Source organism: Melanotaenia boesemani, chromosome 7, assembly GCF_017639745.1.
Source record: "Melanotaenia boesemani isolate fMelBoe1 chromosome 7, fMelBoe1.pri, whole genome shotgun sequence".
NCBI lineage: Eukaryota > Metazoa > Chordata > Actinopteri > Atheriniformes > Melanotaeniidae > Melanotaenia > Melanotaenia boesemani.
In genome coordinates, this window is record NC_055688.1 from 20,428,695 (window position 1) to 20,543,421 (window position 114,727).

The following is a 114,727-nucleotide window of genomic DNA, read 5'->3' on the forward strand; positions in this document are numbered from 1 at the left end:
AGACATAATAATGAAAAACAAAACAATTCATTCATCGTGGCTCATTGTAAGCCACAATGATAGACAGACATTCAAACCCTGAGATACGCTGAATGACAAAGAGAGATATCACGCTTTTTAAATAAGTGGCTGCAGTGTAGACTAAAATGTAAAACACACCTGTTTTGTTAAACAGGTTGTTAGGCAACTTTACTGCATTAAGTTATACTCAAGATAACTTCCAGTGAAAAATGTCCTACTGTTGTTTTTAGCTCAGAAATTTTCCTTGTTGAAGTAGAATCTGGTCTTACGAGGATCCACATCTGAAAACTTTGCACACTTCTTCTCCAAAACTTTTGCCAGAGCTGCTGGGCCGCATAAGAAAGTTCCCACCACAGACCTGGAACAGGGAAAAAACAAAAAATGACTCCCTAATGCAACAATTATAATAATATTTATGAGACTCGGTGGGGAATTAAAGATTTTTTTTTATTTTTCTAAAAAAAAAAAAAAGAACTATCTTACGTGGGGTTCTCTCTGCGGACTTGCTCAAACTCCTTGTCCCAGTTGGGTCGGCCATACTGAGTTTTCTGTTTGAGTCCTGTGACCACATCTGTGTCTTCATCAAAGCGAACCATCACGTGATCAACCTGTGACCATACGTGCAGAAAAAATGGAGATAACACAGGTGAGTTGATCAGAAATGACCTCATTATTTTCCCAACCTTTGGAATCTGACTGACTCTCTTACATGGCTTTGATCCCATCCGGTCAGAAAGAGTTTGTAGGTGAGGAAATCCCCTATCCCTCTCTCCTCCATCTCTTTCTCTAGCACTTGTAGGAGGTCAGCAAACCACTCAAAGGCATGCGTTTCTCGGCAGAGCCAATAAAAATAGATCTGAAACCAGGAAGCAGATGCAATAGTGTTAAACAATAATCTTCTCACCAAAGAGCTGGCCAAGTTACTCAATGATTCACTCTCCTACATGAGCCTATTGTTGAAACGCACAATAGCCTTTATTGAAACTTCAGGTTCTCTTACATAAATCAGCTACAGCAGTGTGCCAAAAGATTATGAAATTGGTATTCAGGTTTAAATGTCACAAACTATGTATGTGAGAGGTTTCACCTTTCTGGTGCGCAGTTTGGGGTTTGAGTCTTTGAACTTATACCAGATGGACTTGAGGATGGAGGCGAAGGGAGTGACACCAATGCCAGCACCAACCAGCATGCTGATCTCGTAGTCAAACACGTCCTCGCTGGCTGTGCCAAAAGGTCCATCAACACCCATTCTGATAACAGACATGAAATTAATTCAGTCATCAAGATAAATAGACTAAGTGGGGAGAAAAAAAATCTAAACGTCCCAAGACCCTGAGCCTGACAAGTTCTTGTTAATATACAACTTTTCTTTTATTTATAAAGAGTAGCATTGCTAAAACAGAGGGTTGTTTACTTTGAAAGAGGGCTGTAAATAAATGGCAAGAAAAACACCTCGAACCAGATGGATTGAAGAGATGGTTAGGATGTAGGAAACCAGCAAAATGAGAGAAAGGAGGAGAAAGTAAAACATTTTCTATCTAAAATTTCTATGGGTGCATGATATTGGATTTTTAAACTGATATGCTGATATTTTACAACTCATTCAGCTAATAACCAATACCAATTAGGCAAATGCAGACAAAAAAAAAAAAAAAAAAAAAGCTGAATGATAATGTAATTTCACTCCTTATGCAAAATAAGAAAACATATTTCAACTTGCATTAGGTACAACATGTCAAATTGAATCACGACAACAGTTCTGAAACAAAACAAGTAAGATATGTGCATCCTATCCTACTTAAAATGACCTTGGATTACATTCCCTCAGCACCGGTTATTTTATCGGCTAATTATATCGGTGAAATGGCCAATATCCGATATTTAATTCAAAGCTAATTTCGGCCAAATCTTATATTGTGCCAATAATATCGTTCATCTCTAAAAGTTTCTATATGGATATTGTCAACTCTCTTGGATTGCATTCATTTATGACTGGATGTTAAAACACGTTAAAATTTGGCGTTTAACATCTGTCTTCAGATTTGCCACAGACTTATCCCACATGAAGACAAGAGCTAAAACAAACTTTACCTGCTCTTCTAAGGGCTTTTAATACCGCATGGTTTAACAAACTTGACTCATTATGGTGGATTCAGATGTAACATTATATTTATGACAGCAGATAAACATGGAGTAAAACTTCAAGTTTGTTCCCATTCAACAAACACAAAGTAAGGTTGCATTATATGCACAACAGCGGTCTGTTACTGTACATAAATAATCTGCGTTCCTTTTTACAAAAAAAATAAATAAAAATTACTGTTTTTATGCATTTTCTGATACTTGTGATTGATTTTCTTTAGTTCTTCAGTCTAAGGTGCTGTGCTGACTAGAAGGGATGTGCCGTGCACTGAGTAGAGCACTTTTCACTACCTTCTGCTGCTATGAAAAGAGCTGTACAAATTAAGTCTGTTGACTAATTTTAACAGTGTTGATGGCATTGAAAGTCACCTGAGTGCTTGCCTAAAAGTTTAAACTCTGTTCTAAAAAAAACAAGCAGCTAGAGAAAAATATTCAAAGTTTGCTTTAGTACAGAAAATGTTATGTATTATAGCCAGAGCTGGGGCTATTTATGAAAGCATACAATGAGACTAAGTGATCAACACACAAATCACAAATGGATGTGATGAAGCTTTCAAACACATTATACTGCCTGATCCTCAGCTTTTAGTTTTAGATGAAGATTAACTTATAAAAACAAAATGATTAAAAAGATAGCTTTGTTTGTTTTTCCTGATCTACCTGTTTCAGTTTCATAGAAGAAAACTGCTGCTGTAAAAGACATTAATCCCAAAATGGTCAACAGCTGTAAGACTGGTTTCTATTGTAGTTGGTGACATTTTGCAGAAAGATTTACACCCTTTTTCTATTCATTCCTGCTCAGACTGAATCAAATAAACATGTCGTACGGCGTATCTTAATTAGAATGGGTCATCTAGGAAACATTTCAAACTCTTAATGATGAAATGATTAACTCCCTGCTGAACATTATTTTATTTAGGCAGATGCCCCCCTACACATTTATATCAATGTGATCCCTACTAAACACTATTTTTTAATCAAAAGGTCCAAGCTGCTTCCAACACATTCTTTGCTTGCAAAATTAACCTTTACACAAACAGTGTTGCCTGGAAAAGTGTGATGTTTATTTAATTTTAACTCACTTGGGTCCTTGTGCTCCCTCTGGTAGCTTCTGCATGATATCAATGAGTTTGTCTGTCCAATCCCCTGCGGAGCGGATGTGGACGCTGAAGAAGTCCTCTTCGGGGGCAGAGGTCATGGTGAACGGATGCCATTCCAGCTGTGAGATGGTCGGGCAGTTGAGGAAAACATACTGACCCACTTCCATTTTGAAGCCCTTCTTCACCAGTTGCAGCTCAAGCACTTTGGATGGTCGCATCACAATCTGAAAACAGAGCGATCACAGCGAGATTAACTACAAAACATATAGCGGGCAGCAGATGCCTCACAAATGAAACATACCTTCCTGTACTGGACTCGCTGCATGTATCGAATGAAACGTAGCAGACGCTCACAGAGGTAAATAATCATTGGGCCGAGGACCCAATACCAGGTCTGAAAAAAGCAATGAGAAACAGGTTCATATATGAATTATTTTACTGGTGACGACCTTATGTGAGGAGGTGCAACCATAAATAAAAATGAACTAGAAACAAGACAAACCGCTGGGAATCCTCCAGCAAATTTGGGGATGGGACATTCAGGAATCTCTCCCCAGTCGTCCACGTCATCTTTACAAAAGGTGGTGTTGTGTGGGGGATCTGTTGTCTTTTGACTCCTCACAATGCGCCTGCAGAGGAGACACGAGTAAAACCGGCTTGCAAAAATAACAACAATGTTCTGGTAGAAAAAGAGAAAACAGAGACTGTCCTACCCAGCTCCGTGGAAGACAAGGCCGGCAAAGAAGATGATGAAGAGGTGATGTGTGTACCAGAACACTTCAAAGTTGTTGCGTCTGATGACCTCCATGGAGGAGGTGATGATGAGGATGAGAGCCAGAGTGATGACAACACCTGTGAGGCCAGCAATGGTGGTGAAGACAAAGTAGATGGGAATCTGCTGGGGATCCTGAGGCAGAGCAGAAGAGAAGCAGATGATGTTGTGTTGAGTTTGCTAAGCTGCATATCTTTTCTCTTTTGACCTGGACATATTCTGATATTCAAGAAAGAACAAAAATAGCACCATCCTGGACTGTCTATTACTTTGACTGCAATATATTTTTTAAACTACTGTATTGGGACGAACTTTTGAACAAATACTCAGTCTTTTAAAGAAAATTGGTAGCAAAATTTATAACGCTCTCCTGACATTTTATCCACCCGTAAGCAGTTCAAACGTTTCTACTTTGTCTAAAATGCTGAAACTCTAAGTTAAAATGACGAATATCATGCAGACATTGTAAATACAGTACAGCCTGGTATTTTACGGAATAGTCTGTAGAATTTAATGACATCTAATGGTAAAGTGGCAGACTGCAACTAAAGCAGTGGTTATCAAACTTTTTCTGCAGGGCCCCCTTTTTATCTACGACAATAATGTCAAGCCCCCCAGTGTGGGAACTACTGAACTAAGGGAATATCCTTGCCTCAGTCCCCCCCCCCCCCCCCCCCCTATTCTGGGCTACTGTTGCAATCATGTGAATACTATGGAAGCGTGGAGCTGTCACCCAAATAAAAAAAAATTGGACCTTATCACGTTATAACGTGATAAGTTTATTATAAGAACATAGCCTGTACTGTATACAGATGTTGTTACGACCTATATTGGAGCAAAATACATTTTATGGAAAATATACTCATCAAGCAGACACTTTTCAGTTCTTTTTGACAATGATTATTGTTCTACTCTGGTTTATTGTTGTACAGAAATGTGGGACAGTTATGAGAAACACGTAGGTCACCTGCCTGCGCACAGTGAGACGGCGCGTGCCTGTGTGTCTGAATTGCCACAGAGCAGGCATCCCCAACTTGGGACCTCTTGAGCCAGTGTCCTGCAGGTTTTCAGTATGTCCATACTGCAGCACACCCGACTCAAATAATGGGTCGTTAAGAGGCTGGTGCAGACCTGGTTTATTATTGTACACAAGACCGTTATAAGCAACACGGTGCGTCACCTGCCTGCACGCAGTGAGACGGTGCGTGCATGTGTCTGAGAGGCAATACAGTGTGTGCGCTGCTTTTAGTTAATAACATGTTGTCTCCTGACAATAAAAATGAAAATTATAAAGGCTTTATGCACCGCTGGGACTGGGAGAAATAAGTTGCCGACACAAAGACATGGTCCTGTCTACTTAAAGGGTGCAACGTCAACAAGTGTCCTCCAAGCTTCATCAAATCTCTCCAATGAAGTAAAACTTAATCCCATGTAGTAAATTAGGAATTTCTCTGGAAATAATAGGCGATAGGTAGATAGGTTTCACGTTTTTACAATAAACATATCACGTTATAACGTGATAAGGTCCGATTTTTTTCCGATTTTTTTTTTATTTGGGTGACAGCTCCACGCTTCCATAGAATACAACACATAGAAGATGACTTACATTTGAGATCGTTAGCAAACAGACCACTGAAGAATCTGAGAGCACAGACTGTGATTCTGAATGATTTTACACAATCCAAATCTTCTTATACCAACACAATGTTTTTCAAACTTTCAGGAGAAAGTTCAAACTTCTTGAGATATCGGCACACCCCTGCGACAACACAAATAGCTCTTACCATTGTAAAGGCTCAACATGCAACCCTTAATGCAATGTAGATGCATGTGAATGTTTTATATGTATTTGTCAGCCTACATAATGCTCACAACACTTTAACTGCTCCCACTTTGGAGGCTGAAAGATTTGCTCATACATATTGCCTTTTAAAAGTAGAATAAAGATGGACATCAACCCAACTTTAAACTTGATCTAAAAAGATTTAAAAACATGCTCTTTACATCTTGACTGGTGCAGTTGATGACTTACAATATCTTTCTTACGGACGGGATTCAAGTAGGTGGTGTCCCCCGTGTCACCCAGGTTGGATAGAGCTGTGCTGAGTTCATCGTAAACACCTTGTCTGCTGTTGTTGAACCACTCCACGTTCAGCAAATGGGCAATCGTGTGAACAGCTGTCAGGACACACAGAAAGTAGATGTTGCTGTTTCTGCTGGTATTTTTTTTTTTTTATCTCTGTCCTAAATTGTATATTAGGAAACAAATTAAGCATAATCTGGACCCAAAAAATGCTTTTTTGATGATTTTTTTCATTACATTTTCTTTCATTTTTGTAGACTGTATGTAATTGGATGAATTTCAGTTTCACAATACAATCAGGACTGAAACAAGTGTGTGTCACCCTTGTGAAAATTTCCTAGTAACTTGCAGCTTATCGTGATGCTGATAAGATTTAAGTCAGATATGTTTGCACAGTGTAGACTGTGCTTGCAGAAAGAAAACATTCTGTTAATAAGATTCTTTTGTGAATAAAGAATAGTGAATAAAGAATTGCTGCCCTATGGGTTTCCTATACTGACCAGTGAAGTTTCAGCTAATATCAATAACTGTTCAGACTTTGCTCTATTTGATGAAAGAGATTAAATGTACATTTGACCAATAAAAGCTCTAAGGGTAATAACAGATGAGGCTCCAGAGTGGGTGTCACTGCAAAAAAGCTGCAAAACCTGAAATGTAAATGTATCACTTGTCTTCAAATCTGCTCAACCAAAATATAAATAAGCAATGCAGATTTTGTGGCAAATATATATATATATATATAATCCATCCAGATCTTTTAAATTTTGAGCTCATAAAATCAAAGGAACAGACAACATGATGTCTCCAACTTCAGCTCAATAAAAAGCCATAATAATGTTTATAACATAAAAATAATGCTGTCTTTACCTTACTAATCACTATGTTTTTCCCTTTAAACAATGAATGTCCAGCAAATGTAAAGCTTAATGCTTTGGTGTAAACCACTGGAATGAGATGTAAAGCTGAGAAGTGAGAAATGCACGCAGATTCACCTGTCATCAGAGCGATCATGTATGCCACCAGCTTATGGAAACTCAGATTTTTGTCCAGCTGTTTCCTCATTGTTCTGCTGCAACACTGGGAAGATAAAGAAAGGAAGAATGTGGGGAGTAAATCAGACAGCAGAAACATATTTCTAAAACAGAAAAGTGGGCGTGGTGGGATGAAAAATGAAATTTTGGTAAGTATAAAAACAGTAAATTCATTGTGTGGAATCAGAAAACTGTAGCAGATACAAACAACCTTCAAATAAATATTTGTTGCATTAAAAATAACCTTGTAATGTTAAATATAAACATAATAAATTTCATGAACGTAACTTAAAAGAAATGGAGCCTTGGTGTGAGGACATCTATAAAGAAGTCCAATGAGTTGAATAGTTTGCCTCGCCTTGCTGTGACATTTAAACATCATCTTACCACAAAGGAGCCTCGAATCAGAGACAGCAGGTTCCTGCATACCGGGAGGAGGATCAGCAGGCAGTTAAAGTTCAGGACGGCTGCAGGAGCTCTGGCCCAGGCCAAGGCCGACTGACGGAAACAATACACACAAATTCACAAGAGGAAATCAAATCTACTACCTTACTTGAAAAGCCTGAACAAAATTAAGGTACTTGTGTTATGTCTGCCAATGCTTCCTTGTGCCTTTACTCCATTCATGATGTTTATCTGACCATAAAAGTTATTATACAATGCAGGATTAATTTGAAAAATTATAACTAAACTTCAGGGTTTGTTTTTTTTTCTTAACAATTTATTTTACTAGATAACTGCATTTTAAAACTTAATTGTTCTTTTATGGTTATTATTAGCCATTATTGTGATGGAAATGGAAAATTAGCAGTAGCTACACTGCTGTGATGGATTGCAGTGGATAATTGTTTATTCATTCATGTTAAGGCAAATCAAATAAGCAATAAATGCAATACATTAAGGGATTCTGGCTTTTGTCTATCAGAAAAAAAATAAGAGAAAAAATTATGTAAATAAATATGACATCACTCAGCTGTATTGAGTCATACATACTTTTTCTTTCTTTATTGCATGGGCTTATCAATTTATTTATTTGATACTGACAAGATGTTAATCAATCAAATCCAGCTCCAACACAATTATTACACTTACAGCTTCCCAAATCAATGTTTACTGTTTAACAAAGACATTTAATCAAAGTTACGTTTCTCTTTTTAACACGAATCTGTGATTTTTAGCTGTACTGGTGCCTTAACTAAAGCCTCAATTTGAATTTTCCCTTCACCACTCAACAAAAGTAATAAATGAAGCATGACAGCTGACATCTCCTCTGTCCAGGTGTTTCCTTCTTACTCACCCCTAACAGATGACGTGTGTAGAAAAACTGAGGTCCATGGTCGTAGAAGAGGTAAAACCAGACAAAAAGAAAAATGTTGATACCCATCCAGACCACCTGGAAAACAAAGAGTCATATTTTCATGCAAGATGAGCACTATTTATATGTCAGTTATGTGCAAAAGCGTTGTATAATTTTCCAATCTTTCGTGCAAAAACAAATGAAAAAACTCTTATCCATTATAGTATTAAGGACTAACCAGCATGACAGCTGTAAATCCATTGTTGACTATCCAGTTCCCCATAATGAACACTTTGTGCCGCGGCCTCCCTGCAATCTCACAATTGCTTACGCTTTTGGTTTTATACACACCTTTCTAGACTCCTCCCTCCCTCCTCCTCCTGATCCACAGGTGCATGTGTGACGAAACACAAGGAAACAAAAAACCTGCAGCTTGAAATTGTGCAGTTCAGAAAGTTCAGAGGAAAACTGCATGACCGCATTCCTACCTGCTGGAAAATAAAAGTGATGGACAAACTTTACAGGCGTCTGGAATGAAGAAGTATACATTTCAACATCCAGGATTTTTTTTTTTTTTTTTTTTTTACCCTCCTGCTCAGTGACGCAAAGAATGGCATATAGGAAAAAATAAAGTTTTATTGTTCAGGAGGCAAGAATGTTTAAATAAGAGGCAGAGTTGTGTAATTTTATTTAAGGTTCAAGTAGTACAATAATAGTCAAGGCACTATATAACAAACTGGACAAAACATAAAAAAAAATAAACAAAGCACTTTAATAAAGTACAAGCTCAGTGTCAGTCTTGTTAATGCAAAAATATTAAGATTAATTCTGTATATCCTATTTGCAACAGAAAAAACACTGATATTAAGAACTCTTTTTTTTTTTTTAATAAAACAGTAAATTCTCAGCAACATTGATCATGTTTTCATGTTTCCTTTAGTTTTTTTCCACATCACTAAAACCTGCTTTTCTCAATTCAAGGCAACTGGACAGTGAACAAGAAATCCTTATTGTTAGTAGTTTCGTACGAGGAAGATAAATAAATCTTTTGACCTTTTCCTTTCTTCCTGCTGCGTGTTTGCTTTCTGATTAGTGCAGATGCAAACGTGTGAATGGGCTTTCATGGAGAACATGGAAACCCTGAGAGGAAGTAAACTGAGTATCTCATGGTTAGTGTTTCAGGATATGTTCAGACACACTTGGCACATTTCCCTTACACCTGGCTCAGTGCTGCTCTCTCAACAGTGGCCTTTGTGCAACGCTGCATATCTCTACATGCTACATTCTTTGGTAGGCTGTGGCTTTGTGGTGCTCCTTGTATGTAATAACCCTCCATATTAGCAGGAGTCTACTTCCATCCCTCTCTAAATCCTAAAAGAGCAGTTTTGTGCACTTGAGAGAAAAAAGGCAAAAGTCTAAAACATGCTCTCTCTTGAAAAAAAACACAAAATAGTTGTAGCTTGTGTTTGACTGTTCAAGGCCTCGTTCTCAAGCTGCCTCCATCATGTCATCGAGAATAGCAGTCTCCTGCTCTCCCAGCTGACTGGTGAGGTCAGGAGGATGTGAGTTTTGAGGGTCCCGCAGCTCAAGTGGCTCTTCTGGCATCAGCACCATGGTGGCAGCTGTGGAGTATGAAGGTGGCATGTTTGCCTGCCTCCCCCGCTGTCCAGTCCTGCCTTTACGGCAACAGACGCAGTGTAGGCAGTCATGGACGTTGTATTTGAAGAGGCGCCTGCAAGGGTGGCAGAACTGGTGGAAGAGCAGCATGAAGAGCACAGCCAGGCTGTAGCAGATCAGCAGCTGGACAACCAGCAGGGGCGCACACACATACTCATAGAAGTCTGACTTGAAAAAGTACCAGAGCGTGATGAGGAGGAAGTTTTCAACAAAGCGTCCAGAGTAGTACATGGCCAGGCGGCCCCAGCCCTGCCTCCTCTCGATCAGCTCTTTATGGGTGAGGTCAAGTTGCACCGCCGACCAGCAGAAGACGTTGATGCAGGCGTAGAGCAGTGTGAACATGCACAGGACGATCGTGGTGCCGAGTTTAGAGAAGTTGTTTTCCACACCTTCAATAAGTGAGCCTTTTTTGGCCCAGAATTCAGCCCAGGGGAGGAAGAAGAAGAACAGCAGGTTGGCCATGCCGACCAGGATCACCCAGTGAGTGAGAGCCGTGCTGAACAGGACCAGAGCGGTGACCCGGGTGGCAATCTCCAAACCTCTCCAAATAATCATGCACAGGTAAGCCGCAGGACGGAGTCGAACTTTGTAGTCATCGTATCTGATCTGGATAGCCAGAACGTTGCAGACAAGAGCGCCATATGTGATGGAGATCAGGGTAATGATCATCAGGGCCACTGTGAAGACAGACAGAGACTATTAGACTTTACATAAACAGCCAAACTATTAAAAAGGCTTACCACGACATAGATAGCTTAGTCTTTTTGTTAAATAATGACAGTGTAATCTGTTGTTCATCTCAGGACATGGAAAGGACAAGATAATTTTCCTATGTGTAAAACCTTAGATTTTCCTTCCTTTTCTACTTTACTTTAACAATTCCCTTGTAGAATAGTTCAGATTTCCTAGAGTTTTATCCTTCCACTAAAGCAGCGTTTAGATGATTTTCAGGTAGATTTGAGCTTTTATCAGTGGTAGGCGTAACTAAATAACAGCGACTTGTTATAAAAATGGGTGTGCCTCAAATTTCCCAGCAGAACATTACTCACTGAAAAGCTTTGAAATACATAAAACTCTGAACCCAATCACCATGTCAGAAGTTCAGCCCTTTCAGAGAATCAACAGAGTATACAACACAAGTGGCTAACCTTTGAACTGTCTTACCCTACTGTTTTTCTCTGAAACACTGCAGATATCTTCTTATATTCTGCTTACCTGGTAGGGTTTTATATTTGACTTTTTACTTTGTCATAAATTATAATATAATATGAAATAATAACATGGTTTGGATCATATCAAGATTTGGGAGACCAGGAGTGATCCAGCATTATTTGTCAATCCAATTCAAAACACATACTGTATCTTGGTTTTTTAATCTGAATACCCAAATGTATCACGGTCTCTGCTTTCTACATTCATCTGGCTTTTTTTTCATGTTTTTTTTAATAAGTTTTCATCTGCAGTTTTGTACCAGAGAGAAAGAACAAGGACTTTTCATGATCACCCGCTACGAAAGGCTGAAATTATGCGGTGTTCTCTACACAGTTTGTGCTGTCACAAATTTGGTTTTAAGTGATAAACCGTGTGTCTAAAGCTCTGACATGTCTGTTCAGAGGGAGTTTGTGCAAGTAACTCGTTGTGACAGAGTAGAGCTACGTTGGCTCATGCTCTCCTGATCAATATTAAACTATGTTTTTTCATTTACTCATCAATCTTTCTGTGTCCTTTTACATTTTTTGAAGACTTCAGTTTCTGTATTTTCTCTCTTTTTATTTATTTTTGTTTTATTTTTTTAATGGGTTAAAATGAGTTAAAATTGTGGTGTTACAGGTAACTTTTTTAAACACAATCACATGTAGGCTAACTGGAAATCACAGGTGTAGTTAAACTCTTCTTGACGACATGCTTTCTGACTCATTGGTCAGCAGTAAGAGGTGAATTCCCATGTGTTGTTATAGTTATAAGTCTATCTATTGTGTTGTGTATCTATTTTGAAACCTGCACTGTCAAATGGAAAAATGTCTTTGGTTGTTTGCATGAAGCAACACCTTCAGTGTTAAAATAATAAGAAAGATACATTTACTCTGGGGCGATGACAGGGAGTTGTTAAACATTTAATTGACATTAAACACACTTAAGACAAGGTTTTCTAGAAATAGCTTTGCTTGCTCTTAAAACATGTCAATCAGGCTACATTTTTCTTGGCAAGCTTTGTTAAAATAAGCTAAACATATTAAAAGAGATAAAAATAAACTTATTGAATGAGGAAACTGCGCATGCAGTAGATCAGAGAAATGTCTAATTTACCAAAAGGGATTAAGTTGTACTTTATACTAGGCTGAGACAAGGAGAGATTGGACAACGATGAATCTTGGAGGACGCTGTGGCACCTTCTGCTCGCCATAGATGGTGCACCCTTAAACCAAACAGGACTGGGTCTTTGTGTCGGCAACTTAATTCTCCCAGTCCCAGCAGTGCATATAGCTGTTATAATTTCAGTTTCAGTTTTCAGAAAACAGCTTGGCCAAAGACGTAACAACTGATACATGTTAACCAAAAGCAACACACACAGACAAAGACCATCTCACTTCGTGCAGGCAAGCAAAGTACCATTTTACTCATAACTGTCCCACATTCTTGGGTATACGACGATAAATTATGGGGGTATTTTCCTATCTTTAATCAAGAGCATAAGTGTTTGCTGTGAGAGCAAAATTTCTGGTTTTCATGCTCAAATATAATCTTGCTCTCTCAAAACTCTGATCTCACACTCAGAAAGTTCCCTCTTGCTTTCAAATATATTGTTCTTCCTTTCAAAACTCTGCGCTCAGACCAATAATTACGCTCTTGATTAAAGATAGGAAAATACCCCATATAAATCTGAGTAAAACAATAAAATAATTGAAAAAAAAGAGCTGAAATTCCACTTGATGAGAATAATCTCCATAAAATGTACTTTGCTCCAATATTTCTAGGTCGCAACAACATTTTCATACAGTAGGCTACTTTGTCTTTTATGTGTTTTTTTTTTTACAATAAAACTATCATGCTATAACGTGACATGGTCCTTTTTTTTATTTGGGTAACAACTCTATGGTACCGTAGGTTGGCGATTTAAAAAAAAAAGTTTTGAATTAAATAATTCAACTGCAAAGAAATTATGTTACAGTTTGCACATATTTTAATTTGTATTAAATATGTCCACAGTTTCGCAAAAAGGTTTAAGTTTCAAAAACAACCATAAATTTCAAGTGAGGACTTGCAACTAACTTTTTACACAGAGGAATATTGTGTCTATTTGTACTGTAGTGAAAGAAACTGTAAAAATGCAAATTTGTGGTTGCGTTTGTTTTCATCTGTGAGCGTTGGTCCATAGAGGATCCGATATCTGCTTATCTAAATGCGTCCAATAAAAGTAAAAAATGTCCAAGAAATCTGCAGTGTATGATTTCAATTTTCCACACTTAGTTTGTAACATTAACACTGCCAATCTCAAAGAAAATCATCATTTGCAGAGACATTTCAACCTCATGAAGAATAGCAACTTGGATGTAATATTGTATTGATTTCTTAAAAATATAGGGAGTATTTTTGGAGCAAAATCCTGAACCTAACACAGAGTGTTCCTTACATCTTGCAGGCATGATGTATTTCTCCTGAATGGTGGCATACAGCTGGAGGGTGAGTTGAGGTGTAGAGCCCAGGAAAGCTTGGATGACGGCTGTGCGCTTGAAGGCGTTCCTGTGTGTGGCCAGCGTGCGCGCTGACTGGCCGACCTCCAGCTCCATGGGCGTCTGCTTCCCCTTCTTTAAACTGATCTTTCTGGAGATGGTTACATAAGGCTCTTCCTTTTTACCTGCCTTAAAGTACACCACCAGAGCTTCAAAACACCTGAGGGGAAAAATGTGAAGAGGCAGTTAGACAGACTTTAGATTTTATCACCAACAGGGGGCAGTGCCATGTTATGTTAAAGATACAGATCACAGACCAGGGGAGAAACATTCTGTGAACATATAAGGGCAACAGAACAAAAAACAGCAGAAATACAGGTATTAGGGGTTATTTGTCAGAAAATGGTTAGTTTAGTAACGTTAACTGTGGCATTTTTGCATATCACTGACTAAATATTCTTATTTGAAATGCAAGTTAAGGATCCCATTAAAGAGTTCCTTGCACATCACAACCAAACTCACACAAGCTCATCAGATTCCAGCAGAGGGCAATCAGCAATAAGGAAACATGGCCTGAACAAATTCACTGAAAATCTCTGGGTGTGGCTCCCTTAACTTTGCAAGGTAAATGCTCTCTGTTTGGTCTCAGGAGACAGCAACAGCAGTCAGACCGGTTTTACTATGACAAGGGTCCTGTGCTAGTAATACTGCTCACTTAAAGGAAGTAAACCAAATATTGAAAGGGGGGGGGGAAACCCTACAAACATTATCCACGCCATTTCAAAGCCAAGCACACAATCTGTAACAGTAAACCTACTTTAACTGAAAGAGCAAGTTTCCACTTTCTATCAACAAGGTAACACCTCATTTAATGTAGTTATATTCAGTTAAAATTACCTGAAACTCAACGCAATGTGCATACATGCATTCAGAACACAAACACAGCCCTCTGGAGATTCCCACTGCAGCACTAAATCTCACATTACTGTGCAGGAATGCGATGCTACTGTTGCTATGGCTGCTTGTCGCAAGAAGGCTTCCATACTTGTTCCTGAACTTGGTTTGACCCAGTCTTCACAAGCTGGCAGGACAGATCTTGTTGTTATTTGCTAGCAATGCTTTATCTAACACATACTTGTTTCCTTTACACTAATAGCCACAGGAAGATGAGGATTTTTGGCGCTACTGTATAAGGTTCACAGCAGAATCACAAAGAAGGCACAAAAACCTGATTTAGGGCCCATTCACACCAGCCCTTTTTGATTTGAACCTGTCTCTTTGCTCAGAAAGTCCGCTTCATTTAAGGTTTTGTGAATGTCCAAACGAATTCTGATTTGAATCAAAGAAGCGGACTGGGTCCGTTTACAAACGCAAGCCTCTTTCTGTTTCAAGAGGACCAAATATAGGAAGCGGACTACAAAACACAGTGCATTGTGGTTTCAGCACACAGCATCGTGGGTAAACACAACCCAAACAAAGGTGCATGAGGCAGCTCTGGACAGGAGAAATAGGTCATGGTCAGATGTGGAAGAATTAGGTAAAAGTTCTGACATAATTATGATCAACCAAAAACCACTAGGGTCGGATGCAGCTACATATTTAACTGTTATGTACCAGAAACAGAAGTTGTTCTGCATTAACCAATAGATTAATAAGTTTTCTTCTTCATCTGTTGTCTTGTTTTCTTCAGTAATTCTTGGTGCTGCACCACCTCTGGTGGAAAGCAGAACAAATTATTTAAAAAGTTTAAAGACTATCCTGGAGTGAATGCACCCTTATTTTCACCCTTTGCCTGGAAGCCTGGCAGCACAATAGCCTGAGTACACAAAATGATAGTACTGAACTCTAGCCAGCATGCACTTAAAAGTTTGTAGAATAACTGAGAGGCAGACTGGATTTCACTTGGGGAATCAAAATCACAACACAACAGATGAATGCATTAGCCAAGAGAATCAATGTCTTTCAAAGGTAGAATTGTACAGAAAGACAGGTGGAAACACGTTTTCTCCCTCTGTGAATGGGTACAGCAGCACTGTGTAACAGATCCACATACTTCTACATACTACCACATAATACTGATTTTTCTCTGTTTCAAGTGAAACATTCAGGAAATTCTTTCAGCAGGTCTTTAGCAAGATCATCCTGTTTTGGTCTCTCAAGATTACCCCATCAGGCTCACTGTCATGGACTCGTCACACTGCGAGGTTTGCACCAGACAACAAGAAGCAGCTCTGCATGCTGAGACTGGTCCAAACTGGCAGGCTAATTAAATGACGTTTGTCAATGCTTTGAAAAACAGTCCAATACCCACAGAGACAAGTCAGGGCACAGTCCACCCTCTAACCTGTCCTTAAAGTTTTTATGAGTGAGAATACAGCCACATTAAGATAATTTCAAGCAGGACGCTAGATATGAACACTGTATATTGTTATCTGTCAACATCATGAGCTGAAATTCCTCATTTGACAGCAGATATGGTGTGTTTGTGCAACCACAAGATCAGCAGTTACAACATCCCTCAGTCACACAGGAAGCATCCAATCTGAGCAAAGAGGCAGCAGAAGTAATTTTAGAGCAGCACAGCAGAGAATGAGAACATTACAGACTGAACAGAGTGATCTGTAGTGAAATAACAACCCACTCAGTGTTATGTTACAAGGCTGAAACAGACCTTAAAGATGTGGTGTAACTGATGTATTAAAAAAGGGTTCATATCTCTAATGTAGCCACTCATTGTTGCACAGACCAAAATATATTTCATGATTAATGTTTTTTTGTTTGTTTTTTTTTGTAAAGTGGCATAAAAACGAAAGATGCGTGGAGTGAAAACAGGCGTGCAGTTGACGGATGCACCTGCTTTCGGTTTAAGGTGCTTCCTTTCTTTGGCAGGATCAAGCTACATATATCTGCTTCTGTTTAATGGGTGAAAGCTGCTTCAGAAAAATGATTACAGCTGTGACAAAATCTTTCTCCAGCACTGGTTTAAACCCACTGACTTTGCCCTGAAACTGACAAGATCCATTTACATTTAATTTTGTTGAGTTGATAAAACAAATTTATTTAATGTGCAGTTACTTTCATTTCTATTCTGATGTTTGGTGAGATGTAACAGGAAGAACCAACATTAAGTGCACTGGTCAGGTTTTGGACCCTTGTGTGCCTTCAGAACAGCTTCAATGATCCTCAGCACAGATTACACAAGCCTGTAGAAATCTGTCAAACACCATTCTGTCAAAACAACTAGTATTTGGAGTATTTGATGATGGTGATGGAGAATACTGTCTAACATTCAAGTCCAAAATATGCTCAGCTGGTCTGGGATCTGTTGACCATAAAAGGTCAAAGTCCACAATTCACAGCAATTTTAAACACACTCATGAACATGGACTCCGTCATCCTGGAGGAGACATCCTATCAAAAAAGAAACAGATTGATCAGAACAGCTTTGTGTTTTTTTATGTGGTGTTTTTTGTTTATTTTTTTGCTTATTCATTATTACTATTTGCTATGTTTAAGATGTCTGAATAAAGTGTTTTTCATCATCATCATCAATTGAAACGGCTATCTGCACCAAAGACATTTGGGAACATTTCTAAAGACCTACACTACCGTTCAAAAGGTTGGGGTCACTTCCCTATTGAATCCCATGGCAAAGTGACCCCAAACTTTTGAACGGTAGTGTAATCTGAAATCGCTGCAGTTTCCTCTTCCTTATAACACAACAGACTGTCATGAATAAGTTTGCCCCTCTGCAAGTTTCATAATGTTGAACCATCAGTACTTTTTAATTCCTAGAAACTATAAGCAGGCTGTAACTTGGTTCTATCAATGTGAGTAGAGCTGCAGATGTTCTGTCTCCTCCAATGCTGCTTTACCTCTAATGTGTTAATGAATAATTATGAACTCAATGTTGAATCCCAGATGCCACAAGCTTGCTCCAGTTACAGTGGGAACTCCAATGCAAGTAAATACTTACTGCATGCATTACTTTTTGACTTGATTTGTGAAGTTCAAAAAACATTCATCACAATTAGTAAAGTAGTGCTACTACTACTTGGTAAAGCAGTGAGTTTTATGCATCACAGAACTAACAGATTTATATCATACTTGCTCATGCAGCATTCATGGTCATTCATTCAAAGCTCTGACTTTGATTCATCTGTAGCTTTTCATATATAATTTTATCAGAATCTTTATAACATATCACATTTTTGGTACACACTGAAAGCTGAACCCAAACTCAAACCAGTCATATCCCTTTTGGGCAGATTTTCTCTTGCTTAACATTCTTTATGACAGCAAACCTGCAACTGAAGACAAGGTTAAAGTCTTTGTCTTGTAAAAAAAACAAAAAACAAAACACACCCTTCAAATACCTCTTACAGCGCTATAAATTCACTGTTTATGAATCAAAGTTCAGGAGGCAAAAAGGAGCAGTTCTGAATAAAGCACAAATCTCCGCCTTCATCTTTCTACATGAGTCACCATCCGAGGTATCTCAGCTAAGATCAACTGATTGCGCTGCAAACTGACAAAACTTGATCTGACATAACCGTTTCCAGGCTTGTAAAGTGTTGTTGTTTATCTTTCTTGATTCTTATAGGTTAATCGCTGTATCATTTCCAAGAAACCTTTCTGGGAAGATTGACAGCCTTCCCTGGTCCTCCCACCCATCCAGTCAGCTGTCTGGTAGCTCTGCAGCACAGAGGCCTCTGGGTGCTGTTGTCCCAAAATAAGGTCATACAAGTCATAAGCATGAGGGATGTTATTGGGTCAGTTACCAGCACTGCAGAGCAGCTTCAGAATCTAGACAGTAGTGCTTTACATCCACAATGTCAGGGACACTTTACATTCAACGAAGACGGGAGAAGCTTTTTGGTTTGCGTTCTACCACTGTTCAGCATGCTTGACGATGTGGGAGGTTTTATTTTTAGTTATACAGCCTGTTCATCATTCTGGATAAGCAGTCCATCTGGACTGTGATCCAGTGCAGATAAACTGGTTAAAACAAAGTTATGATAATGGTGAATCAATCAACATTAAACTAGAACATCCTCCTGCCAGCTCTAAAAGATCACTGCAGGGCTTTAATGCACTCTGCAGACATTTGTCTCCCATTCACCGACAAACTGTTAATGGAAACTGAAGCTGAATGTCCACATGGACTTAATTGTGTCTTCAACGTCCAAAAACAGACTATGGAAGCATTTGGCTCCTCAAGTTTAATCCATTATCATTTTTATTAGAAAGGATGATAAATTTATTTCTAAAACTCTTCTGCTGATAAGCTAATCGATTCTTGTTGGCAGCTTTACTCAATTAACGAAAAGCTGCAGTGTCATGGCACTTTTATGAAAACAAATGATGTCAGCTCGTGTCCAAAGATCTGTGCTGCTGAATGGAAAGAGGAAACTTCAAAACCAAATAAGATGGACAGAGGTAAAAATGGACCAATAACAAAAACACTGAACATTTGCTGAGCCTGATTTTAAAACTCCATTTGATTAATTCTCTGAAATGTCTTTAATGTTTCGTAATAAACACATGTAAGCATAACAAACAGACGGTTCAGATGTGTATAAGGCCTAAAACTTGTTCAACTGATTATGCAGCCATCTGAGCTGAAAGATGTGCAAACCAAGCAACCACAATCCATACAGATGCAATTTGTGGTGGTTGTCTCCATCTTTGTATCATGCAGGTCTTTTGAACCACCTTGGAGTCTCTTTATATTATTTAATGTTTGTTCAATTTCCCCATTATGGTCACTTTTATATTAATTTTCATCATTTCACAGTTGATGGTATTCATCATTTTCCTCACCAAGGTAATATTGCATGTCCTTGTAGTCCTTTTGTACTTCTTGCTGCCTGTTTTGTGTCGTGTTTGTCTCTTTGCACCTGTTTTTGTCTTATTACAGACACCTTTTCAAATTATTTATGGTTCCATGTCTTTGTCTTTGAGGAATCATTTAAGTTTTTAGCATCTCTACTTGTTGTGGATCATATTTTATGACAAATTCTCACCATTTTCATCTCCTTCTGGACATGCTGATTAATATTTGGTTGTTTTGTCACATAGCCTATGATTTTTAATAATCTTTTATGATTATTATTATTATTATTATTATGATTATTATTATTATGCAGATTGCTGATTTCGTACCACTTTCTTTTCCTGTGTCAGTCAAAAGTTTGACCACACATTTAAAATAATTTTCAGTTAGGTGTGTCCAAACATTCAGTGGCTTAGCCTATGACTCTTTGGCTCCCATGTGTCTGGTAACCTGCTATTTCCACAAGTACATTAATCTATATATATATACACACATTTTTTAAGGTCTCTTAAGATTGTGCCTTTCAGTTTTACCATTGGACCTTCACCTACCGGATGACGGGACCGAGTAGCAGCAGATGCAGAAGGAGAACCATTGGTCGGTCCCGGCCCAGATCCCTATGGATGAACGTCAGAGTCAACTGGATGAGCACAGCAGGCAGCAGCATGAAGGCGATGGTGAAGCCCATCCAAATGACATCGTCGGTCTTGCGGTACAAGCTGCTGAGCACGGCGGCGGTAACAAACTCGGCTAAGTACAGCAAGGTGGCCACCACAACGCTGAGCGGAGGATGGACCCGGCCGTGGTTGATCACCAGCATGACCTCGCTCTCCACCACAGACGATGGCTGTTCCACGTCTGTGATCTCCCTGTCCTGTTCCTCCTCCACAGCCATTTCGCACATATTGGTATTGTTAATTTTTATGTTAGAGCCACGCAACTAGAAAGCGCAGTGCTGTTGAAGCGAACTGTCATCTAAAACACAACTTTCTGTTACATTTTTTTTTTACTTAATGCGCCGTCTTTCCCAACTTTCCACCAAGTCGACCATTGTTAGTTTCTCATTGTAGTCAACCTCGCTTCCCCGGTGAGCCACCACGCCTCTGTAGGTATACAATAACCATTTAGAGGGGTTTTATTTACGGTCGTTGTACGTGGCGTTACCGTCCTGCTTGACCACTTCAGTGCAGAAGGAATCACCTCAATGTCAGCTCTGAGCCCTGCGCTGTCAGCTGCAGGTCAGGATCGGGAAAGTTCAGCCTTGTAACACAATCAATTCCACAGATAGCCCACGCAGGCGGCCATCGTCCACGCTCGGAGGTGATCTGCAGCATCAATAAGCTCGTTGTTCTAGACTATAAACACGCAGAGAAGCGTAACAGCGGGCCGCCAGTGTCTGGGACTTTCAGAGTCAGCTACTTGCTAGTGCTGTCAACTGGGTCGTGTTTTCACCGTTGATTCAACAGCTGCGTCAAGGCGGACAGAGAAGCAGAGCCAGACCGGAAATGACGACTTATTTTCAAAATGACACACAAATAAATATGAAAGGCTAAACTATAAAAAGTAACCGAAAGCCACCTTTATGCTACGTGCATATACACGCACTTAATAGCACGAAAAATGTTTTCTTCTATCTACTCAGAAATGGAAAACATATCTTACATACAATAACCCAGAGACAAACATATATGGTGGCTTCAATTTGACTCGGAAGTCGGATCTGGGAACATGAAAAAATAAACTTGCGGCGCTGTCACCATGGAAACTTGATCAGCTCCAGTTGACAGGAAGTTTTTTTTTTCTTCCGGTGGTGTCCCCAGTGGTAGAGAAGAGGTGTGTCCCCATGTGTGTCCCACTTCAGGGTCTGCACATTCCTCAGTAGTACACTCACAGATACTGCAATATTAAAAATCCTCAACAACTCAGTATATGTAAGGTGAAGACATTTTCATTCACTAGTTGGAATACAAAGTTAGTGTAATTGTGGGTCCATTCCTCATAAAATATTGATTTATTTTTGTATTTAATATTTGTTATTAGAATTCACAGATTTATGTGGGGAAAAAAATATGTTTGTAGAAAAATGATAATGCCTGTGTGTGAAAATGACTCAATAGGAATTCTGCTGACCTCAAAATCACATTTAGGAAGGAATTCTATTTCTCCAATGTGATTAAAAAATAAGGTTTTGGAATTATGTACCATAATTTATGTTTTGTCTCTGATTAAATGTTTGATCCAGTTCAGCTTGAATATCACGTTTGATATATTAAAATCTAACATATTTAAATAGCTTTATTAAACAGGTTTCTTTTTAGATAACGAGATCATTTATTTTTCTAGACAAAGTTATAAAATGCAGAATTTACTTTTATATGACTAATTTAGGGAACATCTATTACTTTAGCAGAATATACCAAGCCAGACAATCCCTCTGTTTTAGATAAAAGGGTTCTAACTTTCAGTGCTAGATCTTTCATGAGCCACAGTACAAATCGATTTTTAATTTTTGAAATTAAATGCTGAAATTGTATATTACCCTCTCAGACTGATACTGACAAATACTGACTTCTGTATAATTTACATTCTCTCTGACAGGGATACCTTCCATTTCTTTATGGACACCACCCTCGTTGAGAGGGAACATGGCACATTTTTTTGTTTAGAGTAGGACTTGATACTTCAGAGAAAGCATTAATACAGCTGATAGCTTCTTTATTTTCTTAACGGGAACTTATCTTTCATGAAGATGGCTGTATCATTTTCTAGTTTACAGCGTTTAATTTCCTGACCTGATATGGTGATCCCTTCAAATGTGTCATTTTGTATAAGCATTTCTAGAATTTGCATCACTAATAAAAACAAGCATGCTGAAGCAGGATCTCCTTGTTTAATAACCTGAGAAATAGGAAATCTCAGAGTAGTTCCCCACAAAACTTTAACCAAACCATTACAGTAATTTTATAATATTTAAATAAATTGCAGTCATGCAATCAAAAATTTTTGGAAGAACTGACCAAAATTTAGATAGCACAAAACATCAAATAAGAATTGGTGGTTAACAGTATCAAAAGCTCAATAGATGTCAATAACAAAATACAGCTGTTTTCAGTTATTTAATCCCTATAATCAATCAAGTCCAAAATTAACTTAATATTGCTACTTATATGTCTTCCTTCCATAAAGCCTTATTGACAGTCATCTATAATAGCATTCAAGCAAAATTGAAGTCTTTTTGCACAAATATGAGATAGTATCTTCACATCATTGTTAATTAGTGTGATTGGGCCCCAATTTGCAATGGATTCTTATATATATATATATATATATATATATATATATATATGGTTGCATCTGTTGGTCTGAATGTTTTATTTATATCTGTTCCTTGTATAATTGTTTGAGTTGAGGACCCCCTCGAAAATGAGATGATGCACATCAAGGGGTTATCCTTCAGATAAAACATTTTAAATTTGAATAACAAACCCTGGCTCACCATTGACCTAATAAAGCTGCTAAAGAAAAAAAAAGAAAGCCTTCACGAATGAAGACAGGGAGTTATTGAAGACAACACAAAAACAAATCAAAACAAAATAAATAAGTGCAAGAGAACTACAGGAAAAAGTTAGAAAGCAGCTCCAGCAGAACAATGTGAGGGAAGCGTGGTCAGGAATGAAAAAGATCACTGGCTTCAAGTTAAAGGGGGATCATATTGATGGAGGTGTGGAAAAAGCCAATGAGCTGAACATGTTCTTTAAAAGGTTCAGCTCAGCACCTTTTCCACACCAGCCTGAGTCAGAAACGAGTTCCTGTGCTGTGGAAAACATCCGGCCTTGTTCCAGTACCTAAAAAATCCCAACCAAATTACCACAGACCAAACCAAACAAATTCGTAGTGTCTTGTCCTTAGATAGTTTTCGGTTTCTTTTTTTTTAATCAGTCACATTATCTGTCACTCATATTTGACATGTCTTCCGTGTTTGTCTAAAGAAGATGAAACGACTACTGTCGAAACATGTCAGGTATGTGTGGGATAAAAATGACTACAGACCAGTTTTCCTAACATCTTACATCATAAAAGTCCTTGAGAGACTGTTATTGGCTCACCTCAAAAACCAAGTGGGCATTTTTCAGGACCCATTACACATTATTTTGCACATCTTAATGGGCTTGGGGTTGAAGGGGGGTCATCATCTACCTGCTTCAGACAGCCTACTCTCACCTAGACCAATCAGGCAGCACTTTGAAGATCATGTTCTTTGATTTCTCAAGTGCTTCTAATACAATTCAACCTGCTCTGTTAGTTGAGAAGCTCCATAAATTACGGGAGCATCCACCTGGATTTATGAATACCTGGAAACAGACCACAGTTTGTGTGTCTGAGATGGTTGTCAGGAGCACAGGAGCACCACATGTTAAACTTTCATTTTTACTTTCACTTGCCAGCACTGAGGTGCTGATGCATGCTTTTGTTTCTAGTAAACTAGATTATTGGAATGTCCTGCTCTCTTGTCTTCCCTGTAAGAGTATTTTTAACCTACAATTACTCTAGAACTCAGAGGCACATGTTCTGACGAGGACCAGAGGGCGGGAACACATTAAACCAGTTTTAAAAATGCTGCATCAGCTCCCTGTGCGTTTCTGGATAGATTTTTTTAGGTTCTTTTGCTAGTTTATAAATGTGTTCATAGTCTAGGGCCTATTTATCTGACCTCCATTTAAATTATTAGCTCCTGGAAACCCTGAGGTCCTCTGGTAGCGGTCTTTAAATTATTCCCAAAGTCAGAACCAGAACTGATGGTGAGGCCTTATGATCAGGTGTGTGTTTTTAAAAACTGTTAGTTGCTCTATGTTTTAATGTAGAGCACTATGTGCTACTTTTTGTATGAAAAGTGCTTTATAAACAACATTTGGTTTGATTTGATCTGATCTCACTCACTGTTCACCTCACACTTCCAATCGTGTCAGACACGTGACCTAACTTGACGACACGCCCCCCTGCGCCGTGTTGGTTGCATCTTGTATATCAGCAAGCAAGACAACGAGCAGTACTTTCATTAAACCATTTTAAAACCCGTTTACTCAGTCGCCAGTATAGATAAAAAGAAGAATGATGAGAGGATACTGTACAGGGACAAGCTTATCAAGGAGACCTGGGATCGGTATTTGGCCAAATTGTCAACAATCAATAACGTAGATCCTTATGACCTCAAAGCTAAGGAATGGAGCTCCAATGCTACATTACTACCTCCAACCTCATCGCTGGACATAACAAGCTACCTCGTTTATGGTACCAGTGTTTACACGTATGAACATTTCAGAAACTACAAATCTCTGGAAGCTCATGGACATTTCAGGAATGGCTGGGTGCAGGATCTGTTCACACTTCCACCGCAGGGCTGCACAACACAGTCTCACTGCAAAGGTAAGCTCACCTGCTGTTAGTGAAGTTATGACTGGTGGTTAGGGTTACTTTACTTGTTTTGTCTGATTTCTTTACTTATTTAAACTCTGAGCATAAATGATTCATGTGCATTATAATGTTGCAAAAGAAACTTCATATTTATATTACATAACTCAGAAAAATATTTAAATGATCTAATAATCCTACCACATGTTCATACAACATAATTACTCAGCTAATATGTCAGTCTGGCATCAGCCTGTAAACCAGAAACTGTAATAAAATAGACGTCCTTATAAATGAAGCTAAATAAAGCAAACGGTTGAACATTGTTGTAAACGGTTGTTGTCTACAGGTCCTGCACTCCCAGCACCTGACTGACTCTCCACTGAAGCTCTGGGTCATCATGGAGGTCTACAGCATGCAGCAGCTAAAGAAGACTTCTGGATCTGCTCTCATTGTTCCTCTTGTTGACAAATTTGCACATAATTTGCACTGCTTTTAGCACGATTGCACTTTGTATTGTTTCAGCGTTGAAATTTCCATGCAAAGATGTGAAATTCTCTCACTACATTATTTGAAGATATTACGTGATACGTTATTATATCACATGTGCATATTCTCTGTTTTCTTTTATTGAATTTTTATCTGTTTAACGTTGTGCTGCTACTGTTTATTCTGACTGAGAATTAAAAAAAACTTATATGAAAAAGTAAAACTGTCAAGCTTCTCATCTGGTTAACAATCATGTTTTCTATTCAGTGTTTATCTCTACAAGATTTTTAATGTAATTAAAATTTAATGTAATTTTCATTATCAAAACTGACACTGATTATTAATGTGCTTAAGAGGCAACGAAAAGTCAAAATACTTCAAAAATATATTTTTACACACTTTATTATTCATGTTTAAGCCATGTACAAAACCAAAAAAAAGCACACTTTTGCTGCACAAATAATATAAAAAAAAACTTCCAACTGTCTGACTGTACACATACATCATCATCATCATGTGTTATTCTCTGATGAGCTGATCACCATCTTCTCCAGCATCAGGTGTCCTCTTCATGGTCTGTAGCTCTCCAGTGTCTGCATCCTGGTGGACTCATCTCTGCTGCTTGCAGCGTCTCTTTCCTCAGATGATCCGTCTTCTTCGTCTTGCAGAGCGTGCAGCGTTTGTGGGTGTAACTGATGTGTGTCCTAGAAGCAGGGATGGTGCACAATCTGAGCCAGCCTCCATCATTTCTTAAGCTGGTTGACCTGCAATCACATATTTGGTGTTATTAAAAAACTAGTTAACATTGAATGCTTCCATTACATTTCACAATCTGAACCACTTAATCCAACCAGTTAACCTCCCATCAGGTCCCACAGAGCACTCGTGGTATTTACCTGTATCTTTAAAATCATTCACTCTGTGACGTTTTTATATAAAGATGATTAAACAAAATAAACACTGATCAAACACAAACAGATGAACCCATTTCCCTCCCTCTTTGCCTGTAGTTTACAAAAGAAGTTAGCCAATGTGAATATAGCGACTTTAAAAAGCCAAATAAAGTATATTCATTAACATTACTTAAGCAATAAAAAAAAAAAAAAAAAAAAAAAAAAAAAAAAAAAAAAAAACAGCAACAACAAAAACTCTCCTGCTTGCCTTTTATGAAAAAGCCGACAGCAAACACTCAAGGATGGTGGTGAAAGTGATTTACTTAACTTGTCTCTTAACTAGAGTTTGTGGGTTAAGTTGACTTCTGCATCTCATAGAGAGCAGCATTTCTCACTGCAGTTATACACACAGCTAAATCCCAGGCTTGACTGAAGGGTCACTTCACTGAAAATCTGTCAGAAAACACCGTTCTGGTGTGGAGAGAAGGCTAAGTCTGCTGCTAACTAACTATGGAAAAAAATCCAGATTTTCATAAAAATAAATCTCCAGAAATGGAAAATTCAGTTTATCAATTTTATCGATTCTTTTTATCGTGTGACTTAGTATGGCAAAGATTATAACGTAGGCAAAGACGATGAACAGTCATTTACAACGAGGATGCAACCATCATGGCGATCGACTGCAGCTATCCCGAATGTGACGTCAGCTGACACAGACATATACAACTCTGAGTCCTGTCATCTACAGAAATACTCTGATGACTCTGCACTTGTGGGGAGTATCAGTGATGGACAAGAAGCTGAGTACAGAGAACTGGTCAGTCAGTTTGTGAGATGGTGCGGAAACAATCACCTCATCTTGAACACAAAGAAAACAAAGAGATGATTGTTGACTTCAGGACAAACAGGAGTAAACAAAGCACTGTTTACATCCTGGGAGAAGAGATGGAAGTAGCACCAAGCAACACCTGTCCATCTCCTCTCCTCCTCCTCCTATTCCGTGACTGATTCTCAGAAACAAGGTTTGTGGTGTTGCAATAATTACTCACTGTCTTCCCACACACATCACACACCTAGCTGTTTGTGGAACTGAAATGACTCACTTTACATGACTGCATTCGCTTTCATTATTGTCAGTCAGCTGCAGCAACGTTTTTGCCATACTTTGGATATGACAATGAGTGTCATTTAGATGAGATCCTGATACTTTTTACTATGTTCCTGTGAAATGATAAACTACATTTTTACCCTAAATTATAAAAGTATCAATATTTTAAAATGAAAATTGATTCTAAAACATAATTATCTAGAACAGAACTTTATTCTCATTGCAACAAGTGCAACGAAATGACAAATATCTGGTTGCGAAGGCATTAGTATTTCAGTATCAATTGACACACAATGTCTCAGGTGAACTAGTAGAGTGCACCAAGAAAGTGCTGCTTATGGAAGTAAAATCCTATTTATCCTGGGGCCGAATATTGAGTACAGAACACTTTTATATAAAAAATATGCACTGCTTGTCAAAATAAATAAATAATCAAATAAAGTATATCTTATGTTATGTTATCTTATCTTATCTTAAATGCTAATATTTTGTTGGATCACTTTAATGGCAAGCATTTGCAATGACATTGTTTTGATAAACTTATGTAATTCAATTCAATTCAAACTTTATTTGTATAGCCCTTTTCATACATTATCATGCAATACAAAGTGCTTTACAATGTAAAAACATATATTAAAAATGTAAGAGTAGAATAACACAAATGCTATCTACTTTACATTTTGAATCACACACATTCACACACGCACACACACACACACACACACACACACACACCCAAGCGCGCAAACACACAACACAAACAGATGATGCCACTCTTCTTTCATAGAATTAAAACTATTCCTTCTAGTTCCTGTCTCTTTAACTGAAACGGTTTAAGAACAAAGTTTGAGAGAGAGATCTAAAAGACAAGATAAAAGACGATTGGCTTGACACCACTGTGAGGAAGCAATACCTTGGGGACCCATCCACACCATGAGCGCCCCACCAGCAACCACAGAGGCCATCGCCACAGGAGCCGACAAGATCGGGGCAGGCGGGGGCCCCCACCACAGCCACAGGACTGCAATGCAGGGCCCGTCAGCCATCCCGTCCAGGTCGACCCCCGCAGCTACAACCCTGCAGGCCGGAGAGACAGCCCACGATGTGGAGGATCCCCATGAGGGAACACCGGAGCTAGAGGATAAAAGATAAAAAAGATAAAAGCTGAAAATAAAACACAGTATAAGATACTTAAAAGAGCATAAATAAATCAACGTAATAAGAACAATAAAAGAAAATTAATATATATTAAAAAGTCAATTTAAGACCAAGATACAAATGATAAGTGATAAAAATAGACAAAATGGATAAATAGATTAATTAAAATAACTGAATAAATAAACTAATGATATTGTTAGTCAAATAACAAAATGATTAAGAAGTTCAAGTAAAAGCTAAACTAAAAAGATGTGTCTTGAGCCTCTTTTTAAAAGCATCTACAGTCTCTGCAGACCTGAGGCCCTCTGGCAGGCCGTTCCACAGGCGAGGGCCACGATATTGGAACGTGGCCTCGCCATGTGTTTTGGTCCTCGCCTTAGGAATGACCAAAAGGCCGGTACCAGAGGACCTCAGGGTCCGCGAGGGTTTATAGTCTAAAAGCAGGTCAGATAAATAAGAAGGCCCAAGACCATTAAGACATTTATAAACAAGTAAGAGAACCTTAAAATCAATCCTGAAACGCACGGGGAGCCAATGCAGCGATTTTAAAACTGGTGTAATGTGTCACAACATAAATTTCCACTCAAATTCGCATTAAATTAAAGGGCATGAGATGAGACAAGAGTTGAGAGCTGGACTGAATATTACTGGTTGGAGGGAGCTTAGGATGGAGAGAGGTAGGATGCAAGATGGATGCTGAATTAGCCGCACTTCACTGAGGAAATCTGTGCAAGTTCAGTAGTGCGGCTTTAAAGTAAAAAGTATCTTTCCTATTTATGTGATATTCAGTATAAAAATGTGAACTATGATTATAAATGTTATTTATTTGTAGATTAATGGTTTGAAAGTCATGTAGGTAAACACATCTTAAACTTCAACCTACTGATAGACTTTTCAAGACAAAGGAGATTTGGTCAAAGAAAAGGTTGGCTGACTGAATTTTCTCCCATTTCTTCTGTTGTGTCTATGAAAGCTGCTAAAGATAACACAGTAACAGATATAAAATAATACTTTTGCACCAGTAAGGTGATTTCCAAGGAACTATTAGCTCATCTTGACATGGTTTCCTGGAAAAACTGCAGCAGACAAACTTCTGAAAATCAAGTCCTTAAAAAAATAGGAAAATATCTAAGAAAGACCTAAGCCCTGCATCTAATCCATCAGCTGTTTATCTACGCATCACTGAACCTAATCAGAAATAGTCTCTATGGGAGGGTGGCTGTCAAGGAACCATTTATAAGAAAGAGGAACAGGGTAAAAGAGGCTGAGGTATTACAAATAACACATGAACTAGACTGAAAATCAGATCTTATGCAGGGATGAATCCTCTGTGGCTCAAGATTAGTGCACAATACTGTGTACAGTACAACTCTAGAGAAAAAATAATTGTAGAGGTGGGAATAAAAAGTGAGCTGAGGTATATTAATGCAGCCTATTAATAATGTGAGGCTTTTCGGCACCTCTACGTCCGTCATGTTGCATAAGTCACTGTGACTAATGCTACTACAAATAATACTACAGCTGCTACGAGAGGAGGTCGGGATCACAGCTGTAAAATGTAACGATCTTCTGTGCTCATCGAAAATAGAAAATAGTGCAAAAAACAAACAAAAAACTATTGTGTGCTGAGAAAACAACCTACAAAACCTGTTTTCATGTTTCATACTCTCTCGACTCAAACTAAGTGATTCTAGTTTTATAAAATACTATCAAAACTGCACCACAGTTTTATTACACACCGTATCTGTCCTGTCTAAAGAAAGCTCCGTGGAGAGCAAGCACAGAGAGAGATCAGTTTCTTTGCACATCCATTTTTAGTTTCAACCAGCAGCAGAGTGGGCCTGGCCTTGTTATAGTGAGCCTGAGGCTGAGTGCAGTGGGAACAGGTGCAAACAACAACTAGAGGAGAGTTTATTAAAACTCCTCTCTGTCCTATTCACTTCCACACAACGGTTTACACATTATTTATTGGTATCTGTTAACAGCATATGCTCACTGGACATTTAGTGAAAATAAACAGATCACATCAGCTCAACTTCTAATGCAAGTATGGGTGAGCTGTTTTCAAGGTGGATGGTATATTGATAAACTGTGGTGACACTCTTAAAGTTTCCCCCTGCAAACATTTTCCCACCTGAATTAAAACTAACTTGGTAGTTTTGAATTTGGTCTAACTTCCTCTTGAACTAGAAGACGGCAAAGGGAATTGTTCTGTGTAAATTTTACTAGCAAGAGTTTCAGTCAAGCTTACCCTAAACAAGGAGACCTATTCCTGCCTTATCAGAGCTCTTCTAAAGTCAGTTCTGGGCTTTGTGCAATGTTTCAGTAGAATGAAGATTTGTTGTTACTAATGCATGTGCTGGGTGAAAGACTGGTGTGGGTCAGTGATTGTATGTTTGTGGAACCAGGGGTTGCAACACAGAAACCTCATTAAACAGCACCAGACATGACCTGTGCTACTCACTGTGTTACCAGCCAGTCAGGTCAGGGAAAGAGTACACTGCTGGTCTGTTTCAAACTCTTTACAGGGAACTGAAATAAACCATACATCCTCCTTTTGTTTATGTGATTTCATGCCAAGAGATGGTGTAATAAATATGGTGCTGCAGCATTCAGTTGGTTTGTTTAGCTGGTCATAAAGTGTGAAATCAGATTTTGAGTCAGGCTAAGCTAACTGTCTGGACGATAAGGTTCTTAATTACATCTTTGTGGTGGCTGCATCTACAGCCACACAAGCCAACAATAAACAACATTTTACACAAACAACATTTTTTCTGAACATATGATTTAATTTACAGAGCAATGTGCAATTGTTGAGCATTAGTTTATGTAGTCAGTGACACAACATATGTTCTAAAATCAGTGCACACATTTTAGTTTATATTGTGTCATGACTTATTAGTTGGCTCATTGTTGTTTAGTTACTTTTGTTATCAGTTATTTGAGTAGAGTTTTGTTACCTTGACCTTGTTTACAGGCCCAACTTCTTATTTATTCTGCATCAATTTCAATTTGATAGTTTTTTAGTTAAATAAAAACTAAACAAAAAAAAACAAGAACAAAAAAACAAACAAAAAAAAAAAACACCTTTTTGGACTGTGCTTGATTATTATTCATTGCTCAGTTCATAACAATCTTGTCATGCAGACATGAACTGTTTTCATTATCTCATCTCTCCAGAAAAGAGAATGCATATTTTTTTTTTAAATATATTGTTTATGATAATAACTCAGCTGTTGTCAAGTAGTACGTCCTTAACAATAACAGAGACTGCAGCAGTTGGGGGGGTGTCTGAAATGTAGGGGTGTGCTAATCAACTGCTGCTCTTTTTGCCTTTGTGTGTGTGTCACTGTCAGCTGACACGGGGTTGTGGTCAGTGTCTGGGATGAGTTTACTCAGAAGAGGAGGGCAGTGCCTGATTGGATGCTGGTTTAATGACATAATGAGATAAAGCCTGCACAGAGACCACTGTTTCAAATCCCTGAAAGATGTTGCTAATTATTGATTTGTCAACTGCATTAAGGCTGCAGAGGCTCAGCTTTTTAATTTAACTGCTTATTAAGCAACATTTCCTGCTTCAAAAATTAATTATGTGTAATTTTGGTCCATTATTGTAGATTTTGCACATAGAGTCTGCAGAAAAATCTGACATTTAAACAGTAAGAGAGAAAACATAAACAGATTTTTTTGACAGAGACTACAAGATGCAAAACAGACACTCACAGCTAAAGTACACTTTGTGAATGTGAGGCCATCTAGTGGCTGATATTAAATAAAATGCGCTGGACAGTCTTAATTATTGTATTAATACCGTTATGTAACATGGTATTCATCCTTTGTTATTGCTGAGATGAGCAGCTCAGAAAGGGAAGTACAGCACTGTTTTTCTTTTTTTTTTTTTGTTTAACACAGTGACAAAATTATGCAAACAGGTTAAAAAACAATAAATATCTAATATTTAGTTGAATGTCTCATAGAAATTTCCATAAGTTTTTGGCTGATTTTTGGTTTGATATTTCTTTTCTTATGTTTAATTTGGTGGTTTCCTGGTATGGACCCTGCTAACTGCAGCATATTTTGGATCAGGCTAAGGTAAAATTTTGGGAAGTCCATTTTAAAGCTTCATCCAATCCAGCTTTGATGTGTGTTTAGGGTTCCTGTCCAGTTGGAACACAAAGGTAAATCCTTCATTATTCCACCCACTTTGCAAAATTTACCAGTTGTGCTGACAGTAACACCTCCTCAGAGTACGATGCTACCACACCCATCTTTAACAAATGGAAAAGTGCTTTTAGGGCTGAATGCCTCATGTTTATCTGGTTTTCATGGGCAATTTTTATCTAATCTGACCATAAAACACTGCTTCAGAAGCCTTTTTCTCTGTCCATGTGGTCAGTTGCAACCTATTCTTGATTCATGAGGGAAAATTCACTTGATAGTAGACATGACATTCATGCTACAATAATTTCCACTTCTTGGTGGATGTTTTTGCCTTGATGGTTCCATGTTTGCACCTGTTCATCTGAACCAATTTCCTCTAAACTCAGAGTGACAGTTTAGGTCGTCATTTAAACTTTTTCAAAGTAATTAGATCTGGCCAAATTTGATCTTTAAAAATGAATCCCAACTTGTGCAAATCCACATTTTCATATCTGCACTGAGCTTTTATTTTTACTTCTTCCATGTCACTGAGCTTTGGTGAGTCGGATGAGTCCTATTAAACTTTGCTTGTAGAGAGAAGTTTCAGCTGCACTGAGTCATGATCCCTAACAGGACGATAACAGGCCTTTGCAAGTTAAAAGGACATTTTGGAACATTCAGCAACACTAAGTTAATAATTTAAGTTGATGACGTAGATGTCTTTCAGACTGCGTGCTTACATTATAGAAAACCAAAGATAAAATCAAACTTGTGCATCAAATTCTGCCACTTGCTTGTTTTTAAAATGAACCGTGTATGATGTAAAATCATTCTGCTTCAACAGAACACCAGTTCAGAAAAAATAATGTTGAATATTTAGAAACTCTTTGCCAGAACTGATCTCTTTCAAAGAAAGAATTAACATCTTTAAGCATAAAAACAGGCTTATTCTAAGATTGATAATCAAGATCAAGGCCAAGAGGATAAAAACTAATTTAGCCACAGAGATGTAACAAAAAGGCAGTTGTGATCTGTTGTGCTGGGCTAGAAGAAGGCTCCATAAAGTTAAAATAAAATGACACATCTTTAAAAAAATGCCTATCATGCATAGCAGTAAATACACACACACCTCTGTTTTTGTTATTCTGACTAATCTCATGACCCGGTGTTAACCACAAGAAAATACAGATATATGACAAATGTATACTGTTTGTACACTCACAAAGTACATTACAGCTTGCCAACATTGCCAGTATGATCTCAGAAACCAGGAAAGACTAAAGCCTCACAGCCTAAATCTGCACTTACGCGCAAACGTTCTGACTGCACAGAGAAAAAGAGATCACCTCATGTCACACATCACACCACATGACACATTTAGTTCTCCAAGACGGATTTATGCACCTGTACTCGGTCCTATTAAAAGAAGGGTTTGTACTGTCCAATGAGATTAGCAGCTGGCTCTGAGAGCTCTAGGATTGGTCGACGTGGCAATACAACATTTCCCAGGTTGCATTTCCCACATGGGGTGACCAAAGATTTAGTCTGAGCCTGATTAGGTTTGCAGCAGGTGGGTGCAAGATGTTAGTAGGGACAAACACCCAAACAAATGCATGGATATAGACTTGCTTCTGTGAGTATTTTTCTGATTATCTTGATGAATATTTGCATTTTGCACCTTTTGCATTTAGTTTTTTTTATTTACAATAGTTATAACTGGTCATAGTTGTTTGGTGAATGAAAACAATAATGAAAACACTTTGTTTTGATCCACAGATTCACTCTGTTTGACATATTTGTCAGTTATTACATGAGGATGATTTTAAAGCTTTCATTGATGGTTTCATAAATTATTAGTAGGATGATAAAAAAAAATGCAAAAATAGTTTTACAGTTTTACCTGTTTACCTTGTGCTTAATTACGAAGTTTCTCTTTATATTTATGCTTTTTAATATCACCTAAATCAGCATATACATGTCCATGTATACTCTTGATCTGTCAAAGCATTTTGAAGCATAGTATTGTTAGAAAAAAAATGAAATACATAAAAAAAAAATTTAAATAACATTTTGTGCTGCACAGCATTGGAATAGAATTTTTCCACACCGAGGAATCCAATATTTACATATGATCTCCATTAAGTCAAAGAGCTTTTACATTAGGTACTGTGGACATCATGTAATTAGCTTGTATTGTAATAATTCATTAAAATTACTACAAGCAAAACAAATATGGGTCAGCTTGTTAACAACTTTGTAGAAGTGGGCCGTTCTAAACTGGCTTTAGCAGATTATGCCGCCTGAACAGATGCACTGCTCAAATGACTGTTAGATTTGCCAGAGTTTTTTTAGCACACTGTAGACACGACTTACTCAGACACACCTTCTGTTTGTTGTGTATTCAAAGGCTCAGGTACAGTACGCATAGTTCCCATGACACAGAGGAAAGCTGGCCATCTGTAAACAACTCCACAAAGCTTACAGGAGACAGACACAAAGCATCTTTGCAATAAACCTGGCTATGACCTCCGCAGTTACTCAACCAACCAGCTGTATCAGTGCATTTGAGTCACACTAAGGTTTACCATCTGTCTGCAGGTATCAGTTCCAAAGAAGATGGTGGCCACTGTGCACACCTTATTCACCACAAGTCAACATGTTCAATCTGATGAGCAACTGCTGCACCTGGGTCTCCAAAATACAGGAGCCAGTAAGGTACTGATGATGTTAATTGTTTTTTTTTTGTTTGTTTTAATCAGAGTGAACTTCGTAATCAGGCTCTGTATCTCTGTATCAGACTCTGTACTACACCAACCACAACAAAAACTGTAAATGGGGTTAATATTCATTCTCTGTTTAAATTTCCAAATTTCCAGATTGCTCGATTTGTTTTTACAGACAATGTCTGAAATCTGAGGGCAAAAATTTACTGCAGATGTTTATAAAAAGATTTAAAAAGATAAGGGCTACATGTATGTTATCTTCTGACTGCTGTAATGTGACTGAAAACTTGACATTCTAGCTACTGTAGCTCATAAATGTTACATCACCACAAAATAAATGCAGTATCCTATACAAACTGCAATCTGAAAATAACAGACTACACCAGAAAACACCAACATCTCTGCACAAGAAATAAACTGACCAGTGCTATAGTGTATTATGTTATCCTACCTTTTTAAAAAATATATAAATAAAAATTAGAAATCCTTTTATAAAATTAAGGATTTAAATCTTTAAATAGTTTTTTTTTTTTTTTTAACAGTTCCTGCGTTATCTACAAAGAACCCAAATGTAAAACGTTCAGTAATGTAAATCCCCATCAAAACTGTGTTGGGACCTTCTGCTCCAACCACTATTAAAAACCATAAACTGCACAGAAAAGATAGATGTTGCTTCGATATTATTCAACAGCCCTCTGGTGACAGCTCTGGTTGCACAAAAAGGCAAATGATAGTGTTTGTGAAAAAGGCTTCAGACCTGTTTTCCTAATAAGATTACTAGATTCAAATGTTCTTGTGTTACATGAAGCTCTTTATGTTCATCTATGACCAGATTTAGAGTAAAATAAACAATAAAGCAGGGAATGCTGAAGACTAGCCCAACTTGTAACTGACATGTTCCTAGTATTCTTATGATATTCCTCACTTTCAGAGCATCTTTTTAAATTAGCTAGATTGACAAAGTGCTTCTCATTTACCCATTCACACACACAGCTGCCATGTAACACACTGAACCACAAAACTTCAATTAAGTGGGCAAATAATTCATTTATCTGATCCATAAACACCACTTGTACTCATGCAGCTGTACATTTGTGATATCTCAGGTAAAAAACTCAACAATGGCTAAAACATTAAACTTGATTTGACCTAATGTTGTCTGTTGATCTTTAATACGTAATCTATGTAAAGCTTCTTCTTGTTTAAAGTTTTTGTCTTTTGGATAATGGAGTGGAGTCTTGAAACATGAATGTTTGTTCATGTATTCTTTTCGTTTCATCTAAATTTATCTGGATATGGAATAAAACCAGAAAAAAAATATCAATATTTACCCATACTTTTCATGACTGCAAAACAACTATGTCTTAAATGCAAAAATATTTGCATAAATGCTGTTGAATCCTGCTAACTTACTCCCTGAAATCAAATACTCCACTATGTTCAAGATAACAGATCAAATTTTTGCATGCCATAAATTCTTTACAGATTACTGTTAAAAACTAAAGCAGAGTTCAAACGGTGCATCATGTCTCCTGTTCAAAAAACATGACATATGTGTTTGTCTGCAGGAAAGTGACCATTCTTGTGGTTGGTCTTGACAAAGCAGGAAAAACCTCCTCCATCAGAGGGATGTTAAGAGGTAATACATTAGTGACTTCAATGAGTTGACTATTCAGAGCAGAAATCCAACAAGTAATCCACCTTTCTTTTCGTGCTCCAGCCCCTCATGTTGTCGATGCAGGTCCCACCTACGGCTGCATTAGACACGAGCTGAGAGTTGAGAACTATCTGGTCACGCTGATGGATGTTGGAGGATCTGCAGAGTCTCGGGTATCCTGGAGGGAGCTCTGTGGGGAGGCTCATGGCATCATCTTTGTGGTGGACTCCAGTGACCGGCAGAGGATGAAGGAAGTCAGAGAGGTTCTTGCAGACCTGCTGAAACAACCGAGGGTGGCAGGAAAACCCATATTAGTGTAAAGACATCCATCTTTCTTTCTTTCTTTCTTTACCTGAATTTCACATGCTGTTCAATGGCATGTGAAGTGCAAATACTGCCCTCTGGTGGTTGATGAGCAAAGATCCTGAATAATTGCTAATAATAAAATTTGGATATTTTTTCAGATTGGCCAACAAACAGGATAAAATGAACTCTTTGGTGGGAAGTGAGCTGATAGAGATTCTGTCTCTGGAGAAGTTGGTCAACCAGAGCCGCTCTCTGTGCCATATTGTAAGTATTTGTCAAAATTCTTCACTGACACATGATCTGATGTTAATGCTTAAATAGATGGTATTAAGAAAAAAAAAATGTAAAAGCACTGTGTTTATTCATCAGGAGCCTTGTTCAGCCTTAATGGATCTGCGACGCTGGTCAGACAAAAAGAGTCTGCGAGGCCTTCGCTGGTTGCTGCGTGCTGTTTGCATGGATTATCCAGATCTATGTACTCGTGTTGCCCAGGACAGCAGGAGGCCCCTGGAGCCGAGAGAAAGAGAGAGGAATGGCAAAACTGAGAAGGGACGCAGAAAAACCAAAGTGGAACGGTGAGGCTTTCACATTCGTAGGATGAGTGAGACAGCATCAACTTAAAAAGACAGATTAGCTTCACACTGAATTATTGTGTCAAACATTATCTCACCTCAGAATAAGATCCAGCAAGTCCGATCTTCGCCAGGTTCATCGGCCCAGAGAAAAGGAGAAAAAGACTAAGAGTGAAGGAAAGCTGCAACCCATTCGGAACATGCTCCAAAAGGTGAGGGGAAAACAACCTTTTTTTTAATTGGGAAAAATGTAATTCAATTCACAGCTTTGCAAAATCTTTACCACTACAAATAAAGTAAGATTTACTTTAGATTTTACACTTTTACAGAATCTTTCTTGAATACATATGACAGTTGATTACCGTCTTATTGTTGAGGTTATAGATTGTAATAGAGATTAACTGAAAACCATTCACCAGAAACAACAAAACAACACACATGTTAAGCATCAGATGCACCATCTGGCAGAGTAACCACAAAACTAAGAAAATTATCTTATTAAATGTAAAATTTGTGGAAGATCTCTTGTATAAATTGTCTATCAAAATGGGAAACATAACCAGCCAAAAAGTGCCTACTTTGGTTGTGCACAATTTATAAATTCAAATGTTTTGTTTTACCTGAAATGTTGTATAAAGCTCAAAGAAATTCAGTTTCCAATCATAGACGAATCATAAAACTAGTAACATTTCACATCTGAGAACCTGGAAGCACATGACTGAGCCCTTAAAAAACTTAAATAACAATCAATCGGCTATCAGAGTTAATAATGATTAACTTTTAAATCCCCTGACTACCTGATTAATAACTGCAGCTATGCAACTTATTTTACTCCAGCCTAGGTGTGTATCTTCATCTCTTTATAACAACAATACCACAGTAGCAAAGCACTACTATATTAATGATGGCACACAAATCTGTCCATAGGAAGCCACACTGAAAAAGAAGCTGAGGACAAAGCAGAAGAAAAAGCTGGTTAAGGACAAGGGAGATGAAAAAGAAGGAGAAGAAGCCCCTGAACAGGAAGAGGAAGGTGATGGTAATGAAGGAGAGCAAGAAAACTCTGGTCACAGAGACAAAGCCAACAGTGCCCTGATTCCTCCAAAGAAAGGCAAACTCAAACCCAAGAGAAAGGTGACAGAAGAGACGCTGGATGTGCCAGAATCCCTCGACAATGAAGAGACACCACTGAAAGGTTGTCATCACTTATTAACAGGCTGCAGTTTTTCCTGTTTAAAGATAAATGTCTAACCCATGTTTGATCTTGTGTCTAGCTAAAGGAGAAAAGAGGAAGAAGAAGAAAATTGTGAAAGTAAAAAGAAAAAACAAGATCAACACAGAGGGAACGCCAGAAGCTTATTCACAACCTGCGGACCTTTCAGCAACCTTTGGTGAGCCTCATCAACTTCTTCTATCCACCAGTCCAACACACTAACACTTTGGACTCTGAAATGATGAAATCTCGGTTTTCATTTAAAAAGATGACCCTGTCTCCTGATAGATCTTTACCGAAAAGCAATACTGGCTCTGAAGGAACGTCAGGATCAGAGACAGGGAGAGTGAATCCTGCTTGTGTCCTGCCACCTGAGTGTGACCATGTCATCCACAGCAGTAGAATACAAGGCACTGCATCACTTAAAGAAAAACTATGCTATTTCTGTACCATTAATTAGACTGTAGACTGACATCCTGATCCCTGAGCCTTTGGAGAGAAACTGCAGATTCCAATGTGCAGTGAAGGGACAGTTTTAATAATCCTGTAGTAACAAAAAATAACAGAAATAATAACATGTGTACTTGGCCAAAAATGTTAAAGACGGTTTTGTTTGTGGATAAAACTATGCCATGGTAAATGTAAGGGAAACATTATTTTTAAACTTGATCCTTTTTTAAAGATTGTTGGAACATTTTCCTGCTGTGAGTAGAGATCTTAAAAAGCATGGCATGTTGGTGAAATGATTGTCAGGTTTGTGTATAAATAATAAACATTTTGTCTCTATATTTGTCTTATGTTTTTACATTATAGGAGCAGCAAGTACATCAGGAAACACAAAGTATCGGTGCTACTAGTTAGTTGCTTCTTTTAGGTGCTAAAAGAGCCACTGTATGATTTATATATTTAGCTTGAAAGCACTGGACTGTTCCCTCCCATGGAGGCAGAAACTGAAAAGGACTAAAAGGAAAAGATCTGTGAAGTATTCTAAACTGGGGTGTAAAATGACAAGGATGGCAGTTATTGCTTTGCAAAGAATATGAGGATGTAAAAACGTCTAACAGGTGGAATTACAGCAATACCAACTTTTACCAACTTTATTCAACATAAATTCAACACAAGGGTAGGGTGTTACAACCCCTGCTCTGCTAGGGGAAAAGGGACAGGAAATTATACTGTGACTGTAATGAGGTTTATTGCACAACAACAACAAAAAAACAAAGAGACCCAAAAGTAAAAGAACAGAATCTGCAAACAAAAGACAAAGAAACTAAAATTCAAACAATCCCCACAAAAGCGCTATACTAGCGCTTGGTCTTAACAATCCAACCTATAGCCTAAAGCTGTTCATAAAACCAAATTATAACCAAGAATAAATACCAGAATTAGTCCACCCAAGGCTTTTTTTTTACAGCCTTTACAAAACAAGTTAACCTAAGTCACAGGTTAGCAAAACACCCAACCACAAGACCAAAGACCAAAGACAAATGGCAAGCTGCTCCGAAAACCACAGCTTACATAAACGATTGTCTGCAGCCTGCTTAAATAATACCTTTCTAGGTGGATGTCACATGATTGGGCCAAACACGGGTGGGTAAAAACAGAGCAAGCCAATCCCAGACAGGTGACAGCACAATAAGATATTTACTGTTGGGTTCCAGACAGCCGACCAATCACCTGGTTGCAACCAGACATAATAATTTACATCCATTCACAAAAGCCAAGGCCTGGAGCCATAACGGTGCAAAAACAACAGCCATCTGTGTTATGTCCATAACTGTCCAAAATTTAAATTGCAGAACAGAAAATAGAAAAAGAACAGTAAGAAAAACAGAACAGTAGAAAACACCACATAGATTGAAATTGCAGAGGATCATTCAACCATTTAACCCTGAAAGCAGCAACTATAGATGGCAGATCTATGGCTTTTACATCATCCTTTTCCTTAGCCAGCTGAGACTTACGCCAGTAATGGGTTCTGTTTTTTTAAATAAACTTTACATAATGGAGTTTAACTTTTTCAAAATGATAGAAAAATGCTATTAAATTAGCCTTGATAAGCCTTCAGTCTTAGTTTAAATAAATGTGTCCCAGTTAAAACAAATCTCTGCTAAGCTTGTAGGGAAGGAATTCTGTATAGTATTTAGTCTGGGAGTGATATTCAGCTTTTCCTTGTCAGCCACAGTTTTGGTTATCATTAAGGCAAAGTACTTCATCTCAGAATTGGATGCATGCAACTGAGCATTAACTAGAATTGTGTATTGGCAGAATCTCATGTTTATGAAGCTTTAAAGGTACAGTGTGTGAGAATTAATGCCATCTAGTGGTAAAGATGGGAATAAAATTACTTCAAATGCCAATGTGAATGGATTGTTGCCTTGTGTCGCCAAAAGTTCCAACAAAAGTGATATATCTTTGATTTTATGCTTGAAATCTCACCCAATCCTTACTAAACTAGAAACTTTTTGCTTTGTTTATGTTCAGTAATTTGCTAATACTCCAGTTTTAACACCTGAACTGTCCCTTTAAGATGTTGCTGTTTGTTGGTTTGTCAGTGCTGCACCTGAGGAAGTGAACTGTGAATTCTCACCTAAAGTCCTCAAACATGAATCAAATCTGGATTTTAGGAAATAATGAACTGATTACAACTATAGTGTAAGCTTACCTTGCTTTGTTAGGTGTTGCAACCTCTTTTTGATCATACGATGAAATGCCAACAAGAGTATGTGTATTTGCGGTGGCATTTGTGACCCCTAAATGTTTCTTAATCCAGAATAATTTAGCAGATCTGTGATTTTCCTTAGTTTGTTGCATTAGCAGAAGTATAGGAAATGAGTGGGGTTACTCTTCTTGAACTCCAAATGGAGACTTTTGATGCAGGTCTGATCCCACCAGCCCCTACAGGACTGCCTCACTAACTCTTCACCTAAGTTTTCTGCAGATGCTTTCCCTCTATTGCTCTTGGGAGAAGGCCATGAAGTCTGTTCAAGAATGCAGAAGATTTTTCTCCGCTGTTCTGGTTGGAGCTTAAAAATGCAGCAAATATGTCCTCTCAATCTTTAACTACTTCAAAAGAAGAGTCGAGCTGAGTGATGTAAGCATTTGATGGTGAACTGTCCCCAAGTAACTTGACAATGTCAGCAGCTGGACTAAGCAAGTTCACAAGGGTTTTTCTGCCTCACTCAAAGAAAAGTCACCAAAGCTTTCATGGCCCCTAAATGTTTCTTAATCCAGACTACAATGGTCTTGGCACAAAACCCGAACTTCTAGAAAAACTGAACACCACAGACCCAGACTCAGAGATGAACATGCTGAGGATTGTTCACACAACGCCAGTTTATATCCCAGCTCCATCTCCCACAGAAACATGTTCAGCTGTCTATAACTTCATCTACTGACCTCCATCTGGGTAAACATCAAGACCTGAGCAGTGAAACAGAAAGTCCTGTACCCATTAACCACGTAACTTACCTCAGACTGTTCAAAGCATTTAAATTTCCAATTTAAATGCTTGCATTAATTTAGGTTGTCATGCTGAGATGTTTGTTAAATATGCAGATACATAAAGTTAAAATAGTCTGAAAAAGAAGATAATGTGACATTAACCTCGGTGACTACATAAGAAGGACCGATAGGGAAATTAAATTAATATTTGTTGACAAAATGACTTATCTCTCTGCAGTATACTAAGCAATTACAAAGTCTTCATTTTTTAACTTACCAGGTAAATCAGCAGGCACGTGGGGATGAGGGAGTGAAGACTGCAGAAGAAGAAAAAAAACAACAAAAACAAAAATAGGCAAACAAACAACAACAAAAGACAAACAAATACATAAAAACAACAAAAGCCATTCAAGTTAGATGTCATATTACACTTGAAAATAACAAAAGCTGTTGCTTAGCTCACTACATCAGCTGAAGTTTCAGCAGACAGGGGGAATGGGGTGAGACATGATGCTCCACATGAGATGACAAAAAGCAACAACAGTTAGCCATGTTTGATGTTTTATTACACTTAAAAAACATGACAACTCTTATTCCAGTGTTTTTGCTTGTAATGAGAGAGAAAAAAATTGAAAATTGCTTGAAAAGTGTTGAATGTGTCTAAAAACAACAAATCCCTTGTATTATCATTATATCTTATAGTCAATCTTAATCAGAACATTTAACAAGATATTGAACTGATACAGGGGCAGCAGTCGTAGACTACAACCCCCGGCTCTGCCTCCTGCTCCAGGAGACACAAACGTCGCGGACACAAACTGAGACCGCGACGCCATTTTTGTGGTTCATCCAGAAGCCCATCCCCCTGGTGCATCCTCACCGTCCGATTTTCATTCACTTCAGCGCCTGGCTCCGTGCACGGTGGTGAAAGATGGCCTCACCAAGGACAATAACCATTGTGGCCCTCTCTTTTGCTCTGGGTTTATTTTTTGTATTTATGGGCACCATTAAGCTCACCCCGAGACTAAGCAAAGATGCCTACAGTGAAATGGTGAGTAGCTGGATGTTCCCTGTAACGGGGTCGCAGCTGGCGGGGTAAAGGCCATTGTTCTGCGCTGGCTGCAGGCACTGCAGCTCGAACAATGTGTGGAGAGACGTTGACCTAAATAGTAAAAGAGACTATCTTTCTATAGTCACTTGCTCTGTAAATCCGCCCGAGTGAAGCATCGTTTTCCCGTTGGAAAAACCTGTAGGACTATATTTTTGCTATTTAGAACTGCTGCAATCACCATGTTAACACATAACCTACATATTGTGAATTTAAGCTAATAGTGGATCCGTAATAACAGGGGATGCATACATTTATTATTACGAATATACGAACCAATGCGAAATTGTTTTGTTAGCCAGTTAACGTTGAAATAGGGAGGATGGATGCACCTTAAAACATTCTCCAGTTTAGTTGCAAGATGCGCGCATACGCGCAGGATATTCTGCCGGAGTGGACGTGAATGCTGTTCATTCATTGCTGTTAAATGTGTTGGAGCTGATAAGCTTTTTGTTTCATACCAATAACTTAGCAGCTGAAGAAAGAGCAATGGCGGCGCGTTCGAGCAATTTCTGTGAGATGCACCTGCGGGTGCTGATGTTGAAACATGCTGCGTGGAGCATGATGGATGGATGGGTGCTTATATCTCTTAAACTTAAGCTAATAAGCTCATATTTTTTCTGTTTATTCTTTAAATTGTGCAATAAAGAGTAATACAACAAATGACGTGTGAACTGTGATTATTAGCTACAGATGGTGGTACAAGCTGACCATCCTAACAAAGTCTTGTGGATATAATTTAGAGTTGAGCACTTAGACCTCAGTAATAGATCTGTATTTTTCTTTTTTTCTGTTTCAGAAAAGGGCATATAAGAGTTATGCCAAGGCATTGCCAGGCCTGAAGAAGATTGGGATCAGCTCAGTGCTGCTTCGTAAGATCATCGGCTCCCTGGAAGTGGGCTGTGGAGTCGTGCTAACCCTAGTTCCAGGCCGGCCGAAGGACGTGGCCAACTTCTTGCTGCTGCTGGTCATGCTGGCTGTCCTGTTCTTCCATCAGCTAGTAGGAGATCCCTTGAAACGGTACGCCCACGCTCTAGTTTTTGGTATTCTGCTTACCTGCCGACTGCTTATTGCCCGCCAGAGTGATGACCGGCCGGAGCGTGAGGACAGCAGAGAGGAACAGCACATCAATGATCAGGAAAAAAACAAAGTCAAGCAATCTTAAGATCTTCTTTCATCTTGATCCATGCAACATTGAAGGGAACCTAGCGAGCTCCTTTGGATTGTAGTAATTCAATTTTTAAAAGGAAACACACTCCTAGTAATAATTTCCCTCACACACATCGTCTGTCTGGCTGGATGACTGATAACTCTCACCTGGTCCTCTGCACTCTTTAACTGTGAAACTAAGAACTCCTGACCCATTGACCCTCTACATAACTGTGGACAATCATATCTGTGGAAACTGACAAACCCAGCTCATTGTCACACTAGTTAATCCAATTTCTGGTTTATTTCAGTTTCACACCGTTAAATGTTTTTTACTTGTATGAATTTTATTGGTTCTGAGTTGATTTGAGAATGCTGTTTTCATGAGTCTTTGTAATTTGTTTTTATACCATAGGAGAGATGTTAATGAATTTCAAGCATGTTTAATTTGTTTGATTACAATACATAAACCAAAAAAATGCACTGTAGAAATAACTTTGTACCAATTACACATCAGCTAGTATTACATATCCACTTGTTATTTTTGGCGCAGTGCTTAAAAAATGGCTACTTTAGAGGAAAAAAAATACATATCGATCCTCATTCATTTGTCATTTCAGTGGAAATTTGTGGACATTCACATTACATTATTCCAAAATAGGCAGAATATCATCTTACTCCGTTCAGCTCAGTCATGGCAGTGGAGTTGTTTTGGTGAGGAGGACAGTGGTTGCTGTTAAGGTGTCTGCTGTTAGTTCGAACAGCAGAATGTCACCAGACCAAATTTTTGCCTGATAGAAAGGAAATTTTACAGTTTTTTCACAGCTGAAGTCTTATGGTCTCATGGTTTTGTTCTTATTTTTTCCTCTAATGATTTGAAAAGAATTCCTACTACAGTTGAAAATGCTGTCAATATTTCTGTAAACGATGTACTTAAAATAAAGAGTTTAAAGTGAGACTGAGTAATAGTGTTTTATTATCAAAAATTTTAAGCTAACCAACATTTTGTTTATGCAAGTGATCCTGTTGAGGTAACTCCACATGAGAGATTTGTAGCCCTCCCACACTTTTTAATTTTTTTCTGAAAATAACTGGTACCCTGGTAGAAGCTGAATGTGTAAATATAACTTAGGCACAGGAGTCTCTTAGCTAAGCATTATGCCCTTGATACAAGCTGAGGTATTTTGTCCATTTAGCTAAATCTTGGCTACCTATGGCGGCAGCTAAGGTGCTGATTATTGTTGCCCAGTGGACCAGATGTGACTGCATCAGCCATGTGATGCAGATGTAGTTAAAATGTCATAAGCCCCCTTTAAAATGAGTTAAAGTATTGTGAGGGGCCATTGTGGCCCACTGGGAGAAAAACAAAAAACTGTTTTGTGCTATGTGCTAAAGGGGATTTGTGGATGAGTTTTAGTAGAAACATCCTCAGTCACCAATGTCATTCACAGCCTAACATGAGGCTGTAAGAAAGAAAGAAAGAAAGACAGAAAGAAAGAAAGAAAGAAAGAAAGAAAGAAAGAAAGAAAGAAAGAAAGAAAAGAAAAGAAAAGAAAAGAAAAGAAAAGAAAAGAACTGTTTAATCACCTGCATTGTTCCCATGGTGTCACCATATCAGATTAACAACAGCCGGACTGCAACTCCCATGAAACAACTGAGCGGAAAAACGACACTGCGCAAGCGCAGAACAAACGGTCGCGCGGATGATTTGAGTTTTGTTCGAATGGACGGAGTAGAGTGGGGAACGTTGTAAACTTTAGCAATGTAGAAATGGCTGCAGTGGTAACAGAATCAGAATCAGAACAGTCGCCTCTAAGCGACTCATCGTTGTCCGGGCGGAGCATTAACAGAAGTCTGAGACTCGCTGAAAAGGAGAAGAGGAAAAACGAGGCGGAGGACCCGATTGTTTTGGCCCTGAAGTATTTCGCTGAGGGTAAGACGATCTCATTCGGGTAGAAACACAATCTCACTCGAGTAGAAAAACAGTCTCAATCGGGAAGATAGCAGTTAGCAGTCCTTAATAGTATCAACTAGGTCTGGGTGATAGATTGATTTCATTCATTCGAATTGGTCGTTTATGACTACTCAGGAACGCTCTCCTTGGGCTTCCGTAGTTAATGTATCTATATATTAACTGCTCACCAGCGTCTCAGACGCATAACCTTTCAGTCTTACAAACTGTGATGTGTTTGTTAGGTAGTCAGTAATCCAGATGATTGGGGAAAACTCCAGCTGAATATCCTGTAGCCTCTCACACAGCAAACGGGCTGATAATGTGCAGACAGTTTGGTCTGGAAAGTGACATTACGATAAATTCATTTTGGATTTTAGTGTAAAGTTTTGTCTCTGCATCACTTTACAACTTGGATTAAAATATTTTGGCAAGCCATAAGTTTTTTTGTTCTTGACTAAAAGTAATACACTGTAATATTTTTTTCACCTCAGACTTAAAACACACACACGCACATATGCACAAGACTATCATATATATATATATAATAATGCCAACATCTCCCACACATATAGTAAATATAATAAAATTGTTTACTGTCGCAGCTTATCCAGACATGTTTGTACTGGCCATCCTTTAAAATCTCTTGAAAAATGCTAAATTGAAAAGGTCATTCTATCCAGCAGTTTGTACTGCACCCATGTTATGTTATGCCATGGTACCCAGTCTCAGAGTTGTGTATGTATCAAACTGATACGGTGTCACTTCTCACTTGTGTAGTTGAAGCTGATACTCCTGTAATAGGGAATGACGAGCTGGACAGGAACCTGGTGTTGGTGGAGACTGTGGCCTACAGAAATGGGCTTTCCCCAGAAGCCATTTCTGTCATGCTGGAATTTGCTATGAGCCTCAAAAGGGGTAAGACTGTGTGTGTGTAAACAGGTGTGAACTGACTATGACTTTGTTTGATTATTTGTTTGTCTTTTTGCTGAAAAAACAGGGTTTTAAATGTTGGGAAAACTATTATGTTCTAAAGTAGTAGGCTTGTTTGGGGTAGATATATTACACTAAGCTGAGACTACCCATTTATCACAGGAATAATAGTCACCAGACTGCTTTTGATGATATGATGTAATGTCTCATCAATAATTTTAATCTTTCACAATAAAAAGAATCTTGATGCTTTTAGGAATGTATGAACACCTGTACAAAGAGTGTGTTAAAGACACATTTTGTAACTTTGCGACCTCAAACCCATATTTCAGGCTTGTTGATAGCACAGTCACATTTATTCTGTACTATCCTGGCTGAGAAACGGCACTATACAATTTTTTTCATGCGGGACGCTGCTCAACGTTGCTGCACATGCTAGCAAACAGATATAAACACACTGGCTGTTTGGCACACACATCGTGGCTGATTCAGCAGAGAAAAGCAAGAAGACGTTATCGGTAGAAGAGAGAAAGAAAAAGAACGAGATAAGACAAGAGTAAAGATATAACTGTTTTTTACTGGCTTGAGGGAAGTCCCAGTACAGGTAGGATGCAAGATGGACACTCAATTATCTGTTAAGACTCAGTGATTAGGGGGCACATCTCTGAGAAAATTGCAAAAGTTCTTTAGTGCATCCTTAATGTTGTGGACAGCTGGAAGATTGCTGGACCCTGTTTTATTATTTTTCCAGATTTTATTTAGTTTTTCTTTTCTTAAAATTCTGTGTTTTCCATTTTACCCCTTGAAACTTTTCATCAGGCAGTTGCTTGACAAGAAAAGGGGCTGTAGAAAGAAGGGTTGACATGCAGCAAAGGGCTAGGATTCAAGCAAAGGTTGGCTGCATTAACCAGCTGTAAACATCCAGCCACAGCCTTCTAGGTGCAGCTCAGACACAAGGGATGAATTTGATGGGGGCTGCTCTCATTTTCTTTCAGCCAGTATAATCTCAGCTTAAAGCTTTACCAGAAATGGACGCAGCTTTTTCATGTTTTCTGGAACCTCATAGCGTTGGAATTTCCTAATAATAAGAACTTGGGTGCTTCTGCCAGCCTCTCAGCCACTGGGAGAGACTTCAGTCCCGTCAGTGCAGGTGATGACAAAATGCATTCAACTATCATCTAACTTTTTATTTTCTTCCAATGGCCCTGACATCATGAAATGCCTCTAAACGGCTGCAGGAAACAGGTTACACCCACATAGGAGCAAATCCCACATTTTTCAATTGATTCCGCTTTTGTTGTCAAATTTTGTGATTCTGTCTGTGTTTACCTTGTGTTGCCGCAATCAAATGTCGCTTGCTTACGTCCAGTATTTACATCTGTGCAGCGATGAATATATGTGTGCGGGTGCTGAAATGTCTGATTCCTGCCACCGTGGTGCCGCAGGAGGCTGTTGTTCGAGCAGTAGTCTGGCTAAATGTTGGAAATTTACCCATCAGCACTCAGGTGGGTGGAAATGTACCCTTGTGAATGTCAAAGCTTTAGGGTTAAAATTAGACATTGGGGACTATTTTAGTACTTAATTTATGAATAAATATATTGGTCAGAAGATTTATATTACTGCCATCAACATTTTTTTTTACATTGTTCTGAGTACAAGTTTCCATTGGTGAATTTAATTTGTTTACTTAATGCATAATTTTCAGGTTCTTTTCATAAAGTGGGTGTTGACTATATTTGACATGATTGATGGAAAGGATCAACTTCGAGCTATTTATGGCTTCGTCTTCAGCTTCATCACAGAGGAAAGTCTGGTACGTGTCTGGTAATCTCTGTATTGCTGTAATCCCTGCAGCAACTTGTATACCATTCTTTCCAACATGTTTGGGTTATGGGGTACACTCAGATTCAGACATATGACATCATTTAAAGAAGCTTTGCAGAACCTCTGGGTTTTCTGGAAAGCTACAAACTGTCCACAAATAGCTCTTTTTTCTCAGCCTCTGGAAAGGAAAATAAAAAGCTCAGAAGTTAATACCTAATAAGTTAATACTCTGGTTAAAAAAAAAAAAGCATTTCACTGAAAATGTGTGGAGGAAATAATTCCCCATGACAAAAAAAAAAGAAGTGATGACCTAGCCTCATGCCAAACAAGTTGTCTTTCTGCATCTAGTTTTTTAAACTTATCAATCAGGCTGCTTTTATGTAAAAACTCAACCTCTCTCATCATTTATTGCTCCCAGGACGATTATCTCTTCTGTAGTTCTCAGCATATGCAAATAGTTATCAGTACTTATATCAGCTGTCAATGTGTTGTTCTCTTACGTGCTGCCATGGTTCTTTTCTACCCGGTTGTAAGCGATTTTATGTCTATAATTATATCTATGTGCACTAAGGTTGGCTGATTTCCACCCATGCTTCATTTGGATGGCTACTAACCTGACTTTAGTGTTCTAAGATTAAGCAAAACACATGAACACATTTTCTCATGAAGAGAAAATAAAATCCTCAAATGCTGACGTTCACATTACATCAGATTTGAAAGGTAAAAACATCCATATTTTGGATCAGGTTAAGAGCAAAAAATCTAATAGCCAGGGGCTTTGTCAAGAAACAAGTTAACTGTGTTTTCACTAATATCTGTCCTATACGAAATTAGGAGTTATGTATTTAATGTTGACTTTATTATTAAAGCTTAGCACATATTTAATGAACACTTAATGTTGATAAAAGTTTTATGTCTTGTTTGTATGTAATATACCACTGTAATAAACTGTACGGGAGTTAATCAAATCAATTTTTGCCATATTTTCAGTGTCCTTTTATTTGCCATCTCTTGTACCTTTTGACCAGAAAGGAAAGTGGTAAGTCAAATATCCTTATGCCTTAAATATAAGTTGCATAAGTTTCTTGTAATGTCTTTTTCTTTTAAGCAATCCCTTTATTTACTTGTAATTATTTCCACTTAATTTTTTCTCTTTTTTAGTGTTGTCATCGCTTCTGAGCATTATTAACTGCAGCTTTTGTGTTTTTTTGCAGTCCGTGTCTTCAGAGTCAGGAAGCTACTGGAGGTGCAGTCTAAACTGGTAAACACTGATTTGATTTAATCTAAAAGCACCCTTAAAAAAAAATCCCTCCGCTAACTTGATGAGAGGGATTTTTTTTGTCATGTTATTTTGTACCTTATTGATGTCTGATGAGCTTGTCAATCTGTTACACTCTCATTCAAATTATTCAACATCCACTTCATGGGAAATCCCATGGTTTACCATCGCATGGGGAATCCCACACAGTGCAGGTTAAACAGTTTTGCTGTTAATCCTGTAAGAAAACATATTAAACTTTATTTATAAATAGCACTTTCCTTCACAATTTTACAAAGAGCCTAACAAAAGAGTAAAACCAGGTGAGGAGGGTAAAAAAACGATGGGGCCAAACATTGTGTGCAAAGAGTACTAAAATCGTTAAAGAATTGAACTATAAAAAATGTATAAAACCATTTGGTTTAACGTTTCCAGAGGGTCGAGAGTTTCTTAACTGCAAAAGCCTGATCCACCTTTCTCATTAACTGCAACCTAACAGTAATCACCGGAGCTCCATCCACAGTTCTCAGTGGTCATGAGGGCACATACCAGGTCAATAAGTTTAAGATTTATTTGAGAGCAAAGCCATTTATGGCTTTGAAAACGAGCTTTTAGATTTAAAATCAATATGAAATCTAACGGGGAGCCAGCACAGAGTGGAGCGCGCAGAGGCGATGTGATCATACCTCTTTGTCCTGGTAATAAATCAAACAGCAGCAGCAGACAAAAGAGCCCCAATACCTGAACAAAGGGCATCAGAGTAATTCACAAAAGAATAAATAAAATCACATCATTCTTCTTTTTTTTGTTTTGTATATCAAACTGAAAAGCATGTCTACTTTGTTAATCTGACCAGAAATTGTCATAAAAAATGAGATGGTTTACAGAATGCCGAAATTGGCATCGACGCAGATAAAATGATCTCAGACTTATTATACTTATAAGCTGAGATCAGGAATGCAAATATCTGCCTTATTTGATGTGATGTAACTGTTTCTGTCCTCAGGGAAGGCAGCCATTCCTCCTGCACCTACTTTCACTTTACAAAGTGTTTTGCCCTGAACTGGTGACACTCTCCATTCCATCACGGATGAGGGTTTGTACATGCAAGCTAATGCTGGTGTAACATTATATGATCATAATCTATCAAATAAAACTGAAATGAAATATTTCTAATTCTCTTACAGTCTGGGTTTAAGAACCACATTTCTCCATGGAAATCCGCCCTGACTGCTGTCCAGAAGAGGAAGGGTTTGCAGGTTGAATCTAGTATCAGTCTGGCCTTCACAGTCAAAGATAAAACCAGCTCAAGGAAAAGGGTGTGTTGTCAGATGATGTTCTTACTGTGCTTTCAGCTAAATCCTACAACACTTGAGTTAATAGCTGCTGTTTTCCAGTGTCACTGCAGCATTTGGTCAGCCCCTCAGTTTCCATGTCAGAATTTACCTGCAGGCTCTGTAGGTTTTCAGCTAAAAGTCAGGTTTGCTCTGCAGTTGTATGAAACGCCTACGGAGTGATGTGGTTGGACAGTTAATCCAAGTACACGACTAAAACGCTTCAGTTTTTACATCAATGTTTAATCATTATGTTACTATTACATTCTTTTTCTTTTCCTTTAAAATTTGATTTGATTTAAGTTTTGGTGCCAAAAAAAAGGGGGACAGAGATGGAGTAATATATAAAAAAATATATTTAAATTCATATTATATTACATATATTTATTTGTTTCCATAGAAACGGCGCTACCTGGATTTGCCAACACTGAGTCCTGCCACCAACAAAGACGCTCAGACTGAGCAGACCTCCGGCAGAAAGGTGGTTCCTCTGGCGCACATCCACACCTTTGCTGAGCTGTTGGAAAATATACATCACATTGAGGTAATTTCTCCCCGAGTTCAGCATCTGTCAGGGGCACCGACAACAGGAAGGCTGTTCATGCACTTTCACTTGCTGACAGTCAAGAAAATTCACTTTAGATGTTGTTGTTGCAGAGCAGCCATTTCCCAATTGGGAATAATAAAGTATACATTATTATTATTATAATTATTATTTAATTATTACTTTTTTGTTCTTTTTTTTAAATTGAATGATAATTAAGTGTTCAGTGCGACACATGCTAGGAAAAGAAAGCTATGATTAGAAAAGGGGGCTGGAATAAATAACCTGCTCTTTGTCAGACTTGATAATAGCTGGTATTTAAATAATTACCAAAACTCTAACAGGAGAGAGATGAGGTGCTTTTAGAAGACACTTTAAATTAAAAGTTTAATAAGGCTGCTTAGATTAGTCCCTTTGTTGACAGGAACAGATGTATATCACAAAGAAAAATTAGTAGAAGAACTTGTACGGAAAAGTTATTAAATATTTTTGTCTTTATGTAACAACATGGTATCAATTAAGTTCATTAAAGAAAGTGACTATTATAATTTTGGACTTTAGACCCTCTCCTCTTCCTCCTTCCTTTTCTTCTTTTTTTCTCTCCTTCTTCTCATCAAAGTTATCCTTATTCTCACAATCGTCAGTCTGACATTTCCAGCCGTCTGGAAAGGCCATTTATCAGATTTATCTACCCAGGACCCTGAAATGCCATTATTGGCTGCATTAAAATAAATTAAAAACCTCACTTGTCTTTTTCTAGAGAGTTAAGAATCACTCTGGAGTCTCAGATTAACCAGAACAACTTAAAAATGATGAATCACACAATAATTACAGTTTTTCTCCAGGGTTAAATAAATAATTTCCTTTGATAAAAAGCTAATTTTCAAAATGCATAAATTGGGAGTAAAACAAATAGCCTAGAAGAGCATACTACTGTGCTCATCAAAGACAAATATAAACTGTTAAAAACATAAAACAAAGACAAAAATGTAGCCTTGTGTGTTATTTCACCTACAACACACACACACACAGAGTCACATGAGCATAGTAAGGAGAGAGAGGGGTTTATTTCTATAATATACAAATATGGTCAACAAACACAATCCCACTGTACAACTTCTGGATCCAGTTTACTTGAGTTGTGATGTAATTTTACAACCACTGGGTGGCGCTGTGTTACTGTTCTAATTCTGTCTGAATGCCTTCAAAGCCATTTACTACTTAGTCCCAGAGAAACCACAGCAGAGGTGGTCTATAGTTGTAATTGTTTTATTAGATTAGAGCATAAACCTAATTCATGCACAGAGTGCTTATCATTTGCTTTATTATAACTCGTTTACAGATTTCAGCAGCCTTTTATGTGTCCTGTATGAGTAATGAAAGCAAAAGACCAAAGATGTGATATATCTCAGTAAAGCGATGAACAAAGTTATAAAGCAAATGGACATTTAAAGAGGATTCTCCATAAATGCCTATTTGCCCTGCAGATTCAGTGACCTGATAAACTAATATAAGTCATTTTAAATAGCTTTCAGAGCTTTATGTGTCATGCAACATAAATTCACCTCTTTCACTGCCTACAAAGCCAACGGGAACAATGAGGCTTTTAGAGGCCGATGGCATCAAATCTGTTTAAAGGCAAGAAAGCTCTACACTCCCACGTGTTGAGGAAAAAAAATGGATGGCTGCAATCTATCATCGTGATAAAAGTATTCGTTTGAGTCATCGACAAAAGATTATTGATATTTTCCTGACTGCCTGCACTCATGCTGTCAACAGCAGAATGGTCCTTTCTCAGTTTAATGAGACAGTTGCTCTATAATTATTAAAGAGCTGAGTTGTGTCTATTCAGCCTGTCTTCTTTTCATTCTAATTTATTTATATTACTGACAAAGTCTCCATATTGAGAGACAGCTGCTTGTGAACAGTAAGACACAATAGAAATTATCCATGTGGTGGAAGAAATGTCCCAGTGCTGCTATTATGAGGATTGCTGTGTCTTTTTCTTATTATTTTAATTGTAATGTTGACATTGTGAGTAGTTACTCAGCATGTTTTTGCCTTTTTTTTGCATCTCTGCTTATGTTTTTCTAACGGATATGTGATTATTCAAGCCTTAAGGTTAACTTTTTCAACACTTTACCTCCACTAGCTGCCTGCTCAGATGGGCTCTCTGTTGGGTTCCAGTCTGGCTCTTCAGTACCTGGATTGTGTGCAGGATGAGTCTGCCATCCTACGCCTCAATTTCTGGCTAGGCTGCACTCTCCATGAAGGTAAGGAGAAGGGAGAGGAGGTGGAACAGAACTGCTGTATTATCCGCTGTCTGTACAACAGGCTTTCCAAGCAAAGCTGACCTTGAGATGAACCATATATTACGTTAGCTGGCATTTTAAAAAGATGCCTCGCAGAAAGAGTTGAAAAGAGACGGAAGGGATCTCACTGTGTGCATCTAAAATCGACTGATTTCTGATTTCTGTTGTTTTCGTTCAGAATTTTTGTTCTGCAGCGACGGAGGAGGCGCCCAGAATTCAGAGGAAGCTCTCCAGTTTTTGAACAAGCTGCTGTCTGCGCAGCAGTTCCTCCAGGTGAGCTTTTCATCTCAACCACCAGTGGTGTCCTCTGCACCACACATTTGTTTTTCATTACCTCCGCCATGATTAGCTGACACCTGCTTTTGCACTAATTAATAAAACCACAGTCAGTGATTGATTTCATGTTGTAATTTGTGAAATTTCCCCCGGGCCAGGAGGGGTTTTCCAGTTCCGATGCGTTTCTCTACAAATTCCTCAACGTCTGGGACGGATCTCTTCTCCGTCCGGAGATCTTCGGCCTTCTGAGCAACATCCCTGTCATCCCAAGTTTACGTGAGTTTTGTCTCTGCAGATCGCTGTGTTTCTTGACCTTCTCCTCACAAATCGTTTTTCTTTCTTTGTGTGTCAAACATAAATGGGTAAACACGCTGGTGAGGTTTTTCATAACAAGCTGTATGTCAGGAATTGTGTTTGGAGAAAATCATACAACCGTGACCTTTTGTCTTTTCTTCAGAAATCAAAAGTCTTCTGTTTGAGCCCCTCACACAGCTCTTCTTCACATCCTCATTATTTTTCAAGGTAGGATTTCCTTTCAGATGTACAAGCAGAGCTGCTTTTGCTCTAAGTTTAATAGGAAATATGCAGAAATGTTTGTCTTGTATTATAAAGCACTCTCAAACGGTAGATCCTGTACAGGTGCTTTGTCTGAACGACTGTGTGCTCAGTGCTTTTCCACCATGTGTCTGCAGTGTGGACTGATAGAGTGTTTAAACAGTATGCTGTTGAAGTGGCTGACCTGGCACTCTGTGTACGCGCTGGAGGATGACCTGGACATCAGTCTCAACAGCCACACATCTATGTGAGTCTCTTGTTTATGTCTATGATGAAACAGATCTGGAACACATTGTGAATTTACTTAATCCCGACAAAGGTGACTCGCACATCAGTTGCTGTAAACAGAAAGAAGGAACGGAGTGGCACCTCAGTATTGCGTGTCCTTTTATGTGTTAATGAATATTTACTGTGGCTGAAATGGGTGTCTTCCTTAGACTTACCTGAAACTAAAATACTGCTTCAAATGAAACGAGTCAGCTGGTGTTAAAAGGATACTAAGCGTGCTCTGACCGCTGTAAGACATGAACAGGAATATCCTTTTAACTTGGCATCAGTTTCTATGTGTGAGTGTGTGTGACTCTGCTTTCTTTTTCCCAGAAACATAACTCTGTCAGGGTTCAAGGATTCAGTGATGGATCTGATTCACTTTGCGGGTCATTTGGCCTCTGTGGGGCTTCAGCTTGAAAGCTGCCACTCTCTCCTCCTCAGCTTCATCCTGGACTTCTATGAGACTGTAAGTGAGCTGCAGCTGCTGACTTAGTCTGCTTTGTGTCTTTGTAAGACAAGATAGAAACTGTTATTTAAAGTTTCTCTTATACAAATGCATTTTGCTTAATTTTGATTGATCTGGATGTTCCAACCTCACTGTGCAGCATGATGTGTGTGATTCACAGACAATTTAACCATATCAAATAGACTTTAAAAACTTTTTTAAGGTTTAAAAAAATAGATAAAAAAACAAACTATAATTAAACAAGTGACTTTTTTAGTTTAGGTTGGTTGTTTGGCAACATGTCATTACATTTTGAGAAGACTGAAGCCTGAAATGAGCGGGTAGACTCTTATTCCCTTGGCTACTACTCACAGTAAGAACAGAAAGAATGATTTTTGTAGCATAAACAGTATTTCTCAGCCTTATTTGACTAAGCATAATAATAGAAGAAGTTGGAGTGCAGAGAAAAAGCCTCAGCAATCCCATGTTTGGAGTATCAGGTTTTTCACTGTTCACTACCTGCGGGTGACTTCATAATCCTCCCACACTCAGGTGTGCGACACATTCGTGAAGTTTGGCCTTCCCCTCATGGTGATGCCCCCACCAGGAGTGTTTTACCCAGCCCTGTTTGCCACAGACCCTGTCAGTGTGGACAGATTGGCCTACATCATGCACAGGTGGGGACTCCTATTTCCTTTGCTAACAGCCTGCCATCAGCTTGTCTAGATGCACACATTTGAATTGCAACACTAAAGTGGTATGTCACACGCTTGTTCTAACTTTAATGAAGGGAAAGGAACTACAAACAAATTTGTTATTGCCCTTTCATGTTAATGTATGATTTATGATAATATAAGGCTACGAAGCAGGATACTTAAACTCTCCACTACGTTTTTAGCTGTTTCTGTGTGAAATTTAAACACCATTTATAACTCCAGGCTATAATAACACAAATCCTTTATATTGCTGGTTAATTGACGACACCCCAGGGTTTTGAAAGAATTTAACCAAAGCTAAGTGTAAAAAAGAAAAAGCGTGACAAAAGAAAATTGGTTCATAATTGCATTATGTTTTCTTGACAGACTCTAGAGAATAGGGCACTTTTGTAGTGATTAATGATCAGAGGGGACTGTTTCGTTTTTTTCCCCTTTTTGTCAGGTACAAAGTGAACTTGATATCAGCTAAGACTCAAGAGAAAACGGCCGAGGTAAGGATGAGTTTGTGGAATTGTGGGGAAATGATTGGCTTTACAGCTGCATATATACTGATCAGCCACTTGCTAATAGATTCATGTTTTTGGCATGTAGATGTTTCCTTGTTTCATAGATCCCTTAATTCACTGTGGTAGATGTTTTCTATTCCTATGTCCAGCTTTTCAGGAATCGACACACATCTGCTTAAACCTGATAACAGTAAATTTCTCAGATGAGGATTTAAAAATGTTTATTTTAATTCAGCTGCTCCTGTGAGCTCTGAATTTCTGAGAACATCAGACAACCAGCACTACGCTCTCCTGAAAATGTCACAGACTTGTTTTATTAAGAAGAAATTAACTTGATAAATGACATGCAAATCAAACGTGACAACAGAACTTAGATGTGAGTGAGTTAGATGGACCCTTCTTTCTTTGTTCCTCAGCAGACCTTTCACATCAGCCAGCAGACTTTCCATGAGTTCAACCACTACGTTGTCGTCATGGTGAACTGCCTGTGGAACTCCAGGATGTTTCATCCCAGTGATGACATTCAGGTGGGAGAGGAGCTGCTTCTCAAGAGCAAAGTTCCAGAGTACTGGACAAGCTTCGACCTCATCCACCACCCGGCTTTCGTGAGCTATGCTGTTGATTTTCACCAGAAGGTGAGTGTGCATCATTTGGGCCAAGCCTGTGATTATTTCCCAAACTGAACACTGGTGCTTGAGGGATCCAGATGCAGATGTACTGTACAGTTTGCTTAATAGACCTAAAGGCTAAACAAATTAGTATTAATGTATCTTTCACAGATGATGCATTAATAGAGGGGGATATTTTATTATTAATGGGTGCAGCTTGAGACAGGGTTTTCATCATGTTTAATTATATAGATACCTTTTTTTGGTTCAGACCACCTGCAGCATCGAGCAGTTATCTTGGAAGATACACCAGGTTTTTTTCTGACAGTGAATATTAATATTTTCTTTATCAGTGTTGGCCGGACGGAGAGGACATGGACCTTAATTCCATAAAGGTATAATATGTCCTCCTCTACGACAAACTATTCTAGATATTTTTGATCATAGAAGTCTTAAGAGGTCTTTGATGTGACATTGTGTCTTTCTGTGTGTGTGTGTGTGTGTGTGTGTGTGTGTGTGTGTGTGTGTGTGTGTGTGTGTGTGTGTGTGTGTGTGTGTGTGTGTGTGTGTGTGTGTGTGTGTGTGTGTGTTGCAGCACTCCAAGCCATGGAGGTGGTATCTGGAGTATCTGTTCACTCAGGGCTTTAATGGCCTTAAAGACTTTGTTCAGAGTAACATCAGATGGAAGGTAAAAGCAGGCGACGGGCAGGGTGACACGCAGCAGAGGTAGAAACTCCACTCTGCACAGAAGAACAACCACTTGGATTTTTTTTTAGTACTTGTATATATTCTCTTTGTCTCTTTCATATTTTCATGCTACTTGCAAGTGAACATCCTTTTTATGTACATAGAATCTTTTTTAATGCTAAATCAAGTTCAACTGCTTATATTGCATGAATAGTGCCATGCAAATAAACTATTAATGAGGAACAGTAAACTAGTTGGTATAATATGAAATTTTGTCCCAAAGGTTTGTATTGCAGGAGGTGGTAGTAACTGCTTTATCACATGGTCCTAAATAGATTGTAATAATAAAGAATAAACATTTCACCAATGCATTAATAAGCAAAACAGCATTGGCATACAATAATAACACTCTACATCACCCTAAATGCTCTACATTAGTGTCAACAACACTTGTAATGGGGTAAAATAATTAGGCTATCAATCAGCTAGGTGTCCTGTTTGTTGGTAAATATGCTAAACAAAAAGGCATAAAGAGAAGCAAGCCAAAGGGTCTGTTATGGTAGACTTTTGAATGATCTAACTAGTGATGTAACAGTTACTGGATGTTTCTTTTACGTCTTTGTTTCTTAGAAAAACAAACCAAAAATCATGAATATAGACATGACTGTTTTGGACATCATTGCCTGGTCTCAGACACATCTGATCCATTGTCTGAACACAGATTGTAGCTTCATTAAAACAAATACAAGCTTTCTTTATGATGTGAATTTAGCCTGAAATATTTGTCTTTTGCTCTTTTTCTGTTTGGATATAGTCCACATGTTTTAATTGTATGTTTTTTTTTCTTTTTATTGGGCAAGATTATGTTGATTTAAGCTCAAGCTGTCTCGCAGGTAGCCTGAAAATAACCAATTGCACCATGTGTTTAATTATTTTAAGACTCAATTAAGATGACAAAAGTTATTGATTACTTTGAGAGCCTAATGTTGCCTCGTGAAACATCATCCAAGCTCCCAAACTGAGAATATTTGAAATGATAATCGTCTAATTTAAGAGGAAACAAAGCCAATTATCAAAACCTGTAAGTAACCAGCCTATATTTTCTCAAGTTGAGATATTTATTTATTTATTTAATCACTGGTTCTCAGTATTTTCAGAAAGACACGCATTGCAGAATTCATTCATTTCTCAGATCATCAGAAAAGACAGATATGGATATAAAAACTTTGTGTTCGGTTTGGCTCTCTTGCAAATTTCAGCCCACTGTCACAGATGACGAAGACTAAAGATGAGCTCTCTCAACCTTGAGCCAAATTACTTTGAACCTTTTTTTTTCGTTTTTGGACACGGCTTCCTCTGAGCTGTGACTTCAGTCAGAGCCGCCCTCCTGCAGCTCTCCTAACGCAAGTTTTAATGTCGCTCCAGCCCCGGCTACACTCACCGATGTTAAACCCAGCAGACGCAACCTTCGGCGTTTGTTCACTGGTTGATGTGAATGAGCGAAACCACTTTAGAGAAAGCATCGCTCTGATGTCAGTGTGAGTCTCACAGACTCCGCCGCCGGTGCAAAGCTTCATCTCGCGCCGCTTCCTTCCTCTCCTCACTTCCCTCGTGTCCCCGCTGCATTCACGGGAGTAGTTTATTTCAGCGGCGTCTTCGCCAACACGGTTATCTGAGTCGGTCCAGGCGTTTCTGAGCCAAATCCTCGCCGCAGGGAGACAAAGGTAAGACTGTTGTTGAAGCCGGTTTGTAATTAATTGATTACTGCTGAAAAAAATGTATGTTGTTGGGAAGCCAGGGCAAACAGAGGAGCGTGCTGTGATAGTTCTCACTTCGCCTTTGGGTTACTCTGGTTGCAGTTATGTTAGTGAGCATCAAACCTGGTCACAGTTTTAAAGCTGGATTTCTAGAATCGCGGGACATCTATGTGATGGATGGAGTCTTCCAGATGAGCTCCAGGACGACCACAACCCCGTTTTAATGTGCACCAGCTGGGTATTTAAACAGTCTCCCCTGTTATGTTTACTTCTCTTGAACAATGCAATGCACACCAGTTTCTCCATTCACTAATTGTGGATGGGAGGAAGTAAACGTAGGGGCGCTGCTTGAGTGTGGACTTTGGTGAAGTCCGACACATCTCCCCGGGAGTCTCACCCCCTGCAGAATAAAATCAGCATTTTCTGGTGAGCTTTTCCTCTTCATCAGTTTGTCTGGGTGGAGACTGACGTTGATGGAAGACTGAGGTGTTAAGCTTTGAAATGTTAAGCTGGATTTCAACTCTTGGATGTGGCGAGTAATTATGGGGGCAATTACACGGTGTGCGTCTTAAGTCCCGAGACCGTCTTTAAAGGGGCTCCACGATGCAACACAGTGGGAAGATTTAGGAAACTGTGGAAGGAGGAGGGTGAATTCCGCGTTTTTCCGTAGGTGTGAAGACATTGCAGCAGTTTATATGCAAACTCATGAGCTGAGGCCGTTGTTACCCATAATCGTAAATGTTGTCACTCTCTACATTAAACTTTGCTATCAGACGGAATGACTGGCTTGTGTTATCAGATTTTAATATAGTTGTCCCTGATTTTACTATTATATGACTTGGAGCTTGGAAAGGATTGTCCACGTTTAATTTTCCCAAATACAAAAAAAAAAAAAAAAAAAAAAAAAATCGTGAAATTCCCTGCATGATCTTGGTCATTGAAAACGCCCCTCTATTCCTCTTTTACCTGGCAGATTTTTCTTTGATCATGGCTCAGCTCAGGATTAAACTGATGATCTCTGGATACATTAAGTGGTTTATTTAAGTGTTAAAGAGGATCAGCACCTTCCCAAAAAGGGGGCCTGGAGTGACACCATGTCTCCCAGAGATATTCTTCCAAAAGAGGATATGTACATTTTTATTCAGCTGGACTATTCTGCTTTAACAGTGCACTTTATTTAAAGTAGCTTTAGAGTATTTTACATTAATCTTAGAGAGACCCAAAGCCTACATTAATGTTTCCTCTGGTAATTTTGCAAGGATAGGATTGCACCCCCCCCCCTTTTTTTTTAAATTTTTTTTCCTTGAGGTCCTGCTGCAAGCGAATGCAGCTTAAAGAAGACATGGTGGGTTTGATAATGGTTAATAATGACTATCGCATGCTCTGATGTCCGTGTTGCACTTTGTAACCAGATTTGGCAGGAGTGTTTCTCAAGACTCCACTCAGTGGTGAACTATAATTGTGAGAGACTAACAGGATTACGAGGATGTTACATTGTCACTGCCTCTTTTCTTCTGGTAATTTTTAATGCGTTTTTTAGCACCCTCCCTCTAGCTGTATTTTGTAAAGTATAGATAAAATCACCCAGAATCAGTTCATTTTAGCTTTGTTTAGTAAATCTGAAGAGGAGAGTACCATTATGTGTTGGATAATGATGAGATGGTGGTTCTCCGCCTTTTTCTTTATCTGTCAAATTACCTGCCTCCTAACCCTTTTTTGTATTGACACCAAACATCATGTTGCAAATGTGTGAACATCTATTTTTAGGTTGGTTGGAATTTATTTGCATTTGTGCTGATGGTTGAAAATTCTCAGCTGCTATCTTAATAATGCATCCTACCATATATGTCTCAGTTGCATTAGTCTTTGTAATTATAAAACTATTCAGTAATTTAATCTGTTCCAAGCTCATGTAGATTATATTACCATACATTTATAACCTTGTACTTGTAGGGCTTGGTAAAAAAAAAACCCAAACAAAAACACAATTTAATCCATTCAAATTTAATTAATCCAATATCGAGTCATAAAACTCGGAGATCTTTCTTTTTTTAAAAATATTTTTATATATTTTATATACATTTTCCAGTGAAACAGTGACGCTGTGCTCATGTGTCATAATAATGTTTGGTGATGCTTGATGAAATGTTATCATGTACAACTGAAAGGTTGTCTGTGGTGCTTTCATCCAAATCCAGTTTCTCTCACAAGGCTATATTCAATTTTTTTTAATTCACTATTCATTCACCTGCAAACTATATTTATCACTTTCTTACCTCTCACATTAGCAGCTAACACTAATACCGTGGGCTCCGTCATGTTCAATAAACTCAGAATGTTTTGAAAATGACAAGAAGTGAAGCGCAGGTGGACCAAGATGGCGCAGAGGAAAGTTGTTTTTTGAGAGACGTCACCTTTGACTTTTGGCTACAGTTATTGGTGCCGAATTATTTGTTTATAATGACCTGTTAAATTCGGCCTGAAGAACACAAGGTTCATCTACTCAGTTCCTGGTGAATTTCCAGAAACTAGTTTAGTTGAACTGTTCGTGTTACATTTTGGAAAGAAAACAAGTGGTAAAAACTTGAAGGAGAATCCACAAAAACCCACGTTGATGAAAAGTGATGGGGAAAGGATGAAACGAATTCATGATTATGCAAAACGTTCTAGCGCTGAGCCTGAAGAACACAAGGAGCCTCAGGAAAACAGTCCAGCATAAAGTAATAAGAGTGGAAACGCCTGAAATTGTTTCAAACAACACCCTGCTAGCTGCAATCAACAAAAATAGAGAAACTCAAACTTAAAACACTTTTATGGATTCCATTTTTTCCTGAATCTTTTCTTACAATAAAGAAATCTTCTGTTTGCTTAATCACTTCGCATTGCTACTTTATAACTCCCTGTTTAGAATAGAATTGAGTAGAATAGAATATCTTTTATTGTCATTGTAACAAGTACAATAAGATTTAAAAGTGCCATCCAGTCAGATACTTAATATCTAAAATTAGTATAAAATGTACAAATAAAAGCAATAAAAGCAACATAAAAAATGCAGCACAAGTAAAGATCCATCACTCATATATTGCTCTCATCCCTTAGTAAACATATTGCACATTATGTGTATTTTAGTATTGACTGTGGCGACTACAGTTGGATAAAAACTTTTTATAATTATTTCAGGAATCAGTCTAAATGTCCTGATATTGACAGACATAAACATGTAAACAATTATTTTCGTTATTGAACTGTTTTTGTCCATTTGTTGGAAAATGAAGAAACATTATTATAATGTGACATTGTTATCAAAATTTCTTGCTGCAAAGCATTGTGGTTTGTCCCTACAGTTTTTCTGTAATCAGTTCAGACAGAAAATGGAATTTAAGATTTTTTTCATCATCTCCTTTATGGCCAGAAAGCATTTTCCTGTACTATTCTTGTCAGTTTGTAATTAAACACATATTTTAAACATTAATTAATGGACAAAGTTCTTTAAATCCTTCAGTCCGTTTGCCATGCTAACCGCTAGCTTGCTAATGATTTAAAAAAAAAGTTTTTTATAGACGTTAGCCTTAAGCTAACTTAAGGGCTTTTATACATTTTCAGGTGTAAATGTCCATTATTTCCCTGAGACAGTTAATATATTTCCAGTGCGATACTGATGTATTTTCTGTATGTTTGCTTAGTTTTACAGTTTTCTAAGTGAACGTTTTCAAAACTAATTCAGCCTCGGATCTGCCGAGCTGTTGCAGATCACGCCGCACACGCAAGCAACAGCAGAACATATACTTAAACATTATTGTAATGGATTGTGTTCTGTTGCTGCGTCGATGAAGAATCGCCCATGTCGGCATCCTAATGCATTGTAGAAACAATTAATTTCAACACCACTATTTTGTGGTTATAGGTGGTGATTTCAACAAGGCTGTTGATATAATAATCAATAATGTTGATATCATAATGCGCAGTGTTGTGGCAGCAAACTGTTGGAGGTCCGATCAAACTGTTTTTTAGAAATGGCATGGTTGGACAGAATTTTTTTTTTTTTTAGATACAATCACCTTTATTTTTTCAAGACAATTGCCATCAAGTTAGTTTTCTAAGATTTTTTCAGGCTGGTTTGGAGAATGTGCTGCTCAAATGATTTTTCCGTGTACTTTGGACTCTTTCAAGACTTGTTATGAGTTTCCATGGCAACGGAAGAAAAGTTTACCAGCCAGATCAACTGAATAAGCTCTCCAACACCAAGATAAATCAGTGAAATAACAAACCAAATCCCAAAGGAGTTGAAGAGAAAACAAAGGAGATTCAGGGCCAGCGTGAGACAGAGAGAAAAATGGTGGAAATTCAAACCATTTCTTCCAACCGTTCTGATGAGTAATGTGAGATAGCTAGCTAAAAAAAATGGATGTGCTTGAGGTGCTAACAAGGTTAAAAAAAAAAAAAGCATCTGCTGGGACAGTAGCATCAGAGCCAGAGAATTACAAAAGCTGAACAAACTGATTGAGAAGGCTGGTTCTATGCTGGGGATAACTCTGGAGCTGCTGGAGCTGATTGTCTAGAAAAGAATGGACAATTCCCCACATCCTCTACACAACACAGACTACACAACTTCAGTGCAAGACAGAAAGGTACTGGATATCATTCCTGCCAGCAGTCATCGCCCTCCAGGACAAGTCACTGTCTTCATCTTCTAATTAATTATCATTGTTTTTATTTAAAACAAACAAAGAAACAAAATAGTGTACTACAACAATGAAATTTCCCTCTGGGATAAGTAAAGTATTTTTCATTAATTTTTTTTCATTTCATTTCAAATTGAATCAGTGGTTCATTTGTTCTTTAAATGCCGCTTCACAGTAACATTTTTGACTGAACTGCAATTCTAATCTTCACATCTTTTAATTACCTCATTGACATTACGGAAGGAATGGGATTATTTCTGATTTGCAATACTGGATTGGCTTCTTTAAATAATGCTATCAAAACCCTGGGCTTGCTTGGAAAAGGTCATATTCATAAGTGCACAGTTAAAGCTTCCAAACTAAATGTTAATCTTTTTTGTGCTGAGTTTAAATCTTTTACAGTCCCTGAGCAAACTAAAAAATCACAAAAAGCAACGAAAACATAGCCCCCCCGTACTTCAGTACCTGTACTTTCATATTCAGTTTTTTTGTTCTTTTCCATTACTTATCTTTATAATATCTGTTCATTGTCAATGTTAAAACATGTTTTATTGTTTATACATGGACTTATAATTTTACGTTGCTCCAAATGTTAAATAAACAGGGGAGGGGGGGGGGGGGGGGGGGGGGACAGGAAGGGTCGTCACCATGCATATGCAGACTCTGAAATAAATCCGATAATGAATGCGTGTTTTCAGTGTTTTCCCAAGCATTATAATGAGACCCACCACCCTCACTATGTCACGTTAATTAGGTCCAAGCACCGACGGTGGTTCAATACCTATTGAAATGCAGGTGATGTTTTCTACTTCTCTGAAATGAATTGCCTTTTTGGGGCCAGAACATGCCCTAAAACTCACCCAAAGTTGGCACACCCTCCAAGGGAATGCATAATGTTTCATATTATGGGGTGCATTTTGGGCAACATTGATTTCACAGCACCACCTGTTTTAGTAGCCTCATCACTGCACCACATCAGTCTTTCTGAAATTTGGGGCACATATTCTTCATGCCAGCGTGGACAAAGAATCCTATTGGGGTGCTGCCATAAACCCAAGAGGAAGTTGGGTTTATGAATCACAAATTGGGTTTTTAAATTGTGTTTGGTGTAACTGATGAAGACGTTTGGGATTTTTTTTTATGTACAAAAAAAAAAAAAAAAAAATACTGTATTCCTTCAAAGTTGGGTGGTGGCAGAAAAGTCTGTCCCGGTACTTTTCTCCTCCTCCACCATTTCTCCCTGGAGGATACAGTGTTGAATACTAATGTGTTAACAGCCACCAGCTGTTCAAGGTGAGATGGTTCATGATGAAACAGAAGTGGTTTTCATACTTGGACTGCTTGACAGCGTTATTAGTGCGAGCCTAAACAGTTTTTTTGTTTGTGTTTTCGCCACACCTACTGAATGAAGTTTAAGCGTTAGTGTGTAGTTAAATGATAATACAAAAGATAAAGTAACCTGTGTTAAAGCAGTGAAACTAATGCTCTCTGTTTGACTTAAGATTTTCAGAAAGGAATAGGACAATAAAGGTCAAGTAGTTTAAGAGCAATTTTTCTGAGAGATTAAGAGCAGATTAATAGATGGTACTTCTAATAAGACTTTATTAAAGTTATGTACATGCATTTGAATGGTTTAGTCAGTTTCTTTATCAGTAAAACAATACCTTGTGATATGCTTTTAAAAAATAAAGTATATTTAAACAGGACGACCACTAATTGCTTTAGGTTTTCTCTAAAAGCTTCCGGAAAACAGATACGAAACTTTCGTGAAAGGACTTTTAAAAACTATTTTAGTTGTTTATGCAGTGGTTGTTGCCATGTAATGGTTAGTCATACCCATGAACATTAATTATCCTCATCTTTAATGACCTTTTTAAATCATTTGTTTATGAGTTAATTTAACTGGTTGGCTTGATAATGCTCAGACTAACTTGCTGCCCATGACTCATGTGTATAAACCTGCAATTTTCTGCTTTACAAATGTTGAGCTGCATTGTTTCCATGCACCCTCTGGCAGAAGTAAGCCAAGTTATCCTTGGTTTTGGGTTTACTGTCAGGGATTGTACTTGAGCATGTTTTGTTTTGGTTTATTTTCTTTAACCCACCTCCCACATTTAGGATAAAAAGTAAAAAAAAGTTAATCCTAAAAGTAATATCTGTGCTCTCAAGGTGGAGAGCTGCTTTCTTTCATGGGTTTTTCATCTCCCCCACTGAAATGTAACATTATTATTATTATTATTATTTTTATTTTTATTTAATTATTTCTGTTATGTGTGAAATAAACTGTGTTAAAGATTGTTTCAGGCATGTTGTTCTTTTTCCCTCCTGTTTTTAAATCAGGACAGTGATCTGAAAATGTCATCCTTTTATTAAAGTCATCATGGAGTTGAATTGGTGTCAAGTGTTGACCCGAATTTATTGATATCACCTAGTTCTTCAGTGGAGCAATGAAGACCTTGGTGATTTGTTTCCCTCTTTACGTAGTTGGACTGAATGTCTGTAGTGAAGGAGCCCAAATGATTCCACTTTTGTCTGTATTTGAAGGATAGTTTCACAGAGTGACATTTATTTGCTGTCCTGCTACTTTACATCTGTATAATTAGCATTAATGTAGTGAACTGCAGAAATTTCTACTCCACAGAGTCAGCACAGCTGGGACTATTGGAACTCATTTAGTCATTGAACTTAACTCTGGCAGAGTATGAAAAACAGTGAGAAGGAAACAAAGAAAAGCTCAATAATCCACTCAGTTAATATTAAATGAAGCTTCATTTGAGCTTCGTCAGAGTTTCTGCTCTTGTTTCATCTCACCATTGTTTGATGCTTTAACTTTAACTTTTTTACAAAGCACATAGGATGCTAAAAAAAAAAGGTCCTGGTGGTAGAAACACTTGATTTAGTGCTGCTATAGTTGATGTTGGAGCTATACTTTATGTTTTGCTTGAACATATAAGGATTTAAATTTGACACACCGGTGTCTTCTTGTTTGGAATAGCATGAAAACAGCATAGTTCATGTTTATTTATTTTTTTAATTTATCTTTATCATCAGGAAAGCCTGAGCTACATTACTTTTAAATAGTATGCCTACCCCTGCAAAGGGAATGCCACCTAAGATAACGTTGATAATCAGTTTTTCTACTTTAGTAACACCATTTGGTATTTTATTACACATCGTTGGAAAACTTGATTAGCCACCTTTACAACTAGGTATAAATTGTAAGAATGATGCTTGTTTGTGAATTGAGCAACACAGTGTGGTTAGTGTCCCCCAAAAGCACGTATGGGTTTTCTGCCTCTCCCTGCACTGTTTTTTATATAAATAATCTTTGTATTATGTCTTTTAACATGTGCTAAATAAAAAAAAAAAAAAAAAAAAATCTGCCAATAATCCCCCGAATCCTCCAGGTTGACGTCACACTCCCCTACAGATCCAGGATCATCACAGAGTAACTCCTGAATTTGGGAGTGGAGCAGATCCCATTGAATGCTTGAAAGCAATCAGCTTGAGCAAGCTGTATGCACTAAACTGCACTCACAAGTTTGGTGACCTTAAAAAACTCCTTCTTGAGGAGCAAAATGTGACCTGCATGAGGTGCCAAGCTACATATAATGATTGATTTGATGCTGTCAGGGACTTCCCTGAAAAAATGGCAAATGTGTGTTTTTTTTTTTTTTTTGTTTTGTTTTGTGCAATCATCCATTCAACCAAAAATCTCACAAGACTGAATAGGAAAATATTTAAGGGGATTTTAGCACATAATCATGCTTTCGAAAGATGTATAATACAACACGAAGTATTATTTTTAAATTGGAAAAAATAATTAACCAAACACAAATTTACATATTTTTTTTTTTTGCCAAGTATTTTACTGCTGCTGCAGTAACTTTAGCACCAAAATGTTAATGTTAGCTCCACAGCTAAGCCAGCCAAAGAAAATGTTAGCTTTCCTGGCTGATATTAATAAGAATAACTTTATTTGTGTTTCACACAACAGCAACAACAGAAATAAAGTTATATAACCCAAATTAACTCTGTAAATTTAGTCAGTAGCATTTGAAAAAATCGGGAAAGGCTCTTCAATCAAAGTATGGTTCAAGAAGAACTTTAAAATAAGATACTGACCCTGCTGACCTTATATCTTAAGGCAGCTCACTCCACAGTTTAGGGGCTTTCACCACAAAAGCTCTGTCGCCTCAATTGTGTCTCTGGGATAACTAAAAGTCGTTTGCCAGTAGATCTCAAACTTTTAACAGGCTCATATGGTTGTAAAAGGTCAGAAAAATAGGAGGGTGAATGGCCACTGAGGGTTATAAAAGTCAACAGTAAGATCTTAAAATCACTCCTAAAACATATTGGAAGCCAGTGCAAAGATGCTGAAACGTGAGTAATGTGCTGTCTTTTCTCAGTTTTAGTTAAACCATGAAAACAGACTGACTGGTGCTTGGTTCTAGTTAATGTCAGCTTGTTTTATTAAAGATATAAGAATTAAGTTTAGTTTGAACATTTTTTGTATTTTAGACAACCTCTTTAGTCCCATGAATACAATGCATTACTGTGAGAAATACACATTTACTCTTATTAGTTTGGAACTAAAGTGAAACGTAATTACTGATGAGTAATTGTGCTGTTCAGCCTAAAAAAGAGTGATTAACCATTCAGTTCTTTTCGACACAAGCCACAGCTCCTTTTGAACTGAATGTTTCTGGTTTAATGTGGTTGAATACTCCATGCAGTCCACCTCACATGGCAATCATAATAGCTTAGGATCAAATTGATCCCACTAATAAGTTGTCTGTGCAGCCAAAACCTGACACAGCGTAGCTTTAGTGTTACAGACTGACATTCTGCAGATTCCGCATCACCTTGCACGGTTGACCATTTCCTTCACAGCTGTGTTCTGTAGTCTCGCTGCAAATGATTTTTATGAAATCAATAAACCCTTTGACTGAAAATGGGCTGTTTATTTCTTCTTCAGAAGTTCCTTCCCATTCAGTGTGGTGCTGTTGCTTAATATTGCACATACTGAATTAAAAGTTATGGTTTAAGTTTGGTATTTAGTGTGGTAATATTGTAGGTGAAAAAACTAAAATTCTGCTTGTCCTTGCTTTATAAGACTGGTTATGTCTATGATTACATACTCCATAACATGAAGTTAAGATTTCCAGCAGCTCATGAGTCTAAGAAAACATGAGCATCAGGAAGAAAGAAAGCAGTCAAAAGATATTGTACGTAGGAAGATTATTGGTGGTGACAGACCAGCTGTATTGCTTTCATACACATTTCCTGCCCAACACAAAAGTCCCACCTGTCAGTAACAAACACCTCAGGCCCTGCTGGAATAAAAACATATCCTGGCACTGTCAAGTGGCGGCTCCTTCTGAGACCCAGATGAACGGATAGTTGTACACCTTGAAGTATTGTCAACATGAGCTCTGCAGCTGTAGGACAGGTGTGCTCAGTCAAGCAAGCTGCAACAGTCCCATCGTCTCCCTGCTCCTCTCCATCATCCCCATCCCAGTGCCAAAGGCTGGTAAAATGGACAAATGGAGGAAGAATGGGGATAGAAAAGCAATTTGCCAACTCCATAAATTCCTGCGCCTGTGGTTACTATCCTTGGCTGCAGTGACTGCGAGCTATTATTTAGAATCTGGTAACCGATGCTTTCCTATTAACATTAAATAGGTTGGCGTCTGCGGGTTGTCTTCTGCGACATGTTTATGCTGGTTATTTACTGCCTAGGGCTGCAGGCCTTGCTCTGGGTGCTGCTCTGAGGGCCAGCTCACAGTGTGGCCCTGTGTGGCAAGTCATCCGTAATATGACAGGAAAGGAGGGGGCCGACCAGTTGCTTAGTTTACAGTTTGTGGGAATGTTGTGCTGAATGTATGAGTTTGCATGTGTGCAGAGCAATGTGTGCTGATAGAGCGCTCTGTGGTTTAGCATGCTAGCTTGTGGTTTTAATCAGGCAAGACTGCAGGGGTGGGAGTGTGAGTGGACCAACCCACCTTTTTAATCTAAACTAAAACATCTTTGGTTACTGTCATTAAATTTTATAGACACATTTTGAAACACACCCTCAGAAAAGAGTCGTTATGACTCTGGAGGCTCTCTGACTTTTCATCAAGTGCCAGAAACAGGCCAAATGTATCCTTTCTTCTTTGTTTCCCACTATGATTACCAAGCTGCAGTAGGATGAACTAAAGATGTAAGGTGATATCTTAATCCTCCCCTCCTCCCTGCTAGACATACTGGCTTTGCACTTGCTTTGCTCTTTATCTGTGCTTGTCAGCATGTGGAACAGGGCTATGACTAAATGTCTTTCTCCTTAACAGTTCTGCTTTCATGATAAATGGCATAAAATTTCTCCCTCCTGACATCAACATCTGACGACAGATGTAATGTGTAAATGTATTTTCTCCCTTATTTGAGTTCAGATGCACTGATTAGAAAAGATTTGATCTTTTGGGCAATGATCACAGCAATGATTTAATGGTCCAGGTTGAAATAAAATGCTGAGTCATCTGTTCAAACGGACCCTCAAATATCCTCCTCCTCATGATAGATCTTAAGCTTGTAAAAGACTGTGGCTGCTATTCTCTAATTGGGGCTAATGTCTCATGCACTAGGTGCAGCAAACTTCTTGTGGCTCCTGCTGGCTTTCTTTCCTTGGTTGCACCTTTTTCTTGCTGAATAACTGAAAATCTTCTTTGCATTTTCCAGCAGATTTTACTCTCGAGTGAACCAGTCGTTCTTGTGTCAGGTCCTGTTAGGGTAATGTGGCGTCTGTTCTCCTGTGGTCATACTTCATCTCCTACACATGTGTGAACATTTACTAATTGGAGCTGACATGTTCTGATCACTAGAGTGTCATGACTGGCAGTGTGACCTCAGTTGAGTCTAGTTATCCTCAGTAGACCCCATTGTGCTCAAATAAGATTTATTATTATTGATATTGCAGGTGTGTGTTGCTCAGCGACTCATTTAAAACTTGCAACAATATCATGTTTATTTGTGCTAATTTTGGTTCCTGCAGCTCAATACGAGTTGCATGTGCATGGAAAATGATAGAAGTTCTTGTAATCTATCTGCAGTTTTTGAATGAAATGGGATGCAGGTGCTGTTTGCAATCTGCATTGATGTATTTCTGTTGTGAAAAAGGCTCCTGGCCCACACTTCAATCATAGATTACATTTTTTCTGCTAAATTCAGGAAATGGGATAGATTCAGATGGGGACAGTTATTTCTTACCATTTTGCAGGCATAATTGCATATTTATGGCAATTTGAAATCCCTCCTTGTCACACACACACAAGGTGATGAACTCATTAGAAGTGACTCCTGATAGTCTCCCTCCCCAGTCTAACCTTCAGGCTATGAACGAGGGGACACAGAAGTGCTAAAGACTATTTCTCTGGCAATTCTCTCGAGGCACCCAAGTCCAATTTTTCAAGATTAGTGTTTTTTTTTTTACTTTAAGAGAAGAAAAGAAGGAAGCAAAATATCATGCAATGAGTTGTGGTCAAACATATCTGTTGCAGAGTTTGACTTTAATTATCTTGTTCAGGCTATGGCTCGTTCACAATCATCATTAGAAAGGGACAGATAATGCACATTGTTAAGCTTTACAAAGGCTCCTGAAATCTCTTTCTAACAATCACCAACCATGGGTTTCTCTAGAAGTGTCTGCCCTTTAATCACTGAAATAATTAATAAAATATTTAAAAAACTAATAAAAGACAATCCAACGTATTTTCTTATGGGTAGTTTTGCATTTAATGGCAATTTACAGGTATTGTTAAGGTAAAGTTGTAATCTGGAGGACAAGGCCAATTTGATTGTTTCTGGTTTTTATTGATGGCCTGAATCCCTGCACACATTTGCATACAGTCCACATTTTCAGAGGCATTTAACTGTAAACAGAAAATGAGACTAGAACAGCTGTCTATTTCTAAAAACAAATCCCCCAAACTGTATTTCATATGGATCATCATAGGGAGCTGATCCATATCAGGATGGCATTGCCAGGATCAGGTTCAGAACAGTCCATTTTCTTCTTGTAACAGATACAACTCAGCCCTCCCAGTCACACTGGACATGAGGGAAGCTGTCAGATGAAATCAGAGAAATATACACTTCTGTACTGTATACCGCCTCATGATTGGTTTAGTTGTTAGAAATTTGCAGGATGTCAGGGAAGGTAGGGAAGATGTAAAATCGTCCGGCAGGTTTTAGATGTTTCCTTTCTCCAACACACCTGATTCTAATTAAATGGCAAGCAACAGCTTGTCAAGTTCTTCTTCTAAGCAGGAAACATCTAAAACCTACAGACAGTGTCTTTTGAGCATTGGAGTTGAAGAGCTCTGCTCTAGGATCTGGATGCTCTCAGCCTTACTCGATGTAACACCTCTGGTGGTCTCCAGCCATTTTCTTACCAACAATTAGTAGTTGGCAAGTCACGACTGATGGATTTACAAGGTTGCACGTGACTGGAAATTTAATCATGTATTTTGACTTAACCTAATTATCATATAAATAATCAAATTTCCAAGATACCAGGAAGACAAAAAAGAGAGAAAAAGATTAAAGTCTACTGTAAGGCTTGCATGTGTATTTGCCTTGATCTTACATATAACTGAATTATTAATGTTGCATGACCTCAGTCTTTTTCAGCTGTAACAGAGCTTTCACAGGACTCAGACATACTGATACTTAGAGTTCAGGACTTTACATTTTACAGTTGATAAAGACAAACCACTTTATCATGATAAAATTACTTGAAAATCACACTTGACTGCCAACCTGTGTGTTTCACAATGCTGATTTGGAGTCTTATTTAAACCAGTGATTAGTTGATTGGATTAATATGATTTTTTTGGCTCTTGATAAGTCTCCCTTTTGATTTTAGTTTTATTTTATTCATGAGCAAAAGATAAAATGCTATGCCGACATTACCTCATAGAGCCATTGAAATTTGGCTTCCTCTTGAAATGAGTTAAAAATTGCCTAATGACAGTCTACATTAGTGTGACTTGGGTGACTCCTCCTGTTGAATTTTAATTGAGCATCAAGGGAGTCCTTCTCTTTACTCAGTGATGAAATTGGAATTAAACTTTTCTCCAGACAATAATGCAATGTCTCTATTCTATTTAAAGTGGAAAAGAGGGAGAATAATTCAACTTATGCATGCAATAGTGTGTGTGTGTGCTGTACAGTATGTGTACTGCAAGCACAGACTAGCTGGGTCGATACAGCTCTAGATCCCTAGATCCGAGATCATTTCTCAAAGCTGCGTATTTTCCATCTGCAAAGCTAATGGCAGTCTCTAAGGCTTTATGATTTATCAAACAGAAAAGGTCACTACGGCAAGCTGCAATTAATTCTGTCTCCTTTTATTTGGTGCTGCTCAGGAGTGCTCGCTCCATCAGTGGCATTTGTCATTTCATGGTTTGTCTTCAGGACAAGAGCACAGGAAAGAGTGCTGTTTATATAATAATTTTTATGTGACTGTTAATGATTCGTTGTAATCACAATGAAAAATGGTTTGCCAAACCTTGTGTATAATTTCAACAAGATATAAAACAGAACAGAGGAAATATCAGATAAAGAATGGCATTAGTTAACCACCCAGGTTCAGGATCAGCTTGCCTGCATGCATTCAGAGCCTCTCTGTCATTTTGTTTGCTACGCAACATAATTAGTATCTTTATACAAGTGATCACAAAAACAATTTAATTTATTTATGTTTTTTTTACTGAGAGGTAACCACAAGTAACAAACAAATTTGCTTTGAGATATGAGCTTATTTAATTAATTTAGCAAAAAAATAAAACAAGAACTCAAATGAACATGAAGAACAGTGTTTTGAAATATCATGGATCTTACACGTTTCTTAAATTGTGTTGCAGAGAACAGTAATAAGTTGTTGTTGATTAAAATGAACAATTGTCTTACAATGACAACAAATCTGCTGACTCATCTGCTAGCTTTGCCACACAAGTCGGGGTTGCAGAGGCTCCACATTATAAGCAATGTATAAGGTGTGCAGCCTTGTCTGACTGCCTGCTGTTTGGCACAGTTAGCTCCCAACAGGTCCCTGCCAACAACTCGTAAAAATTCAGTCACCAACAATAAAACAAGAGAAGGAGATAAAAGTTTCTGGAACTTATCATGCAAATGGAGCCACAATATAAAATTCCAAGACACACGTTCTTATTACACATGGTACAGCTGTACTACGTTAACCTTAAGACAATACTAAAGGATAATACACCATTCAAATTCAAAAAGTTAATAACGCTCCTAGATTATAAGCCCTTTTACATGTGCATTTTTAAAGCTGGGACCATAGACTGAAAAGATGGACGGAGCCTCCGTGACGTCACCCATATGTTTCTGAAGAGCAAAAGTCAAGCTCGTTGGGCATTCCCACCGTCGCCATCTTGATAGCGTCACGTGTGTCCTTAGGCTCTGAAAATCCAAAAATGGGCAAGAAGTCGAGCTGAGAACAGGACTGTGAAAGTGGGGGTTTGATGATTGACAACCATCAAACTCCAAGCTGCCTGTAGCTAAGAGCTGACCGAGCTAACTCCGAGCAACGGTAGCTAACCAGCTAACAAAGGTAGGCGGGCTAAAGCTAAGGCACGTTGTTAGCCGGCTAAAAACCGCAGTAAATGCACTCTCCTTTCTTTCTGCAGGTATTGGATACCTGTTAATCAAAAGGAGACACCCATTATTATGCCGAAATTCAAGATTACATAACATCCAACCGGCTGAATTAGAAAAAAATTCACCCCCTATCACAGTTGTCATGAAGGTAAACTTGACCTATTGATCCTAAAATGGATTTTTGTGCCAGGCTTTAAACATGTTTATTTCTGCTGTAAAGTTGGTCTTTTTAACATGGGAGTCCCCACCCCCACCCCACAAAAAACAACAACAAACAAACAAAGAAAAACATTCTCTGCTTATTGACATAAAAACATGCCTATACAAAATAAATAAATAATTAAATAGCTGCCAGATTTAACTGAATTACATGAGCATGACAATTTGACAATCTGAGATGCAGTGATGAATTTTTAAGGATATATTTTTTTCTGTTTAAAGAATCGTTTATATAAATATTCACACAGATCATGTAAAGTAACTCCCTGTTTTGGATTCCCCTGCAAATACAACAAATTCTTCTTGTTTTACAGTTCTGTTTTCTGATGGGAAAGATTCTCCATCTCAGATTAGGCACCTTGCCACAGGCAGTATTTCTTTATGTGATGTTTATGTTTTAGAAACAGCTTGTATGCTAAAACAAATCTCAAGTTTATTCAGTTTGTTTCCTAAAGTTCATCGTAAATGCTAAAATCCTTTTTATTTTTGTCTTTTAGTTTTGTTTAGAACATAAATCGTTTTGCTTCTATACGTAAATAGTTTTTGAGGAGATAGTTTCTATGGAAACTGCAGTGTTAAGAGATCAAATTATTATTCACACTAATCTCTTTGTAAAAAAAAGTTACAGGTCTGTAAAAGTCTTTGCATTGGTGGAAAGTGTTTCTTTTCTGGTTAAAAACCCATGCAGAAGCTGTGGAACCTGAACAAAGCTACTGTTATTCAGTTGTTTGATTTTTGTTCTGCCTTGACCTTTTAGATTCTCTCCAATCTTTTCGACCTTTCCATATTCCAGGAGATGCTTACATGCATCTGCTGTTAACATATTAAGTCCTGACACACTCTTGAGAGAGATCCATGCTTGCATCACCAGAAATGCCCCAAAAACATTCAGCGAGAGTGTCAGCAAGATCTGCTTGTAATCCTCATTGTTGCTCAAAAGCTCAGCCTTTTTTTTCTCAAATTGAGTGAGTATTCTGGCCTTTTGTACATGACGCCTCTGTGGCTGCATCAGTACCCAGGCAAGATGTATAGTATGAGAGAAAATGCTGATGGTGCCTGGTCTTTATTTTTAGAGTCAATCTCCTGCTGGTGCTCAGTCTTAGCGAGGAGGCAGTGACTCATAAAAAAAACGATGAATGTGAACTGCCAAACCCCCATAGTGGGATAGAAACCTTGCATCTCCTGTCTGTATTGTTAAGTGGTAATAAAATCTCTCTTTTTCCCACCAGATGTGAGATGCTGCTTTGGGCAGCAAAAAAATCTGTCTGGCAAATTCTGGTGTTGTTTTGCCATGATGTAACTGTAATTAGCAACTAAATTATTTGTGGTTTTGCATCACAAATGAGTTGAAGCAGGATATTCACTAAATAGTTGAGACACCCACTTAGTCTTCAAGCATTACTTTCTTATTTCTTTTGCTGAAGCAGCTACTCATCAACCAAGTGACTGAAGACATATAAAATTGCTTCTAATGAACACAAATAGAGTTTTTTCATTGGGTTTAATGAGTAATTGTGGGTCTCAAAGATGTAATAATTCAACAGTGATGGTCAAATCTTAATGTGTTCATGGATTTTTTAAATCTCCTTATTCTTTAAGTGAGTTTAAGCTGGTAAAGTCAATGTCTACATGCTGAAACTCCAGTTTGCATAACTATCTAAGGGTTACATAACCCGTATCTGCTGTGAGCAATGAGGTCAGTTTTAAATTTAATACAAAAAGTAAAAAAAAATTTTGTATTTGGTCAGTTATTTATCCCCTTTAATGATATCAATGGCACGTTTTTGCAGGGAACTACCCACATTTTTACCATGTTTCTCATTCCTCTGAAGCACAGTGTTACAAATTATACCTCAATCTCATACTAATCAGGCTCTTCAACAATACAATACAATCATGGTATAATTTAAATGGAGAAATAATCTTCCAAACACAAATCTCCTTTCTTTTTTTGCCAAGTTTATTTTAGCAAAGTGGTGGGTCAGTTTAAAGCAGTAGTTTTCAAACTGGGGGTCAGGACCCCAATAGGGGTCGTGAAATAATTTCAGGGGTCGTGAGATAATTGTAAAAACCACTGAATAAACCATTAATTAATTAAACCAATAATGAATAGGTAAGACAAGGCAAGTTTATTTGTATACCACAACTCAACATTAGAAGTGCTTTACAGAAGCATTGAAACATCAGAAAATAAGAAGCGAAGAGAAAAGAATAAGAAAGAACGTTAGATAAAAACAGTATTAAAACATTATAAAGTTTAGAAATTCAAGCTTAAAGCAGCAGAGAACAGGTGGATCTTTAACCTGGATTTGAGTTAAGTTTTTCTTACCTGATAAATCTTTGAAATTATCACATTAATTTTTTTTAGCACAGTAATGCATAAACAACAAAGTTAGTACACATTCCAAATTTGACATTATCTTTGCTAAAGACGCTGATTTCGGGCATGTAAGTGCTTTGTTACAGCGGTAAACCACCAAAAACACTTTATTCTCCATATTTATGAAGATTCTGACAGTTTTCCAGCCTTACATTTAGAGGAGGCTGCAGGATGACCTATTTGATATATTGCACAATTAATCACAATTAATTAATTGCATGGGGGTGGGGGTCGCGAACAACATCTTATCTTCAGGGTCGTGAATTAGAAAATTTGAAAACCACTGGTCTAAAGTATGTGAAGCAAGATGTGAACTTAGAGTATTTACATGCTTGATTGTTTTGAGCTTCAGTTAGACTTCGACTTGGCCATTTAACTGTTCTTGTCTAAGTATACATGCATAGAAGAGGAAACGATTTACTGACTGAGGTATGTCCAACGCTGTGGTGCATTGGTGGCCATATGCCCCCTTTTCAGCTTGTTCCTACTGGGCTTATTCCAGTTGACCTGCTGCATGATGGATCAAAACAACATGCAAAGAGTTTAGCTGGGGGCAAATTGTTACCCTGTTGAGCAATGAATTGGACAGCTTTACAACTATGTACAATTTGTACTTGCCGTAGGCATCACTGTTTTCACAGAAAGATAGATGCTATCCCCCGTGGTTATTGTTTGTTGTTACCGACTTCTTCTTTTGTGAAACAACCTCTTTTGTTATGTCCGGGTCAAAGCCCAGGATGTGAACTGTGGAACATACACAGAGTGCCTCGGTCAGTGTGAGTCTAGTTGAGCATATATATACAGAAGTGATTCATACATCAATGTTACTTGACTGTGTAGTAAGAATTTGTGAAGTGAGAATTGTATATTTGTGATTGGACAAACATGCTCACATGCATTTTACAGTCTAGTTTTGCTTTAACACCAAAATCTTTCTTTAAGTGAAATAAGTCAGACACACTTGCTGTTTGTCTTTGCAGTCTACCCACTTATAAATAACCATCATTAAAATATTTTGATCTGGAAGATAATTTCAAATGATTCGCAGATGAATTATGGATTTCAGCAGGGTAGGGTTTTTTTCAGATTTTCTTTTTGTACTTTTCTTTTGTTGTGTTACTCCTGATGAACAAAATGTGCTTGAGATTCAACTGAATTATTACTCAGAGAAAAAAAATGTTTATTGTGGTTTGTCCATCCCACTTGTAGCTCTCTGATGTCTCCACTTATCTTGGTATAAAGCTTATAAAATTTCCCCATAGGAAATATTACATGACTCATAGTTGAAACACTTGTGTAGTCTGGATCAAATGAAACACACACAAAAAAAGATTTAAAATTTCTTTTTCAAGCACTCCTACCAACAGGTGAAGGCTGAAGATGCTGAAGGTCTGCAGCTTGAATCTGAATTTAATAGGCTTATGTAATTGTGTGTGGATTGTGTAAATTGTGGCATGTCTCAGCAAGGTAGAGTGGTCCTCGGCCAAGTCGAGTTCATGTCGAGGTGTCCTTGGGCAAGACACTGAACCCCTAATTGCTCCTGATGGGTTGTGGTTGAGCGCCTTGCATGGCAGCTTCTGCCATCAGTGTGTGAATGTGTGTGTGAATGGGTGAATGTGATGTATAATGTAAAGCGCTTTGGGTATCGTTCCAGGTACATTAAAGCGCTATATAAATATGGACCATTTTACCATTTGTTGTATTTTGTCGTTAGTGACAGGCATCCTGAATTAGCCGCCACTCTGACACTGTCCATGCATCAACAGTTAAACCTTGTAGGTATTGATTGGCATGTTAGTATCCATTCATCTATGCATCCATCTATCCTGTTCAGGGTTACACAGGGCCTGAAACCTATCCTTGCTGTAGTAAGCTAAGAGGTGGACTTTACACTTAAGTAATTGCACTATTCTGTCTGCACGTCAAAATGACAAACAAAACGTGATTTTCTGAAAGTTGCCACAGCTGTGTATATATGTGTGTGTGTGTGTAATAACAGAGCACCAAACTGAAGGTGCTGAAGCAGAACACATTTAAAGAGATTTCAGTCAGGCCTATGGTGTTGAGAAGGAGTCAAACTATAAGAGGAACAAGGCAAGCAGGTCTAAACACACGATGAACAAAAACAGAGGAAACATGAAATGGATTAGGTCAGGGTGGCTCAACTAGTGACAAGCTGGCAACAATATGGTGATGTGGCAGGGAGCAGGTGCAAATGGCTGGTATGAATATTTAGAGGGATCATTGGGGAGGGAGAGAAAGAGGAGTGGATGGATGGAAGTGGTGGAGAAGTCCGATGGCAACTACTTGCTAGTCCCAAATCAGCTGGTGGGTCAGTGTTGACCATTTACAAAACTTTATGGTTGCTATCTGGGAGTGTTATTTAAATGTGGTCATGTAAATTAAACTATAGAGCAAAATCATCCATACAGATCACCTTGGACTTAACAGATTAAATTGACAATATAATTTAACATAATAAAAACGGTATTTTTGATCCTAACTTGTGAAAGACCTAAATAGACTGAAAAGAGGGTTTGCTTGTTTAGTTGGAATAAATTCTAGATAAAACTTTGCAACTTCACTACTTTAAGAATGATAAATTTTCATAAATATTGAATACAAGCCCATGGAAATTAAGTCTGATGTGCTCAAAGTTAGAGAATAGACCCAGAAACTCTGGAAATTTTCTATTTTATACAGAATGTAAACTAAAACTCCACTCTGCTTCACCTCAAACTAATGCGATTCATTTAATAATCTAATCAGACCTTGCATCAGCATGTCATAACTGGTTGAAATTGCATGCAGCAGTTAGAAAATACTTATAATTTGCAACCAGCACAGCAGGCAGGTCTTTAGTTAAAAAGATGGGTACGCCTCTAGGACTTTGTCTATGATAGTGTGTCTTTATGAAACTGATGGATAAAACTAAATATAAGGGAATGAATGTAGTATAAATAGACTATTTAAAGATTTTTACTTTTTTGGTGAAAAGAATAAAGTTCTGAAAACACTTAAAAACTCATCTCAGGCTGCTGTAACTTTAAATAACCTGCAAAATTTTAGTTTCCTTGTTTTGCAGGAAAATTATATTTTAGCAAATAGATTTCATGTCTGAAATTTGTTGCAGAAATTATTTTCAGTCTCATATAATAATGATTTTTTTTTATAACAAAACTTAAAATTTAGGGATGGCTATGTGCTGGAACTATTGTCTGGCTGTTTCCCTTCATTCTCTTTTCTTTTTACTAAGCTTTCCTAAAATCTATTTTTTCTGTTCTCCTGTTTAGCAGTTATAAGCACCCTTTCAAAATGTACACATTTAGTTGACTTGTGTTTTCCTCATCAGTTCATGCACAATCACAATCTCAATGGAAAAGCAAAATCTGATTCAGGAGACTTATATCCCCTTTTACATAAGTATCCATACCTTTTCTTATGCTTGCATCTAAGCTCTTATGCATCTTATACCTGTAAATATTCCTTACACTACTTCTATAACTTGACTGGTGTCTACCAGTGTGCTTTCACTGGAATATGTGTCAGAGTGATGGACTGGGTAATTAGGTTGAGAAAAGTGTCTGTAAAACTGTGAGAAAGGATTGTGAAAAGACATAAATCTGAAGAATGTTACAATAAAATTGTGGAGGAGTTATAAAAATGCCCAAAAGTACAGTCATGTCCATCTTTCTGAAACTAAGGAAGTTTGGAAACACTGCAAGTCCTCAAAGAGCTGCCCAGACAAAACGAATGATCAGGATGAGAGGTATCTGAGAGGACAATGGCCACTATGAATGACACTGAGATGGGACAACAGATGGATAACCGTTACTGCATCAACCACCAATCAGGCCTTTACTTTCATGCAGTCATTCTGAAGCCGCTCCTCAGTAAAAAGGTAGATGATGGCCTGTAGGGATTTTGGCTCTAAAAACATGAGGAGTGAACCCTCTGTTCTGATAAAAACATTATAGAAGTATTTAGTTACAATCCCTTGCAGAATAAGCACATCAATAACATCCCCTTAGTCAGACATGGTAATGACGCCATCATTCTGTGGAAAAGAAAACTAATCAGGAAAAGGAGAAAGATGGATAAAAAAAAATAATAATAATAAAGAGCTCAGAGCTCATTAAAAAAAGGCCTAAAGTATGTCACAAAGAGGTATCGGTGTCAAAGGTGCTTTAGTACAGAGTGAAAACTCTGGGAGGGAATCCAGAGAAAGGATTTTTCTTTGCCTTGTACATGAATGAATGACTGATGCACTGATATGAACATTACCATGCTTTCTGAGGTGGGACCTTTTTTGATAAATACTTCTAATGTCTCCATTGTTGTAAGAATGTGGTAAATATCATTTATCATTATGTCTGGATGCTCCTAGATGCTATGGACAAATTTGCAGTATTGATCCTGCCACCTAACTGACCACAAAAACAATAAGTAGTACATTTTTAAAGTAGCAAAGTCATCAGAACAGCAAATAAAAAAAACTGGATGATGCAAAATGTAACGTTTGTTATGCTAGACTTTACCCGTTGTGCCACGTTCAGCTGGATGGCAACATGGACCATTCAGTGTCAGACTGACAACTGTTCACCAGCGTTTACTGTGTTTTTGTTGTTGGGAATAAAATCCAGTGTTTTCTCTGACATGATAGCATGTCTTTCCTCCCTAATGCAAACACACTGCCATGAGCAGACAGGCAGGGTCAACCACTGTCCCCCTCATTGTCACACAGTCAGACAAAGACAGTAGCAATCATATAATAAATGTCCACAATCCTCACATTCACTTTCTACCACAAGTAAAGTTTTCCACTGCTGTTTGAATAGCCAAGAAATGTGCAAGTCCTTCCAGATTTCCTTGACATTGTTAGGAAAATAGCCAAATTCCCATCTGTTCTACTTATACATGCAAAGAAATTCCACCTCAGCAATGGCGGAGGGTTTTCTTCTGGTGTTTGCCTGGATTTGTGTATATGCAAATGAGCCTGACAAATAAAAGCCATGAACTTTAGATTGCGGCATAGATCAATCGCTGATGTTTAATCAGGTGAGTACTGTGGAGCTGCAGGTAGATGGATGGATGAAAGGTTGAAGCAGGTGCTGAGTTTGAAAGGCAGTGCCGTCAACAGCACCTGACCGTTTATCTAAAGCTGTCTCGGCTGGCCATTATTCTGAATGCCAGTATGATTACATCTCCCATAAATGTGGCGCTAACATCAAAACTTATCTCAAGAATTGAGACAGGCAGTCCTTATCCCTGCCCTCTTTCATGCTCTTATTCAGAGCACAAGAGATTTGGCAAAACCTGTTTCACCCTAGCTCTTTAATATGGTCCTGGGAGGAAATTCAAAGAAACTAGCTGCTGTCTTCTTTTTTTCATCATAGCGAGTGAGGGTTAGCTTAGTACCTTTGCGTGCACCGTCTGAGAAAGAGAAGGAAGGACAATTCTGGAATTGTTCTGCTTCTTTTGGGAATAACAAATGTTCCCCACATGAAACTGTATGTGTTGTGTCTCTTTACACTAAATGAAGTTAGAGGTGCATGTATGGATGTGTCAACATGGAGGTTCATCTGCATCTTACAAAGCCTGAAGCAGTTCAGGTGAAGGATGGAGTTTAAAATGAGGGCATCCAGGAGCTGCAGCTAAAATGAGTTGCAGCATTGAAGATATTACTTATTATTACCCCCAACACACACACACACACACACACATTTATAAACTTTTAATTACATTTTGATTAGTTCTACACTTCAGAGAACAGCCGAAAAACACAATGCCACTTTCCATTATTATGGAGATTATTATTTGGATATTTGGATCCATATTTCACAGTCTGCTGAATCTTCTGGAAATGAGTGCCGCAAATGAAGAATTAAGATGGCGTTTACTGTATTACTTAAGAGTTCATTCATTTTCTTGTTAAATGAGTGGGGTCCCATTGGAAGTTGAGTTCAAAGTTCTCATAGAAAACTTTAATTCTTACCCATGACACATGCAGAGCTTTAACTGAGGCCTAATGTCAAAATCTAATCTTCTAAACATGCATTTATCTGTGTATAGATGTGTATTTGTGCTGTACAACCTCCTTACATTCAAGTGAATTTGCAGCTGATTCCAAGTGAAAAAAGTGGCATTTTTAAGTGCTCTTCTTCCCACCTGCAGTGAGGTTGGTATTGAAGGAATAAATCCAAACAAACACCAAAACAGTCATTTCCTATGCTATTTTAAAGGATATAGCTCTTCAGGTGAGATGGAAGCTGGCCAAGAGATTACATGTATAAATATATGCTGAAGGTTTTTTGGTGTGTGATACCATCTTAAATCAAGTATACGTACTTCAGTCAGAGATCAGGAGTCCTTATTATGTGCACATATGCTCTGCTTTACCTAATTACTGCTTTTTGCTTTCAAAATACACTGTATGTTACTTTTGCATATGTCTTTAGTGTGAGCCCTACTCATCACACTCAAGCTTCTTCTTTGTACTCAGAAAACCTGCCCACATTAATCCCTATTTGGCCTCGAAGGATAGACAACTTCAGTTTTTTTATGAAAAAGCTGAAGTTGGATCTCTTATGAGAAGCGGAAAAATGAGATTCACTTAAATACCCCCCCCTTTTTTTTATTGAGATCCTCGGTCTTAGAGCTCCAAATTATGGTATTAAATGGCAAATACAGAATGTGTTTTGTTTTGGTAGCACAAGTGTAATTACACAAGGTATGCTGGACCGTGTTAAAAGCTCTTTTTAGCTGGTTAGGCTTTAATGTCCTTTAACTTTACATCCACAGCTGGCCAACAGCCCTATGTAAAGCAAATGGTTAATAGCCACACACCTACACCTGTTGTTGAGTCACACTGCTTAAAGACTGTAGTTACATCCAGCTTAGATGATCTCCAAATGGGCATGTGCTGGGGAAGGAGAAAACTAAAAAAGGAGATTGGCATCAAGTTTTTATGTGCAAAAAGGAAATATAACAATAGGGAAGGAGCCTTTGAAACCTATAATTTCCCAGCTGGTACATCCTCGATTCCTTTCCTTGACTACTCTACTCATGACTTCCTTTAGAGACTGTAAAAGGAAAAGGTGAGGACAGACTCAAGGCGAGATGAGTGAAGGCAACAGACATTTATCAAATTGAAATGTCCTTGCTTCTTCGTGTGACAGCTGCATCATCTAACTCTGTTTTTGTTGCAGCCTACTGCTATATTTGATTAATTCTGTCAGATGAAGATTAAAGTGGTTGCAAGAACATTTATACCCAATTTAAATTCAATGTATGATTATGTTACACCTCCTCTAGACTATTCTGCAAAGGATACACCAGAGCATCCTTGTTTAGGTCCTCTGTTATCATGGTTCTGTCCTTGGTGCATTTCAGGAATTGAGACATCCTTCAACATATTTTGCATAGACAGACTTCTATGTCAAAGTCAGAAGGGAAGAAGTCAGAAAGAATAAAGAAAAGGAGACAAGGAGGCACAAATTAAACAAATGAGATGAGTCTCTTTAGACATAGTGTTTCCAAGCTGGCAGGGGGAAAGACCTTGGCATATCTTAGTAGTTAGTGCATTAATGTGTGTATTTAGAGATTTCCACTACTGATTACGTCACCAAAGACATGCTTACAGCATGTGGACATGGAGACTGAGAGAAAGTGGTCACTAATCCACACGAAGTTGCTCAGAGGAAGGCACCATCTGCTACATTGGCAGCAGTGAGATTCCAGACAATTTAATCTTGCCTATTTGAAATCACCAAGTAAAAGAGCAATGCCTCCACAGCTAAGTCAGTTCAGACACTTAAATTTTGAAAATAAAGCCTAATCTTTCTCAGAGAAGATTTAAAATAACTATTCAGTTCCTTGAAAATCAAAGAAAGGCCAGAGTTTTTTGTCACATTTTTAGAAATACTGGTTTGTGAAAGAACATTGATCAGTTGATGTCAGAACAGTGATGCTTCAGGATTGACATAAAGAAGATAAGTCAAGTTTTATTTTTGTTCAGATTTCAGCATCTCCAAGTGATGCAGCCCCACAGTTACAGCTGACTGGGATCACCGTATCCAATCTCTCTTGAGAAGCTGATGCTACACTGCTGAAACATGCTAAACTCTGGCCAGTTTTCAAGTTTAGACAGAAAAATGTGTGAGACTTAGAAAATTGGTAATCTAATTGATCTGTGTTTTTCTTTGGTGAACTCACAGTTCATAAAAGTAGCCCATAGGACACATTTTGAAAAAAAAAAGGTGTTGCACCTATTCTAGTGTCAGAGCAAGAAGTATGCTTGAGACAAGAGTCCAACACAGTGTCTCTCTGCCTTTCTTTTATGTGTGTTCACAAACAGCATATCAAGGCAGAGCTGAGGTCTACAGAGAGATAATGCTGTACATAGACTAAAAAGTGTCCTGGAGCAGCAGTAAGCCAGAAACAGTAGCTCTTTACCTCATAGAACCAGGTTGCTCCATTTTATGTTATCATAATGGCTTTAAATGAGTCATCACTAATGCAGTTTTTCCAACAAATGAGTATTTAAACTTCGCTTTAAAACTTGAATACACTTGCTGAAACAAGCCAATTAAATCCGTTTGCAGTGCCAGTGGTAATGTGTTTATCCTTGGTGTGCCGAAGGCTGCGACAAACCTGTAACTACGACAACATGAATGATGACCTTTACACAGTATCCTGCAGGCTGTGTATGATTGAAAGTGGGCAGCCAGCTGTCTTCCAGACAGTAAAATTGATCAGTATTGTCTCTTTCTGTCACTGAGTTGTGGCTGTCAGTTTCAGAACCTCCACATCAGACATTTCAGTAGATAAATGCGCTTCTCTTTACAGTAAATGTAGGCTGTGCTCTCTCTTGCAACCTTGAGTGAAGCACCCTCATTGAAAACTAGTATGTGTGAACGGATGCCACCTTCTCATCACTGTTGATCAGAGCTGGTGCTAATTAATTTCCACTAACCGCATAGTAATGTGACATGTGACAGCATGTCCATTTAACTCTTTAAGGTGGTATTTAAAACACAGATATTAGTTTAGTGGGTTTTCTGACCAGGACTGGGTGAGAACATCTGTATAGGGGTGGTTGAAATCCCCATTTAAAGTCGTGCTCTAGGTGAAGTTGATCATGTGTTCAGGTGGGTCTGGGGATCACCAACCCCGGACCTGTTGCAGGTTTTAGATGTTTCCCTGCTGCAACGCACCTGATTCAAATAAAATGGTTTTTCAACAGCTGGTTACGGTTTGCACAAGCCTTTTGATGATCAATTAATTAGAATTTTTACTTTTGTTTCTTTTCGTGACGTGTGAGACTCCCAAGTTGTTGCTTCTACATCATGGTTTAAACATGAAAAACTAAACCTGTTTTTAACCATTAGGCAGTGTGTAGAACGATTTTCAAATCAGTTTAAAAAAAAATTTAGGTCAATTTTAACAACATCGGTGGTAAGTGAAGTTAGTCAAGAACAACCTCAGTTCTGAGCGCAGCTGGGTTTCTTTATTCAGCCATTTAGAAGCACAGGCTTACAACGTGCAATGCCCACAACTGAGACTGTCTTTCGTACTACCGGAACCTTCAGGACCTTTACCAGGTGTTCACAGTGATGCCTGGTTAAAACTGGAACAGCTAACAGAAGCTTTATTTTAAACCTTTAACACTAGAACACATGGCAATAAAGTTATATTATATTGTTTACAACTAACAAAACCACATGGCGCCACTCGGATTGTGAATATGGAACATGCAACAATTCACCATCAGGGTCATTAGTTTGTAATTAGAGATCACCAGAATTTAATTTCTTATTTCTTTGCATGTGTAGTGACCTTTTTTTTGTTTTGTTTTGTTAATGACAATTTCACTTTGGACACATTGTGTAATAACATAAATGGAAATAGTTAATAATAGTGTACACAAAACAGTATAATTTTTCATCATGTTATAGCCAAATTATGAGTCTTGTATCTAATTTTTGTGTTTCTCTTTACATATGTTGTGTGACTGTGTGTGTTCGTTGTTTAGGGTGCTGGCCAACAGTTTCTGTTTTACAAATAAAGTTGCCTTGCCTATCAGTCTTCCTCTGATATAATCCACAGCTACCCTGTGGAAAGTTGTGACATTGTTGTGGAAAAAAACAAATAAGTTGCTCTGTTTACTATTTACTGCTGCAACCTTCATTGAAAGAACAAACGCATGCACACACAAAAGAACTGAACAGAATAAGCAAACGTGTTTCTGTTTATTACTTATTAGGAATCAACTTGCAACTAGCAAACACCAACTTTATTTCTGATGGATTGTAGTTAATAGATTTTAGTCAGTGGCAGCTGTGTGTCATCCAAAATTCCTGCCAACTTTTATGCATACACGTATTTGCCAGCCTCTATACACACCTCCTCCTGACAGCCAGAAATAGTGAGGGCAGAATTTCTCTTATCATGGGGTCTTATAAAATGTAAAGGTCAAGTCTGGTGTTGAAGCTGCAAATTAAATTTGATTCAAAGATGTCTGTAATATCCCTTTTATGTCCCATTTGTATTCATATATTGCATCATGATAAACGGTGCCATCCTTTTTATCATGCACAGCTTTAAACTTTGATGTTACAAGGTGGCTTTTATAGTGTTGTATTCTACGTTGCAGATGTGTTTAGAAGTGAAAACACTGACAGAATCAGAGCATGTTGTTTGTTTGTAGTGAAGCATTATGTGTCTATTTTAACTGGAGGTGGAAAAGGGAGGAATGGATGATTAAATGAACTGCTTGATGGGCAACCCGCTGGCAGAAAATGAAATGAAAACTGTCAGAAGGAAAAAAAAGGTGTTTTTTTATTCATGTTCTTTTAAAGTATTTGTATTTGCAGTGAAAACAATAACAGGTGAGGCTCTGGGCTACAGTACTCGTTTAGAAATACATTCAATAGCTGATGTCTTCACTCACTTGTGGCTCAGAAGGAGGGAGGCACAACACTGGGGCTGCTTTCATGTTTTGTCTATTCACCGTTTTGAGTCTTGACTAGTGTGATTATAATTGGTTTGGCACAGTCCTTTAGACTGATTTTTGAGCATTAACCTATCAACAATTACACTCTAAACTCAGTTATATGACCATCTTGATGGAACCTTTTGCCACTAATGTTGCTGGATAATGTGTGTTGCTTTTCAACTAGTTCCTATACCAGAAAATACTTGTTTGCGTGTGTGTTTGTTTTTAATAAAACCTTTTTGAAAATGTCTTCATAATTAAAGAAACAGGCTTCTAATCAACATAAAAGTGAATGCAAATCTGTTTCCAAGGCAACAGTGCAGTCTACAAAACATCCTGTACTCTATCAACACAATTTTGACCTATACTTTTTATACCCTTTCCAAGTCTCCTTGTAATTTCTTGAAGAGTCAGCTGTGTATAGTGAGGTTCAGTATGTGGGGAGGCATAAAAGAACAGGAGGATGGTGATAGGAGGTCTTAAGTGATGTGCGTGTGCCCTTATCAAAGTCTGGTGTGTCCTCAGTGAAAAAAGTGGAGATGAAGCTCAGATGCTGGTGAGTGCTCCCCATGTGGCCTTTTCATTTTCACCCTCCTCTCCTTCCTATTTCCTCCTCCCAGTGATCTGTGAGTAATGAGCCTTAGGCAAAGCTGGCTAATTAGACCTGACATCACACCATAACTCGCTGTACTCTGGACACTTTGTTCAAATTTAAGGACACACCAACACACAACCTTAACACATGGACACATGTATGCATGCACGACTGTTCACATAGGATAGGATAGGATGGGCAGGCTCACACACACTGGCACAAACACCCTCTTATGTTTCCGTGAGCCTGTCAAGCCGCATGTTGCACTCCTCTGAGTGTTGAAGCTGTGAACGTCCCCCCTTTCACTCTCTTATCTGTCTTAATTCTTAAGATGTGCACGAGACACTCAGAGAGTGCCATGGGTGGGAATGAGGGTGTTTAATGTCACAGTTCTAAGCTTAGAAGTGGCACAGTATTTCTCAAGGCACAAATGCTCAGAAGGATTTCATTTGATCAACGAGTTTGTCATCCACCAAAGTGGGAAGACAAACATGTTTAAAGTTGTTCTAAACGTCAAAACGGGGGGGCAGGAGAAGCCATGATGATTATTTATGGGGAAAACATTGTAAACCAGTTAACTTGAAAAGTTATGGAGAAGTTGTACAAAAAAAGGAAAAAAAGATTTTACATCATATTTGCACAAACCTGATCTGTCTCAGTGTGACAATGTAGCCACACTGTTTTAAGCCATACTTTTAAACGATGTTACTTGGAGGATAGGAACACAAGCTAAGAGTAAAAATGAATTACCATGGGAAAGAAGGTGTTATATTTCATAATTCTAAATGTTAGATAACTGGACATGGTAAAGGCTTACATGTTCTGATCATGGTTACTGTGATCTTTCGTGGGTGTACAGCTACACACACACAAAAAAAACAGCCTACGAATACATTACTATCTGACAATTTATGGCCATAAAAATCACAGTTTAAATCTATAAATAATACATGTTTTCTTTGAGACTGGGCTGGAATGATGTGAATGATATTTTGAGATAGGACAGAATATCAAAGCAAAGGCTGATATGCTGCTGGATGCAATATATGACATATGTTTAGGAGTGTCTGATTACATTTGAAGAAGCTGGGACACTGAAAGCAAATCATCTGGGTTGTACGTGGAACTTGTTCTTGATCCTCTGGATGATGCGAACGCAATTCCTTGGGCACTTGTAATTTTCCTTAAGCCGTTTCAGAGCATTTTCTTTTTAAATATTAAAAGAGATAATTGTTATTCACATTAAGACAAATTTGCAAACAGTTATTGGCTGGGTTTCAATAAAATTTTAGTCTCAGCCTCAGAATAATTTGTAAAATGTGTAGTGATCCTTGATGTAATACTTTAATTAAAGTCCAAACACCTGCGAAATAGCTTGAGTTGTATTCTGAGCTCCTGCTAATGAGCTGATGTTTGCAAACATTTAAAAAAAGGATTGTGAGAATATTTGCATGCTGACATTAGCATCTAACTCAAAGATGCTGGGAATTGTTGTTCATTTGAATCTTAACTGATTTAAAAAGCAGCATAAGGATTCGTGGTTAGAAAGAAAAAGGAGTTGTGTCATTAAAAAATATAATTTGATGGATTCTGTTAAAGTGGTTTAGATCTATGAACACCAGATGGGTTAGAAGTGAAGAGGATGCACTCTTAAGTTAGCTCATCTGTGGGTGAGAGGTAAAGGAAATGCTCAGCCGACAGGAAAGAGCGCAGAGTTTTTGTGACAAGCTGTGAGGACTGAATTTTAATTAAAGTGCAGTACGAGCTGTAGAAGTGTGTGATGCTGCCGTAATTTAACAGGGGATTTGCATCATTGCTACACCCAGTTGTTTGAGGCAGGTGAAGTTCCCTTAAAACAGGAGTCGTCTTGTCTGTACCACCATGTGAAGCATTCTGATTTATTTAGTATTGAACTGAATAATCCACAGCAGTTCTTTGATACACTTTCAACGCAGTGTATTATATTTATGTTCCAGACTCCAATACTTTTTTTTCACTTGTTTAAAATAAACACAAATCTAACCCAATCATTGAAATTACAAATAAGTATCCCTTGTGTTGGTGGTGTGGATTTTGTGGATGGAGTTTGGTGGTCCAGAGGATCCTTTGGCTGCTGTGTGTTTGAAGACAGAGCCTTCTTTAAGAATATCTAGTTGATGTCTGAGGCTGGACCAACACCTTGAGGTCATTGTTGTTTTCCTCAAGATGTACCTGATCAGCGCTTGTGTGTGTCAGAGTTTACCCTGCAGGTGGAGGCTGTCAAGTGTTGAAGTTATCTTGGAGATATCTGCTTGGTTTGCAGTGGTGTCTAGGGGGCTAGTATGTGTTAAAGCAACATATCTTTAAATACCAGCATACAAGGTTTTGCAGCAAAACATTACATTGTTGACCAGGGCTGCCCTGGCTGAGCAGGTAGGTAGTTGTGTTCAGGTTGGTTCATAATTGCTGTGAGTCACTTGGTCATGTTTAGGAGAATTGCAGCTAATGGCTAACACCTGGGGAATGACTGGAATCTGCCTGGACAGGGCTAAGTGGATGAGCAGGTGATAATAGCCTGCCTGAACACCACTGGCAGCAGCTTGTCCAGGTGGACAGCCTTTAGCACCTGCTCAGTAGGACAAAGTCCTAGCTAAATTAGCTGTGCAGCCCCTCCCTGCAATAATCTAGTACACTGTTATACTGTACTTCAGACAGTTGCAATGCAAGAACCTATGCTATTGAAATTATTGCAGTGGACAACATGCATGGTCCACCTGGCATGCACTGCCTTGAGAACTGGACATGCAAAGGCATCTGGAAATAATAATTGGGATAGTAGCCAGGTTGGAAACCAAAAAAAGAGGCTTGTGAGTTAGAGTTCGAGACAACTGGATAAATGTAAGTTTCTTCTACATTGAAATAATAAAATGTGTGTATAGATCTGATGAAATTAATGCTACTGATCAGGGTGTGTACCAAGAGTATTCAGAGGTCCCACAAGGAACACAAAAGTCCCACCCGTTAGTTCCAAGTTCGGACTTTTTTTATTTTCTTAATCAATCCACATAAGCAAGTTGCCTCGAGAACATAAAAACAAACTCACTGACACTAGGGAAATAATTATTCACACCCGAAGGCAAAAAGGTAAATATCATAAATAAATCCAGACCAGGCTAGATGGAGAATGCTAAACCTGTTACACACCAGCTTAAAACCCTTTAGGTCAAACCACTTGGCTAGCAGCTGGAATAAAGCAAAATAGAAAGTTAAATTTAATTTGACTGTAGTTCTAAGTCAGTAAGACCTCGGGATGCCTAACAAACAACAATCAAGGCTAGAGTCAAATTTATTATGTCATGGCGTGAAAAAAAAGAAAAAAAAGAAAAAAAAAATCTTATCACTTTCTTCTCCCTATGCCCAAAACCTGTTTGGTAAGTGGCGTTCACTAGGATGCGGACCTTAGTGAAAATAGAAGTTCAATCGAGCAAAAGGTCACCTGACAGGTGTCTTTTTTCAAAGGTAATAATACATACTTATTTCACTATGAAGATAAACCAGAAATCATGATTTAATCTTTTTTAATGGAAGTTATAGTTTTTATTTATTAGTTAATCAACAAAATTTTTAATTTAGTAAACAGTAAATAATTGTTTAAAAAAACCATTGATTAGTCGGCTAATTCAAAGGTATACGCCCTGTTTCTAACGTCATGTAAAAAGTTCTACACAAAAAGAGTTTATTCCAGTTGTTGGAAATGTGAAAAAATTCCTGTATAATTGACAAAATGAAGAAAGGAACATTTTCACAAATAAAAACTTACTATTACAATTGTTTAAATACACCAGGATTACACAAGAACACTACACACAGAGGCTTTAAACTGCAAAGCAATGAGAGCTTTAACTATAATCTGCTGGGTTTTGTGTTTCGTGTTAATCCACCATAAAAAAGAAGAAGAAGAAGAAGAAGAAGAAAATCACACACACTAGCTTCACAATAGTCAAAAGTAGTAATTAGCAGCTTTTTATTTTATTTTTTTATTTTCAGTGTACACTGTAGATGCTCCATCCAACAAAAGGTTTGATTTGGCTTTGAATTCAGTCAGTAGCTTTAATTAGCAAGTTGTTTTTTATATATATATTTGTAGTAACCTATTTGCTTTTAGTAAACATCAAGAGAACAAGTATGCTTCTGGCAGACTAAAGAGAGATGTTGTTAGACTTTAAATTATTCTCTCAATGTTGTGCTTTGTGGAAGGAGTTGTTTGTGTAAGCAACCATGTCTAAGCTGAGCGATATCAGACACTGGAGCATTACGGTAAACAGTATACACTACATGGGAACCACTATCCTTTATATTTGCAACCTCTCTTTTGCCAGCTGCCAGTTCCTGGGTATTATAACGATTGATTTTTAAAGTAGAGAGTAAATCGCCTGGATAACTGGTAAATCTCTGCAAAAAATTCTATCTCACTGTTGAATCTTAAATGGTTTCTGTGAGAATAACAATAGCTAATAGAGAATGGAGGGCATTCAGGTCAGCAAAAGAGGAGTGTGAGCATATGTGTGTTTGGTGTCCTGCACATTTTGTTCTGTCAGCGCTCGAGGATCATTGATTTACAATGCAGTCCATTCTTCTGTCAGAAAAAGGTGTTTAGTGAAGGTAACAGCAGCTGTCACGTTGCCATTGATTTCTGCTGAGCTGGGCATCAAAGTCGTCATCAAGACATGAAAAAGAGTTGCATCGTCTTCACGGCTTTTCTCGGTTGTATCTGTGAGGAAGATGAGGAGGCGAGAAAGTTGCCTCAGACAGGAGTAAGGTGCAAAAGTGCATCTCCTGTGGCCTGTGTCTGCTCAAGAAGATTGCCACCTGACTGAATAATATGCTTTTATTTTGCTGCTCCGTGGGGGTGCTGGTTGGCTGAGGATGTGGCATTTTATACATGTGTTTGCATATTTCCATACATCTGCAGCACAAAATGATAAAATGGTTCTTTGTGCTTGTTTGCATATTGTGGTTGTATGTGTGCCTGTGCGTGAGTGCTGGGTTCACAGTGTGAAGACTCACTTCTCTGAATGATTTCCAAGCACAGCTCAGCCATGGTCATCTCTATAGCAACTCTGTTCCTGGCAGGACTCTGCGGTGCGCTGAATAGAATTAAATTGAGGCATGTAGGAGGGAAGAAATTCAAGTGTTTTTAAATGAAACTAAATGTTCTAATTACATCTTATGCTTTTAAATACAACAGGGAGTCTTAATTAGAGAGAGGCGTCCCAGTCCGTGCTGTCCAGAGGGAACGTTCTGTAGAATTTGAAAGCAAATCCTGCTCTTCTTTCACTTCTCAACCCTGAAACATCTGATAGAGCAATGAAATTAATGTTTGGAATAAATGTTGGTGGGATTTAATAACAGCAACCGTCTTTCACCCCACCCCTCTCTGTCTTTACCCATTTCTTTTTCATACATGCGGTTTTCCTTTTAAGTTTGCTTCACCTCATCCACCACAGCAACACACACACACACACACACACACACACACACACACACACACACACACACACACACACACACACACACACACACACACACACACATTGGTCAATACTTCAAAATGTGACATTGGGTTTGTGGATGCCTGCTTCACTTCACAGATTAGTCTCTGCTGTGTGAACATGGCAAGCCATTGTTCAGCACTTTTTTGGCCTGGGGTGAGGATGAGTTTGGAGCTAAATTTTCATAAGTGCCAAACTCTGACATCTCACAGAACTGTGAATGAGCAATAGCAGCCTATGGGAAGTTGCCAAGAAGAAAAAAAAGGGGGCTGCAGTCTGCTCGGTGCAGGCCTGCCTGTTTACTAAAAAAAGCTTGCCAGCTGGTTTATTTAGACCTTTGAAGTGAAATATAGCGCCTCATCAAATATGAATGTCATATTCCTCCTGCAGTAGAATTGCATTTGTCATTAGGAAATTAAACTTAATTTACAGCTTGCTTATTTGTTCTGCTGGGATGTGACACGGGTATTTGCTCTTGGAGAAGCCATTAATTGGAAAACATCTTGAACAGGAAAGAGTAAATAAATAAAACCTACTAGACACATGATTGTAGGGCGCAAAGACACACACACAACAAATAAAATGTTTGTATTGTCTTGATATAATTACTAGAAAGAAAATGGCTTACCTTGACCAAAGCTATCAGGACTGAGTCTGTTTCAGTTGCCATTCATTATACATGTTCAAAATATAGGGCTATATAAATATGATAAAAATGCATTATCACCCAATATTAGCAGAGATTAAATAAAAAACAGCACCAACCTGGTAAAGCTGTACTGAAAATGAACAAAAAAACAAACAAAATGAAAAGAAGCAACCAGGCATTTTTTTTTAATTAATCCTCATATAAAAGGTGTTTTACTTTGCTGTAAAAATGTAAGATAAAAGTTGACCTTGGTGGCCTAATGGCTATAAATTGCATGTGAAAGTCAGTGTGGTCTGGAGAAGGGGGGCTCCTGCTGAAAAGTAATGGGTAAAGTTGTGCTTTTAGGGTGTGATAAAGGGGATGAGGCAGCTGGTAGTCAGTGTTAGATGGATCAGGGGGTGACTGTGGTGGATGAAGATCGCAGCTCTTGTTGTGTTGAATTGTGTTTTGGATTGGGGTTCGTGTAAAGTGATTTGGTATTCATTTCCGCCCACAATATTAACTTAAAAAAGAAATAAGTTGTGCTTTGGCTGTTTTTCAGATGCTGCACAAAATAACTTGTTCCTGTAGGAAGGGCTATAATAAATCCCACAGAGCCCCCAAGGAGCCATGTCATTCAGTAAATACAGGTGAATCAATGATGTCAGATAATAAATTGTGTGTACAGAGATAGTTTCAACTCCCTGACCTGGGCCTGATAAGGACATGCTCTGTCAGCTGTGACATGTAATTAATACAGCTTATGGTTCATGTTGATCATTTATTGATATTTTTACTTTCTGAGGGTAAATTACCTTGTTTGAAAAGTCATATGCCATGTGTGGTATCTGTCCTTGCATCTAATTGTCTATTGTCACACAGCTCCTAATGTGCTTTTTCTTTCTGAACAATGATATAAAAATGAACTGAATTCTCATTTCTAAACATCAGCTTTAGTTTTAGTTTTACTTTTAGTGTTCCCTCATGTAGCTTGGTTTGATGCTGACATGTTAATATCAAATATTTCATAGATACCTAGAATAATTTTCACTAATTGCAAAACAAAACAAAACTTGCTACTTTGTTCATCTCCTTTTTAATTTTTTTTAAATGGAAAACTTTGACACTCAACAATATACAGTTAAAAAAATACCACAATATAATAACAATAAATGCTGGCAATAGTTTGCTAATTATTCATATATGTAAAATCTGAAAATTATGATATATTATGGTAATTGCACATTTTTTTTTAATATGGCATCATTTAACTTCAGAGATTTAAGCCTGATATTCGCATCTGTCCACCTTTCATCTCTCACATTCTGTGGTCCACTAAAAATGATGCTTCCATCTTAGGTTCATTTCTGCATTGCCACAGCTAATGGGTCACTCAGCACATATATAACCTGAGAGAGAATTCAAAGTCATCACTTATGACCTCTTTTACACAACTGTGGACTTTAATCTTGCTGAGGAGCATGAAATAATGAACCTTCTGAGTTCTGACATTTGCAGCAGTCTGCTGTGTTTTAAAGAACTAATCGATTTAATCTAGATGGTATTCAATAGAGGCGATTGAAGATCTTAAATTGAATAAGTCTAACTTTTATGTTCCTTGACACCTTTCTTTGACTTTGGTATATCCTATTCCATTCTAGCTCATTAAACAAAAGGCGTATTTCTCCCAGATAGTCTTTAATGGCAATGGGAGTGTAGTGTCTTGGTGAAATATTTTAGTATGTGGTAGTATTGGCACACCTTATGACCTCTTCCAAATTATGTATTGATACAAAAGAGCATATAAAGTGCCTCATTACTACTGCCACATAAAGATACTGGATTCAAGGGAGACCAAACACCTAAATTAACTCATGAAAAGTTAAAACGAAAGTCTGTATTAAGGCTTTTAGATTCAATTTTCAGGAACACATCTTGTTAATTTCTAGAGAGAAAAGCTCCTGCAACATGCAAACGTAACACATTTCTTATATTTCCTAAAGACCTACAAAGACCTAAGGAAATACACAAGGCTTCAAGAATATATGTAGCTTTATGGTCATGATCCAAAGTACACTTAAATATTTGAGAGCAAAATGGTTGAAAAAAATAAAAGGGTGTTTGAATGAGCAACATCTATTAAAAAAAAATTCACCCTTACCCTAATAATAAGTAAGGGATAATGCCTGATGTCGTTCATAAATTAATGAACGACGTGGAGGAGTGTCAGATGGTTGCCTCCACGAAGTCCATTAATTTATGATAATGAACACCTTGAAGGGCATTTTCCCGCTTATACCATGGTCACTTATGAAAGAAATAAATATTAAATCAATTAATATTATGTTAATATTGTTTTTTTCCTGTTAAAATCATAAGCTATTCACAAGAAGCGGCTGAGTGGACTATTTCGTTGTGATGCATTGCCAAGGTAACCTGCACACGGAACCTGCAGTTCAGCCAGCCACAGCTGTTGTATTAGACCTGATTAGTGGGGGGAAGCAAGATGATTGCTTAACGTTATGTTACGTGACACAAAGTATCATTTCAGAGGGCGGGTGCAGCTCTTACAGCTTGTCTGTGTCCAGAGGATGATGCAACATTTTGTTTCAAACAGTCAGTCTACAGATAGTTTCCTACATCGTTCAATAAGAATGTAGGCTGCTTTCACATCACGTAATGCTCTGCCGTACCTCCAGCAGCGACACTTTAAAGTTTTTAATATGTTATCAACCATTCACTCTGTATCAAGCAAGCAAGTATGTAAAGTATTCAAGACAGAAAGACAGGCAACGACATATTTAAAATTAAAAACAACATTGCCGTTGATCGTGACATTTCATAAAGATACTAGCATGTCCATAGTGGCGTTTGAAGGACGGAGATTTAACGTTTGTGGACCCTGACCACTGCTGGTTGGGACATTGGAACGACAAAATGTTGCTTCATTCTCGTCTCTCCTGGACTGACGGAGCCCAATAAGCCTGCAAGCTGCTTTTAGAGCGACACGCCGTCACAGACATGATCTGGCTTGTCTGCAGCCCAGTGTCTGAGTTTCTGTTGCCACGGTTACCAACTAGCGTTTAGCCAGCGCAATAATTTACAACAATAAGTCTATTTGACCGGAACTTCTTTTGTAGGTGTCCATTATCACTTTTTAATAGACACCCTCCAGCCAATCAGAATAGAGTATTTACCCAGACCATGGTATAAAGCATTATAATGGCATTTTCAAGAAAAGTCCTCCTCTCCCTTTGTATGCACTGTAAACAGAGCTCCTCTCTTTAGTGTTGCAGCAACTGATCTGGACAAGTATGCATTTTAGCCCACATGAGACCTGGCTGTGCAAAAACATAATAAATAAAAAGTTGAAAAGAAATCAGTCGAAATAAAGATAAATCGTGCATTTAATCCTAGAGAAGTCCTACATTGTGATAAGTTATTGCAATGGACAGAAATGACTGCATATGCTGCTCCTTATTTCAGTGGAGCAGTAGATGCCTCCAAATGAAGACCAGTATGTTGTGCACAGGATGCTCAGTGATGTCCATGATGTTTAGCAGCTGGTGCAACATTCTTCCTCCTACGGTCTGCTCCAAGGACTCCAGAGCAGTCCCCACCATAGAACCAGCCTTCTTTATCAGTTTTAGTTTTTTTAAGTTACCAGCTCTGATGCCCCAACAGATTGTTGCAAAGATATGCAGCATATTGCTATAAACACTGAGAACCTAAGGACTTAAATCCAAAATCAAAGCTGCAAATGTCATTATTTATAATAACTGTTCAAGAGGTTTAGCATGAAATACTGTGAAATATCTTAAAATAAACAAACAAACAAACAAACCAAAAAAAAGAGACCTAACTCTTTCCCGATTTTTCTGCTTTTCCACCAAACTGAATATCTGTCTTAATGAGGCTTTTGGGATTAATGTAGCTCATGATGCTGGCATGAGAAATATTTAGGGCTCTGAGATAAGTCCCCACACTGTCTTTTAATTAAGCTAATTTTTCTCCCTGGCTGCCAGGGGAAAGGTCTACCAGCCATGATATTTTTTTAGTTGATTTGTGCGCTCCACTAGTGTAGATGATGACACAGATATGTTGTGAAGCTTCCATATGTGAAATCTTAATCAAAATGAAGGCACACAAGATCAGTTAAACTCAATGAGGTGGAGGCTTGATATGATCCCCCACTTATAATCCATCTCATTTTCTCTTGCATGAGCCAATAAAAGCAAGCATTTATTCACCACTGATGCCTTTTTATTCATCGATAAAGAGCTTGAATGGGACATGGAAATGAAGTGAGCTGCACTCATTGACAGAATTGAATGAGGGGTGGATGAGAGCGCGACAGGTGCAGGGCTCTGCAGCCTTTGTGTCACATCCTCTTCACATGCCTAATAGGCCTAATCACAAATATCATTTAGAACAGTGCTGCAGACACAGTTTAAGCAACAAGCAGCAGACAGTCACGTTTTCAGCAGGACTTCTTCAGCCACAGATGGCAGGTGATTTGAGTGTGTGGGTGTTTGATGCTAGAGTCAGTTTTTGTTGAGTATTTTTGCTCACAGTTCAGTCAGGCTTGGTTGCATTTGGGACATTGATGAAAAGGAATGGGGACAAAACGTGGCTTTTTCCTAACTGAAGGCATTGTCTGTGTCATTGGGCTTTTGGAGTGTTTTATCAGCAGAGCACAAAATGGTTGTGTGAAATTTGCTGTGCAGGCTTAGCTGAATTGGCAGTGGAAGAAGTCTATTCTTTCCAAGATGTTTAGCTCAGGGGCGTAGAATTTTCTCCGCTCATACTTCTCTTGTTATGTATTTCTTATTTAAAGCCTATTGATGTGCCTCTCATTGGGCCTTTGGTCACAGAGGGGTTATTTCATGCTTTATGTCTATCTTTCTTCTCTCTGATACCAGAAGACTTTGAAGTGTGACATTAATATGTAAATCTGATACCAGGATAAATGTAAGTCATATATTTTCTCATCTTATATTAGCATAGTTTTCTCTCAAAAGATCAGTGAGATGGAAAGTTTTAAGACTTATGAACTGATGGACATGAAGCACTCTTATTTACTTTCTTTCAGAGACTTGCTGCAGCTTTTATCTTTCTATTCCATATATAAAAAATAAACAATCTCAGTGGCTAAGCCAAGGGGTGGCCAGAGGTTTCCAATAGAAATCACAAACTTTCTGCCTCTCTACTGAACTTTGACAAATCTTTTAACTTTGTCGCCCTCCAATGAAGGCTAATTCGGCATCCATCTGGCATCCTGCTTCTTCTCTGAGATCTCTCCAGCAAGTAAAAACCACTCTGATGTGACTCCAGAGTCCAGACTAACTTGATTCATTGGTTGTACTGGTGCACCTTACCTTTTAACATGGATGCACCAGCATAAAATTTAGGTGCACCCCAAATTTTTACTGTGTTGCTCTCAGCAGCTCATTTTAAAACATTTTGATGATTGTCTTTTGATCATTACACAATGACATTAAGTTACTGGATTGGAAACCCCTTCCCCTCACATTTCTGTGTCTCTGCAACTCCAGATTCTGCATCCCATCATTTCTTGAACTTTTCAAAACTTATAATCCATCTTTCAAGCCGACTTCACACTCTGATTTCCCAGGTGTGTGGAGGTGAGAAATAAGGTTGGAAGTCCAACCTTGTCACATTATAATCCTTTACCTTTCATGTGCACATTATAAACAAATGCATCACTCTGAATTCCTTCTGTGCTGGCTGACAAATATTGACAGTCAACTCCACATTAAACGATACATCACAATACACCTCCCTCTCCCATGAAGGGCTTTTCACTCCACCTTTAAACATCTCCAAACACATATCTTCAAGATTCAAATCAATTTAATTCAATATTCAAACAACTTTATTTATCCCCAAAGGGCAATTTAGTTTATAGTCTTGTTGCCTAATTGCAGTTTCACCTTGTTTTCTCCCCTCATGCCAAGCTAGAACAGCTGTCTCTTAATTTTACCAACATATTTAATGGTACTGTGTTGCATCATTCATACACTTGTGGACATTGAGTTGTTCTTGGCCTTCTTACATCTTATTATGCACGAGCGACGACGGGGTTCAGAGGATATAAAGACAGACAAGGACAGGTGGTAATTTTCCAGTGCTTGAACTTGTTCCTCACTAGGTCACTGTTGAATAGTGTTTCTCTGCAGAGGAAGTGATTGCCTAAGCATTTGAGTAAAATACTGTCTGACTTACCTCAGGTATAAATTTGGATTAAATGTGTGCAAGAAGGGGTTGTTTGTAAAACGTGCCAGGCTGGAAATGTATCTGGTCAGATTCTCCATCAAAATGCTGCATCTCTTTTTCTCTGTAAACAGAGGGACAGTAATGAGATATTGTTATAAAGCACTAAGGCTGAAAACACTCAGTGCTGTAAGTCCTTTTTATTTATGTTCTTTCTTTATTACCCCCAATCGATCTCTGCATAGCCATTTACCATCCAAAAATCAATGCTCTGATTGCATTTGCTTTTCTTTTGTTAACCTTGGCTAATTTCATTGCTCAAAATAAAACTCCTAAATATCATCCATCTTGAAATGTCACTTTGTTTTGTGCAAGGTGGGTTGTGATGCTGGAGGCTTTGGAGGAAAAAAAAGAAAAAAAAGAAGGGGAGCCATGTTTCTGTCAACATAACTCAGCAGCATTTAGACCATGGTTGTCCACTGAACTCTAGCATTTCAAGGACCTGATTGTAGAGCAGGTAGCGTTGGGAAACATATGATAGACATTACAGGAGAAACAACCTGGAGATTTGTGGAAAGAGCAGCCCCCAGGAAGTCTTGTAATGTCTGTGTTTTAGAGGCAGCTAGCTAGGTTAGCAGAAGGACAAGGTTAGCAGGTATCAGCCAGGCGCTTGACAGGTTCAGGTGGGAGGTGGTGGAAGGACTGCAGTGCTCTGATAAAAAGCATCTCATTTCAGATTCAACATGTGACAGCCAGGACTGGAATTTAAGATCAGAAACTAAGCTTATAAGGAGGATTGCGAATCTAAGGTAATGTGAGTGTGTGGATTTGAAAATGTGTGTGGGTGTCCAAAAATAATTTATGTGCTAAGATTTTTCCTGTTTTCTAAAGATTAGCTTTGAAAGGAGTTGAGGTTCATAGATGTGCAGGATTAGTTCGGCAGTACCAGAATTAGTTTAGTTGGAAAGAAAAAAAAAAGTTTTACAATGATTGGGTTGATTGTAGGGAAACGCACCTGCATGAAATTCAATATAATACCAAAGCAATAACTTTTGACCTGAACTTCAAAGCTTTATAATAAGTTCCAGCGCACCAAAGAGCAGAAAAGAAGCGCCTATGTGGTTCTGCCTGAAGGACGGCTATTATCCGAGAATGAGGCCATTTTTCTAAAGCTGCTCTGTCAGCAACATTGAAAGATGGAGCCTTACTGTAAAAGTTATTTCTCCAGTTTGAAAAAACGAGAGGATGTGATAGAAACTCTACTTCTGAGTAGCAGTAGGTAAAGAGTGGGGGGACTGTTGCATGATTGTATAAGGCAAGGCAAGGCAAGGCAGTTTATTTGTATAGCACATTTCATGTACAGGACAATTCAAAGTGCTTTACATAAAACAAAGACATTACAGATATTAGAATAGTAAAAGGCATCAACACATAATCAACACATAATCACAATAAAATAATAAATTACATTAAAATGATTAAAAGCAAGATAAGTTAAAAAAAAAAAAAAAAAAAAAAAAAAAAAAAGTTACCGTGCAGATTTCATGCATAGGCGCATGAGAAAAGAAAAGTTTTTAACCTGGATTTAAAAATGTCTACATTTGGGGAAAGTTTAATCTCCACTGGCAGTTTGTTCCATTTGTTTGCAGCATAACAGCTAAATGCTGCTTCTCCATGTTTAGTCTGGACTCTGGCCTGGACTAGTTGACCAGAGTCTTTGGATCTAAGAGCTCTGCTAGGTTTATATTCTCTGAACATATCACAGATGTATTCTGGGCCTAAACCATTCTGGGATTTGTAAATGATCAGAAGGGTTTTAAAATCTATTCTGTGACTGACTGGAAGCCAGTGTAAAGATTTTAAAACTGGTGTGATGTGTTCAGATCTCTTAGTCCTGGTTAAAACTCTAGCAGCAGCGTTTTGGATGAGCTGCAGATGTTTAATGCTCTTTTTAGGAAGTCCTGTTAAAAGACCATTACAGTAATCCAGTCTACTGGAGATGAATGCATGGATGAGTTTCTCTTGGTCTTTCTGGGAGACTAAACTTTTAATTCTGTTGATGTTTCTGAGCTGGTAAAAAGCTGTCTTAGTGACAGCTTTGATATGGCTGCTGAAAGTCAGATCTGAGTCTATCAACACTCCCAGGTTACGAACTTGGTTGGTAATTTTAAGAGCCCGAGTCTCCAGGTGTTTGCCAATGCTGACCCTCTTCTCTTTGCTACCAAACAGAATAATCTCAGTTTTGTCTTCATTTAATTGTAGGAAATTCTCCCTCATCCAGGTGTTTATTTGCTCCAGACACTGACACATTAAGTCTATTGGACTGCAGTCATCTGGTGACAGAGACACATAAAGTTGTGTATCATCTGCATAACTTTGATAACTAATGCTATAGTTTTGTAATATTTTACCCAAAGGGAGCATATACAAGTTGAACAGAAGAGGTCCAAGGACTGACCCCTGGGGGACTCCACAAGTCATGGCCACTCGCTCGGATTCATAGCTGCCGATCGTAACAAAATAACTCCGGCCTTCTAAATAGGACCTGAACCAGTTAAGGACCGCTCCAGAAAGTCCAACCCAGTTTTCCAGCCTGTGCAACAGGATTCTGTGATCTACAGTATCAAACGCAGCACTGAGATCCAACAGAACCAGGACTGATACTTGACCAGAATCGGTATTCAACCTAATGTCATTTAACACTTTGACCAGAGCTGTTTCAGTGCTGTGATGAGGTCGGAAGCCGGACTGAAATTTATCAAGATTTCCACTTTCATTTAAAAAGTCATGAAGCTGGTGAAATACAACTTTTTCAATAATCTTGGAAATAAAAGAGAGGTTAGAGACAGGTCTATAGTTGTTCATTATAGAGGCGTCTAGAGTCCTTTTCTTTAGGAGTGGCTTAATAGCAGCTATCTTTAGTGACTTGGGAAAAATGCCTGATGCCAGCGAGCTGTTAACTATCAGTAGGAGATCACTTTCTACTGAGGTAAAAACTGTTTTTAAAAAGTCGGATGGTATCATGTCCAGAGTGCATGTTGTTGATTTCAAATGCCAAACTGTTTCTTGTAGGACTTTTAAATTCACCATTTTAAATTGTGACATGACATCAGAATTATTTCCGGGTTTTAGACACAGACTAATTTTCTTGTTTGACTGTGTGGAATTAATATTTTGCCTAATTGTTTTAATTTTTTGTCTAAAAAAGTTTGCAAATTGGTTGCATTTCTCAGTGGAAAGGAGCTCTGGGCTTATCTGTTTGGGAGGATTTGTAAGTTTTTCAATCATAGCAAACAGAGTGCGAGAATTGTTGACATTCCTGTTAATCATTTCAGATAAATGCAGCTCTCTGGCCTTGCACAGCTCATTGTTATAGTTACGTAGGCTTTGTTTGTACAGCTCATAGTAAATTTGAAGTTTATTTTTCCGCCATTTCCGCTCAGTTTTTCTGCATTCTCTTTTTAGGCTGGTAACCACAGTGGTGTTTCTCCATGGTGTTTTCTGTTTGCTCAAGTTGCTCTTGATTCTTATCGGTGCAACAGCATCCATTACATTCAAGATTTTCAGATTGAAATTATCCAGGAGTCCATCAACTGACTCTGCACTGGTTGTTGGTAACATCGCTATGGCCTCCACAAACTTAGCACTTGTTCTTTCATTAATGTACCTCTTCCTAACCGAGGAGCAGGTTGGTTGAACATTCTGAGTGATCAGTAAATCAAACAAAATACAAAAATGGTCAGACAAGGCCAAGTCAGTGACCGCAACAGAAGAAATATCAACACCCTTTGAAATAACCAGGTCCAGAATGTGACCTCGAATGTGGGTCGGTTGTTTAACATGTTGCCACAAACCAAACATGTCCAATATGGAAGAAAATTCCTTGATATTACCATCCGTCATGTTATCTATGTGAATGTTAAAATCCCCAGTTAAGATGAAATGGTTAAAATCAGTAGAGATAACCGACAATAATTCAGAAAATTCATCAATAAAATTTACACAATGTCCTGGACGTCTGTAGATGATTAGAAATAGGATTTTAGGAATGCCCCTTAAAATAAAACTAAGATATTCAAAAGAAGTAAAATCACCAAATGACATTTCTTTACACTGGAATGAATCTTTAAATAAGGCAGCTTCTCCTCCCCCTTTCCTCCCGTTTCGACATTTATTCATAAAACTAAAATGAGGGGGTGCTGTTTCATTAAGAACTGTAGCGCTTGTGTCTTCTGTTAACCATGTTTCTGTCAGAAAAAGAAAATCTAAACTGTGAGAAATGATGAAGTCATTAACTAACAGTGACTTGTTGGACAGAGATCTAACATTTAGTACAGCTAGCTTTATGAAGTTTACACTGGTCTCTGTTGTATTCTGAGTTATACAAGGTACAGTTAACAGATTAGATCGATTCACCCCACAAGCTGACCGTGTTCGATTCCTTATTTTACTAACTAACACAGGAATCCTACTGGGTCCAGGCTTGATCTCAGAACAGCTGTCAGTAGTAGCAAAACTACAGCAAGGACCCTGAACGCATCATGGCATGTTATCTTTGTTGTGAATTCTGCTGCTCTGGGAACCTCCTCCCATGCCCTGCTCGGTCAGGACAGATGATCTAATAGGAGGATGAGGAGGGGGAGGAGGGGGAGCCCTGTATTTCTTGGTAGATGGTGGTCGCTGGGGTTCAGACCTGGATAGAGACATCCTTTTAAGACCTTGAGTGATGTGGAGAAGAGGGTCTGGTGAGGGGGGAGAGCTGGGAGTTGATCACTTCTCTGCTGTGTCCTTCGCTCTTATCTGTACACTCATGTTTGGGTTTGCCGTCCCAACAGCATGACGCAAGTGTGCACCAAGTAATCTGCATCCAGTTAGATTTGGATGCACACCATCAGGTCTGAATCGCTCCTTACAGTTCCAAAAGATATTGAAGTTATCAATGAACTTTATCCCATGGGTGATACATGCGTTTGATAACCATGTGTTCAGGCCAAGAAGTCTACTGAAAAGTTCAATTCCTTTACCCGCTGTAGGAATGGGTCCTGAAATGTAAACATGGTGTGCTCCCAACTGACACAGTCTCTCCAACAGTAGAGAAAAGTCTTTTTTAAGGATCTCAGAGCCAATTTTCCTCCTCAGAATATCAAAAGACCCTGTGTGGACAATAATCTTCATACCATCTGGATGTGAAGATAGAATGGTCGGCAACATCTCTGTCAGCTCCCTGACTGATGTATCAAAAAGTGTTAGATTTTCCGTCTTTGCCATTCTCACCTGCTGTGTTATGGAGTCCCCAATCAGAATTGTGTCTATTTGTTTTTGTGTGGAGGCGCCGATAGCTTCTCTAGTCCTCCTGTTTGTGGGATTTTGGCCTCTCCTCCTGGTCTGGTTAGCCCTGGGCTGAGTTTTAGGGCTATTTCTTGAATTTTGATAAATCCTTGCATTACATTCATCATCATTCATTTTAATATGACTCAACACATCATATTTATTATGCAGTGAGACTTCAGATGGTGGAGTGAGTGCTGGAGCTTTAAATTTCCTGCTGGATTTACCTCTGTGACGAACAACATCAGACCAGGTTCTGGCCGGGGTTGAGGACTTTGGTCTGGCACCAACAGTGTTCCAGAAGGAGAGATCAGTCTGATGGTCCAGTTTGGGATTTTCCTCAGCTATTCCAATGTCATTTGAACACATCCAGGGAAGTGTATCAGCCAGGTCTGTAGCGGGAGGCTCCACATTCGACATGCCTTCGCGTATGAAGATGTGACTCAATCCATTTGACAACTCAGTAGCATGTACAGAAGCTACTACAGAGTCAATAAATTCTTCATTCACACGAATGTCTTGCAGTGTTTCAATCCTCTTCTCCAGCTGTGTTATCCTCAAAGAAAGTTGCTCACACTCAGTGCAGCTCACTGATACTGCAGGGTTAGGAGACATCATTCCACTAGTTCTCCGATGGCAATTTAACTAAATTTATCAAAAATATATTCGTTCCAGTGATTTATAAGTGACCAGGAGTCCTTGTTCCTAAATTTCTTGCCGGTAAAGATAAGAAAAAAGAAGAAAAAAAGAAGAAAAATGCAAGCAGAAAGGAGAGCAGAGCAGGAAGCGTCCGCACGGCAGCAAAGCAGGAAGTATAACCACAAGTGGAGAACCTTGTAGAAGGAAAGTAGAAATGCCTCCACGAGCAACCAGGTGGGTGCCTTGTTTCTTTCAGTTTGAGAAAAGGGAGTTTGATCAAACAAGAGGCTGAGCTCTTGCTCAGCTAAAGAAATCATGTCACCCCCTTGAGTCTGTTTTCTTTTTTCTTCTTTTTTCAAACAAATCATTCAAATCACTCAACAGTAAACTACATGTTTTGAAAATTAAGTAAAATAAAATAAAATAAAAGTAAATAAATACCCAAAAGAACAATTTATCCCAGAGAATGACAAGTGAGTTAGTGGCTTGCATCATGGCACAAATAAATTGTTGCGTGAGGAGGGAACTGATATCCTCCTGCATGTGCTGACGTATCCATGGTGATGCTGAAGCTATGGGTTCAAATGAAATTAATTAAGATTTGGAGCCTGTGAATTCATGTTCAAAAAATTATTTCAGAGTCTAAAGATGTAAATAAAATTTTTGTCATCCTGCAAAATAAATATGTCTGAAAATTTCAATAGACATTTTTTTTTTCTGTAAGCTTTTTCTCATTCTTGTAATTGCAAATTAGCAGCTGACACCAAGAATTTCTTTTTTTAAGAAGCAGATTTAGACTTCCATAATTAAACCTGTCAATGCCTTTGACAGTCCAGCAAAGTGCCGACAGGTGTTCTCAGTAGTGTGCCATGTGCGTAATCTTAGAGCCCAAACCCCAAAGTAAGAATTCTTCAAGCACTTTCTGTCGATTGTTTATGGCTCATAGTGTTATTCATAGTGTTTGATCATAATTAAAAACAAATGAGTTTATTAAGTGACAAACTGGATCCATATGTGTTTTTAAAAGTTCCAGATAGAACATTTTGGTTGTGATATTAGCACGAATGCAATAAAAGGAGTTTTTTTGTTTTTTTAAATAGAATACAGTTAGTTCAATAATAAGAGATTATTTGAAAAGATGTTACATTACTGTGTCTTGGATTGAACAATTTATGCAAAATTATTCCTGGAAATAGGGAAAGAGACAGTTTTTGGCAAGCACAGTAAGTTCGTGGTGAATAGAGGAAAGGTTTATATCTGCTATTTTCATCAAGTATAAGACAAAGAAAACAATAGTGGTAAATACTTCAGATGAGTTTCCTCTGGCATCATGACGAGGATGAGGTGGGAAGGAGGTCAGCTGCAGGGAACAGAACAGAAAACAGTTTTAAAGAATGGGGATCAGACTGATTGGCTTAAAATGACTAACAACAGGCCCATTGCACCGGAGTTTTGATGACAGAATTAAAAATGAGGCTTGACTGTGTAAGAAACCAGAAGTGATGAAGCATCAAGGGTGAATCTACAGGGTGGCAAGGGGGTTAACTGACTTTACACTCTAAAGTAGGGTTTTTTTTATCTCTGTAAATTAAACTTGTAAAAAATACTTGGTTTGTATGATGTAAGGACCACTGGTACTACTGCCTTCACCTTCAAATTTTGACCATTTTAGATAAAATTTTAAAATCTTACAAATGCCTGACATGAATTTTGGATTCAGAGTAACCCAGCCATCCATTAGTGAATTTCTTGGGTTTGATATCGCTGCCACATGGTTATTGCTACTAAATGGGTACAGACTGTGCATGGATTCAAAATGGTAATCTTTACTGGGTTTCAGTTTGGCTAACTACAGGACAGTAATTCACATGGGGACAATCCCATAGTAGGCTGATTTTTCAACCCGTTTATAATGCACGCGCATTTCATGTCCAAATGTTGGCTGTGGTATCCTATGTCTTATTTATTAATTTACTTGTTTCTTTTGCCTCTCTACCATTGCCTAACCTAAGAGTTCACCTTTAGATGGGGGCAGATTTTGTTGGATGGTCCAGTGGTTTAAAAAGGTGGTAAAGCTAACCTGCCCTTTTAAAAACAAATATCAGTTCTGGAGGAATTTATGTTTTTCCAAAGTCATAAACTAATGTATGTATAGCTTGAACATTCTGGACATGTTATTGCCCTGACTCTTTTGCAAAGTGTGTCTGAGATTAAAGAAAAGATGAAGGGACTTTGGTGACTTTTCTTGTATTACTTTATTTAAGAAGGAGGCTTAATGTCAAAAAACTGTGATTTCTAGAGTTAATGTAAAAAACTGCAGTATTATATTATATTATCAAAATTTAACACTATTAAGATTGGTTTTCTGGCTCTATCTTCTGCTGATTTAAAATGAATAATACAAGATCCTGGATTAAAGGCATCTGCCCAGGTCAGTGTGGCCTTGAGGTAGCACATTGTATAACCAATCATCTAGGGTGTGATAACAATCTACAGCACCAGAGTCAACAGAAAGCCCATTACAGCATCATAGTGAGCGATTATAAGCCCAGATAGGTGTTCTACTCCTCCAGGTTCGGAGTGTCATCATCCGGATGCGAGGTGACGCTGACCTGCAGTGTAATGGACCAAGATGACCCCTTGAGGAGAATTGTAAGAAAACCTCACATGAAGCCAGTGATCTATTTTAAATATGAAAACCTTCCCATTGATTAAACAGTGCAAGTTTCTATGAGAGCTTCATAAAAAATGCAAGTACGTCTAATAGCTTTTACAGTATAAGAATGAAAAATGCTGTCGTAAGGGGCTTGACTGTCAGGGTTTGTGTACTGCATTGTTACAACTTGGGCTAAAACCTCTTTTAGCCCACTAAAGTTGAATGTGAAAGGCAGTGTGTGTATGCAATGGGGACCCAAAAAAGGGTTATTAAATGGAGAAATGTGGCCAGGATGTGCTAATACTGGAGCACTGCCTGTAGGCAACACTTTCCAGAAGCTTGCACTGAGAGGAGGATTAAACTCAGGACAAATTCACAAGTTGTACATACAAAAAAGAAGCTTTTTTAATAAATGAAACTCAGGAATTAAGTGCTGAGAACAGAGGTGAATAGTGGAATTCATGAGATGCATGCAGCAAGCTTGGCTGCTATTCAGTTAAATTGTTATTCGATTCCAGTAAATCAGGCATTGCTAATGTGGAAAGAAAACAGATTTAATGGTCATATTTATCAACCACGGTATCAATGAGGAGCATTACCTGGTACTATAGATGAATATAGAATCATAGTTACAAGTAAGGGACACTAAAGTTGTGTCGTTAAGAACAAACTATTCAAGATAGGTAACCAGAATGAGGAGGCTTTTTAGGGTGAGTCCTGGAGCAGCATTTTGACACCCAAATAAGGTTAATTACCAGAAAAGATGGGCTGAAGGTGATCTGAACACTGAACCCCCTCTTGGGATCTCCATTCGTTAAGACAGTCAGGGCAAAAACTGCACAGTTGACAGGATGCATGGACATTTTATAATGTCTTCCCATTTGCGAAGTAAAAGCTCAGTTCTGCAGAGGACCCAGGAGCCGGTCAACATGTTTTCAAATGAATGTGGGACTGAGGCAACTACTGAAAAAGTAGCTGCACATGTGAAATGTTATTACTTCCTGTTGTTATGGCCCCTGCTTGTCTTAGACAGCTGTGGCTGTTTATATCTTGATTAGGGGCGGCAGAGCGCTGCCCGGAGTGGCTAAGGCCAGCGCCTTTGTCCCCGCCCCTGTGTGACTGGCACTCCTCTGGACCAGTCAGGCTGCAGCCTACGGGGAGGCTCAGCCTGAAAAGGCTGCAGCCGAGGCAGGTCTGGAGGGGGAGAAGCCAGAATGGCTCCGGCCGCTCTCCCCCTCATGTTGTGCACCGTGTGTGTGTGTGTGTGTGTGTGTGTGTGTGTGTGTGTGTGTGTGTGTGTGTGTGTGTGTGTGTGTGTGTGTGTGTGTGTGTCGCGACTACCTCCCTTTCCACAATGGGTGCTTTAAGTGTTTAGTTGTGTTAAGTTTACTTTGTGGTGATTGTTTTATTGTTGGGCTAGGTTAGTGTTTTATTGTGTTGTGACGACGGTCACTTTAGTTTATGGGCCTGCTGCTTTTGTTTGGTTATAGTTTCCTCACCGAGTTGCGGTCGTGTCTTTGTGTGCACTCGGTGAGTGTTTGGTATAGGTTTTGGTTTGTTTCTTTCTGCAGGTCCGCTAACCCCAGCTCATCTTTATTTTGTTTACAGGTTGTCCATCACTTTTCACGGGAATTGTAAATAAATGTGCTTTCATTATAACTTACCACCTGTCCACGCCGTATTCTTTGTTACGCCCTTCCATACCCCTGAGTCGGGTCGTAACACTGTGCTGAACAAATGAAATCCTACATGCTATAACAGAACCAGAGCAAATAGATTTGTTTTAAAATTTATTGTTGGCAGCATCTGCTAAAGGATTCAGTTTTCTGCTAAATAGATATTTCCCCCAAAACAGAGGTGTGATTATGCTGTCCTCTAAAATGAAGGGAATTAGCACCAAGTCCTAAACACAGATTAGTTGTCTGAGAGATGAATTATTCGATGATTGCGTTGCTCCACCACCAACTGATTATGTGAGAATAGCGCTAATCATCACAGCAGTTTACCTTTTCAGCATGTGAGGATCCGGATCATTATAATCAGATTGTAGTTAAGAGACAAAGGATGGATGGAAATAATGTTTACCACACCTGACTTGACTGTTCTCTGTGTTCTTATTAAAAGTTTCAGCTGTGTCTTTGCATGGTTTTAGTAATTAGGATACAGTGTTCACATCAGACTGAATAAAGCACCATAATCATGGTCAGGTCATTGCATCACAGCAGGGATCTTCTTTCTGCTGGTAATCCTCCAGCTGAGTGAAAAGCACAACACCGACATTACAAACTGTATCATTCTGATTCAGGCCACTGCCACTAATGCTTAAGTGTGCACCACAGTGTCATTCATTGGGTTGTGCACCTCATGCACAATTCCTTTCCTGCACTTGTAAGGCTTTAGCAGCATTAAGAAATTGTGAGAAGGTCTTGTCTTTACTTTTGTCTGAGTCTCGGCCATACTTGAACATGAATAATGGAGTGTGAGCAATGTGAGAGCAAGGTGGCAGCAAGGACAGAGACATGGAGAGGACATGCTCAGAGATGGTCACTCTGTATAGCTTGCCACCTTTGTTGTGCATAAAGCTGTTACACTGAGCTGGGCAGATATTTATTCAACTTTCTGACTTTACTTGACAAGAGGGGTAAGAAAGGAAAGGGATGAGCTCTTACAAGATGTTGAAAAAGTGCTCTATTCTGTCTGCTTGTATCGTCGAATTACAGTTTCTGTCATTTTGCTTTTGCTTTCCCCTGATTTCTCAGCTTTCTTCTTCAAGACAACTTGGCATCTGCAAAAATTGATCTAAGCTTGCTGTCATGATCTGTGGATTTGGGTGTGGGGTTCTTTTTAGTCTTGTCACTTTGTTCCCTTTTCTCTTTTATTTTGTAGTTACTCCTCCAGGTATGTTACATTCTGTTTTTTTTCCTGTTTATTATCACCCGGTTTTAATTGTTATCTCACTCCACCTGCGTCTCATTAGTTGTCTTCCAGTTATATACCCCTTTGTTTTAGTCAGTGTGTTATCATCAGAGTGTTTGTTGTGTGTTCCCAGTGATGCCTTTGTAAGTCCTCTGGTTTAATTTTTATTAAAACCTTGTTCCTGCACCTGTCTGCCTCCTGCCCTATCAGCCTGTGTTTAAGTCCTCACCTCCACTGCACCTCGACATTGTCACTTGATACAGGATTTTCACACTTCAGTAGC

At 38.3% G+C, this 114,727-nt stretch overlaps 5 protein-coding genes across 7 annotated transcripts; 3 read left to right on the plus strand and 2 right to left on the minus strand.

Moving 5' to 3' along the window:
* Positions 1 to 239: 239 nt before the first annotated feature.
* On the minus strand, positions 240 to 8,853 carry nox1 (NADPH oxidase 1). Its single transcript, XM_041990817.1, has 13 exons — positions 8,685 to 8,853; positions 8,447 to 8,542; positions 7,537 to 7,647; positions 7,111 to 7,195; positions 6,068 to 6,213; positions 3,977 to 4,170; positions 3,766 to 3,892; positions 3,565 to 3,657; positions 3,246 to 3,487; positions 1,109 to 1,271; positions 731 to 877; positions 505 to 629; positions 240 to 379 (listed from the first exon to the last, which is right to left on the minus strand). The coding sequence occupies exons 1-13, from the start codon at positions 8,727 to 8,729 to the stop codon at positions 253 to 255; spliced, it is 1,701 nt and encodes a 566-aa protein (XP_041846751.1). The 5' UTR covers positions 8,730 to 8,853; the 3' UTR covers positions 240 to 252.
* Positions 8,854 to 9,117: 264 nt separating this feature from the next.
* xkrx (XK related X-linked) lies at positions 9,118 to 21,205 on the minus strand. The gene is made up of 3 exons (XM_041990820.1): positions 20,182 to 21,205; positions 13,755 to 14,014; positions 9,118 to 10,800 (listed from the first exon to the last, which is right to left on the minus strand). The coding sequence occupies exons 1-3, from the start codon at positions 20,532 to 20,534 to the stop codon at positions 9,935 to 9,937; spliced, it is 1,479 nt and encodes a 492-aa protein (XP_041846754.1). The 5' UTR covers positions 20,535 to 21,205; the 3' UTR covers positions 9,118 to 9,934.
* A 13,136-nt stretch (positions 21,206 to 34,341) lies between these two features.
* On the plus strand, positions 34,342 to 40,084 carry arl13a (ADP-ribosylation factor-like 13A). The gene is made up of 10 exons (XM_041990405.1): positions 34,342 to 34,460; positions 35,426 to 35,542; positions 37,119 to 37,189; positions 37,271 to 37,523; positions 37,672 to 37,777; positions 37,883 to 38,088; positions 38,189 to 38,297; positions 39,013 to 39,280; positions 39,360 to 39,476; positions 39,587 to 40,084. The coding sequence occupies exons 1-10, from the start codon at positions 34,441 to 34,443 to the stop codon at positions 39,646 to 39,648; spliced, it is 1,329 nt and encodes a 442-aa protein (XP_041846339.1). The 5' UTR covers positions 34,342 to 34,440; the 3' UTR covers positions 39,649 to 40,084.
* Positions 40,085 to 43,586: 3,502 nt separating this feature from the next.
* Positions 43,587 to 45,955, plus strand: tmem35 (transmembrane protein 35). Of its 2 annotated transcripts, XM_041989366.1 has the most exons (3): positions 43,587 to 43,793; positions 44,650 to 44,850; positions 44,932 to 45,955. In XM_041989366.1, exons 1-3 carry the CDS (start codon positions 43,674 to 43,676, stop codon positions 45,013 to 45,015), a joined length of 405 nt encoding a protein of 134 aa, XP_041845300.1. In that variant the 5' UTR covers positions 43,587 to 43,673; the 3' UTR covers positions 45,016 to 45,955. The 2 variants fall into 2 exon arrangements, with proteins under 2 accessions (XP_041845300.1, XP_041845299.1); XM_041989365.1 differs by having other exon boundaries at positions 43,590 to 43,793; positions 44,650 to 45,955.
* A 668-nt stretch (positions 45,956 to 46,623) lies between these two features.
* On the plus strand, positions 46,624 to 59,961 carry cenpi (centromere protein I). 2 transcript variants are annotated; one of them, XM_041989361.1, is made up of 20 exons: positions 46,624 to 46,932; positions 47,731 to 47,868; positions 49,270 to 49,388; positions 49,589 to 49,696; positions 50,698 to 50,746; positions 50,922 to 50,968; positions 51,972 to 52,061; positions 52,153 to 52,284; positions 52,700 to 52,843; positions 54,996 to 55,116; positions 55,334 to 55,428; positions 55,590 to 55,707; positions 55,889 to 55,953; positions 56,124 to 56,233; positions 56,587 to 56,722; positions 57,254 to 57,378; positions 57,860 to 57,908; positions 58,343 to 58,558; positions 58,885 to 58,926; positions 59,127 to 59,961. In XM_041989361.1, exons 1-20 carry the CDS (start codon positions 46,770 to 46,772, stop codon positions 59,259 to 59,261), a joined length of 2,202 nt encoding a protein of 733 aa, XP_041845295.1. In that variant the 5' UTR covers positions 46,624 to 46,769; the 3' UTR covers positions 59,262 to 59,961. The 2 variants fall into 2 exon arrangements, with proteins under 2 accessions (XP_041845295.1, XP_041845294.1); XM_041989360.1 differs by having other exon boundaries at positions 46,625 to 46,932; positions 58,340 to 58,558.
* The last annotated feature ends 54,766 nt before the right edge of the window (positions 59,962 to 114,727 follow it).

What these genes read in the sequence shown, in the direction of transcription:
- nox1 (XM_041990817.1), bottom strand. Translation starts at nt 8,729, where the DNA reads ATGGGGAACTGGATAGTCAACAATGGATTTACAGCTGTCATGCTG. An exon ending in ACACACGTCATCTGTTAGGG is followed by an intron (nt 7,648 to 8,446) that starts GTGAGTAAGAAG and finishes TGTTTCCGTCAG; the next exon opens with TCGGCCTTGGCCTGGGCCAG. An exon ending in AGCGAGTCCAGTACAGGAAG is followed by an intron (nt 3,488 to 3,564) that starts GTATGTTTCATT and finishes CTCTGTTTTCAG; the next exon opens with ATTGTGATGCGACCATCCAA.
- xkrx (XM_041990820.1), bottom strand. Translation starts at nt 20,534, where the DNA reads ATGTGCGAAATGGCTGTGGAGGAGGAACAGGACAGGGAGATCACAGAC. An exon ending in CTACTCGGTCCCGTCATCCG is followed by an intron (nt 14,015 to 20,181) that starts GTAGGTGAAGGT and finishes TTTTCCCCTCAG; the next exon opens with GTGTTTTGAAGCTCTGGTGG. An exon ending in ATACATCATGCCTGCAAGAT is followed by an intron (nt 10,801 to 13,754) that starts GTAAGGAACACT and finishes CTGTCTTCACAG; the next exon opens with TGGCCCTGATGATCATTACC.
- arl13a (XM_041990405.1), top strand. Translation starts at nt 34,441, where the DNA reads ATGGATATAGACTTGCTTCT. An exon ending in AAAATACAGGAGCCAGTAAG is followed by an intron (nt 35,543 to 37,118) that starts GTACTGATGATG and finishes GTTTGTCTGCAG; the next exon opens with GAAAGTGACCATTCTTGTGG. An exon ending in TTCGGAACATGCTCCAAAAG is followed by an intron (nt 38,298 to 39,012) that starts GTGAGGGGAAAA and finishes ATCTGTCCATAG; the next exon opens with GAAGCCACACTGAAAAAGAA.
- tmem35 (XM_041989365.1), top strand. Translation starts at nt 43,674, where the DNA reads ATGGCCTCACCAAGGACAATAACCATTGTGGCCCTCTCTTTTGCTCTG. An exon ending in AAGATGCCTACAGTGAAATG is followed by an intron (nt 43,794 to 44,649) that starts GTGAGTAGCTGG and finishes TTTCTGTTTCAG; the next exon opens with AAAAGGGCATATAAGAGTTA.
- cenpi (XM_041989360.1), top strand. Translation starts at nt 46,770, where the DNA reads ATGGCTGCAGTGGTAACAGAATCAGAATCAGAACAGTCGCCTCTAAGC. An exon ending in TCCTGGACTTCTATGAGACT is followed by an intron (nt 56,723 to 57,253) that starts GTAAGTGAGCTG and finishes TCCCACACTCAG; the next exon opens with GTGTGCGACACATTCGTGAA. An exon ending in TGGACCTTAATTCCATAAAG is followed by an intron (nt 58,927 to 59,126) that starts GTATAATATGTC and finishes TGTGTGTTGCAG; the next exon opens with CACTCCAAGCCATGGAGGTG.